This window comes from Ziziphus jujuba, chromosome 1 (genome assembly GCF_031755915.1).
Source record: "Ziziphus jujuba cultivar Dongzao chromosome 1, ASM3175591v1".
Taxonomy (NCBI): domain Eukaryota; kingdom Viridiplantae; phylum Streptophyta; class Magnoliopsida; order Rosales; family Rhamnaceae; genus Ziziphus; species Ziziphus jujuba.
The window spans coordinates 44,258,354-44,370,525 of record NC_083379.1 but is presented as its reverse complement, the minus strand read 5'-3'; the positions used below and the strand labels follow the sequence as shown (position 1 = coordinate 44,370,525).

The following is a 112,172-nucleotide window of genomic DNA, read 5'->3' as shown; positions in this document are numbered from 1 at the left end:
TAAAAAAAAAAAACATATACTTATTATTATTTTTATTATTATTTTTGTAATAGATCATAGAATTGTTTTACTTAACTAAATTATGTTCCCATGGAACAACTTGGTGGCAAATCTAGTTAATGATAGTTTTGGTTAAACTATTTCATTAAAGATAAATAAAGAGAAAAGAAAAAGGAAACCAATTAAAGAGAAAGCTAGGATTTGTTATGTTTTACCGGAGTATTAGTTTCTCCCATATCCGGCATTTTTAAGATTGGTTGTTCTGATTTCTTTCATCTCTTCTGATCTCCCTGTAAGTAGAGCAACCTTTATCCCAAGATTGAGTAAGTTGTTATAAAGCTTTAGACTCTTCGGCAATCCATGCAAACGATTCAGTCCCATTCATGCAAACAATTCAGTGTCATTCAAGGGCTTCGCCCTGCAAATAAACTGATATACAGATTTTAAATTATCGAGTTCAATCGAAATATTTAGTCACCACCAGTAATTATCACTAATGAAATTAAATTGGTTACATGAGGTAGGTATTAAATTGTATTAGTTTTAAGTTATCAATTAATTTGCCACTACTAATTTGTTTTCAATCAAAAAGAGATAAGTGTATTAGGGCCTTTAATTTACAACTCTTAAGCATTTTTTTTTTCCCTCTAAAAGAATTCCAAGAATATAAACATTTCTGTAAGAAAAGAGTTATTTTAGTTTGTAATATAACATTATTTACTTATACAACCAAATACAAAACCAGAACTACTTTATGTTCAAACAAAAATATTTCAAATTTGTGGAGATATAGTTTTTCAACTTGTACCAAAGCCAAAAATTTTTGAAATTTTAATTCAAAACTCAATAATTTTATTCAAAAATAAAAAATACATATAAGCAATTGAAATAACTTCAAAAGATGTCAATTTACAAATAAAAGTGGTACTAAAGTAAAATATAAAAAAAAAATAATAATAACGTACTTCTTACCGGGTTAAGCTTTTGAAAAAAGAAAAAAAAAAAGAAAAAAGAAAAAGATAATTTAACTCTCTCTTTTTATCGCCTCGTGACCACTGTCTTGATTGGTCAAACTTGGTGGGTTTGAAGTACATCAAAAATACCCATTAATTTACTACTTTCTACGAGCTCCGATAATATATATGAGATATAATATATATATCGTATGTCAATTTTTATTAATTTACTTAATTTATGATTTCAAGATACAAGGTTTTATTGAGAATATTTTTAACTTAAAATTTTTAAATTAAAGATAAATAGATTTAAACATTTAAAACTTTTGGATATGATATAAATTTTTTTCACTTATTAAATTTAAAAATTTTAAATAATTGAATTTATTTATTTTTAATTTAAAAAATTGAAAACATCTAGCCTCTGTATTCCACTATATACATTAAAACAAAAAAATATAATAATTTAAGCTTGCACACATTTCAAAAGTTTATTGAAACAGCGGTGTATTTTGATGATCTAGACCTCTGACGGCGAGTACTGTTAGTAAAAGGGCAAGCAAATTTTATATGTTTTCGATATATGGCTATCTCTTTCCTTGGCTCAACCTTAAGGAGAGTCCAACACATTGAAGGGTGAGCAGTTTTGATTGACGTTTATTGTGTACAAAAGGTTAATTAGTAGCTCTCGTAAAATAGTAATTGGTAAATAATACTGCACCTTGTGCTTGTGAAGTTGGTATGCATTTGGTTGCTTTTGGAGCCTCTAATTTCTAGGAGATATATAGTTGGAAGCTGGGACCAAAAAATTAAAATGCATATCTGCTCGCTCACCTGTAAGCTTTTAATATCTATAGAATTTTTTTTTCTTTTTCAATTGATTGAGAAATTAACAATGAATACTCCATGACAGTTCATAGGTGTCACACGTTTATTTAGTTTGGAGTTATTTAGAAGGTTGTCAACATAATCGGTCAAAGTCTGGTCAACACCGGTATGTTGTTTATCGTACTTTTCAATGGAATAATTAATCCAAATGAATAAAAAAAATAGGGATAACCCAGTCTAATGAGAAATTTTTTTTCAACAAACAGTGAATATGAGATTGGATTAAACTTTATGATAATCTAGTCCAGTCCATATAGCATGTGGATCCAAACAGATCTTTAATATTCGAATTTTCTTGAGAATATATATATATATATATATATATACATTTAAAAAAAAAAAGAGAGATTCGATCGGATTTTATGCATGGAAGAGCGATTGGACCATAGTCAATAGGAAAAGTGTTTGCTTCTTTTTTATTTTTTTTCCACTCTACATGGAAAGAGGAAACAAAATTTTTATTCGTGGTTATGAGTTGTAAGTATAGATAACCTATCCCAAGTCTTATACAGTCCCATATGGCCTCCCGCTAAATGGGTAAAATTTATATCCAAAGACAGAGAGAAATCAAAATAACATATAGTTAACATAACATATAGTCCATACTACAAACGAACACCAATATTAAAATATTCCTAGTGTATCATAAGCATCACTAAGAAATCTTAATATTGAATTATTGAATTGAACAATCAAGTGCTTATAGCTAGCAATATAACTTAGATATTTTTATTTTTGCCAAATTGTAAATTAAAATTCACTTAACGTAGTACATTGGATTAGGAAGTTTGAATGTCCTCTCGCCGACATTGGTCCCTGTGATATCGCTCCATTGATCCCCAGAATTTCCAACAATTCGATATCCTTCTTCTTCTAACTTTCTTCTTTCAGCCGATTTATATACAACTGCTGTTGTGTTTTCAGAACCCGGCCCCCTGCAATGTATATAGATTATCAATGTTCGTTTTGGACACCAAAACAGACATTTAAGGTGTGGTTTGGTAACATATTAGTTTTTAATTTTTGATTTTTTTTCTTCTTATTTTTATATAATTTGTTTAATTCAATTTATTTCAAATGTTTGTTTTGTTAGTTTAAATTTTTTAGAAACTGAATTAATTATAAATTTGCAAGGGAAAAAATAAGTACATAAAATTTTTAACTATTTGAAATTATGTTCAATTTAATATTTTGATCTTTTTTTTTATGTTTATAAATTTTCCCTTAGATTATTAATTATATATGAAATATATTTATATGGAGAGAGTATAGACATTTATTCTTTACATTAATTAGTTAAGAATTATATACAATAAATAAAACATATTAGATTTTTTTTCATAGATCATAAATTAGTTTTACTTAATTAATTATGTCCTCTTTGGACAATTTAATGGGAAAGCCGGTAAATGGTGTCAACTTTAGTAAAATTATTTCAATAAAGATGTATACAGAGGGGAAAAAATAACTAATATTAAAAGAGAAAACTAGGGCTTGTTTGGTTTTACCTGAGTAAGAGTTTCTCCCAAGTATGATATCCGGCATTTTTAAGATTGGTTGCTGTGATATTTCTTAACTCTTCTCCTCTCCCTGTAAGGAAGGCAACCTTGATCCCGAGACTCAGTAACTTATTATAAAGCTTTAGACTCTCCGGCAACGCTGGGGCTTTGCCTTTGGCCAACCATTCAAAGAACTCAATGTAATTCACGGGCTCCGCCCTGCAAATCAATTTATATATACAATTTGAATTATCGCATTGTTTTTTTCTTCTTCTTCTTTTTTTTTTTTTTTTTGATCATTTGAATTATAGCATTCGATCAAAATATAAAATAGACGGGGGCACGCCCACCATATTAATAATTTTTTTTTTCCTTTTTTTGTTTTGTTTTTTTTAAACACAAATATTAGGAAATATAAAATGATAGATTACTTAGCTGTTAGATTTAATAGAATGCTAAAGGCAAAAACTTATTATTTTGGACTACGTACTAAATTATGTGGCTCATTTATATAAGCATCGCATGAGGCAGGTATTAATTGTATCAGTTTTTAAGTTATTAATTAATTTGCCATTATCTTCAATACAGAAAGAGGTGCATTACTACGAACAATATATATCTTCTAAATAGTAAAAGCAATATTAATTTACTTTTTTTTTTTGGGTAAATCAATATTAATTTACTTGTACGGATAAAGAATTACTATTCTCAAGCATTTTTTTTTTCCTTTTTAATTACTCCTAAAGAATTCCAAGAATGTCAAACATTTGTGTAAGAAAAGAGCAATTTTAGTATGTAATATTGCACCATTTACTTATACGGCTAACACAAAATCTGAACCACTTTTTGGTTAATTATTGTCAAGTTCATAAAATTAATAATGCAAAATTAATGAAAACATATATATATATATATATATTGTGTACGTACCCAAATCCATGCAGAGCATAAAAGGGTACGTGGGAAAGTACAGTCTCATCGACGTCAAAAACCCACACGTCCTTGCCAATATCTCTGATTTTGAGACTCTTAGCATACTCATAAGCTTCATCAGCGACAACTTTTGAGTCTTTCCGGTACTGGCCGCCAAGCATGTAATTTCCAATATAGCCTTCACATCCCTCCGGAGCTACGGTCCAGTCAATGATATTGTGGGCTTCCACAGCGACTCGCCAACTCAGGCACGCCGAGTCGGATTGTAGTCGGAGGGGGTGAATTTGGAGAGGCTGAATTCGGTGGACAACATCTGACCCTTGGGATGTTGCCACAAGTATGACACAAAAGAAGCTTAAGAGGATTAATGGTGACATTCCCCTTTATTGAACTATTGTGTTGGTAATTGTTTGGAGGAGAATGTGATACTTTGATTCAATTGCCAATATGCTTTCTTATATAATAGCCTAACGCCATCTGTTTACTGATCATTTATTTATTTATTTATTTTCCTATGTAAGGATGTACGAATGGATGCTCTAGTGAATAGATCGGTCATACTCGCCACAAGATGACAAAGATGCTTTCATGGTTGCTGTAGTGCCGTACAGTAGAAATAAAAATAGAGAAAGAAGTTGGTGCAGTGCCGTACATATAAATAAGAACGGACAAAAAAGCTTTAATGGTGCAGCGTCGTACAGTAAAAAAATAATAATAATTAAAAGAAATATAAAAGTTATGGGTTGTAAGAGAAAAGAATGGCAAGGATATTGCACAATAAATTTTAAAAAATATAAAAAGAAGAAGAGTGGTCCAGGTTTTTTTTAAATTTTAATGAGGAGGGCCGATTGGGCGTTTTTCATTCACGTGATTTTTTTAAAAATTTGAATGGGGTGGACCGATTGATATTTTGTATTCACATGGTATCTTTTAAAATTTTAATTAGGTGTGACCCTTGATGTTTTGCATATGATTCATGTGGTTTTTTTTTTAATTTTAATGAGCTGAATTCGATTGGTGTTTTGCGTTTACATTAAAAGTTTGAGCCGTTAATATAAATTAACTGAGAATAAAAATTACAGACGTAAAAGTGTGAAAAAAATAAAATATAAAAATATATTAGTTGATATTTTAAATGAAATATTTATTTTTTTATTAATAGAATAGAATTAGGGATAAAGTTTAGAGGATTTGTATTCCTAAAAACTAATATATTGACTTCTTATCCCAGCAATATTAAGTACATAATACATGCATATTTCTCGTGTGTGTGTGTATATATATATACATATCAATATTTATTAATTTAATTAGTTATGATTTCAAGGATATAAATTAAAACCAAAAATATAATTATTTAAGTACACATTTCAGAATTTTTTGAAGAAGCAGTACTATGGTTGTTGATTTAGACCTCTAAAGTGTTTGCGAAAGGGTAAGCAAATTATATATATAGAAATTCTCTACTAAGCAAGATAAAATGCACGCGACATCATCTAATAGAAAACAACTAATTATTTATATGGTTTCGATATATTTGTCCATGTCTTTGATTGAAGTTTATTATGTGCAGAAGGTTAATTAGTAGCTCTGAGAAAGCTTTGCGTTCTCACTCTTCTGGTTTAGCTTGGTAGCTCTGGGAAAATATTTGGTACAAAATGTTGTATTTTGTGCTTATGTAGTTGGTAGACATTTGATTGCTTTTGGGAGAAATTATTTCGTAGGTTGGGCCTACCACATTAAACAACGTAGGCTCGTTTAATTATATTATACTAATTTATCAAATACTTAGGTCTATGACTGATGAGATAATTCCATTTTATCGAATAATTTCTTTGCTTTCGGAGATTTATTATTTTTTGCTTTTGGAGCCTGTTATTTAAGGGATACAGTTGGAGGTCGTGTGATAGTCCTGATGATTAGAGGCACCAACATTCCAACCTATGGATTAGGTTCGAACCTCATCAGAAAAAACAAAAAGGGGATTGACAAAAAATAAATGCATATCTTTTTTTTTTTTTTTGCTCAATAAGCAAATGCATATCCTGCTCGCTTACATATAAGGTTTTAAAACATTGATAAAAAAAAATATCTCGTGATAGTATCATAGGTATCAGGTCATAGTCTTGTGCCATACGATATTGCAGTGTGGGAATTGTTCGAGGCAATAACGAGACTTATCAAAACTCAAATTTCAATTTCTAAACTCACAGATATGAAAGCTGAGTGGTTTTTTCTACTAAACTACCACCTTCAATAGTAGAGCTCGTGTAATCATGTTTATATTAGTTTGTTGTATAGATATAATGTTTAGTACTAGATTTGGGAATAAGTCCCTGTAGTTGTATATACAGGTATAGTATCTTATAAAAGATTTCTAATTTGTTTAACAATACTATTATGGCTATCAAAAAGTTTACCAAATAATTTATTAAATGTTGTTGTAAAATAATGTAATATTGTTTTATTAATTTGGATATTAATTATATTTTTTTTTTTAAATTTCACTTATTTATACTAAATTATATATATTTGTTGATTAATAAGGTAATAATACGACATCTTTAACATATTATTTGGTAAAGTATTTTGATCTGTAATATTACTATCTATTAATTATATATGGTAATATAATAAAATATTAAATATAATTAATATTTAAATTTAAATTTAAATATTAGTACAGGCCATATTATTGTCCCTTACTAAAATAACAAATTCCTGGTTCGAGAATTATTATTCTAAAAGGATGGGTGAGGATTCAATAAGTCCAAAATGTCCTTTTAAAAGTTTGTACACGTGGGGCCTTAAAATTTAACCAAGTTTGACTCATATGATAGGAATTCAGTGTAATATCAACTCTACTGCTCACGAGAAAAATTCTGAGCACTTATATAATGTATATATATTTTCAGGATTCCACTATCTGTCTAAATAGACCACAATAATTAAAAGCAATTTGTTTATACACACATTGCATGCATATGAAATGTTGCATTCACCAAGGACTTACTCTTTTATAATATTTCTGGTTTAAAATTTCTAAAAAAAAGTTTGATTGATGAGTTAGTACTTTGAGTTTAGGAACAAATTAAACAAATTCTTAATTAGTGCATGGCATGCATGCCATACTACTGGGATAGTTTAGCCAAGCAAGACTTATTAATCGATCCAAATAATTATACATGTTTAACCAGGACCATCACCAAGCCGTTTTAACAAAAAATAAAACAAAATGCATTATAAATATTAATTAATGAGAGCACTGCATCTAAATGAAATCAGGATCCACCCTTTCTCTTGCACCTTCCTAGCCTGATGTGCCCTTCCTTTTCATCTCTGCGTACGAAAGTTTTTATTTGGCAGAACATTTTTATGTTGCACATCGTTATTCGAGATAATCTATACCCACTTCAAAATATATAAACAAGATTTATTCTATATAAGAATTTATAAACAGTTTTCAGCAATAAAAATTTAGATTTTTTTTTCTTTCTATTTCCATTCGTTTTTTAAAACTATTTTGGGTAAATAACTGGATGTACTATAATTATCGTAATTAATTTTAAATTTTTTTAATTTCTATAGCAATATTTTGGAGATCCAGTATATTTCAAATGTGTCCATGCGAAAACTGGGGTATCATAAGCATGATCTTGAACTCTGCTTAATATGAAGTAAACTAACACATAAATGGTTTTGATAACATATATAAATATTGATAAATTTTGTATCAGCTAGGTTGATATACATTGTAATTAAATTAATGCCCTATTTGGCATAGCTTTCACTTCTGTTTCTTAAGGAAAGCTTTCTGAAAAGCTACTCTTTATTGATTTTTTAAAAAAATTTTAAAGATATAATATAGCTAAACTAATATGCCTTTAATTTCTTTAACAACATTTTTGGAGGTCTAGTATATTTCAGATGTGTCCCTGCAAAAATTGGGTTATCATGAGCATGATCATGAACTCTGCTTAATATAAAGTAAACTAACACATAGCTGGCTTTGATAACATATATAATAATGATAAATTGTGTATTGGCTGGGTTGATATAGATATATAATAATTAAACTAATCTTCTTTTTGATATAGCTTTTGCTTTTATTTCTTTAGAAGAGCTTTTTTTTGAAAAGTACTTTCTACTGAAATAGTTATTGAGAGCTTTAAAAGCTGCTTTTGATTTCTCATAAACAATGCCAAATGGGAACTAAACTTTTTCATCAGCTTAAATTTTAGGATATATTGTAAGTTATTATTTTAGTTTGAATAGTTGTGATACCCATTAAGATGTATGTGCACATAGAAGGCCCATTAGCAAGACTCATGCATACGGACATACTTACACTCCCATTTTAGGATAAATGACAATTCAACATTAAATACATGCATGCTCTAATAAGAACAAAAACAAAAACAAAAACTTATAACATAGAAAATTAACCTGCCATTTAAAGGTTAGCATAACATAGTGACATAGTTCGTCTTACAAACGAATCCCAATATTAAGATATTCCAAGTGTACCAAGTATCACTCAGAAATCTTAATATGGATTATTGAATTGAACTAACAATTAAGCGCTTATTGCTAGCATGAACTAGACATTTTAGATCAACTAATGTAGTACACTGGATCGGGCAATTTGAATGTCCTATCGCCTAGATTGTCCCCCAAGAGATCGCTCCATTGATCCCCAATGTTTCCAACAATATTATATCCATTGTTTTCCAACTTTTTTCTTTGAGCCGATTTGTATACAACTGCTGTTTTATTTTTAAAAGAGGGTCCCCTGCAATATAATATATAATATTTGTCAATATTGTTCACTTTGAGAAAAAAAAAAAAGAAAGAAAAAAAAAAAGAGACATTTTAGGCTTCATTGGTTCATACGTGGTAGAGGCTAGGGTGGCCTATAATGGAAGAAAATAAACAAAACTAATTAAATTAGTTTTACTTAATTTAACTTATAGTAGTATATTACACATTTAACTAATGTATTTCCAAATTCTTATTAGAAACTTAGTGCGCTCATTTAATAAGGTACTTCTAATTATTTTACTGTTTTTGTTAACTGTGTTAACTAACAAAGGAGTGATGCCAGTGTTAAGGTTATTATCGAATAAAGATAAATAGAGTGGGGAAAATTAAAGACAAAGCTTGGGCTTGATGGGTAATTTACTTGAGTATTAGTTTCTCCCAAGTATGATATCCAGCATTTAGAAGGTTGGTTTGTGTGATATCTCTTTGCTCTTCTGATCTCCCTGTAATGAAGGCAACCTTTATCCCAAGATTCAGTAAATTGTTATAAAGCTGAAGACTCTCGGGCAACGCTGGGGCTTTGCCGGTGGCCACCCATTTATTAAACGCAGTGGGATTGTATGGCTCTACCCTGCAAATAAATTAGTTTTAATAAATATAGAAATTAAATTATCACCACATATATAAAATATTGTATTCAATCTAATATAAAATATTAGAAAAAAATCATTTTGACCCCTTCAGTTTTACCCTAATTATATTTAGATCTATGCTTTAGAAAACATCATTTACCTTCATTTAGTTTTCTATATCTATTAAAACAAATTTATGTTCTTCCTAATTAACTTTAACAATTAAGATTAAAATTGAATTTTCACAATGTTATTCAATAATAAAATATTATTTTTTAACTTTTATTAAGTCTTTAATGGTTAAAACTAATTGGAAAAAACTAACAAATAGGTTTATTTTGATAAATATACAAAGCTACAGAAAGGTTAAGGATATTTTTAAAAAAATGTAAAGCAGAGTTTTAATTGTAGTTATAGAGAAACAAAGGAGTCTAAATGATTTTGTCTCTTAAAATATATTATATATAAGTCACACCTACCATATCAATAATATTCTGTTTTTTTTTTTTTTTTTTTTTGGTAAAAATACCAAAATATTATTTTTAATATGTATATACACACGATGATAGGCCAGCCCTCATATTTAATATAATGCTAGATTTAAGAACCTATCATTTTGTGCGACCTGGCCACTTATGAATTATACAAAGATAAATGATACAGATATTCACCTAATTGCGCGCATTGAATCGGGTTGATACTGTATTAATTTAAAGTGACGAATTACATTTTCATACAAGAAGAGGTATCTTCTACTTGAAGCAATATTAGGGTCCTTTGCAACTCTCTAGCGTTTTTTTTTTTTCATCAGAAAAAGAAAAATAATATTAACATCTTTGTAAGAAAAGAATTATTTATATGCTTGTAATGTGTAATTTGTACTTGTGCAAACCAGCATAAATCTGAAATAGTTTTTGGTTAATTATATATCGATAAAAAAAGAAAAAAAAGCTAATAAAATGATGCAGAAGTTTAAGCAGAATTGATTGAGTGGTTACGTACCCAAACCCATGTTTAGCATAATAAGGTAGATTGGAAAGTGAAGTCTCGTCAATGTCAAAGATCCACAAGTCCTTCTTGCGGACTCTGAGACTCTTAGCATACTCATAAGCTTCATAAGTAACCACTTTCGAGTCTTTCCGGTATTGGCCGCCAAGCAAGTAGTTCCCGACATACCCTTCGCATTCCTCAGGGACGGTTTTCCAGCCAATGATATTGTTAGTTTCGACGCCCAGTCGCCAGCTCAGGCACGACACTCCGGCAACATAGTATCCACCGAAGCCGGACTGGGGTCGGAGAGGGTGAATTTGGTTGGCTACCGCAAGGTCTGAATTACCTTGGGATGATGAGGCCACGAGTATGGCACGAAAGAAGTTTAAGACGAATGGTGACAATCCCATTTTGATTAATGTATTTGTTGTTTGATTGAATTCCCAATTCGCCTTCTTTTATATATATATATATATATATATATAGTGGCCTAGCTAGCGATATCCATCTATTATATTAACTTATATTTATTTATTTATTTATTTATTCTATATACGGATCTACGAGTAGGACCCCCTTGGTCATGATTGGCGGGCTAGAACAATGTCTATAATTAATTAATTAATTAATTTACATCTTTTTCCTAGCTCGAATAATATATGCAAATACATATCATATGCACATATTTTAATGATTTAGTTAAGATTTCAAGATATTAAAAGAAAAAATACAATAATTATAAGTACATTTCAAAAGTTTATTAAGGTAGTAGTAGTATACATCAAAGGGTTATTTCAAATACAAGGTTTAATTGGACTAGAGAATTTGAAATCCTATTTAATAATATTAGGCTAAATTTGAAAATTTTAAATTTAATTGGCTTTGATATAATCAAATTAATATAATATGGTTTTGATATATATATTTTTTTTGATAAAGATAATATGGTTTTGATATATATGCGTATATATATATATGTCTTTCCTAAATTAGTTCAGCACTCCAAAGAGAGTTTAACACATTATTAATTAAAGGCTAAGCTTTTGATTGAAGTTTATTCTGTGCACAGCTGATTTATTAGTAGCTTTTGGGGAACAGTTGGTATATATTTTTGCATTGTGCCTTAATGTGAATTTGTCATATAAATTTAATAGTTTCGGAGTCTACTATTTTCTGGAAGTTAACTAGAAAGAGGGATTATAAGAGGCATTTTCAATGTTAAATGTATATTGCACGTCGTTTAACACAGAAATTAATACTTTTAAAATTATGTTGCATTAATACATAGTTAATTTTAAAATTATTTTTTATAATAATCTCTAAAAAATTATTTATAATTATTAATTAATTATATATTTTAATTATTTTTTTAAAAATTGATTTTTGAAAAATTTTATGCTTTTATAGAAATTTATAATGGCATCATTTAATAATATTTATCAATTTTAAATATTGTTATTAATAAATATTATCTATATTATTTATATAATATATTTATTTTCATTCGTGACTTAAAATCGATGTAGGTTCTGCTGCTTGCTTATCTATAGGCCTTTTAGTATCCAATTAATTAAGAAAGCATGGCACACCATGATGGTTCATGGACAGAAAAAAATCAAGCTCTCAGTAGCCACGTTTATATCGTTTGGTACTTTTTTTCCTTTGAAAGGTTTCACTCGTTTTGGCAGTAGGTTACTGGTGTTATGTTTTTTTTGGGGAATCCAACAGATCTCAATAAAAGAGATTTGCTCATACGGCCCTGTCAACATTATGCTCAAGACAGACAGTGGCATGCATGTGCGGAGAAAGTGCTGCTTTTATACCAATGCTTGATAATTAACTACTTTTCTTTATTAAAAATTCATTAAAAAAAAAAGTTTGATTATTTTAACAAAAAAATACTATGATTTTGGAAACAGAAAACAATTTCCTAGTTAGCATATGGCATCTACACAAATAATTTTCTTTTCTTTGTTTTTATATTCTTTGTCTTGAATCAATTAAATATATTGTCAAGGTAAATAAATATATCATATATAATATATAATATATTCATTTTCCTTTGTAGATATCGATACGTTGTCTTATTAAAAGAAACGAAACACAGGATTCAATATGCACCAGCCACCTACCCACCGACAGAAATCAGTTAAAAGGATTTGGAATCTGCCTCTGTCAAATCAAAAGTCAAAACTCTAGAAGTAGTGATTATAAGTTAAGGGTTAAATTAATCTTAACGTTTACATACTCATAATCACCTAAATATAAATAAATAAATAAATGGATAAATTGTTAAATCGATGGGCAAATAAAAACAATAAACCAATTAAACATCATTATATTATTTATTATATCATTTAATAAATATTTTATTAATTTTTCTAATAATTTAATAGTTTCATCATAAAAAATATTGGAGTGCTGAGAATTGGAAAGGATAGAGAAGCGAAAGTGTGGGAACAAATTAAAAAAAAAAAAAAAAAAAAAAAAAAAGAAGAAGAAGAAGAAGAAGAAGAAGAAGAAAGAATGAAGGAAACCGCTGCTTTGATTGGATTCCTTATCTATGGCATTGAGCCAGATTTATTCTTTTTTCCCGTTCCGTTCTCATCCTCATCCTGTTTCCCGGATAAGTGGGAGTGGACCCCATTAAAAGAAAAAAGCCACATGATGACTTGTTGCGGTTAAAATCTTTTTACGTTACATATAATAGTTTTTACCCACAGTAATTAGGCAGGCTATTAGAAAGTGAAAAATTCCATGGACCTGGCGTTGCGTGGGATGCACATTCCACATAAGGATTTTTTTGAAAAGTATTAAAAAATAATAATTTTTTTTTTAAAAAAAAATTAGCTATCTTTTACGACATCCATCCGAATTAAAATATTTTTTATTACTATTTTTTTTTAATTTTTTTCCTACTAAAACACTTATTTTCTCTATTTTCCTTTCTTTTTTTTTTTTTTTTTTGAAACACAGCAAGGCCTTCGAACACATTAAGGCTTTACATTTCCCTTTCGAAACATACCATTCAAACATAGCTAGGATTTTCCTTTTCCTTTTGAAATTGACTATTTGACTTTACTCACAATTCCTTTTCTCCTATCCATTATTGAGGTTGAAGAAGCATTCTCTGCTTTCACAAGTCCAAATTACAAAGCTGAGGACCCAAAAATCTTCCTCTTTTTCCATTATTGATGCTGCACAGCCCAACTTTTTCAAAGGTTAGTTTCGCTCCCTTTTCTGTTAGTCTTTCCCTTTCGAAACACACCATTCGATTTTACTCACAGTTCCTTTCTTTCGATTTGTTATTGAGGTTGAAGAAGCAACCTCTGCTTTCATAAGTCCAAACTAGGAAGCTCAGGACCCAGAAATCTTCCTCCTTTCCCGTTGTTTATGCTGTACAATCCAACTTCTTCAAAGGTTAGTTTCGCTCTTTTATTATTATTATTTTTTTTACCTTCACTTTAATATCTCCACTTATTTCCTGTAAAAACTTTCAATTTGATTCCGCTTCTCAACTGGGTTTTTATTTCCCTTATTATTCTCTTTTCATTTTTATATATTATGTACCAAAAAAGTGGTTTTTTTTTTGGTCAATTTTTTTTTTGGGGTATTATAGGTTTGATAAGGAAAAAAGTTTTCTGCATATAATTGATAAATAGATGTTGATGTCTATGTCTGATAAGGAGATCTCCAGCGTTGGCATTAGTGGTGGTGGTGGTGAAGGTGGTGGTGGGTGTGGAGGTGACGATGGTGAGGAAGACAACAATGAGAGGTTGTGTTTCTGTTTGATATGGTTTTAAGAGCATTTTGTTTTGGATAACATGCCTAAATATTTGATGTTGACTGTTTCATTTTATTGTATAAGTTGGTATCAATTACTCTCTCTAGTCTATCCCATATGGTGATGATTTGAGGAAGGGAATTCATTAGTGCTACGCATATATATCTGGGAAGTAGTGTGAAATTGAAATGATTAGGGTGTTCTATAGGCATTTGGCATGTTCTTCTCCAAGTACCTGAATAAGTTTTTAGATGTGCAACTCATCATTTATAGTTGAAGCATATAGGTGAAGAAATCATTCTTTTACTCTCTACAGGCCCTTAACAGATACCACAACTTGATTTTAAAAACTTAATATGCATAATATTATTCTTGGTCCATGGATTTCTTTATTTCTAGTTTTAGGAAACCTTTTCTTGATTTTTGTGGGAGACAAAGCAAACACCTGTAGCTATTAATGAGATATTTTCTTGAGAATGAGAAGATTTTGATTGTTAAAATCACTATAAGAGTATCTTATAGAAAATTATTTCTGCTTGCTTAAGCATGTAAACTTTCTGGTTTAACAATGCAAGGAAGATCTAGTTGTTTACTGATTTTTTGAATAGCCTTTTGCTGTGTATCTGCAATTATAATATGCATGTCTTTTATAAACTTAAGAGGCTATGCAAACAAGATGTTGTTTAAAAATTAACCTCCTTATGTTTCTATGGCTTAAATTCAAATGTTATTTAAAAATACATGTATAGGAAAAAGAGGTTACATAAGTTGCAAATATGGTTTTTGCTCTTAGAAAACTGTTTGTATATGGGATTGTTGATCCTGTAATTCTAATTGGTTTTTCTGAATTAGTAACCTATTCTAATTCAATTGGTGAATTGTAGGTGTATTATATCATTGAAATTGCTTGTCATTGTCGTGGTCAATACCTCTGGGGTCTAGCCTACACATTTCCTTCTCTACTTTTTTGGGATTCATTGAGCATACGTTGAAAAACATATAACTTGTTGGATTTCCTTTTCACGTATGCATTTTTTCAACTGGAAATATGTATGAATTGTGTATTACATTTATTTTTCTACCCCTGTTGATCTTATATAGAGGCTGTTGTAATTTGTATTCAGGTGCTGGAATTTCCCTTTCATCTTTAGTAGTTGTCGAAGGAAAGATTTGTTGGAATCATTACTAATATTGATTTTCTATATATTTCAGTATTGGAGGAGCAAGTGATGGACTGAATAGAAAATTGAAGCACAAAATTTGCAATCATTAGAGTTACAAGTGTTTGCTGAGAAAATTACACACACACTTACAGAGATAGAGAAAGAGATATATATATATATATATATAAATAGATAGAGAAGCATTGGTGGTGGTTTGTCCCCCATTAATGTAAGTTGCTTCTCTGAACAAAACAGAAAAATGTTGTAAACTAATTTCATTTTAATGCAACAAACTAATCTGAGAACCTTTATTTGTGCTGTATTGAATGATTTTTTAGAATTGTTAATAATTTCCATGATGGATTATTTTAGGGATGATAAGTCATCTCTTTATAAATTGCTTAATTTTGGACCTTTGTCATTATGAGCTATGCTTATAATATTGTGTTATTTGGTGTGACGGAAATGTTTGTGTTGCATGGTTAGAATGTGAAATGTGAAATTAAAACTATTATGAAGTTGTGTTTTTGTTTGAATTTAATGGGAGGTTTAAATGTGATACCATAATATATGTGTTAGAACCATAGGTTATCCTTAGGAAGCAATGTCACATGCGCATGGTTAGTTTGTTGCCTAATGTATAATGTACACTAATATATAGAAGATATTGTAGTTTTTAAATCCACATATGCGCTGGTTTGAAAAGATTCTTTAGCCATTTTCATTATATTTTTGCACAAATCCCGTTAGGTGTATGTCATTTAGGTTCTGGAAAATTTTCCGCCTGGAGGAAAATTTTTCTTCCAGTCAGAAATTTTTTCCTCCAGGCGGAAAATTTTTCTTCCAGGTGGAAAATTTTTTCCTCCAGGTGGAAAAATTTTCCTCCAGGCTTTCCTCATGTCGGAAAAAACGTTTCCTCCATATGTTATGCTTTGTTGTATTTGATTTGCAGATAAATGGATTCAGATTACCAACAAAGATTTTGGGACTCGAAGATATCGAGGGCAAAGGTTAATTGTAGATCGAACTTCTGGAAAGCTGTGTCGGATATTAAGTTCAAGCTGACTCCAACCCAAATAAAGAAGTTTGAGGATAGCTGTTTTGGCCACTTTTTGAACGCCAACGAGATACAATTTAGTGGTCACATCGTCAACAGCATGTTGTATAGGCAGTGTGTTTGCGATGAAATAATTCTATGATATTCAATTTTGGAAGGCGTGGTGCTAGATTTACGTGGAGAAACTTCACCATAATTACAGGTCTACGTTTTGGTTACAAACCCAATAGGCGGGTTAACATCTCTACTCGTATTAGTGACACGTATTTTGGCAGAAAGCGAAAGGTCACTAACTCGGAGATAACCGAAGCTTTCATGACCGCACAGTGTCAAGACGATGATATATTAAAGTTGGCTTTATTATATTTCCTAGAGACGATTCTTCTAGGCAAAGAAAGCATGGCCACCGCACCCTAGAGACAGTTCTTCTAGGGAAAGAAAGCATGGCCATCGCACCCCATAATCACTTGGAGATGGTGGACGATTTAGAGTACTTCAATAACTATCCGTGGGGTACTTTATCATATACCATTACCATTAGATCGTTAAAGAGTGCTTTTGAGCATAGAGAGTCCATGGCTTTAAACAAGTTAAAGAGTTATAGTATTTGTGGGTTTCCTTTGGCTTTAATGGTAAGTTTATTACACTATTAGTTAAAGTTTGTTACACTTGCATTTATGGTGTGTATTTCTTTACTTATTCATTAATAATTTATTGTTTGACATATTTGGGGTTTTGAGACAATTCTTTCGTTAGATCAAGCATTTGGAAAGAAGTTGGCGGACATGGCATTCCCTCGAATTCTTAATTGGCATATTTCACAAATGCCAAGATTTGAGAAGGCCACGGAACTCTTAGATCATTGTGATGTAAGTATATGAGTTCTTCCACTTATATGTACAAATATATATATATATATATATATATATATATATATATATAAATATACATTCTAATATAGTAATATTATTTATAGACTTTTGCAGTATTTGTAGTAATATTAGTATTACTTAATAATCACTTGATGATAATCTCTTTTGTCTTTTGCATTATCCCGTTCATGACTTAATGAATATAATTGAATTTGAGCATGCATATATTGGCAAAATTGCATGCGATGTATGTAACACCCCGTACCAAAAAATAATCATGATTAAACAAGTTTGACCAAATTGACTAAATTTGACCAAGTAAATAATATATGGGTTCAAGTTGACTTTTTCAATAGCCAATATTTTTAATTTGACTAAGGTACCATTGTGTAGATCTCGTCGATATGAGTTTATAGACTGGCAGCATGCCAAATTCTGAGCTATGGATAAAAAGTTATGGTTCTGAGAAGTTTTAAGCATAAGTTTTAAATCAGTGTACAAGCCAGTCCCCAGTTTTTGTCTGTTAGTGACCCAAGGCTTTATATAAGCGTAGATAAGTGTGTCAAACATGAAACAAAGCCCAAAATATCCATTTCTTCACCAAAACTTGAGAAATTCTCTCCTTAGACCGGTGGATCCGAACTGGGTAGTTTCTACCCGTTTACTGTCGAACCGGTCACCGCCGTTTTGCCCATTTCCAACCAACCACCACTTACACGCTCCAGTCAACTAGAAAGATCACTTGAAGGCGAGCTCAGCTGTGAAATTTCATGGCAAAAAGTGGCCGGACGTGCCCAGATCGGGCCGGCGAAGTCCGCGGCTGCCGGTGAGGTGGGTCGCCGGATTTTCTCAGTTTTTGGCCATTCCAGGCCAACCCATATACCTTTTCCACTATTTTCAACCCCTCTGAGCTCATTTCAGTGGTTATTTTGTCCAGATTCCTCACCGTTTGAAAGATCCGACAATGGGAAGTTCGGCCGATGCTTCAACAGTATTTTCCGACCACCGGAGGAAACTTTGGACCAATGTGAGCATACTGATGAGTTCCTTGTCTCTTGGGCTTTCTGTCAATATAAAGTTTGTGAATTTTGGAGGTCGTTTGATGATTTTCCCATTTTTGGATCAATTAGTTAATTTTTGGATAAGTTGGGGACTGTGTTTAGACAAAATTGGTCAAATTAGTTAAAATTGGAATTGAATTAGTGAGATTAGATATTATTAGGATCCATTAGGTGATTCAATTTCGAAAAATTAGGCTTTGGGTGAAAATCTCCAATTTTGGATACCAGGTCCTAAGAACAGGCGGTATAATTGGACTGTCCGGTGTCCAATTTATGCTTATACAAGTGTCTCTGGTTTAGTTGTTTGGAGCCTGAGGAATATTTTATTATATTACAGGTACTCAAGTTGAGCCTGGAGGCGATCCTGTGAAGGAGCAGGCATGAGCATCTACAGTACTATGAGTGATTATATCATTTTTAAATGTTTTGGGTATATAGTATAATTTATATGTGGTTTAAATATTTTACGTATATACCATTTGATTGAAATGTTGTTTTATGCATATATAAATATTTGCTTTCACATATATGTGTTATCATTTTATATAACTTTTGATAATATTTTAAATTATTTCCAATTTTAATTCGTCCATAAATGGACTTGTGGTATTTAAATATTTTGGTAATTAAATTGAAGTTTTAAATCATTTTGGAAACTATTTGGTTTGAGAAACAAGATTGAAAATCATATAATTTTAAGCATGATCAAATATTTTATAATTTTATGTGTTTAAAATTGGTTTATGGTGAATATATTTCAATGTGGTATTTCTAGTTTTCGTATGAAATGATGTTTTGAGATTTTTAAAGTATTTAATTAAGCGGTGGAATTTTAAATGTTAAATTATGATTTATGATACAGTATCGTTTGGAAAAGTATATATATAATCTTACAAGATTGTTTCATGTATATTGTATTGTTTATTTTTAAATTGATGTACCATGTGATGCCAATACATTGGATCAGTATTATACCATATTATATTACAGCGTGTTAGGTTTACTACGGTGCCATGAGGTTGGTTTCATCTAACGGTTATCTATTATTACCACGGATTGTCAGGTTGGGTTTATCCGACGGTTTATTATTATTACCACGGTGCCGTGAGGTTGGTATCATCCAACGGTTTATTATTAACACAGACCATAAGGTGGGTACGTCCCGACGGTTAATTATTATTTCCACGACACCATTCATATATTGAGGGTCGTGAGGTGGGTGTATCCCACGCTTTGCATATTGGTACATCGTATGGTACATTGTATATGTTTGTATATATTGTTGATTTACAAATATTGTGGTGATTTCTACATTTTTATATTTATTTGGTGGAACTGTATTTATTATAGTTTATGCTCAAATGTTTATATCTTGATTTGAGACATTTCATAATATTACAATGATCGTTCATTCATACTTTTGAGCATCGGTTTTTATGATATTAATTGGGGTACAAGTTTGGGTTTTGTGAAATGATTTTTAAACAGGAAACTTGTCAAACGAGTGGAATGAGAGGTCTTGAGAGAAATATTTTTCAGAAATAAATCATTATTTTTCTATTATACTATGCCACTCACTGAGATTTCTTTATCTCATGTTTTATTATTTTAAATTCGTTCCCCTAGGCCTAGGCAGCTAGTAGCAGTCTACCTCGCGCACAGACTATCTTTTGTTCCTTCCACGACAACAGCCGTATTTATCTTTTCTTTACCTATTGTTATCTTCTGCACTTATTTATTACTTATTTGTACTCATAGACTTTATTGACACTCTTAGAATGCTCTAATTATGAATATGAGACTCAATAGAGACCATGGTACTCATGTGTGTAGTTATGGCCTGTAGTACAGTAGACCGGTTGTGGACTTATATATATATTGAGGTATTAATGTTAATGCTGGTGTTTGATTATCTACATTTTAAGGTGAGGTTCCATTGGATATTTTCTAGGGATTGTCCAGTGGGACCTCACTAGGCGGGATCACCCGGGAGGTCCTGGGAGGGTTCTCGGGGCGGGTCCTGTCAATGTACATCATGACACTACTCCATACAGTGTTGCACCTGTTGTCCGAGACAAGCCACCATAGGGAAGTCATGGTGAAAAAGATGAAGGTGTTCCACTTACAAGTAGTGGAAGAAGTAAGAAACGAAAACAGGCGTTTGTGGAAAGTAAGGGTAACGGAGGGAGGCGGTGAATGAGAGATAAGCCGACATACCAGCCTTCATCCTCGACTGCAGGAATTATTGCTCATGTTCTTGTTAAACCATCGACTCCATCCCAACCTCCAACGATTCCATCCCATGATGAGGTTTGAATAAATTGTATGAATGTTTATCTTTTTTATTATTGCAAGTACTAATCATTATTGTTTCTTTTAGGTACCTTTGAGAGAGAGATTAGCTATCCTTGAAGGTGAAGTGGCTAATATACGGTAAGACGTTAAGGATTTAAGAATCGCCATGGTTAGAGAGTTTGCAAGTTTGGAGACCAAGCTTGATAAGTTAATGAAGCACCAAGGAGTGGGAGTTGGTGCTAATGGGTTGGGAGATAGGATGGAAGCGGACGTTGAAAGGGATGAAAATAAAGAAGAGTTTGGTCCCATGCGACCCCCGTTGATAGACAGTCACGTCCATCCATTGTAGACGATGCAGGACCAAGTGTTAAGATTATTGAAAAAGTGTTTCCATCAAAGTTTTCGGTCGCGGGACGTGCAAGAAAGGTAGCAACTGCTAAGCAAAGTATAGATATTGGGAGGTGGGATAGGAAGGCAACAGCAGCTATTACAACTCCTTACAGTGTTGGAGGCTTGCAGAAAAAACTACAGCGTACTTTAATACGTACATGTTTGTTGAATAAATATTAACTATTGAATATGATTCTAATAATACTAATATATGTTATAATAATTATTTTTTTGTAGTGGTGACTATGGCATGTTTATACTCAAGACCATCGAGTTTTTACATGCTAGATTACTAGTAACATTCACACAAGATGACATAGAGTTCTTTAGGAGGAAGTATGCATATGAGGGTTACAACAAAGAACTAAGCATATGAGCTGGGTGGTGATGCATTTTTCTTTCCTTTTGTCATGTTTATAGATGCATATTCTTTATTATATTAAACTTTTAATTGTAAAGATAATAGTGGCTTATAATGTTCATTTAACAAAGATAACGATGTGTTATTGATGTAAGGATAACTAATTGACTTTATAGAAAATGTGCCATGTTTATTTACTAGAATTCCATTATGCACAAACGTCTTATGAACTTAATTGCAGATTCTAAAAAATTTTCCGCTTGTCGGAAAATATTTCCTCTTGGCGGAAATCTTTTCCTCCTGGAGGAAAAATTTTCCTCCAGTCGAAAATCCCATATGGAGATCAATTGAAGCCTTTGGATAATTTTCCGCCAGGCGGAAAATTTTTCCTCCAAGCGGAAATCGTTTTCCTCTTGTTCGAAAAAATTTCCTCTGAGTGGAAATCGTTGAATAATTTTTACTCCTATCAGAAACTAATTTTCTCCACTTGGAAAATCAATTTCTAATAGATTATTTAAGTTAATAGTGGGGTAAAAAAATTGAGAGTGGAGACAAATATTATGTAAGATGAAGATGGATTTAACAAAAAATGTATTGACATTTAAAATCAATAACCATTTTAAAGAAAATAAAAAATGATATATATTTGTTTTTCTTTTCAAAATCATTTAGACATTTCATAAAATGAGATGTAAACTAAAGATTTAAAATTGGCTCCAGAAAGACTTTTCTCATTTGGGATGAAAAAAAAAAAAAAAAAAGATTGCTAATAAATCTTCCACTGTCGAGTAGAAAATATAATATCTAAGATATGAAATAATTATCAAAACATATTAAACCATAACACTAAATTAAAACCTTCTAATTCGAAGCAAAAGGCAATGGATTCGTACATCTTTGCCTATAATGTCCAACACCACCGCATCAGCTACATCTATGTCCAATAACATCTTCACCTTCGGATGGTATGCATTGGATCATCGGCCTACCGGCTCACCTACGTGTCCATCTTAGTGGAAGAACAATACGACTTGCCATGTCATCCGGGACATGCCACTGTTTTTCATCTAACACAGGGTAAATGGACTCAGGATAAGTTGCATGATATGCATCCACGGTGTAGTAGTGAGAACACATGCCATAAGGAGCAATTTTGCGGTCTCTGCAAGTGGCAATACAATGATCACAAGGATATTGATCAAGATCGAAGACTTTACATGAGCATATTTTTTATTGGAGATTAACTGTACCCCTAAAAGTCTCACCTTCCATAAGAAATTCATGCATATTAATGGCTTTCACATGTAGTCCTATGGACTCCAAATTTTGTAGTTTGAGTTGCTATTTCATATGGTCAGTCACAGGCTTCGTCAATTTTGCACCTGCAATATGTCGCTCATAAAACCACCTTTGCAGTAAATCCCTATGTGCTCAATTAATACTACTACTGGCATCTCTCTAGCATCTAGTAAAATACCATTCAAGCTTTCTGCAATATTGGTGGTCATGATAGTGTACCTTCTACATGGAGAAAGAGAACGTGTCCACCTTATACGGTCACATGATTGAATGTACTGGGCAGCCCTACTGTTTTTTACCTCAATTTGCCCCATAGAAAATTCAAAATCTTCAACCAAATATGCACTAACTACGAGCATGAAACATTGTATTATTGTTTCATCTTTCGCATGTCCATTTGCTTTAATATTTCTGCTTATATGGTATGTACACAACGCATGGTATGCATTGGAAAAAATTTTGCTTAATACCCTTTCAATGGCGGGGTGTCTATCACTCACAAACACCAACTCTGAAAAATCTCCAATGGCATTCTTGAGATTTTGGAAAAACCATGTATATGCTTGCTCGTTCTCTCCATCTCCAATGCCGAAAGCCAAAGGATATATTTGCTTATTGCCATCCATGCCCGATGCAATATACATGTACCCTTTGTATTTTCCTTTCAATGTAGTTGCATCAATAGCCAATACAGGTCTTATGTGGGATTTAAATCCCCTAATGCTTGCTCCAATCGCCATAAAAAAATATATAAAATTGTTATTATCGTTTGTTTTGATACGTGTAAAAGTCCTAGGGTTCTTGGACACTAACTCATAATAGTAGGCAGGCAACTTAGTAAAATTCTCCTCTGGAGATCCCCTAATACTGTTAAGTGCATACTCTTTACCTTTCCATGTTTTGTTGTAGCTTATATTCAACCCATATTTCTGCAAAAAATCATGTTGAATTTCTTTGAGTTTGTAAACACATGCAATACCTTTATATTTACCTTCATATTTAGATTTGATACATTGCCCGATAACCCGGCTACTGGCTTGTTTATGTTCTCGATGCACGATATCTAATGAGCAACTGTGTACATTATCAAAAATTCTCACAACAAATATTTTTCCATTTTTAAATGTGGTTGCACGTAGTCGCCATTTACAAGTATTTTCCAAGCATGCAACCTCATACCGTTGTGTAGTTGACCATGTCACCTTGAACTCCTTATTTTCACGCATGCAATAGATACTCAGTTTATTCAGTAAGTCACGTTTGTTGCGAAATAATTGTCCAACTACTATGCTCTCACAGCCAATGAACTTTGACGAAAATATGGCCATAGAACCACTTCTGTTGCTCGATGATATGTGGTCACTTGTAGGACGATGAACCCTCACATCATCAACTCCTTCATTGTTCATTTCAAGATGCATATAATTATAATTGTCCGGCAACTCATGATCAAAATCTACATCATTATGATCAACATCATCCCCTGCCGCATTGTAATTCTCATCATGATCAATATTATGCAACTGTTCATACCCCTCATTGTTAGGAAACCATTCAGCATAGTCACCTCCAACAGTAATTCCTTCGTGGATGTTAAATGATGTCCAGGCCCCATGAACATCAACTTGATCTCTAAACTGAGTTTCTTGAACCATAATTTCCTGAGATGTAGCCTGAATAGGTTCAGTACCGAAAACTTGTGGTAGACGAACGCCAATTGGAGGATAAGAAAAAGAATGAAGATTACTCCCACTATCCGAAGCAAAGGCTGTTTGATGAACATTTCTGGATATATGTTCAACTTTCGAAATCACCTCAACATACAATGGAGGCCGCATCATTTTCATCCCTCCATTCCTCACTTATTGAAGAAAGCATTTCACATCCCTATAATAGCGTATTTCTGTAGGATCTAACTTTTCTGCACATCGTCCATATATCCATTTTAGCTTTAACAAATATTCATTTCGATCTATCTCAATAGAATTTAAAATCTCATCCTCTAACTCTAATTTTGTACATCTCTTGCTGACGGAAATCATTATATTTTTATAATTTTGATATTCCTAATTACCACCATCATTTTGTACAAAGGTTCTATTGTATAAAACCGCAATTACAATATCATCATCTTCCATTTTACTACAAAATTAAATGAATAATGTTAAACTAAATTAATAAATATATAAAAATTTGAACAATACTAAACAAACATATTAACTGTATTAAAAAAGTTGGTTCTGTTTTTTTTCTGCCAAATATAGTTTTTTCCTACTGGTGGAAAACTGACGGAAAATTAGCAAAAAATTAGCCGAAAACTTGCGAAAACTGACAAACTGGAGAAAAATGGTGGAAGCTCATCTTTTTCACCAAATTTCCTCCTTATTGTTTTTCGTAATTTTTGAGTTTTACACAAATTTTCTTCTATTTTCAAATTATATGCCACCTAAATATCTTTAAACTCACATATAATAGCTCATAAATTAATTTATTGCATACCCATATTAAATAAAAAGGTTAAAAATTTCAAAACTAACAAAAAATACAAGAAAAAAAAGAAAAAAGAGAAAAAAAACACATATTTTCTCAATTTCATCTAATAAAAAAAAAAGATAAAAATTTTACCTGAGTTTGGTTTCAGATATGACTCAGATATGAGAAAATACAAGAAAATGAGAGTGAGAGGAGATGAGTTTCAAAGAGTATTTGTAGCCTGTTAGAGAAACCCTTGCACAAAAAATGAACAGCTGTGTAGAGGAAGAAGGAAAGGGTAAAATAAACATATTGCTTAATTTTCAATTTTGACAAAGGTATTTTTATCCCAAAATGGCTAATTTTTTTTTAAAATTTTTTTTTACTATTTTTCAAAACCATTTATGAGAGGGCTACTTTTCGAAAAAACCCTTTCACATAATGTGATAATTTTTGTGTGTAGTGACCGTCAAGTTGTGGGAACATGCAATTTTAGCTCTTATTACAAATGTATGTGGTTAAAAACTTTTAACCATAGGCTTGTTAGACGCAACTATGATATTTATTGTGATTTAATGTTCTTAGCCACAAAATACAGCAAAAATGTGGTCAATAGGTAGTGGCCTAAAACATCTTGTAGATGGAATACATGCTATTGATAAGACATACAGTCAATGTTGTGCATGCTCACCCTCTTGATTCATTTATTTTATTTATTTATTTTGCTTCAATTAGATTTGATCTTATTTATGCATGCCATACGTCGCAATGTTAAAATTAACAACATCCTTTTGTGTTATATTGTTTGTACTTGCATACGAGTTTTAAATTATATTATAGTTGATTTATTATTTTGGATCTTGATGTATCTATATATGTAGGGCCCGATATTGATATAGTGATTTAATTTCATTAACTGTGAAAATTTTATAATTATAGGATCAATTAATCAATTAAGATTCTAAAACTGAGTCATATCAGCCCAATTATGGTATCAAACTCTGAACTTACAATGAATTAACGTTCCCATAAAAAGCTCAAAAAAATCTATATACACCAATTGGGATCGAGTACCAAGTTTGGATTGACATCAAATCCTGACTAGGTTTCCTAATTTTCTTTATATCTGAGTATTGTGAATGGAAGGGAACGCAACAAGCAATTTCGAAATTGTTTTCATCGGCTTAAATGGATGAGAACACAACCTGTAAAAGGACTTTGTCTACGAAATATAAAATTTCCCATGAGAACCCCTTTGCAATGTTTCCAGCACAGCATATATGTAGTTGATATTAGTGTTAGTATTATTAATATTCCGATAAAGATACATAGAGAAGAAATATTTAAAAAAAAAAAAAAAAAACACACAATTAAAGAGAAAGCGATAGGATTTTGAAGGGTTTTAATTACTAATAGGTGGGATTGGCTTAGAATCTTATGTAAGAAAAAAATAATAATAATATGGGAACAACAACAAAAGATCCTCAAGTGAGAAAATAAAGTAAAATCAATGCAAATTTTTCCTTTGATCATGAATGTTTTGAAATACACCCGCTCAACAAATTTCAAGCGAAAGATTTGAGAGAAATACAAAAGACAATCCCGGTTATAAGCAATGTGGATGACTTTTCATCAAAAATTTATTTCAACATTGTCAAAAAGGCCAGCTTCAAACAGCCTTCTGATCCAAAATTTAGGGCCACCTTTTGCGCTTCAAATGCTAAGGCAAAACTCATTTTGCATGGAATTTGCTGCTAACAGATTCGTAGCTGGGGACATTAATAACTGCCAGAAACGAAGGTAACAATATCAACAATTATGTTATGCTAATATAAGAAACCAGACAACTTGTTCGAAAATAATTACCATCCCCGCATGATGCCATTGTTAGAGGCGAAGAAATAATCTTCCGAGCGATGGAAGTAATGTCCTTCAACGTAATTTCATCTACTGTCTTTAGGAAATGTTCCACAGGCTTCCTGCGAAAGTGACACATTTTTATCAGAACCAGAAATTTCAAGTTTACAAAATATTTTAAAAAAAAAAGGCTTTGCTACTGAAGTATGTTATTCTTTGTGGTTTCATAAGATTTAAGCTTACAATCTACTCCATTTCTCATCCTCCTTCTCCATTGAGCCAAAGCCCAGCATCCACGTTTTTATATTCACTTTAACTCCAATCCAATGAGCTTAATTTCCCCAATGAATATTATAAATTACCATGTTATTGAGACAAGAGTAATAGCAGTGTACTAAGAAAATCAACATTCTATTTTATCATAAAAGAACATTTTGAGCCATGACATATAACATAATATATTTTCTATTCCTAAACTGGTTTTAATTTTCTTGTTTTAGCTTCTCATTGATGTCATGAAATATAATATAAATTTAGTCAACCCACCCATGTTTCATGAAAATTTGTTACTGAACTTCGGACTATTACAGGGTTTAAAAAAGAAACAAAAAAGGTGGAGGAGGGGAAGTGGAGAAAGTGACAAAGCTACTTGATTTAGGAAACAAATAATCAATATTCTTGCATCTAATTATGTTTGAACGAGCTCTAATTTTGAGATTCTATTTAACGAAAACCAAAACTTCCTGTTTCTTAACATTGCAATCTCAAAATTTTTCTTGAAATGACATGAGACTACCTCCCCCATTATATCATATGAGCAGAATGACAAATAAGAATAGAAATAGGCACAAAAATCTTTCATAGCATACCTCTCTCCATATGTCAAAACCTGCCTACCTATATCCTCGGACGCAATCATCTATAAAACAAAAATAAAAACAAACACCAAACGACAAATTATAACAGAAAGACAAACTTGTACATAGGAGAACCACAAATAAAGGCTTTGCAAAGGTTAAATCATCACTCCAATTCTTAAAGGGAAGTGAGGAAGAGAAGAAGTCTAAGACATAACAGACAACAAATTGAAAAATGCTCTTTAGAGAGAGAGAGAGAGATAGAGTACTCTTGATTCTAGATTCATTAAAACTGCAGATTTTGTGGCCTCCTTGGCACGATTAAGCTGTACTTGAGTAACTGCCGCAAAGGAACAAAAATGTCAGTAGGAGGAAATTATTCCAGAATTGAGGAAACACACCAACAAGGGGGTTGAGAGAGTGATAAAACCTTGTCCAGGTGTTGCAATTGCAATTAATTCTTGTGCTGCAATATCAACTGCTTTTGAGACAAATTCAGATCCCTAATTCCACAATCAAACATCAAGAAGTTTAGCAGATAAATTATAATGATCATAAAAATTAACAGTCAAACAACAATCCTGCATGCTACAAATGATAGTCATATCTACCATGAATGCCATGCTGACTTCCAAAGCAATAAATGTCCCAAAAGTTGCAAAATACTAGTTTCAAAAACATGCAATGGACAAACAGTAATCTTGCACTGTGTTTTCTAACACTATCATTTCGCACCAGAATACCATCTTGTAGAAGACGCCCACATCCAACCTCACCATCTCAACAATATATCCAAAAAATTGCAATTCATATCTACTGAAATAATTAAAAACCTCAAAAAATGAGCCTTACAGTGCTAGCATAAATGCCAAATAGTCCAGAATTATTGAATATACTGTTGAATGCTGAGAAGGATTGAATCTGTTGATACTCATTCAAGACCCGGAGATCTGTATGGAAATGCAAATAATAAAACAGTGATAAAAGTATGAGGTGTTGTAACTACATGTAAGAAAGGGTAATGAGAAATTAGGCAGAATTGGAGAGTTGTGAAGAAACTGTAGCACAGATCAATTAAGCAATTAAGCTAGCAAGTAATTGGATTTCCAAGATAAGACATACATAGTCTTGAGTGCATTCCCTTTCCAGGACCTCCAGCGGAGAACGAACCACCTCCTCCCATAAGCAACTGCAGGATTTACAGTTGTTAGCTCCATTGTTTTAAGCATGCAACCAAGTTAGAAACTTAAGAACAGGGAGAAATAAATTATTTGAATGTGAAGAACAAAATGCAGCACCTGGAGAACAGTCAAAAGAATAGCTTGCTTTTCTTGACGCCAGCCACCAGGAACTTCAAAAGCAAGGGCAACATGTGTGCTCTGACCATGTAAGAGTAAAGCAGATTAGCAAAGAGCAAATCTACATAATATATAACATATTTTCTACTTTTAAGCGATAGGAGAATGAGGAACATAAGCAACTCATGGTAGTAAAGAGTAGAAATAACAGATACACACCACTGCATCAGCTTGACGACGATAATCTCCTCCAACATACTTTGATTTTGGCTCTTCAAGACGTGGCATGCTTGGTAAGTCAGAAAGAAGAGGTTCTGCCATAGATAGGAGCTCCTCATGTTCAACCCCAGATGCCGCAAGTACCATTCGAGGAGCGGTATAGTTCTCCTACAATTCACACGGCACACATCAATTATATAAATATAGCAAATAAAGAAGAAACAAGGATAATAATAATAATATTATTAAAATGAATGAAAACAGCAAAAGATTCCTTATTTGAATATAGGAAAGTAGCATGCTGGAATAATAAGGTCTTTTGGACTTACAGCAACAAATTCCTCCAGAATGCTGCCATCCAATCTGTTCAGTGCAGTTTCTGGAGCCAGAAGAGGATTTGCTAATGCACCTGCATAACCAGCTGAATGAACTGCTTCCAAAAGTAATCCTTGAGGATTGTTAGAGAGTTCTCCAATCTCTGCTTTCACCTTTAGCAGCTGCGTAAGCACCCCAGTAGAATCAGAACAAAAAACATTGGATGGACAATAAGAAAAAAACATGAATAGCTATGGTCAATGTGTACTAAAGCTACACAAGGTCTTGAGCAAAAAATCTTCCACAATCCTTAAGGATCAACCTGGTATCTTATCCCAACTTATTAGAAGTTGAAATTTCTAATTGTTCAAACTAAATTCCTAGAAGGGCATAAATAAATTTACGGTTGTTGTCACTAATACTTATGCATCGAAGTAGTGTTACTATGAAATCAATGCTAGCTATCCAACATCTCTTCCCTCTTAAAGAATGGTGTGAAGATGTATAATTTGGGCCTTGGATATGAAAGATTGGGAAAAGCAACAAAATCCCTGTATAGAGAATTCTATAATCAGTGTAAACATTAACAAAGGGCTAAGATAGAAAATAACATTACCTCTTCATTGACTTCCCAATCTAAGAAGGCAGGATTTCTCACACTGTCAACAAGCAATTCTACCATCTCAGGAACATAGGTCTTCAGAGCATCAAAAGTGTATCCCATTTGCTCCCTAGAGGCCGAGGCACCTATGTTACCACCAATTGCTTCAACTTCTCTCACAATGCGCAAGTGGCTCCTGTTGGTTGTGCTCTTAAAGGCCATTCGCTCCAGTAAGTGTGAAGCCCCACACGAAACTGGTGTTTCATATATGGAACCACAATCAAGATATATACCTACGGAAGCTGCAGGGTTCTGATTAACCAACCAGAACGAAATTGATCAAAACAAACAATGAGAAAGATGTGCCTATAAATAGAGCATATATAGAGAGATAGAAGCCCATCTAACATACTGGTGATGTTTCTGAGGCTATTTTGACACCATTAGGAAGAGTTGTGATCTTAGTCTTGCTCGGTTCAACATGATCAGGCAGTGGAGGAGGGAGGACAACGCCTGCAAGTGGGATTTCCAATGGAGGAAGAGAACTTGAACGTTCCCCTGTCAACCAGTTAAAAAAACCTGCTGACGATGGCCTAGAGGCAACTGCACTCGAAGTTGCATACCTGGTGGCCCCCAAATTGCTCACACGGCCCTACTCAAAACAAGACAGTCAGTCTTGCCAAGTAGAAAAATAAATTACAAATGGTTATTCTAGTAGCTTGACCACATTGTTATCCTATGGAAAAAAACAAATTAAATAAAAGATAGTCCATTCTTTCATATTATATACAGAAAAGATGTTATAATAAAATTTTCAACACAGTATAATTTCCTAGCCCACTCCAAGGATTTAATTTTATTTATTATTTATTATTATTATTAAATTATATAAAAATAAAAAATAAAATAAAAAAAACAACAACAACAACATCAGCAGCAACAACAACAACAACAACAATGGAAAGTCAAGTAAATCATTCAGTTAGTTAACAAAACACATATTAAACAAAAACAGATAAATTGATGTCCTTTATGTTCCTCCATTTTCAAAAGCAACCAAACATATGGTAAGGAAACATTCCTCTTCCTAAAGCAACATATAACATTTAGTTATAAAAAAAAAAAAAATGCATCGAATTAAAACTTTAAAAAACATGAAATCATAACGGCTAATTTCTATACAAAAACAAGAAGAGAAAAAAAGCCATCATAAGGAAAATCCACAAATATCAGAATACATATCTTACAACTACACATTTAACATTTCCGGGGTAACTTACAAGTAATTCGGGTAAGCAAACGGAAACGAAAGGGTTTTTATTTAATTTTTGTTTATCTGAAGATCTTAGAGATACTAACCCTGAGAGACCTGAGGCGTGAGGCTGCGGTTCTGTACATGATGACTGACCTCAGTTAAAGTGAAGCCCTAGAACAGATTCCCCGAAGAAGAAGAAGAAGAAGAAGAAAGGTGGCTATTGAAAAATGGATAATGGAAAGTTTGGTATTTTTATGTTCTCTCTCCTTGATTTAAACCCTCCGCAGTAAATAATAAACACGACCGCTGTAATTATGGATAATTTCACTATGGTTTTGCCACGTTAGGGTTAGTAGATCCTCAATTTCCATGAGCTAACTCCACTCCTCCGACTAACAAATAAAATACGAGAATAATAATTTCCTAGTAAAATCCTGGTACGACCAACCTTCACGGTCCACGTGGTAAAATCGTTAATGACCTGTTACAAGGCCCAAAAAGATTAATTGCTTGCATACAAGTCGCAACGGTTTACTTTGGGCTTTTGACGTCATCTTTACAATACTTATACAGGAAAGAATCTTTGTGCATTCATTTGGACACGCTATACTCACTTTATACACTCACATTATGTTGTCACCGAAACCGGAAAGCCGAAATGCTTTTTTGTTACTTTTTTGGTCTGCGGACGAACTCAAAACTTTTTTTTTTTTCCTTTTTTTGCTTTTATTATTCTTGACAAATTACAGTAACAACCATTGACCGGTCAAAACGTCCTCGGCGGAGTCCAGCAAGCTCCAAGAGTCTGTGGAGAAAATCTTCCATGAAACCGTGGCATGCAAACCTCAAAAAAGGATGGTTGTAAGTTTCCACATTTCCAAAATTTTCATTCCTTTTCATCGTATACGGTAGCTAGAGTTATTGTTGAAGATTTGGAAATTACTGAAAATTTGCCCTAAAGTCATTTTTATTTTATTTTATTTTATATATATATATATATACATATATATAAAATATTTGTGTGTCTTTAACACATATACACAAATATTGTTGAATATTCCGAAGCTTGACTCGATGGGCTCATTGTTCATGCTTTGTTCTTGTCGCACACTCTGTTGTCCTTCTCTATCCATCAAATTTATTGAAAAAAAACTAATAAATTATTTCATATAAATGAAAATCGATCAATATATTAAACTTATTGTAACCAATATTATTTTATTCTTCATTTAATTAATTTGGATAGACAAGACTGGCTATAAATGTTAATGAAATGTATATATGTCAATTGAATTACTAGTATTATGATTACATTAACATATTTTTACCATAAATTTTTTCTCCCTAAATAATCAATGCTTGATCTATATTTAATATAAATTATTTAAAGGTGCCATCTAAGTCTAACAATTTATTTATCAAACTTAAACATATCATTATTAAATTGATTTCTATTTAATTATATTTATCATTTCAATAGCTTATTTAATCATATATAAATTATATTAATTTATTAACCAATCAAATAATGAAAAAAAATTTTGACTTGGAATTTTACCTGGTACACATGACTAATTAAAAAATGTCACGTGTATTATTAATTATATATCATAATAAAAACTACCAAATCATCCAAAACATATTTTTACCTTTTTAACGTCTTCCATCTTATTTTATTTATTTATTTATTTTTTTGCCTAGATTTTTTTTTCCCCTTCTTATTGAGGCCTGCCTGCATGATATATCTCAATTCCAATATATCCGTCTAGATCCATAGACGTTCATATGGGTAAGACAAAAAAATTTTGATAACATCCATTTGTTCATCTTCTCTATCCGTTTGGATTTACAACTATTTATCAAAACATAACTTTGATGAAAACTGTCTGTATTTACACTGCCATCTTCTATTATGGATGCCTTCATGACACCCATTTTATTTTATTTCCTATTTCTTCCTTTGGATTCTTCTCTTTCTACCTTATCCCTTAGAATATAAACCGATCCCTTATAGTATAAACAGAAACATCAGTTTTTCTCTCTCAACTAAATTAACTTGATTATTCTTTTTTCTTTTTTTTTTTCTATTTCGTAAATATAGGAAACGTATATGACTTAGAAGAATTTGCTGGAGCGGATAGTGTATAGATGGATGCTGCAGTGCGCATGATAGCCATCGAATAGAAGGAAAAAGAAAAAACAGATGCAAAACTTGAACTTAACGGCGTTAATCTTTTAATCTGACCTATCATTGCTTCTAAAAAAGAAATCTGACTTATTATTAATATTACATGTGGAATTACATGAGTGGCTATGTGTACCAAGCCAGCTAGTACACAATGTGCATGGAAAAATTTCTCCAAATGATGATACCTGCATACTTAATAAATAATTTGATAAAATAATTTGTATTTAGCATTACTCATTTGATAAACAAAATCCCTCCAACTTTGTACTAAAAGTCTTGAATATATATTTCTATTCTTTGATAGGCACATAAAAGTGTTACAACAATATATTATTTTGCTTTTTTTTTTTTTTTTTGGTAATAATATATTATTTGACTTGGTTGGAACGTGTGCCTCACTTGTTAGTTGTATGCCTGTGTCCTGTCCAACTTGTCATGCATTCATGCCGGCCCGCTGTAACTGTACCTATTATTGTGTTCGTGCAGCATGAATTAGTCAATTAGTAGACTTTCTTTCCCTGAATTTAATCCTAATAATACGTCGATTATCTCAAAATTTATTGGCAAGCAGATGTCATCCTGTTTGAGAAGGCAAAAAGAGGTCGATGACGGCATCGATTTGTTTTGATTTCCATCCCCACATGGCTTTTTTATCTCCGGGAGTGCGACCTTATACAAATAAATCAAATAAAACAATCAATTGTATCAAATATATACTTAGCACATAGATCATATATTCATATACTATAAGAGATTGAAAAAACTAGAAATTATATAATTACATACCATAAGGTTGGGGGATTTGGTTTAGCATTACTAGAAATCATCCTTCCAGTTCGAGGAGCAGAGGCTTCACTCATCGAACCCCGTGACTTTGGCCTTCTATCTTTTAGTGATTCATGAGTAGGTGAATAATTCATATTAGATTTTCTAGCATTCATAACCTTCTCCACCATCTTACTCCCCAAAACTTGAATTCTATCTTTCTGATTGACACCCTCTTGTTTGCTCCTGATTGCCTCCACTACTTTGCGACCCCTGGTGACGCTTGGAGAACAGGATTGCCTCCTTGCAGGTTCAGCTGGTTTGGCAGCTGGTCGACCCCGTGTAGCAGAAATTGAACGTTGATCATCTGTTATCAGATTAGGAGGCGTCTCATTCGAAAACTCCGGGATTTGAGCCGGAATTGTTGATCTTACCAGCGGCGACACGGCTCTGCTTCTTGGCTTATTTGTCTTGGGATTAATAATATCCACCACTGCAGTGGTGGCGTTTTTGGAAAGGTTCGAGACCAGGGATTCCATTTGCCTTTCTTTCTTAGTGTTATTAGATATCGATTTCTTTGTATTGTTGTTAATATTTGGGTGAGCAGGAGGAGTTGATCTGGTGGGTTTCTTCGTTTGAGTAGTAGAAGATGTGATGGTGGTGGGTCTCTGATTCTGAATTGGGGTGATGGATCTGAGAGGGGATTTTTTTGGTTGTTGGAAATTGGGAGATTTTGGAGCTCCAATAACATTTCTGGGTTTTGATGGTGCCTCTGGAATGGCAGCTGCAAACTGGTTAAAATATTATCTTCATGAGTGAGTTTGGCCATCTAGTTCTTTAACAAAATTTCCAAAATGCATAATATATAACAAAATATCAACTGATGTGTATAAAAGCATATATACCCTTGATAGAGGAGGTTGTTGGAGGGCCGGGATTGAATTTGGAGTGTTTTTATTATTATTAATATTCACAAGTTGAGGGCCGGTTGCTTCCATTTCTAAAGATGCAAACAGAGGAGTTGCAGGTGGTGTTTTTAGCCTGCACATTTAATGTACTTCAAAATCACAATTAATCATCAAATATAATTAATTTCTAACTAATCTTATAAGTAAATATATATAAATATAGACACACTGTACCAATCGGTCTCGTGCTTGTCGTTTTCGGCAAGAAATTCAAATCCTGAAGATCCTTTCTTGGCAGATGGAATTCTGTAAAGTTCTCCTTGTTTTCCTTCCGGCACTAGAAAACAAAATGTATGTACCATAATTTGCAATTTAATTAAAGCACGTACAAATGAACAAAACGTTTACTTGTAAAGAAAAACATATAACAATATATATATATATATATATACATATATATATAAGGTACGTACGTACCGTTAGGCTCAAATTCATCGGAAACAGGCAGAAGGAGGCTGAGGATGCGATCTTTATCGCGCTGGTGCAACTCTCGAAAGAGCATGAGATCTTCATCTCTCTCAATAATATTCATGTCCTTCACTCCATGAGTCGATGACCTTCTCGGGACTCTCCAACCTTTCATTTTTCCCTCTTTTTTTTTTTTATTGGCTTTACCTTGGAGCACAATGCAACATGGAATGGGTATCCATGAAGACCATTAATAAAGAAAAAAATCTTTAGAATGAATTAAAGAAAAAAAGTAAAAAAAAAAAATCCTGGAGTGCCACGTGGATTTTTTTGGGGCCGGCAATTTCACTTAAAAGCAAATAAATTTTGGTTGTTTTTGGGTATCTAATATCTCCTTTATAAATTCTAAGGGATCACCGGATGCTTCCAAGTGCGCCTTTGTCATCTTTCTTTTTGTTAGATAATAATATTTGTTCAATTTCCGACATTTACTTAGCAACAGGATTACAAATAATAAAACAGATCAAATATGTTGGCCGGTTGCAACGTACTGGCCTAGGGGTTTTGTATGATATATACAATACATACTAGCCTTTGACACGAGATTCATTAATGGGGAAGGAAGTAATCTATATAATATATAACCGTATGTGATGTGTTGCATACGCTTCATCCAAATTTCTTCCAAAAGCATCATTTTTATTTATAATTTTATTTTATTTATTATCAGTTATTATTTATTATATTCATTATCTTACCACGTATGTATATAACCAAATATGTATAAAATTAATTTTCAATATAATTTTCTATAACTATCAAATAATAATAATATATACATTAAAGATTTTGAATCAATAATATCATATAAAAATTTTCAAATAGCAATTATCGGTGATATCATATAAATCAATTTGGGACCAAATTTGGTCAACTTTTCAATATAAACCATTTCAAAAATTAAAAAAAAAAAAATTACAAAACAAACAAAAACAGTCGCACACGGAAGCCAATCCTGCTAATCTTTTTCCTTTTGTATTCAACATAATGTTGCAGCTCCTTTTTGGCATTGGAATTGAAGCGCATAAGTTTTCCTTAGTACGTTTTCAATTCAATTTTGGGAATGTAGAACTATCTGTTTTACTTTTTTTGCGTTTTCATTTTTTATTTTTCTCGTTCTAGAATCCAAATTTTTGTTTTCTTTTCAGAACAAATTGTTAATGGGTTTTTGAAACTGACATTGCATTTTGCTGTCTTTTTGAGATATGGGTTGTCGATGATCTATTGGTTTTTGGACTTATTTGGTTTGCATGCTTTATTTGCTTTTGCTGGTTTTAGCTTAAATGTGTTTGCTTTGAATGCTTCGTTTTCTAACTCTCATTTCTGGGTTGGTTTGCTTTTTTTCACTTTTAGCGCTTTTGAAAGGGATACAGTTTGATGTCTTTTAAATCCCTCTTTCATCAGCATAGGTATGGAATTTCTATACGTTTTTTCTTTTTGTTAATATAAAAATATATATAAATATATTTTGATTTTGTTGCCTCTAATTTCTCTTCCTTGATAACTGTATTAAGAATTTTGTTGTTCATTTCTCTCATAACAATTAGTTTTTCCCTTAACAAAATGTGTATACTACGGACAATCAATAACTTATAAATACTAAATTCATTAATTGAAGGGCAAAGGCATTCAACAATAACTTATAAATACTGAATTCATTCTAATGTCAGTAATCTTGCCTATTAGATTATTCTTTTTCTATTCCTAATTGTTTCCTGTAATTGTAAAATATTTTTAGTTATAAAATAATTCATAGACCCAATTTAGGAACCAAGGACCATTCTTTACGAATTTAACAATATATATGAATGTATTATTCACCATTACTTATATGTATATATTTGATTTTAGTATTCTTTTTTTTTTTTGTCCTTTTTAGAATATATAATTTTCTGAAAATATGAAAAAAAAAAAAAAGAAAACTAATGTTGACCAATTTAATTAACCCTAAAACTATTTAAATTTTAATTATTTTATTTGAGGATAAATATCAATTTATCACATAAATAACTTCTTTCCATGATTATAGTCTTAAGGTTAATTAACCTCTTTTCATGATTATAGTTTTAAGGTTAATTATTTTAGGGTTAAATATCTCATAATTTGATTATTTGATTAACTGATAAAAATTATTCTGTATATTTTTATCCATGATTTTACTTATATATTGTTCTATCGTTCCTTCCTTTTTAGAATATATGTATATACATATATATATATTGTTCATCGTTACTTATATGTATATATAACATAGTATTATTTTTTTTGTTTTCCTTCCTTTTTAGAATATATATTTTTATAAAAATATAAAAAATAAAAACTAAAATAAAGAAACTAACTACTAATAAGGAAAATGTTGACCTATTTAATTAACCTTAAACTATTGGTATAATTATTTTATTTGAGGATAAATATCAATTTATCCCATAAATAACCTCTTTCCATGATTATAGTTTTAGGGTTAATTAACATCTTTCCATGATTATAGTTTTAAGGTTAAATATCTCATAATTTGATTACTTGATTATTTAATAAAAAATATTCTATATATTTTTTATTTTTTTCAGTTCATAGAAATGTGGAATAATTTATTAGATAATCAAGTAAAGATATGTATATGTATATATAACATAGTATTCGATACTTTGTAATTTTCCAAGATTACAACCATGTGACAGTGAGTGTGATCCATGACTTTACTTTTATATTTTTCACCATTCCTTCCTTTTTAGAATATATGCATATATTGTTCATCATTACTTATATGTATATATAACATAGTATTCTTCTTTTTATTTTCTTTCCTTTTTAGAATATATAATTTTCTGAAAATATAAAAAATAAAATAAATAAAATAAAGAAATTAACTACTAATAATGTTGACCTATTTAATTAACCCTAAAAATATTTAAATTTTAATTATTTTACTTGAGGATAAATATCAATTTATCTCATAAACAAATTTTGCAGAAAATTAGAATCATAATCTCAAAACTTTACCATTTTCAAGAGGCCTAATATATATATATTATCCTTCCTCTGCATATTAAATATTGTTTTGTATACAATGGAGAAAAAAAAAATCCAAAACTACATATTATCAATAAAACTTTTATATAGATTTTCAAATATGACCGGGTAGATCGATCTTATCAATCAGAGCAATACTAGCAAGATGCAATGGACAATCAAAGTTCGTCTCCTAAGACTTTGGAAGGTCCCATGCTTTGATGATAAATCAAAATTAGTAGCAATAATTAAATTACAATAATAATAATTATTATAATAATAATAACCTTACAAAGTTATTATTATTATTACAAAGAAATTAATCATTTGTAGGGAATACCAAAAAAAAAATAGTCAGAATAAAAAAAATTTGAAAATAGATTTATAATCTCTTTATTAGTTTAATATATTTATTTTATTGTAAAATAAAAAGATTTTGTATATGATAATTAATAATTAGATTCCATACATTAATACATATACATACATAGATGTGCAATAAATGAAATTTCAATATCATAACATATAGATTTCAATAATGAAATTAATCTCTTTATTTAATTTTAATAAAATATATCTAACCATAAATAAATTACCTCATAAGGTTATATGGTAAATAATAATGATAATAATAATAACAATAATAAATATAATTACAATGAGGATTTAATATAGATAAATTAATTAATTGCAATATCATAATATAATTAATTATTTGAAATTAATTATGATGATTCAATATTATAATATATAGATTTCAATAATAAAATTGATCTCTTTATTTAATCTTCTTAAAAGATGAGTGGTGACTATACATTGTCAATTTTCAAATTAATTCAAATAATATAGAAAAAAAATTTAATTTGGAATAATGACTTCATTTTAGGAATTAAGAAAAATTTACATTCATTATTCAGAATGATATTTGTATCCTTATCAGGTTGAAGGTCTTCACCTATAAATAGATAATGAAACAAGTGATCTTTAACTCCCAATCAATCAGACATATAATTATTGAACAATATTTCCTCTTTAATTTCAATTTTCGTTATAATAAAAATTATTGAATTAATTAATTTGATTCAATTTGAATTTAATTAATTATTAAAATTATTTATTGCAGTTATACATATCGTGCATTGGACAGAATCAATACTAGTTAGGAAGTAAGTTGATTATGTTTTGGTTTTGTTGTCTGAGCTTTATGGATAAATTAATGTATAAAAACTTTATCAAATGCATGAGTTTTTAACTTATTTCTTTTTATGCACACGACCAAATAATTTTAACCTTTTATCACCCAATTTATTTATTTATTTATTTTTGCTTGCATAACTTTTTAAGCTCTATCTCAGGGTGAATTAACTAGCTGAGCTGATTAGAACATAAACAATTTCATTTTATTTTATTTATGAGATGTTTATTTATGGGTAAGTGGCTAATACATTGCCGCAATTATTTGACAGCTAGAGTCGTTGACTTCAATTTTCTCATGGAAGAAGAAGGCCTTCCAATCAGTAGCTTATTTTCTATAAAAGTCAGACCAAGTGCAAGCAACATTGAGAAAAAGAAAAAAGAAGAAACTCATACTGAATATATTATTAGTTCAACCCTGCAGAAACATGATGAAAATAAGTATAAAAACCAAAAAGGAAACCATTTCTGACCAATCATGAATCTTTCTCAAAATATATACATACATATATTTCAATGAACCAATTAATAAACCAGCTCAGTGAAAAAATTATTAATTAATTGGAGGTACGGTGGAAGTCCCTCATGTAATTGCATGTAATTAATTAATTAATTAATTATAACAGTAAATTATCAAAATCAAATATAATTTGATGCGTCCACATAATTTGAAAGACATCACCCACTATAGAATAACAAGCATTTGTATGTGTATATATAAATATTAAAATGGAATCTAATATTGTTTTTCCAATTAGTTTAATAGTTTTGCTCTTAATTTTCACTTATACTTCATTAGCGTGCCATGCTGACATAATATCGTCATTGATGACAGTTTTTATCTGGTACATATTGAAAGAAATCTATGGTTTATAACAAGGTTTGCCATGCGTCTGTATTGCATTAGTTTAATCATATACAACATATGAAAGTGACTGATGAAACGTGATTTTTTATTATTATTATTATTAATTATTTATTTTTTGCAATAGGTGAGATCACTTATCAAGTTCAAGCATGCCATTAGATGTCACGACCACGTATATTTCTTTGGTAACAAGTGGCATGTGTATAAAATACTATATTATTCACTCTCAAGCTATGCTTTGATTACATCCATCGCTAATAATTGAGGTTATATAATTAATTTCAAGCACTAAATAAAATTCAGATGTTAAATGTTTCTATAATAAGACGGTTATCTTATCAAGATGCAAACGTTGATAGTTGGATTGGTTTAAAAAAAAAAAAAAAAAACTGCTCTCTTAGCAAAAATAATAATAATAATACTAAAAAGATAAAAAATTGCAAATAGCATATATTTAAAATTTCTAGGTTTGATCAGCAAATTCCAGTGGGCGTGGGGACAGGTGTCGGGCGCTCCGCTTTTACAGTTGCAGAATTGGCGGGGGTGGCACTAGAATGCATAAACGAGTGGCTTTGATGATCAACCTATATAATTACCAAAAAACCGCCTTATACTATGCACTTTCACTTTTTGTCCATATTCACGTCCTCTGATTTTTCCAAGTGGAAGAAATCAATTCAAAAAGTACTACTTTCATTTCCATAGTAAGCAAAATCAACAAATTCACACAACGTAAAAACGTCGTCATTGGAAGATTCGAATTTGATTCGCATATTAATGAAGAAACTAACTTCCAAAACAATCTTTAAACTCAGACCGACCTTCTTGATTTACAATTATACCCTTGTTCCAACACCTTCACGCCATCCCTCTGAATAATCTAGTGAAGTTCCAAGCTTCTAGTATTCCGACAAAAACAAATAAATAAATAAATAACATAATGGGGGGTTGTTGTAAATAAATTATTATTTTATAAAAACAAAGTCCACAAAATGACTTATATTATTTCCTGAGAGGTGATCAAATACATAAAACTATTATTAAGTAAACATCTAAGGGCCGCGAGATCAATCATCGACGGCTACAAATATTGCCTCTCAAAATCTTCGACACTGCTTCCAAATGCTGTGATAAAATGGATTCCACCATTTCAGGCTCTGCTACAATCACCAGTCCCAGTTTCCGCTGCTTCGATCCTACAAACTCATTCCCTGATATAGTTCCCAATCACAAGCGCTACATCTTCTCCAACTCGCTTCCCAATTCCACTCCCAGAGAAAATTCCAAGGCTACAATGGGAATTTCTATCAATTCCGAGCCTAAAGTCGTTGCCGGTCCCGCTGGCTACGTTCTTGAAGATGTTCCTCACCTATCTGATTACATCCCTGATCTTCCTGTAATCTCTCTTTCTATCTCTCCCTCTTAACGGTTCGCTAGGTTGACTAGAAAATCTAGGGAAAGAAAGGAAAGTGAATTCTTCAAATTTGACGTCTGGTCTGATCGGTGTCTTTTTCAGTAGAAACTTATATATATGCTTTACTGACTTTCAGTTGGTTTCTTGTTTTGCCATTTGCTTTGCATTTTGTTTTCGCGGGAAAAAACAGTATAGTCGGTTATAGCTAGAAAAAAAAAAAGTAGCTTTTTTTTTTTTTTTTTTTCCATATTAATTGATCGACAGCCAAACAGAATTTTTATGATTATTAAATTTCATTCAGAATTGAATCTCAAAGAATCTGATTTTCTTTTAAATTAGTTTACTTTTTTTTTTTTCTTTTAAAACTAATTTTTTTAATAGCTGGTTGCTAATTTCGTTGATAAATTGTTATTATTATTATTTGACGTTGCTCTTTGTGAAGTTAACGGGCTTATGTGAATAGGTAACACATAAATTTCGGAGACAGGTTTGCTTTTTTATTTATTTATTTTTTCCAAAGTTTCTTTCTCTTTGTTTTTAAGTAAATTGTGAAAACTAGCAATAAAAAATAGAACTAAGAAAGCGGGGTTTTGGTCGGGCTAACACTTTTGATTTGTAGAATTCATCTAGGTAGTTTACCATTAAAAGGACCTGGAACAAAAAATTTGTTTACAATGCAACAATTTATGAAATAAAGCAGTTAATTAATAATTTTGGATGTAAGAGTCTCTTTGAATTGTTTGTAATATGCTTTTTGTATTTATTTTTGGTGACTAAATGCGGGTTCCAATCTTCCAACACTTTACTTTTTTATTTTTTATTATTATTTTTTTGTGTTTATGGAAAAGCATACTGTTATGGGCAAAAAAATTCTAACATATAGATTTCTTCTTTATCATATATCATGCAGACACATCCCAATCCATTGCAAGATAATCCTTCTTATTCAGTGGTTAAGTGAGTATCATAATGATCCTAAGTTTGATTGTTTTTTGAGTTTCTTGATGGTTCAATTAATATTACAACATTGAAGCTACTAACAATTGAATTTATCTGATGTCTGAGCAGGCAATATTTTGTTAATGTCGGTGATACAGTTGCAGAGAAGGTGACTATCTTTTTGGGGTCTATCTTTTGAATATAGTCATTTGGATGTTGCTTTGCTTTTATGGATTATATCAATACGGAAAATGAAAATTTTCCTATTATTCTGCATTTGTGGTTGTTATCATAGTGACTTGGAAGGATTTTCTGAATATCTTTGTGCAGCATTTTCTGATTCTACTCCATTTTCATTTATGCAGATTGTTGTTCATAGAAGTAGCCCAAGGGGGACACATTTTCGACGTGCCGGACCCCGTCAGAAGGTTTTATCTTTTATAAAATCTTCTCCTCCATTTCTTCTTTCTTCATCTATTATATCAGATATTGAAACTGTTTCTCAGGTTTATTTTGAATCAGATGAAGTGTATGCCTGTATTGTAACGTGTGGTGGTCTATGCCCTGGTCTAAATACAGTAATTAGAGAAATAGTTTGCGGCTTGTATGACATGTATGGTGTCCACAGAGTTCTTGGAATAGAGGTATGAACAATCTTCTGTTATACACATGCAGACACATTCCAAGTAACGTATTGAAGATTCTTGGAATTTTTTTCCTTGGCATATTATTACGATTTTTCTGTTCTCATATCCTTTTGAGATCCCAAAGCAGTGTGTGCTTTTATGACTTCCTTGGGGTTGATTCATATTCTGAATATCTTTAAATGTGTGGTTAAAATGTATTGTATTTGTGGGATGGTTTTGTACATGTAGGGAGGATACAGAGGTTTTTATGCAAGAAATACGATCCCTTTAACGCCAAAGGTTGTGAATAACATCCATAAGCGTGGTGGAACCATCCTTGGGACATCTCGTGGTGGTCATGAAACCTCAAAGATAGTGGACAGCATTCAGGACCGGGGCATTAATCAGGTATTTTTTGTCTGCCAAAGTTTTGATCCATATATTCATTATATACATGGTTGGTTCTGTCCTGTTAAAAAAAAAAAAAAAAAAACTGTATTTACAGACTCCTGAGAAAAGATGACACAATGCATTTCAGGTTTATATAATTGGAGGAGATGGAACTCAGAAAGGAGCTTCAGTGATTTTTGAGGTAATACAGTTTGATGTGGAACTGTCACAGATCTGGATTGCTGCACTTGCTAGGAATTTTGCTGATAATCAATGTTGACAGCATATCAGGCGATTTAAAGTATAATTTTTTTTCTAAAGATACAATTGCTGGTTGAGATTTTAGTATTTACCCAACACTTCAACTGTGCAGGAAATCAGGAGGCGTGGCCTCAAAGTTGCTGTGGCAGGAATTCCAAAGACCATTGATAATGACATTCCGGTACTTATCATAACACGACATCTTTTGAAATATGACTGAAACACTAACCCCATCCAATACAAATGAATGATTCTATCTTCAAAGTGTCTCAAGTTGGATGTTATTCCCATTCTGATTCAGGTTATCGACAAATCCTTTGGCTTTGATACGGCTGTTGAGGAGGCTCAACGAGCTATCAACGCTGCCCATGTTGAAGCTGAAAGTTTTGAGAATGGTATTGGTGTTGTCAAGTTAATGGGTCGCTACAGTGGTGAGTTCTCTTCCTCTTAGTAATATTATAGTTTTGGGGCTGAGGGTGATTGAAACTTGACTGTATGAGAAGTTTACTGCAAGATGGTGATATGTTGCCATATTGGTTCTACTTAGTGGCTGTTTTAAATTTTTTTTGGGGTAGAATGGCTGTATCGAATTTTATGTCTTCCTTTATACACTGTCAATTTGTGTTAATACTCTTTTTTACCAAAAAAATCAACCAATAAACTTATCACTTTTCTGGAGCCTTCATTTTCTCCCTCCTTTTTACTGCTATTGTCCTTGATCTTCTTTACTTATACCTAAACAACTTCATACAGCCCTATCTTGCATTGTCATCATTGAAGAGTCCAAAGTGATTACGAGGTTTGATTAGAGTTATCCCATGGTCATCTACAACTTAGACAGATAAGAACAATTGGCCTTGCCAAAAATCTGATTCTTCATCTTTAGCAAATTATTCATGTTTGGTTGATTTTATTAAGCATGGCTATGGCTTCTACAAGTTGTGCAGGTTAATACATGCAAATAAACCATCTTTATAAACTAATACTGTATGTTTGAATACCATCGATAATTGCATGATTCTGTAACATCAACAACAATTAATATCATCCAACTAGAAGAGGAAATTTGGTTGTATTTGTTCATATTCCCTTGTGATTCTAGTATTCTTACAATATTACCTACACATGCAGGATTCATAGCTATGTATGCTACTCTTGCCAGCCGAGATGTGGATTGTTGCCTGATTCCGGAATCACCCTTTTATCTTGAAGGGCGAGGAGGACTTTTGGAATACATTGAGAAGAGACTCAAAGAGAATGGGCACATGGTTATAGTGATAGCAGAAGGTGCAGGCCAAGATCTTCTTTCTGAAAGTATGCGTAGTTTGCACCGGCAGGATGCTTCTGGAAATAAGCTACTCCAAGATGTTGGTCTGTGGTTATCACAGAAGATTAAGGTGTGCTTGCTGCAATATTTTCTCTGTGATTGTTGTTAAGTGTTTCTGTCTGTGGTTATCACAGAAGATTACGGTGTGCTTGCTGCAATATTTTATCTGTGATTGTTGTTAAGTCTTTCTTTGCCATGTCGAATGTGTGTTGGTTGGTTGGTGTTGTGGTAATTTTCTGTTCTGCCATGCATGTTACCACAAATTAAGATCCAGATTAGCATCGTCCCTATCTTAAATGCATCATAAGCTACTGGTTTTATCTACTTTCCATTTCACTTTTGAAAACAAGGGCAAAGACAGGATAAAAAATTCTAAGATACGGTAATACCATAACGTGGTCATGGTGACCAATGTGTTGGTTCCATTGAAAACTCTTATTCAATGCATGTAGAATCAAGTCATTTTTTTTATTCAAAGATTATATTCATATCAGTGGCTTTTCATTGTTTCATATGGAGAAGAACCTTACTTTCTCATGTTGTAGACGTACCTATTTTCCACATCAATAGGTTTATTTTTATTAATACTTTCTCTTTTCCTGCTGTAGGATTACTTTGCAAAGCGGCAAAAGTTGACTATAAATCTCAAATATATTGGTATAGCTTACGATCCTTGGTAACTTATCATTTTGTACAAGTGAACATCCTAGAGCAGTAGCCTAATGGAGCAATTAATTTTTCATGTGTGACAGATCCAACATACATGATCCGAGCTGTTCCAAGCAATGCATCAGATAATGTCTACTGCACTCTCCTTGCTCACAGTGCGATTCATGGTGCGATGGCAGGATACACAGGCTTCACAATTGGCCCAGTTAATGGAAGGCATGCTTACATACCATTTAATGTAAGTTCATTATGCTTAGCAATTTTTTCTTTATTGATGTTCGGCCTCTTATTTAGTTAGTCAAAAAAAGACACTGCCTGCATTCAGAAGGTGGTTTATCACTCTTACTCATAATGGAATTTTTGATAAATTATTGCTGCTTGTTTAATTTACTTTTGTTTGTTTACTTTTGCTGAGAGCTGATCGTTCAGTTGATGGACTAATTGCTCAGAAAAAAATTTATACTTATATATATATATATATTTTATTTTTTATTTTCTCTGTTGAAAAATGTTTCCTACTTTTAGTTGTGTGCAGTTATATGCTAAAGCCGAATATTTGTTATGGTGCAGAGGGTGATAGAGAGACAAAACAAGGTAGTGATAACAGACAGGATGTGGGCAAGGCTACTATCTTCAACAAATCAGCCAAGCTTTGTGGACCCTAATTCTAAACATTTCCTTGGAGACCAAAAAGAGGAAGATACAACATCCCAATCATTAGAAGCGCATAACGGCCCTAAAGAGAACAACAATGTCTAAGCGAAGTGACATGCTATTAATTCTCTTCCCCCCCACCCCCCAAAAGTTCCTATATGGCGCCCTAAATCTGGTGGTGTTTTATGAGGTTTTAGGGTGAATAAGCCCTTGTTTGGTAAGAGATAAATGTTTGGTAATCATAGCTGTATAGCAAAATATTAGAGGTAAGACATTCTAGGTTAAGCAGTACCAATGTATCCATTAATATATTTGTGGATCAAATTGGTAATCGGAAGTTGGGAATACTTTTTTCCTTTGTTGCTTGTTTATGTATTCTCTTTTTGCTTGTGCAAGTCGTAATGGTCCTTTCTTCAAGATTTTCTTTCTTTAATGAAGAAAGTGAGACAAATTAGAAACTTGGAAGCCTTATATAACTATTTTAACATTTTGCATGATGTGTAGAATGGAAATATTTATCGACAAAACTACTACTAATGAAAGTCGAACACTATTTTTTAACCGTTAATGACAGAGAGAATTACACCGCACTCAATTATATACAAAATCTTTGACAAAATTTGTAAACAGGAGATAGCTTCCTTTCAACGTGATGCGAAGATAATGTTTATAACCTCCTTCAGATTGCTGCAGCCGATGACCTTCATACTGTCACTACCTGGAATTGCCTGGAATTTCTCAGCTGCTTTTGGTACAATACACTTTTTGTAACCTAGTTTTGCCACTGCGTGTATCCTTTTGTCCATTCTCGGTACCTGAAACAAATGAGAAAAAGCAAATTACCACATGGTAGACAATCACATAACAAGGAAGAGACAAACGGTTATATGTGACCCAGTAAATTTCCAATTCATTGTGCACAAAGATTATATGCGACAGGAAGTCAACAAACATAATTTTCTTATTAGTAATGGAAAATAATCAAAGCACATTACAATAATGTCTTATCAAGCAATAAAAGCAGACAACGTCTAGACCTAAATATTCCCGCTACAGAAGCCACTTCTATATCAAGCACATAACAATAATGTCTTATCAAGCAATCAAAGAAGACAACATCTAGACCTAAATATTCCCGCTCTAGAAGCCAATTCTTTATTTTAATTAGAAACAGTACCCACTGTTCAATAAGATGGAACATCGGAAATGTGGTTAAAAGGCAGATGAATTGCAATAACAATAAATCATACACTTACCATGCGGAGCTCTCCTCCAAGTCCAATTTCACCAATAAATGCAATGTTATTAGGAATGGGGAACTCCAAGAAACTGACGATAAAGGATCAAATCAAAAATATCAGTAAGAAAAAAAAATATAAACAAAATTTGCAGATCTCTCTCTCTTATGTTTCTTTATTTTTTATATTGTTGGTCAGAGGGAAAGTGCGTGGTTAAGAAGCCTCCAAAGAAAGCTCATATATGGAGATTTTAGTTAAGAAGTGAATAACAATATAAAGTAGTTTTTATAATATAAGATCACATGCCTGCTACATATTGCTACAGCTATTGCAAGATCCCCAGCAGTCTCTTCGAGCGTCAACCCACTAATAACATTTAAAAAGATAGCCTAGAATGATAAAAACACGGTAAAGATATTGAATGAAAAACACAAAACAAACACACACATAAAACTAACTAACAATAAAGATCAACTGCATTTGGCATAAACACAATAAAAAATGAACAATCAACAAGTGGTTGAGCAGGTATGAGCTTTAGCAATAAACAAAATAATTCCATTTGTCTTCTAATGCAGACTCTAATACTTTGTTTGTCCATGAAAATCATCCTACTTCTAACAAAATGAATAAAAGGACAAATGACATCCCTCCTACATGCTTTAAGAACTCTTTTCAATCAAAAAAACAAAAAGAAAAAAAACACTAACGCATTATTATATGCAAAGAAATACAAAACTACCATTTTAATACGCAACTTTAATTAGATCATTGATGTTCGTAGTCATGGAATCAGCTTCTTTACATACATGCACAATCGATGATGAATCACTAACCATTGATGCCCATAATTTGATTTACATTAAGTCGTATCTCTTTCGATAACTTTTCAAGTCATTTCAGAGGAAGCAAGTATTTGGTGTAAGGTCTTTTCTCCTATACATTGAAGCAAAATTCAATAGAAATATCTTTATAAAACCATGAAAACTTGATGTACAACAACATTTAACACCAGCCATATCATAATAACAGGTTCCCTCAAAAAATCTCCCCAAGTCAACCTGAATGGCCTTGAGCACAACAATTTAACATTATTGTATTTGAAATAATCAAGTGAATTCTTAAGTTTTTCTTGTTTGAAATTTTAATGAACAGCACTGCAAGGGTTTTCTTTCTTATAAATATTTTTCCCAACTTCGTTATAATTTTTCAAACTTCCTTCCTATAAAAACATTCTGAAAATTTTCATTTTTCCTTCAGGAGATTTCAAATACTTCCAACATTTACCAGAAATAATGACAGAATATCAACTTACATGCCACACAAAAGAAATAGCTATTGTACTAAACTGGAGAGGTAAAATGGTAAGCAAACTTACATTCTCTTGGAGTTTTAGCCCAGCTTGCTTTATAAGAACCTAAATATAAGAGAAATCGAGGGGTAAGAAAAAAAGATACTTAAAACAACATGTATGGGGAAGTCTAACATAAATTCAAATAAATACTTACTGCAATAATCATGTCTGCTCTACTTGCTGGAATCCCATTAACCTGCCGTTGAACTCTTGAAATAGATGCACATAATGCCTACAAAAAGAGCGTAATACTCAAATTGATATGTTTAATGATGGTACTGGGATACATGAATCATAGATAAGTTCAACGTGAATAATGTCAAGTCAATACAACAGACACTCAACGAAATTCTGCATAAAAATACTTTAAAGGCTGTGAATGTGTCCAGCAGAGTCACCTGAATCTCAATGAGAAAAGTTCGAGATCCATCCATGATAACAGCAACAGCTAAACCGGCTAAAACCTCTGAATCTAAGTACTGCTCACTTAAAAAAAGCTCACTGGGGTTTGAAACAGCTTGCAGTCCTGATTCTGACATTTCAAAAACTCCTAGCTGGCATATCAAACCTATTATATAAGTCCTTGCTCATAATTTTAATTTCATTTTACAAAGATGGTGAAATAATATGTAATATTTCTAGCCCCTGCTTAAACACTTCGTAATTAACATATCTTTGCGTATTATTTAACCCAAAAAAGGAAATGTAAAACCAAGATTCATATTGGTAGCCAGGAAAAACAAAAGCACGGAATAGACAATATTAATCATAGTCATAGCCTCAGTCACTAATGCATACCTCATCAGTAGATCCAAAACGATTCTTCACAGATCGAAGTAATCGATGAGATGAGTACTTCTCCCCCTGTGAATTGACATGAATATACCAGCAATCAATGTCATGCATCCAGCTAACCTTTCTTAAAATGTGCACATAAGATATGATGCATAGGATAGTGTACTTATACATTCTAGTATATGATGCACAAGATGGTGTAATTCTACTTATGAGCTAAAAATATAAAGTTATTCATGTTTTAGCTCTACAATGTACCATCTATCCGATAAAAAATAGTAAAAAGATACCAACTTCCATATATAAAACAACATCTACAATATGCTCCAAAACACGAGGTCCAGCTAAGTCTCCAGATTTTGTTACATGCCCAACCTGAAATACAAACAAAAAGTAGAAGACCATGATTCAGTTATTATTCCTTTTTTTTTTGGGTGGAGTCCTACACCTAATCCAAATAATAATTATGAATTATGGAGAGAAACAATTAACACAAACCAAAATCTTTGAAAGTATATATGCTCACCAAAAAAACAGGGATATTCGTCTTCTTCGCCACACGCAGCAGAGCTGATGTGCATTCCTTTACCTAACACAGAACAAGCAGTGTCATCATCAGCAAATATAGTCACAAATAAAATTAGTTAAAAAAAAAAAATGCATAATTGGTACTTTTTCATAGTTTCATCTTGGTACAGTTAGAACCATCTAACATTTCAACTATATAAGAATCTCATTCTTAACAGGCAAATCAAGAATCTAATCGTTGAAAGTGGGAAAAAACTTAAATTTGAAACAGGACAACATTATGCGTACCTACAAATCATAACCATCATCAAGAAGAAACAGGCTACTGAGTATTTAACTGACAGTAATAAGTCACATGTTGTAGGCTTCATGTAAAAAGTCAAACCTGTGATAGCCCACCAGCACTTCCAGTCACTCCTTTTAAATAAACAGTCTGAATTGAATCAATAATCAAAGCTTGTGGGGAGTAACGCTCAACTGTATCTAATATGTCCTGAAATAAAACAAAACTATCAATTAATTTGCTTTATCTACCAATGTTCCAGATCATAATATCTAAAGTACAATATATAATCTTATAGTAAGCATATGGACTCTAAGTTCTTATCATAATTCTTCCCTAAATCCAAGGCAAAAGAAAATTTAAAGTTGGAAATATATCTTATATAATACGACTTTTTCATATAATCTAGACAAAGCGCTTTTTGTTTAATCTAGTTGGTCCAGGAGTCTTGTGATTTTTGAATTCCAAAAAGAGAAAATCTTCATGCTACATCAACTCTGCATAAAATTCTATAGCTGATTCACTGCTCAAGGAGTTTTCAGATGGCATACAGAAATTCACAATGTAGGTCCATAACAATTATAAGTTGAATAAGAGTAATGCGTTTTTCTTTTTTTTTTCTTTTTTGTGTGTGTGTGTGTGTTGCGTGTGCCCTAAGAAAACAGAATAAGAGTAAATGTTGATTAAAAAGGCAAAATTATGTAATCCAGGATTTTTCCACCTCAATATCAGTACTCGAGTATAAGAAAAGGTCCTTGGTTGCAATCCTCAAACGGTCAGCTCTGTTTCCAATCTGCTCAAGACTCTACTACCAGAAAGCAAAGTGAGTTAACCCACATAACACTGCTAAAGTAAGAAAGACATGATTTGTAGATCATGGAAGATTAATCTCTCTCCACATATTATAGGCTTCCAAAAAGTGAACCAGCATAAATAACTCCCGCCCTAATGCAAAAGCTTTAAAGCTATACTTGACAGTCGAATAGGAATTAACATCAAAAAATACTTTTTGCCAATTAAATATACATATATATATATATATATACACACACATATATACACTTAGGCATACAAAGCAAAAGTTATTTAAAAAATCCTATGAATAGGGAATTTTTTTCATTTTCATGCCCCATCTACACACCTGCTATTTGTTAAGAAATTCGTATGCTAATATTTAATGAGTGACTGTATATTATATTATATGCAGGGGAGCCTTGAAGCAAGCATAAAGATGGACTACTATTAGACAAAATGCTAACCTCTTCACCAGAAACGTACAATACCGAAGCTGCTTTACCAGGTTCATGCCTTTCAGCTATTTTTCCAGCAATCTTCCACATTTATGATTCAGTAGTATTCAATAAGATGAGCAAAAGAGCATGAATAGATGAAAAGATAACTTTAAGTACAGCTAAGGTGTAGAAGGTTAATTATCCTCAGCAACATGAAGTCACATCTATGCTATAAATTAAATCAAATTCAATCTCAAAATGCATTACCACCTGCAACAAAAGTGTACTCTTCCCAACACCAGGATCACCCCCAACCAAAACCAGAGAACCTTCAAATAAAAAAAGATAAAAGTTGAAATATTTAATGACAATCACATGAAATATGAAATTGAATGTCTACACTAAAAGTGCTGACAAAACAAAACCAATAATAATAAAATATAAAAGAAGGAGAAGCAACTAAGACACTTTTTTCAATATAGGTAAGTAAGATCAACATGTCCAGACAAAATAGCTCGTGAAAAGGGATTGACTGCAAATTATATTGAGTGATCACGATAACGACTTTGGAATATCAAGTTTTAGTATCATAAAAATGATTATCAGATAAATTTCCATCATAGTCAAAAAATGGTTGAAGCAGAAACAAATATTTTTCGTTGGTAATTACTGGAAGAAAAATAAATAACTTGGACAGAACCTGGTACAAGTCCACCACCGAGCACTGTTGAAACTTCATCTCCGAAGGGTCCAGACCTAAGTAGTATGCATACTAGTAAGCATGTATAAAATCATAAAGAAGTAAAACTTCTATCCCTGGGACAAAGTAAACATATGAACTCCATTAACTTGTAGATAAGATATACATCTCTGTAAGAATGAATGATGCAAGTTTCCTACCATCCAGAGAACTATAATACTTTCACATATTAAATAAAACTACCAAAACTCTTCCAATAAAAAGTAATACGGAGAAAAACTCAGCATTTTTCTTTCTTGATGCAAATGATTACTTCAGAAAATGCATGAAACAAATTCGGGAAAAAATAAAATAAAATAAACTTAGTAGAATTTATGAAATTAACAAGGTTACTAGAACAGGTTGAATGGAAAAAAACTAAATAAACCAAGCAGCAAAAGGGTTGAGTCTCACGGTCCCAATATCAACAAAGTTCAGGATTTTCCAAAACCTGTTTAACCTATCCCGATTTAAACCCATAATTATCGACTTAAAGAATCATCCAACAGATTTCACTGGCAATTCGACAATTTGAACTTCAGAACTAAAGTTACCAAATGATATGAAGTTACAAAAGAATTTGTTAATTGTAGATGACGCTTTTTCTCATTCATTAAAAAAAATCTCCTCCCAGCTATTTCCAACATACCCATTAATTTGAGATAACCTTAAAATTTCCAATAACCTTAAAATTTCCTTTATTGTAAAAAAAGCCACAACTTTACAAGGAATCCAAAAAAAAAAAAAAAAAAAAAAAAAAAAAGTAACAACTTACAAAGCGATCCGCCAATCCATCTGATTTTTATCCCGGTTCACATCCGTCAACCGCATTGGAAGATCCTCATTATACCGAGGGAGCCAAGAACGCACCGCTTCCTCTGAAACCTCAAACCCAGTAATTTTATTCCTTTCACCAGAGTTCACGTCTGTAAATTGCTTCATTGTACCTACAGCATGACAAGATCGGCAAGTCCCCCACCATTGCCCGGCAACGAACCCACAACCCGAGCATACCCAAGAAACCTTATGCTTCCCCTTCTTCCTATTGCCCACTATGCCCTTAAAGCTCAACGGCCCAGATCCCAGTTTCGTCTTCTTCGTCCTTTCCTCGGCTAAATCCTCAACCCCATCTCCAAAACTCGACAAACCCATGTTGGTTTCTTCACCTTCCAGTTTTTGTCCATCACCATTGTCGCTAACTCTCTGCGTTACCGTTCTCTCGGACACAGGGTCGTAAAAGCTCCAAACACGAGTCTTTTTACCACTTGTGCTCGAGTCGTTTCGAGCTTTGGGCTCATCAATAATGCCTAAACCCGACTGTTCAGAGCGGAGGTGACTACTCGTGGAGTGGAAATGGCGGAAAAAGCTAGGGTTTTGAACGGATTGAAAGGAGATACGTAACGAGTTGGGTATAAATTTGCGATCTTTTGGACGGAGAGGGCATATGTTGGAGCAGATTGCTCTTAGAACATTCATGTCCAATACTTGCAGTAAAGGAAGTTCGAAACCCTTATATATGTGTCTCTGGCTTGAGCGAAGAGACTTTATTTGTCTAGTTTATTATAAGAAACCCGCGAAGTAGAAGTTCAAAACAAATAACAATGGAGGTTTTGGGTTCCTAATTGGATTGTTGAAAGTTCAGGGAACAATTCCTAATTTCCCTAAACCTGTGTGGTTTAGTAAACAATTCCTCAATCTAAAAGTAGCATACATACTGACATCATCGCTGGCTTCTACCAAGCTTCAAGTTTTTATTTTGGGTTAATTTATCTGATAATTTATTTCAAAATATTTATAAGATTGAAAATGGTTAAAATGATACAAATATATTTACACGAAAAAAAACAAAACTTTGTTATTGAAAATTATAAACATTATCATATTGGTATATATACAAATACATATCTATTATATGAAGTAAATATTTTTTAATTTTAAATGATAAATATTATATATTTCATTTAATATTATTGGGCTCTAATCCATATTGGTTTCCGATGGTTTTTAAATTTTATATTTCAAAAATAGCTATTTAATGTATTTCTGTGCAAATTGGTATCAACTAGGCCATTACATTTTAGATTCTCCAATTTAAAACAAATCTAAACATTGCATTTTGATCTAATCAAATATTTGACAACCAATAGTTAGAGGTTAGGAGTGTTGAAATGAAATTTTTAAAAGAATAAAAATTTAAATTGCAACAAATTATAATTTTTAATAGTAGTTGAATATGACAAAATTTTGAGCAAAATGCAACAAAATTAAACTTTATGGTCCACTTTAAAAATTAAATATGGTGCAAGTTTCTCAAATTAAAAATATTAAAATGTAATTAACAGTTTTATTTTTGTCAACAGAGTATAAATTGAATTGAATATGGTTTTGGATTATTAGATATCTATTAATTTTGATTGTTTATCTCAACGAAAATAAAAAATCTGGATTGTTTAAAATTTATAAAAAATGAGTTTCTAGTTGCATTACCATTTGAACTCAATATAGTTCTATTATTGATTTATATTTTTATCTACATTTAAAATTACTATTAAAGATATTTGTTAACTAAACGTGTTTAAATAATTTCTTTATAAAGTCTCATTCTTTTTCTCAAACATATATCTATCTTATACTCCATTAAAAATTAGGATTACAGAGATAACAATTATTCATAAAGTATGGAAGCTCAAAAATATGAAAAAGTAATATATATTTAGTTCTTTTCTTTATTTTTTTATTTTATGATGATTATTTTAGTTTGGATTTTTTTTTTCTAGTGATTACGAACGACCAGTTCGGATATATTAAAATTTATTTTTTTATTTAGAAGTTTAAAATTGAACATTTTTTAATTGTTCAGAAGAATCCATTCGAACATTATTGAAATGTTTAATTTTTATCTATCGAACCTTTTATGTAAGTACAGATATTAAATACCATACATTATGAAACATGCCCTTTTTTTTTTTTTTAATCGAAGATGGTTTACCAACAACCACGAAGTTATATTTGATCTGGTATATTAAAATTCATTTTTTATTTAGAAGTTTAAAACCGAACTTTTTAATAGTTCAGAAAGTTCCATCCAAACAACATTATATTGTTTAGCTTTTATCTGTCGAATATTGTATGTATACACAGATATTAAATACAGTCCCTTATGTAAAAAGAATTGCATTTTCAGAAGTATACATCTAAATAAAATGAAAACGTTAATAAATTCAAAACTAAACATTTGAAATTTTGAATGGTATGAATTAAAGATATTTTAGGAATAAATAATACTGTATTAAATAATTTTACATTTCTTATATATTTTATGTAGTAATGTATAAAGAATGGAAATATAAAAAGTAATTTTAGAATTATAAAAAGAATCACTCTTATAAGAATCATAAATTTCAAACAATAGATTTCTGTAGACTGTGTGCGGTTTTTCACGAGAAGCATCCATGGACATTTCATCCTTCACATTCGAAGGTGACCATTTTTTATTTATCTTTTTGTGTTCTTTTTTTCTCAAGCATGTACAATACAAAAGTTATAGTTAAAATATATAAGCCATTATGAGGAATCTTGTTATTTATTTTTTGATATTAAAAATGTGGGATGTGAACTCTAATCATCATTAAAAAGAATAATAATAATTTTTATCATTGAGATGTCTGTGTAAATATATAATTAAATAGAGAAAAAATATGATGAGCAATGCATACATTGTTTTTTGTTTTAATTTTTATAACGCAGTTATCATCCTCATATTGAGTACAAAATATAAAGTCAAACATTAAAAAAGAGTAATTATATTAGGAAGCCAGCTAATCTGAGTTGATCTTTCGAATTACAACTATGCCATCCAAGCTGTATTTTGGAATTGTAAATGGTTTGCTTTTGCTTCTTTGGTAAGCAATGCATGCCAAATTATCCACACTAATTCTCTAGAAAAACAAGTTGGTTGATTGGGAAAATATACTGAACCGGACCAAAAAGAAAAACACTTTCTTTATATATAGTCCAGCTGATCATTGATCGAACCAAACTTAATTCACCGAAAAATACAACAGCAGTAAATAATAACATATATAATTTACATTGCCGATTATGGTATTGTAAGTTAATTGATTTGGTGCAGAAGACGTAAGAACATATTTACATATTTAATTAATTAATAGGCTCAAATAAAGCAAATCTTATATCTTCATGGTGTACATATTTGCCTCTTTTGACTTGTTCCAAGCTCGACCATGCCCGGGTTTGATTGCATCAACGCGGCATTACGCTAGTTGATCCATCCTTGTCTTGTGTGTGTGTGTGTGTGTGTGTGTGTGTGTGTGTGTGTGTGTGTGTATTATTAATTTCAGTTTGTTGGTATTTCAGACAAACCTTTTTGTACTGTATAGAATCATCGTTTCTCATACATATCCTATTACTTTCTTCCATTTTCTACCATTCCAAACATGGTTGATGCTGTGGTTTCTGCACTCCTAGACCAATTGCTTTCAATCATCCGTCAACAGGTGGAACCAGATATTAGATTGGTCATGGGAGTTGAAAATGAAGTTACGAACCTCGAAACCAATCTCCAAGCCGTTCGAGCTGTGCTTGTCGATGCGGAGAAGAGACAATTGAGGGAGGAAGAGGTGAGGCGATGGCTAGATGAACTCAAAGATGTGTCCTACGAAATTGATGATGCATTGGATGAGTGGAGCACTGCCATTCTTAAATCAAACATTGAGAGACAAGCAAAAGGAGTTCAAAATTCTCGGTCTATTACCAAGAAGAAGGTATGCTTGTCTTTCCTCTTCCCCTGTTTTCCTTATAGCCAAGTCAGCCAACTGGGTTATCGTCTTGATATTGCTCACAAGATAAAAACCCTTAATGGAAGACTTGATGATATAGCCATTAGAAAGGATAGGTACAACTTTAACACAACTACAAGAGCCATAAATGAGCTTGAACGACCAAGGACTACCTCTATTGTTGATGTTTCTAAAGTACTTGGTCGAGATAAGGAGAAGGAAAATCTGATAAGCAAATTATTGTGCGCAAGCGGAGAAGAGAAGGACCTCCTGGTCATCATCTCTATTGTAGGGAAGGGAGGAATTGGGAAGACAACTCTTGCCCAACTAGTGTACAATAATAATGAGGTCAAGGCTCATTTCGATAAGAGAATATGGGTGTGTGTTTCAGATCCTTTTGATGAGGCCAAGATTGCCAAAACAATCATTGAACAACTCTCTGGTAAAGAACCAAAACTGGTTGATCTGGAAGCTTTGCTGCAAACTCTTATTGAATCTATTAGCAATAAGAAAGTTCTTCTTGTTCTCGATGATGTGTGGACTTATGACCATCATAAATGGGAACCACTAAAACAAGCTCTCCAATTGTATGGTGGTTCAGGAAGTAGAATTTTGTTGACTACAAGAAAGAAGGAAGTTGCCCTTAGGATGGGAGAACCAGATCATCTGACTGAGTTGGAAAAGTTGTCTGAAGAGGAATGCTGGCTATTGTTTAGTCAAGTAGCATTTTCCAGAAAAGATAAATTAAAAGAGAAAGAGTGAAGAAATTGGTAGGAAAATTGCAGCCAAGTGCGCTGGCTTGCCGCTTGCTGCCAAGACTTTGGGAGTCACATGTACTTCAAAATGAGCACAAAAGAATGGCAAGACGTGTTGGAGAGTGAGCTATGGGACCTGGACTATGCAGACATGAATCTTTTCTCTCCATTGCTGTTGAGTTACTATGATTTGTCCCCTGCAGTAAAACGTTGCTTCCCGTATTGTGCCATTTTCCCAAAAGACACTTTGATTGATAGAGACGATTTGATCCAACAATGGATCTCACAGGGATTCCTTGATTTGAAGAAAGATATTGCGGAAAAGGAAATGGCAGCTCTCAAGTGTTTTGAAAGCTTAGCAATGCGGTCTTTCTTACAAGATTTTGAAAACGATATTGAATGGAATGCCGTCCGATGTAAGATGCATGATATAGTTCATGATTTTGCACAGTTTCTCAGCAGAAATGAATCCTCCATCACTAGGATTGAAAATATTCAACAATTATATGGCAGGAGAACTCGTCATTTAAACTTGTTGTTTCCATCTGAGGCAAATGAGAGCCTTCCAATTCTGAAATCAAAATACTTGCGGACTCTGGTGGTCTCAAACATTGCTGCCATAAACAGCTCCGATCAGTTTATGCATGTGAAATGTCTCAGGACATTAAATCTGAGTCGGTGCTTCATCAAAGAGCTTCCGCAGAACATCGATGAATTAGTACACTTGAGATATTTGAATTTGTCTCATAATCTTGAACTGAAGGAGCTGCCAAACACAGTGGGAAACTTGTGTAATTTGCAAACCTTGAGACTTCTCCATTGTTATAGTCTTGAAAGCTTACCTGAAACGGTAGGAAAGTTGATTAGTTTTGAGGCAACTTTATACATTTGCATCTTACCGTCTGCGCTGGTTACCAAAAGGAATTAGCAGATTGTCTTCGCTTGGGATGATCAAAGAGTTTCGAGTACCAAACAGCAACAACAATGAAGCATGCAAACTGGGAGATTTGTGGAACTTGGACAATCTTCTACAGCTTTACATACGAGGATTAGGCGATGCAGAAGAGCACGTGGAAGATGCAAAGCAAGCACCACTTAAGAATAAGAAAGGGCTGCTCAACCTGACACTCTACTTTTCCAGCAGTAGCAGAAAAATCCATGAGGATGTACTTGAGGCCTTAGAACCGCATCCAAATTTGGAAAGTTTGAGAATAGCTTTCTTTGAGGGCTTTACGGTTTCCCCAAGTTGGCTGATGTCTCTAACCACCTTGAAGAGGTTAGTCATGTTGGATTGTAGTTGTGAGGTTTTGCCTCCTCTGGGAAGACTACCATCCCTTGAAACGCTTGACATATTGGCTTTGGAGAAAGTAGAGAAGGTGGGATCTGAATTTTTAGGTATACAGGTTGATGATAACCATTTGTTCATCAACTCTCCATCATCGCCATCATCAAATACTTTATTCCCAAAATTGAAGAAACTCCGTTTTGAACGCATGGACGCATTGCAGCAATGGGTTAGCATACCCAGAGGGTGTAAGTCAGAGAATCGTCATCTATCTTACAGAATAATGCCGTGTCTTCAATCCCTAGAGTTTGTGTCCTGCATTGGTCTGGAAGAACTGCCGGACTTCCTCCCAAGAACACCGTTACAGAATTTGATCATAGAATGTTCTTGGGTTCTCGAAGAATGTTGCCAAAAGGGCACAGCCAAAGAGTGGCCCAAGATTTTTCTTATCCCAAACATCCAAATATCTTGAAAGAGTTATGATCAAACACTTAATTCTTTTGTTTGCTTGCTTTTTCTTTTTTCATTTTTCATTTGGTTGATTATCTATAGGTTCGAGCATGTACATATCAATGTTTCAATGTTTTCTTTATGCTGTATACTAATGTTCTTAATCTTACAGTGAATATGGAAATTAAATATTATCAAAAGGAAAAGAACAATTTCTTGCATTGTAACTTGTCCCCAGAAGCGATAAATGAGAAACAAAAAAGCGATAAATGAGAAACAAAATCCCATATTTATGATAGAGAGAAGGATTGAAGTACAAACACATACCAATATATTGGTTATATTCAAAATGAATTATTCCAACAGTTGAAGATAGAACCCGATTGACAATTATCACACTTTACGAAATTGATAGAATATATAAAATGTTAATTAATGCTATTAAAAATAACAGTGGATGAGATAATAACCATGTAAACTTCAAAAAGTAGGCAACACTTTTCAGCAGGCAATTTATACAACTTCCATCCATATTCAAAAAGGAAAACAGCTAACAAAGATGTTGCATAGCATTTAAAAATGACAACAAATTACAAACATGTAACAGACACCATCCCATCTTATTTGTGTTGTTCTTTATTATCAGGTTGAGAGTCAGTTTGTTTTGGAATTGGCTGGATTCTGACATATGGGTTCCTAGTCAAGGTCTCTCCTCTCAAAGCAGCAACATAACGGTCATTTGTGTCCTCTTTCCTCTGCAGCTCTCCTAGATATTCAGCCAGTCTCTCCCTATTCACTTGCCCCATTTTCTGTGTTCACATTATCAAACATGTCAGAAGCTGTAAGCACTGGGTGTTTTCTATGCAGAAACCAAAAGCATGCCTTTTACTTCCAAAATTAAGACAGTGTTTTCCTACATATTACCTGTATTTCTATTTCTTTTTGCATTTTCATACATTTGAGTTTGGTATTATGTGTAATTAGGAACCCAATTCCAACAAAACAAAACAGGGTCTAATCAAGTAGTGCTAAATAAGACAAGACTTAACAAGGAATCTTAAGGAAAAACAACAAAAAGAAAAGTTAATCCTCTTCTACTTAAAAGAAGAAATTTTTTTAAGAACAAAAAGTGAAATCTTGAATCTAATGTCTGGTATCACATGTTTACTAATCATTAAGCATCCAAAATTACTTTTGGCTAATATTTGGGATTCTGGGCAACCAAACAACCAACGGAGATTTCAGGAATTGCAGAAATAAACAAAGTAACAGATTTAAATTAAATCGCACAAAAAAAAAAAAAAAAAAAAAAAAAAGGAAAAGGGAGGGCGAGGAAGGTTACGAGGGATTCGGGACGGGCGTTGCGGCGGAGTTGGGCCTCGAGCTGTTCGTTGCGGGAATTGGTGACCTGCATAACACAGTAGCCGATGACACCCGGAACGACGCCGCATACGGTGGCGAATGCTAAAAAGAAAGGCTTCGAGTCCCTCGTCTTCCTCACTAGCCATCTCCATGTCTCGCTCTTCTCCCACAGTATCGACATCTCTCTCTCTCTCCCTATTCGCAAAACCCCGAAAATCTCAAATTTCTTTCTTATAAGTAAATGACCTTGTTATTTATAGCTCGGACTTTGATGGATTCATCTTGTGGCATCACGTGCTTGATGCTGGGCTTAATTGGGCCAAAAATTCATTTACCCAAAGTTGGATCAGTCTAAAATCCATCTACTAGTGGATCTCTCTCTCTCTCTCTCTCTCTCTCTCACACACACACACACACACACACACACACACACACACACACACACACACACACACACACACAAAATGTGGATATTAACCATCCAGTGATCAATGTTGTGTTTGCTTTCTATATATATACATATATACTCTCTAATCCCACCATATGGTTTGCGATTGATTTTGACCAATATTTATATATAGTTTTGATTAATAAGTTTGACGTCTTATTTATATTTCGAAAATAAGCATGAATATACTCATTGATTTACTTAGAAAAATGGAAAAAGAATATACTCGTTAATTTATTTATCAAAATATCATTTTAATATTATACAAAAAGTATAATTTTAACTACGCTTATAGCATACTCTATCGTATCTTTAATTTTGGCTCAATATTATATGGGTTTTAAATTTATATTAGGTAACATATCCAATTTATCAAAGTTTTAAGCAAGGTATTGATATGTGTTTGTATCAATGTTGGTTACCATCTGATGCTCTAGCTTTCTCTGAATTGGTTTACCCAAAAAAAAAAAAAAAAAAAAAAAAACACCTTTCTCTGAATTGTAATAATGTGGTGGCAAAGAGATCCATTGACAAGAAAAAGGGGCATCAAGGCAATCTGTTTGTGGAAAAACCAAGAGCCGGCAATCACAGCGATCAATTACAGTACATGTTCTGCAACTTTGGGACGATTTCCTATCATCCAAGGTTGCAGAACAAAGTGGAAAGAGTGAAGGAATTTTTTTTCAGTTCGATTCAGAGGAGTCTGCTATGGCAGCTCACAATATTGCTTCACATGATATGGTGGTTAAAGGGGCAAGGAGTTGTAAGGCCTCCATTTTTGTTTTGTTTTTTTGTTTTTTTTTTTTTTTTGTTTTCCTCTGTTTCTTCGTTATCTTCTATATAAACATGAAACAGAGAAACAAAACAGAGAGCTTGCGAGCATTGCAAACAGTCAAAGCAGATTCCTCTGAATCGAACTAGACAATTTCTTCAGCTACCTTGCAAACATAGCTTAGTCCCAAACTCAAAGAACATTTACTGTAACCGACCGCTAGTGATTGATGGTTCAAGGTTCTCCACATACCGATTGGCAATACCAGTTTTCCTTGTTAGTGTGTCTCTTTGTCAACCACATTATAAATATTTATGAAATTATGATTAACAAAAAGCTACAACACTAGATGCTGATGCCGATCAAAGTAACACAACCACAAATATTTTATCTTTTAAACTTCTAATTTTCCAAACTAGTCAAAAACTTTTCCTCTGATCACATAGGGACATACATAATATATACTGTCATAAACAACGGCTATAAAGCCATTAAGGGAAAGACTACTAAACAAGAGAAATCATGTCCATGATTTAAGGGCAAATTAATTCTTACAAGATTTTGCCATACATCTTGATGTGATCCAACGGCATTGCAAGATTGTCTCCTTGAATTGTGCTCTGAGATTTGAGGTCCTCCTTTCATTGGCGGTCTGTTCGTGGAAAAACCAAGAACCAGCGATCACCAGTGATCAAAGTACAGTACATGTTCTGCAACTTTAGGACAATATCCACTCTACCAAGGTTGCTGAAGAGAATGGAAAGAGCAAGGCTTTTGGTATTATATGGTACTCTTCAATCACAGCAGATTCCCCTGATCAATCTAACAGGAGAAAACCAAAACCCCTTGCTCTTACCAATCCTTCAGTTACCTTGCAGCATGGCTTTAGTCAAAAAAATTTACACAACAGCATGTTCTTCAGCTACCGCTAGTGATTGCTGGTTCTAGGTTTTCCACAAACAGATTGGCAAATACCGTTTTTCCTTGTCTTTGTGACCCACATGATAATTTAGAAAAGCTGCAGACTTAGTAAAATGGATGGCGTGAAAGATATAACAGAGGGAACAAAAATACAGCATACAAAGTACAAAAAGCAAAAAACGAAAGGTGTTTTGGTGGAATAGAAATTGGTTAATTTTTATTTTTTTTTAAATCTTTTGATAAAGGAAATTTTTTTACTCATATTATGTCAATTAATGAGGATTAATTAGGACTAAATAAGCAAAATAAATATAGATTGCATGATAAAATAATGAATACTAATTTTATAAGCTTGCAAAAGATCAAGAAAATAAAACTATTTCTTGGGCTACAACACTTTCATCCAAAGTTCAAAAATTTATATTTGTGTTAATTAATCTAAAAAGTTATGGCTAGTTAAATAACATATAGATTTTAAATCCGACAACTGTGGAAAAAAAAAAAAAAAAAAAGGAGAAAGAAAGAAAGAAACATCAAGAAGAGGATTTGCATTGTTCTGGCAAAAGCTAAATATATATAGTAAGGGGGAAAAAAGCAAAGCTTTTCATAAAATTAAGAAAAAAGGCGACAAAAGCATCTATATGTTTGTCAAAGATCTATAAGTACTGTATTTTTCACAGTTTTGCAGAAAGAAATAAAATATAGATGGAACAAAATACAAGCAGAAAACCAAAAAAGAAAAAAAAAATGTATATATATATATATATTATAAATAAAAAAAAGCCGAATTCTCTAACAACGCAAGCTAGAAAAATCATCCTCAAGTGGAACCAGTAAAATAGTTGAATCAACTTTAAAAAAATATATAAAAAAAATAAAAAAACACAAAATTAACAAACACAGAAAGCTGAAAAAAGAGTATAAGAAAAAAATACTAATAAAAAGATGCATGGTTTTATGGACACAAAAACAGAGACCCAAAAAAAAAAAAAAAAAAAGGAAAAACTTAACAACATATGAAAAACAAGAAACCGTGGGAAGAGTAAAAGAGTAATAATAATCACAATAATAAAAAAAAAATGCCGGATTTTATAAAGAAACAACGGGGGAAAAAAAAAATAACAAACCGTATCCTATTGCTTTTACAATTTGTAGAGCACTAGTTTTAAAAATAAAGAAAACAACAAACCGTATCCTTTTGCTTTTAGAATTTGTAGAGCACTAGTTTGAAAGATATGTGGATCAAAAAGCTATCAAACGCAGATATTTAGAATATTAACCAAAAAAAAAACAAAAAACAAAACAAAACAAAACAGAACGAGGATATTTAGATCATCAACAATAAAAAAAAAATATTTTGATCAACAACAACAAAACAAATATTTAGAACTTATATTTCTTTTGCAACGAGGATATTATCAAAGTTGGGAAAAAACTACAGAGAACCAGCCAAATTTTCTAACAAAGCAACGTGGAAAAATCATCCTCAATACCACTAAGGAAGAACCAGTAAAATAATGAATCAATTTAAAAAAAAACATAAAATACATAAAATTAACAAACATGAAAACTTAATAAAAGTATGAAAAGCAAGTAAAGTATACTAGAAGAATCAAATAAGTATAAGAAATAATACTAATAAAAAAATGCATGATTTATAGAAATATAAACAGTTAGAAACAAAAATACATAAAATTAACAAACATAAAATACCAAAAAACTACGGAAAAAAAATAAAAGTTTACGAGAAGAAATACACAAGTAAAAAAAAGTAATTATAGTAACAATAATAAAACAAGGCAGGTTTTTTTTTTTTTTGATAATTAAATACAGGATTTTATAAAGAAGAAATAGAGAGTAAAAAAAGGGAGTTGTATCCTATAGCTTTTAGAATTTGTAAAGCACTAGAGTTTCAATAACTCTCTGAATCAGTGTGGTATCAATGTTACTTGATAAATACTCAATCCAAAAATCATTTATAAAGCTATCCAAAAATTAATCCTTAATGACTTATATCTAAATTTTAATTAATTAATTGATTATGTGTATATTTATTTTTCTTTTAAAAAATATCTTTATCTATTTTTTTATTTTTTTAAAAAAATTAAATTATTGATAATGTTTGTTTTGTTGTGTCACAACTTTGGAAGCAACAAATAGCTTTTTGGATCGTGCTTATTTCTTCTTTTGCTGGGTTCAAATCCTAATGAATTAATGATGTGCATATTTTTTTCGTTGTTTTAAAAAAATAATAACGATTGATAATAATACATTTATATATATTTTATTTTATTGAGTCACGGACAAACAACTTCTATTACAATGTCTATTTTTTTGCTTCTATTTAAATCTTAATTAATTAATAATGTAGATATTTATTTTTTTCCTTTTAAAAAATTAAGAACAACTAATAATAATGTATCTATCTATTTTTTTAAAAATATGTTATTGATAATATAATTATTTGGTTGAGTTTTCCTGTCTGAAAGTATACAGCTTTCTGTGAATGCTGCAACCAAAGTTATTTCTCCTTTTTGAAATACGAAAAATCGTTGCAATTTTATGATTAGCTATTACTAATATACTAGATTTTTCATTTTAGTAATTACTCCTCTTATGATTTTGTTGACTTTTCTATTCACTTTTGATCAAATTAAGCACATGATATTGTTGTAACATTCTTGATACAAAACTAAACAATATTGATTATTGTCATATGAAAAACTAAAAAAGCATCATATAGATATAGTGGTGGTCTTGGTCAAAGATCTATAAGTAATGTATTTTCCACAGTTTTGCAGAATATATTAAAAAGAAAAAAGAAATCCCATAAATCTATATATATAACACTCAAGCAGTCAGTGGGAAATATGCATATTAAGGCATATATAAATATAATCTACCCTAAAATCAATTCAATAGAAAATATCAAGACAAATAATATATATACATATATATATATATATATAAAGCAATAAATAGATAAAACCATGTGTAAAAAGATAAGTGTCTGGTAGAATTTTTTTTTTTAATCAAAAATTATATTTGAAGGCTAAAAATTATTTTGTTAAAAAATAAAGATATTTGACAAAAGTATATTTAAAGGTCAAAAATTTTTTTTATTAAAAAATAATCAAAAGTTAACAAGTATTTGTTGATAAAAAAAAAGAAAATTAAAACTGTTTTAGAGAAGATAAAATTTTATATTTTTTTAGAAATTTTTTTTCTTTTTATAGTTTATATGAAAACTTAATGAGTATTTAATATAGTTTTTTTTATCTTATATGAAACTCATTAAGCATTGAATACAACTTTTTATTTAAAGCTAAAATTTATTAACTTTTTAAGAATAATTTTTTTAAAAAAATATATATATTATACAAAGCTATTCAGATTGAAGTTCTATTTTTATCAACTATATTAAACAGATCCTTAATATATGTTAACACATATGATTCCGTTGAAGTTATGCCAAGTAAACCTAGAATAATAACAAAAAAAAAAAAAAAATGTTAAGGCAGGGTACATATATATTTATATATATATACTATCTACACCCGTACTCATATAGAATTCTAATACGCTTAGGTGAGCAAAAAGATATAAAGTCCTAATACGGATGGAATTTATATAAGTAAAAAATTAAATTAGTAGCACAAACGATATATGTGATTTAAAATATATTTTGTTGCACATAGTTTTAATAAAAATTGTTAAAAAAGTATATATGAGATAATTATATATATAATTTTTTGAAATACTTAAAGACACTCTTTGGTATATAGAATATGCCTAGACTGGTATTGGATTGGAATATAATGAGATAAAAAAATAATACAATCTTATATTTTATGTCAATAGAACATGATTATTATTATTTATATATAATAATTATTAAAGCGAATATAAGTGGTATCATATAAACTATAATTTCTGAATTAAATAAAATAATTTAAATTAAATATTAAATATAATAAATAAATAAATAAATCTTTTGTCTAATAATTTTTTGAAAAATATATCTAATTACTTTATTTTTCTACAATTTTTTTACATAAAATTTTCATTTATAGCATAAAAATTAAATAAAATAATCACAAAGCAGTGTGTTTTAGATTTTTGAAACCAAATGAAAATAAAAAAAAAGAAAGAAAAATAAATGAAATTAGAAAACAAAATAAAAAATGAGGTAAAAAAAAAGTAAATTAAAAAAATAAATGAAATAAAAGAAAAAAAAATATAATAAAGAGTCAAATTATAAAATAATAAAAAGAAATTTATAAAATATATATATATATATATATATATATAAGTTTCAGCTTTTCAACATCGAATCACTGCTCTTAGGCTTATTGGGCTTGTCAAATATGAATCCTGCAACATGACTGGGGATGATATGATCCACTAAGAGGCGAACTATTTTATAGTTCCAGATTTCTTTTATCTCATTCATATTGTCATTAAATCTGGGTTAGGGATTTAATCCAATCCCAATTCTGATTCCATCTGTCTAACACGCCGGGAAAGAATAATGATATTAATGGCACATATATATATATATAGTTGGAGGGTAGACTCAATTAAGTGGGCGGATATGGAACACAAATATATATATATATATATATATATATATATAATGGTTTCGTATCATGCGAATATTTGATGTTCCACACAACTGTCCCTTAGCTTCCATGACAAAGCTTTGAAGAAGTGGTATAATATACAGATATAATAGAGGGAGTTGTATTAATTATTTTGGTGGCATGGCATGTATTGCGAGTCCAAGCAATCCAGCATCATACAACTTTCAAAAATCAAACTCACAATTTTCAGGAAGTTTCCTTCTCACATGCATGTAATAATATTCTTTTATCTTCTTACTATTAATTAATTATTAATTACTAACTAATGTCTTATTTCATCAGATCTCCAGTCTAAAGTCTGAACTGGCATATATATATATATATATATATATTTTAAAAAAAGGTCTAAACTCCCATATGGTAATGGCATTCAAAACACCTGCCATTCTTTACTCTCTTTACTGTTTTGCTATTACGACCTACCCACGTGTTAATACAGAAATAAAGGTTTAACCTTTGAATTATACTGTCTCCCAAAAAAAAAAAAAAAAAAAAGAGAGAGAGAGAGAGAGAGAAGCAATCATTGTCTCTTCCTTTTTGTCGAAAAAAGATTCTTTCCTTTTATTTTGAGCAAGTGAATTTGTTATTCCCATCCTAAGAATTCAAATGAAAATGTTTATTTTTTTGGTAAAAAAGCAAAATGTTTACTTTGCTGGTAGAAAATTATTCATTGCAATTGAAATATTCATAGTACTAGTAAGTAAAATAAGATTAGAAAAATATACATAAATAAATGTAAACATGAAAAAGCTTAAATTTTTTCTTTTTGTTTTTTGAAAGGATAAAGCTTTAAAGTTTTTGATACGAAAACAATTGAAGAATTGTTAATATTTTCTATCCAAAAAACAGAAGAACATAAAATAGTTTAATCTATCTTCTAATTTTGTGAAACAAAACAAATGTTTGTTGGGTTATTTCCAAAGAGGTGAATCCAAATTCCTGTTTGGACAAAATTTCTAATATAATCCCATAGCTCTTCATCGAAGAAGGAAGTGAGAGAGAGCAATAGGAGAGAAAACTATAAGACAGTACAAAGCGCTTAAACAGGGTATCCATTAATTTTTTAAAAGACCCAAAAACCCAACCTAAATTTTTTTAAAACCACCCATTCATGTTCTCTCCTATTTCACTGTCCAGGCTTTGCCTTCCCTACCTTCTACTTGGCCATTTGGAATCAGTGTCTTATTCGTTTACCTTCTATAAAGCCTCCTACTTTTTTCACATCAAGTTCACGTTTGCCATGACATAAAAGACAAAAATCTGTGGCCAAAAACATTATAATAAAAACAAGTGTTTTTGGTATTTGTAAGTTTCTTTTTTTTCTTTTTGATCATACCCAAGTTACTATTTCATCACCCTCATGACAGAGACAAACAAATCTCAATTGAAACAGAAATCACATATAAAAATCTAGAAAACGTTACTGTCTCGTTGATCACTGCTCATTTAATGCCTTTGACAAACGCCCTGCTGAAAAGTAAGTTCTTTCTTTCTCCGCAATTGCATAAAACCGAAAAGGGTCTTCTTTACTTTTTTGTTCTTATGTTAATATTTTTATACATACGTTCAATTTTGGTGTTCATCCCGTGTATGAAATAGCTGTTTAATCTAGAAACAGCATGAATTGGTATTTTTTATTATTATTATTTTTTAATAACTTTTTACATGATTTTGTGTACCTTTTTGGTTTCAATCTATGATAGGTCATGAGAATCTTCCTATTTCTGGGCATGTTCATCAAAAGTAGTTTATGGGTGTTCTGCTTCATATTTCCTATATACTTTAATCTGACATTAGTTATATGAATTTTTTTCGCGTGTGTTTTTGATCATATAGATGGAGGATCATAAAGAGGAGAAATCATGAAATCTATTCCCTATGTGGGTCAATCGCGATTGGCTACAATTACTGGGTTTTAAGTGATGATGACAGGAGATAAAGGCAACATAAAGCCCCTCCTACTGAAAGTTGGGGTGGCTTTAGCCCTGTCTTTTGCTGGTTTTCTCTTTTCTCGCCTCAGAAGCAGAAGGGTCCAGCCCTCCCTGCACCCTCCGACCTCGCCGCGCTCTTCAGGTTTGAATTCTTACCCTGTGTTTTTGTTTTTTGTAATTATATATATATATATATATTAAACATGAGTATTGGATTTTAATCTATATATATATATATATATTAAACATGAGTATTGGATTTTAATCCATGTTCGAATCATATTGTGCATATATCTAGATGAAGCTGATTCAGGGAGAAAACCTCTACTAAAAGTTGAAATTCACGACAGAGGGACAGCACCCAGTTGCTGCAGTGTTGTTTCGGCTGTATCTGTAAGTTTGGTTGGATCACAAATCTCACTTAGATATTTAAAAAAACTGTAAACTGTTGATTGATTTCAATTTTTACTGTAATGATTGATGAATATGAGTCAATTTCCATCCGATAATGTTGCTTAGTTTTTCATTTAATTGTTGCTAAATCAGCCAAGGAGAAAAGCACATGATAGATAAATTCTTTTTGCTTTCTGATTTCCCTGAATAATTTATCTCAAGTGAGTTCTCTCAACTATTTTGTAACTGCTGAAACCAGAAACTATAATTTATTTTTACCCCTCTTCCCCTAATTTTTCCAGTAACCGAGCATAAGATGGTCGATTAATGCTCCTTTTACAAAAATGATAAGTTAATTTCTTCTTAACAGCCAGTTCACTGCTGGCCACTTGGTGAATATAGTAACATTTTCATCTTCCACATCTCTGTTCCTTGGGAGATTTGTTTAAACTGATTGGAAACGTATAGGGCAGGTTCATATGTCGATCACTCTTTCTGCCATAATATCAATTTTTAATATGAGCCCACTAAGAGATTGATTTGGTAAAATTCCTAACAACCTCCTACATGTTCTGGATTATAGCAGTCCAAATATGTGAGTTTGAGGATAATATGCCCCAGTAATATAGTTTCCTTGCTGCCAAGCAGATGGCAATACCTTTGCAAGATTTAAAATCTGTGAAGTCGACATTTCTTGTTTTCTTTTTTCTTCCAGGAAGAGGCGGGTATTCCGAGGGCCAGCAGTGATATTTCTGTGGTCAGTATCTCTCCGAGGAGCAAACATAGTGAAAACAAAGATGGGCTTCTCTTGCCTGAGTTTGATGAAATTGTGAAGGACTTTGACTGTGCTATTGCCAGTGGTGGGGTTTCTCCAAGGAAAGATGTTGGTACGCCTCTAGATAGTCCAAAACTGCTTGTAAGTGCAGAGAAGGATGAACATGCTCAAGAGATCAGACACCTTCGTAACATGGTTAGAATGCTTCGGGAGAGGGAGAGGAATCTTGAGGTTCAGTTGCTTGAGTATTATGGCCTTAAAGAACAGGAGACTGCTGTCATGGAGCTCCAAAACCGGTTGAAGATAAATAACATGGAGGGTAAGCTTTTCACTCTCAAAATTGAATCATTACAGGCTGAAAACCGAAGACTGGAGGCACAAGTGGCTGATCATGCTAAAGTGGTTTCCGAACTTGAGGCTGCAAGAGCAAAAATTAAACTGCTGAAGAAGAAACTCAAATCTGAAGCTGAAAGCAATAGGCAACAGATCCTGAATCTTCAGCAGAGAGTTGGCAAGTTGCAAGATCAGGAATGCAAGTCTACTTCAAGTAATTCAGAAGTTCAGTTGAGGCTGAAAAGGTTAAAGGGTTTGGAGGATGAGATGAAACAGATTAGAGAATCTAATATGAGATTGCAACTAGAAAATTCTGAATTGGCTCAGAGGTTGGATTCCACTCAGATCCTTTCATGTTCTGTTTTGGAAGATCCAGAGGTAATTGCTTTATTCTGAGTGAATCCTCTTTTATTCTTTTCACCATCATTGTTTCAACTCTACCTAACCATTTCTTTTCATTATTTTTTTCACCTCCCCCTTCACATTTCTTTTCATTATTCTTTTATCCATTTGGTTATGCATGTCAACTTTGTTGCAGATGGAAGCCGTGATGGAAGAGAGTGAGCGGTTGAGACAAGAAAATCAAGAATTGGGGAAGAAAATTGAACAACTTCAAGCAGATCGATGTGCTGATGTTGAAGAATTGGTTTATCTCCGGTGGATAAATGCTTGCTTAAGGTATGAACTACGGAATTTTCAGCCTGAATCTGGTAAAACTGTGGCAAGGGACCTTAGCAAGAGCTTAAGCCCTGAGTCTGAGGCAAAAGCCAAGCAGCTAATCCTTAAATATGCAAAGAGTGATGGGATAGGGGAAAAGGGGATCAACCTCTTGGATTTTGATTCTGACCAATGGTCATCCTCCCAAGCTTCCTTTCTTTCAGACTCTGGAGAGTTGGATGAAACTTCTGCTGATTTTCCGTTGGCTACCAAAACAAATACTTCGAGCAAGAGCAAAATTTTCAGCAAGCTCAGGAAACTTCTACGTGGGAAAGACAATCATCATAATAACCAGGTTTTGTCAACTGAAAAGTCTGGATCCATAGAAGATTGTGATTCACCTAGGTGCAGTTCAAGTACGTTCACAGGATTTTTTCCGGATATTGAGGGCCAAAGTAGTAGATTTGCAACAACTCAGTGTTCATCTAGGGCTTCTTTGGATCTATCCACACCAAAGAGTTTTAAAGAAGAGCATAGTAAGGATATAGATTGTACTCCAACAGATAGCAATTTGGGATCATTTCCTGTGTATAAGAGATCAACACTCAAAGATCAACATGAGCAGCACTTAGATTCCTTTGAGAAATCCGAGTTGGTGAAATATGCAACGGCTCTGAAAGGCGCTCGTCATGGATCACTCAACTTAACAAGAAGAAGATCACATAGTTCTTTTTGACAAATAGCAATTCCCATCTGCAAAGGTTTTTTCTCTTCATCTGTTCATATATATGATATATATACAGCTATTTCACACGCTTCAAAATTAACCAATGAAGTAGAGTGTAACATAATACTGTCAGAAAGACTAGCTAGAATCAAATTTTGCAAAAGCCGAAAGCTTCTTCAATAAGTGATCAGTCTTTGAGTTACTGGTTCAGTCTACTTTATGGCAATAGAGTACTAGAGTTTTTAGTTAGTATTTGTAAAATTAGTGGTTCAGCTCTTTAGAAATATTATTGTTGTTGTTTGATTTGAAATATTTTTGCATCATATACTGGAAATAAAGAGCTAGGAAGGAAAATTTTTACCCATTTTCTTGTATATACTCTGCTCAGCCTGCCTATGTATATGTTGCATTGATTATCATCATGAAAGCTTTATTAGCTATATAAATGATCATATTTCCCACATTCCTTGTAAAATCTTCTGTTTTGTATTATGTAATGTTGGAAATTGCAATTGCATACAATTATATTGTATTATTATTATTATTATTTTTGTTAGTTGAACACAAAATTACAAGTTTAATCTTTAAAATGTACGGCCACGAAGCCAAGCATTCAAATTATTTTAATGAAGAAATAGTTGATTTAGGTACATGATTTTATTATTGAAGAAAAAAAAGGTATATGATTTTATTTGCACACCGATTTATCAATATAACAATAGTTTTGTTTTTACATCTATATAAAAAATCACGTTTGATGATGACAAAAATGTGTGTGTAAAATTAATAAGATAAAATATGTCGAGGTATATATAAATAAGTACCGTAGTACGGAGATAGAGACAGACAGCAACTGAGCCTGAGCCTGAGCCTGAGCCTGAGTCCCCATACCGTTACAACAATCAGAGTCATTCTCTTTCTCTCTGAGGAGACTCTTTGTAGGAACTTGCTTTTTGGTTTTTCTCCGAGAAAGCTCTCTGAGTGGGTTCGAAAGAATAAAAATGGTGATACAGTACATGTTCGGCGTTCCGGTGAGAGTAACAGAGTCAAAGCCAGCACCGCCGGCGGATAATCGGATATGGTCTCTGGGAGACCTGGACCCACAAGTCACCGAAGCAGACCTCTTGGATGCATTTCGTTTAATTGGTCCCATTGCCTCACTGCGTCTCTGCCGCGATTCTTTCACCGGCGAGTCCCTTCGCTACGCCTACGTCAACTTCTTCACTTCGTTACATGGTGATCGCCTTCGCTTCCCTCTTTCTTTCCTTTCTCTTTCTTTTCCACAACGCCTTCTCTTTCTACATACATTTTCTTTATTGTTAATTTCCTCTCTCTCAATAAATGGGTTTTGATTTTTCGTTTCTGCAACGTTGAATCTGTTCTTGTAGCCTTTTGGTTCGTCAACAATATGATAGGGGATTCGTGTTCTTGCTTATTTATGTATCTATTTTTTATTACAGCAAGGAATTTTCTCTCTCTTTTTCTATGAGTTTCTGTTTCTTTTTTTCTTTTTTTTTCTTTTTTTTTGATTATTTATGAAATGTCATGTCTTTCTTCTTGTTGATACAGCTTCTATATGCGAAATTCTTCTCTGTAAAATGGGTTTCGATTCTTCATTTCTTGAACTACGAATGAATTTACTTTTGGTTCTTCAAGAATTGATAGGTGATTCTTCTTCTTGTTTGTTATTAAAGCTTGGAAATTTGCTCTGTTTTCTTTTGGTGATTGGGGTTTTGGCGCTTCTTCTTTTTTGATGAGTATCTGTCACTGTTTGTTATTTATTTTTTGTTTTTATGGAATGGCATGCCTTATTCTCGTTGATACAACATCTCTATGCGAAATTGTGCTCTGTATAGTATTGGTTGATGATTTCTTTGTGAAATCGAATGGGTCTTGTTGCTTTTTCCCTTTATTCTTTTTTTTCCTTTTTGTACCCCGCTTGCTTAATAATCAAACATTAATAAAATATATTCTAAATATCCTTTTTTTGCCATTAGAAATGACGAGCTAGACCGTATCTTTCTAAAAAAATTGAGTAAATTTTCATTCAATTTTTTTTATTTTTGGTGATTGGGGATTTTGCGGTGCTTCTCTTTTTCTATGAGTTTCTGTTTCCTATTTTTATTTTTATTTTTTGTTATTTATGAAACGTCATATCTTTCTTTTTGTTCATACAGCTTCTATATGCAAAATTGTTCTCTGTGAAATGGGTTTTTTATTCTTCATTTCTTCAACCTTGAATGATTGAATCTATTCTGTGTCCTTTCGGTTCTTCAAGAATTGATAGGTGATTCTTCTTCTTGTTTGTTATTAAAACTTGGGACTTTGCTCTGTTTGTTGTTTTTATTTCCTTCTACTTTCTTTTGGTGATTGTGGTTTTTGCGGTTCTTCTTTTTCTATGAGTATCTTTTTCTTTTTTCTTTTTTGTTCTTCATGGAATGGCTTGTCTTTCTTCTTGTCGATACGACTTCTTTCTATATGCAAAATTGTGCTCTGTATAAAATTGGTGGTGATTTTCTAGTTTGTATGATGATTGAATTTGCCCACTTTGTTTGTCAAATCAAATGGTTGTTGTTGAATCTTTAGTAAAAAATTGAATAGACTTTCATTTTGTAAGAGTTTTATAGTTTTGCATAGCTATCGGTAATTTACTCTAACTTTCTCCTCTGCTTTGATCAGCATCCACAGCTTTAACATTTCTAAATCACAAGGAGCTGAAGGGACAATCAATGAGAATTATGTGGTCGCAGAGATACCCATTGACAAGAAAAATGGGCATTGCAAATCTTTTTGTTAAAAACCTTCACCCATCCTTCACCAGTGGTCAATTGCAGTCTATGTTCTCCAAGTTTGGGAGGATATTATCTTGCAAGGTCGCCTCAGAGAATGGCAACAGCAAGGGTTTTGGTTTTGTGCAATTTGATTCTAAACTATCTGCTATGACTGCTCGTAATGCTCTACATGGTACACTGCTTAAGGGGAAGAAAATGTAAGCCCTCTATTTGTTTGTTCCTATTTTTCTTCCTTATCTAGACCTCTCTTCGATGCTGAAAACACCTTCAAGGATATAACTCTTTTAACCTGACACCATCTGTCATCATGGCTTTGGATTTTTAGCTCACACAGTAAAGAATTTCGTTGTTAAGTAGAGTAAAAAGGGTCAAAGGTGGGGAATATAACATCATTGTTAAGGTCAAACAGTGGGGAATGAAGCACCATAGCTTCAATTTTTATGGTGTCCCATTGGATGGAAAAAAAAAATGTGCTTCAGTTTCCTATCAGAAAAGGTGTATGAGCAATCTCAGAAAGAAATAAAACAATAAATTTCAGCCTTCTAGCTGACTAATCTCTTATCACTCTGATATATCTTGACTATTTGTTATCCTATCTTAGCAAATGCTATTTTTAAGATATAGGTTTTAGATGTTTCAAAGAGATTCCCCTGGTTCATATCTTTCTTGGCTGTTTAGTGCATTAGGTAGCAACTTGTATTCTTTTCTTATTACAAATTCTAAATTCTAAATTCTATTCTTCGATTGTTTACCGGTTTATACATAGGTTGAATATTAAAGTTTTAAGATTATTGATCTGTCTCTTTTCTGAATTTATGCTGTTGCAATTGATTTCCCATTCTGTTGGTGCCTCTTAGATATGTATCAAAATTTGTAAAAAAGAGCGAGAGAACAGTAGCCAATGGGGAGACTATGAAGGCTTCACTGCAAGGTAAACATAAACTTATGTATCTCATAGTTATAAGCCATGTCAACATAGTGTCAAATAAAACAATTTAAAATATGGATCAGGGCAAAACAAACAATTATTTATAGCCAGGGCTCAGCAGGAGGAGATTGTCAACTGCCACACTGAAAAGTTGAAGGCTTCAAGCCTGCCAGAGAAGAACTCAACCCATCCTGTCCACTGCTCTTCGTTCTACTCTTTGGGAAAGGTATTCCATCCTGTCCAGTACTCTTCTTTCTTTCCACTCTATCGCAAACTGTTTTGGTACAAACGTTGGCGTGCAGAATCTTATCCACTTCTCCACAAGTGTAAAGAAACAGCTTTCTTTCCTACCATTTTTTCATTCTTTCCGTTTTCACCCAGCTATTCTTACATGATTATGAAATCACAGGACCTAATGAAACAGAGGCAACAAATCAATACCGGGAAACAAAGTTTTAAATCTGAGTGTATGTTCAATTTTCCTTCTTTGTCTTTGACAATTATAGCACCTTTTATTTTATCTTTATAGCATATTATATGCTAGCAAATGATCTCTCTCGTTTTTCTCTCCTGTCTAGCCTCTGTATGCGGCAACAACTTTGTCCAAGACACATAATTCCTCAGCTGCACAACATGAGATGGATTGAGGCAATTGCTAGGACCAGTGTAGATATGCCTCTGCATTGCCCTCTGCTTGAACCTTGTTTTTTACTTTTTTCCACATACTTTGCAAAACTATGAAAAATACAACACAGTGTATAAATCTCTAATAAGACCACTACTTATTTTAAGAATTTTTTTTTTTTCCATCATCTTCTGCTTGCTTTCTTTCTTTCTTTCCCCCTTTTTTTTTTTTTTTTTTCCCCCTCTGTGCACCGCAGTTTGCTTTCATTGGTTGAGATGTCAGAGCTCTTTTCTAGCAGACATGAAGCCTCAAACTTTTTATGGCTTTTCCCTTCAGTTCTGTATGACTTAGCCTTTGGTTCCATGTGGTTTAGAAAAGCCAGGGCTTTATATGCTCATCCCAATTAGAAAACAAAAACAAAACTATATTACAAGAAGCAATCATATGCAGGATATTTACTGACTCATTTAAAAAAAAAAAAAAAAAAAACTGTACAGAACCAGACAAAACTCTCTAACAACTCAAACTAGAAAAATCATTCTCAGTGCCACGAAGGAGGAACTAGTAAAATAGTGAATCAACTTAAAAAGAACGTAAAATACATAATTAACAAACAAGAAAACTCAAGAAACTGAATACAAGAAATAATCTTTATCAAAAAAAGAATACAAGAAATAATACTAATATAAAAATGCAGGGTTTCTATAAAAAGAAACAGAGACAAATAAAACACTAAAAAAATAAAAAAAGCATAAAATTAACAACACATGGAAAACCAGTGGGAAGAAAATAAAAGTTTATGAGAAGAAACACACAAGTAAAAGAAATAATAATAATACGAGTAATAAAAAGATGCAGGATTTTGTAAAGATGAAACAGAGGAAAAAAAAAAAAAGTATACTAGAATTGGTAGAGCACCAGCTTTTAGAATATATGGATCAATAAGCTATCAAACGCAGATATTTTGATCAACAACAATGAAAATAAATATTTAGATCAACAACAACGACACAAATATTTAGAATTTATATTTCTTTTACAGTAAGCTATCAAAAGCAGGATATTTTCAAAGATGGGAAAAAAAAAAAAAAAAAAACGCAGAGAACCAGAAAAATTCTCTAACAAAGCGAACTAAAAAAGTCATCCTTAATACTACTAAACAGGAACCAGTTAAATAATGAAACAACTTAAAAAAAAAAAATAAAATACATAAAATTAACAAACATGAAAACTTAATAAAACTGTAGGAAGAAAGTAAAGTTTATTAGAAAAATCATATATATAAGAAATAATATTAATAAAAAGATGCAGGATTTATTAAAACAGAAATAGAAAGACATAAAATACATAAAATTAACAAATAAGGAAAACCAAGAAAAAAAAAAAAAAGGAAAACCAAAAAACTATGGCAAAATGTAAAAGTTTACGAGGAAGAACAGGCAAGTGATAGAAGTAATTATGTTGAAAAGAAAAAGATGCAGTTTTTAGGGTTTTATAAAGAAGAAACAGAGAGGGAAATTAAAAAGGGAACCGTATCCTATAACTTTTAGATTTTGTAGAGTACTAGACTTTCAATGGCTCTAGAAGTGTGGTATGAATATTTACTTGATAGACACTCAATTGTTTATTGGATAAACATTCAATTAAAAAATCACTTATCACTCAATCCAAAAATTGATCATTAATGGGTAATATCTAAATTTCATTTAATTATTGATGATCTGTATATTTATTTTTTCCATTTCAAAAAAATATCTCTATCTTTGTGTTTTTTAAAAAAAATTACATTATTGATAATGATTGTTCTGTTGCATCTATGAAAGCAGTCCTAGTGAATTAATTATGTGTATATATATTTTTTTCTTATTTTTACATATAACCTCTACTATAATGCATTATTTTTGTGGTTTTATCTAAAGCATAATTAACGAATAATGTACATATTTATTTTTTTTCTTTTTTTTAAAAAAATAATAATAAATAATAATATAGTTTATTTTTTTTAGATGAATGTCTATGTATGATGTGTGGTAAAAAAATTTAAGCAATTGACAAAGCCATTTGAGATGATTTATGTTTCTATTATCATTGCATTATTAATTACACAAATAATTTTCGCATTATCAAAAATCATAATCATATGGATGAGGATCGAACCAGAAGAAAGCAAATCGAAAAGGAAGATTAATCAAAATCAACAACCGTAAAGATATTTGTAGCAGCTTACGTGGAAATGATTGAAATATATAATGAATCAATTATATTTTTAGTCAAATATGTTACATATAACTAGACATAATTTGGTAATAAGCCGAATCATCTTTTCAAGGTTTACAAGCAAATTGCATAACATATGGACCTTGAAAATGTCAAACGCAACAATTTTAAGACCAGGAATTTGCTTTTTGAGATTGACTGCAGAGGAGTTGAGCTTCTTATCGAATCACTGTGGAAGCTAGAGAACCACCCATTTTCATGAAAACCAAATAAGGTTTTTGCAGCTGGAAGGCAGCCCATTGGAGGAAGTGAAGCCACTCTGGACTCTGCCCAATTTTCCTGCCTCCCTATCCATACAACTCCTTTAAGTTTGCCAACCTTATTAAGCGTTAATTAAACTTTGAATTTTATGCTTAAATTACTCAAAAGTAATTCAGAATTTCAACATTAAACAAAAGTTTATTAATGCAATATGCTGAAAGACAATATTATATATATATATATATATATACATGTCGAGAAACTATAAACCAGTCCATTAATATTTCTTCAACATAATTACTCAAAAACAGGGGATTATCGCATCCGTTATGCAATTGAACAATCATACCCACATAATTACCATTCAGTCTCTTTCCCTTTGGCAAAGTAACCAAAACACAAAAAAAAAAAAAAAAAATGCATTGTTCCTACTTTTAAGTATTTTAAATAACTGTCTTAAATGAAAATGTATATAAATGTATTCATATATTCAAGTAAATGTTTAATTTTTTCTGCTGAATGTTTTTTTTGGCCCAAAACTGCAGAATAGACCATATTTTCATGGCTATAACTGGAAATGATTGTAGAATTCACATTTTGGTAGCACCGAAAGTGGAAAAGAAAAACATATTTAAAAGAAGGAAAATAAAAATCCAAAATGAGGATGTTGTAGATAAAAAATTCCATTACATAATATTTGATGATTGTCATAAATCCTGGTTTTTGGAGCTTCCCCCACTATTGAACCTTAAATAGGGGGGAGCAAATTTATGCAGCACTGAACAATCATGTTGGATGATGGAATCAACAATTTATATATTTTTTTAATTAAAAAATATGCAAAAGAGGCTATCCTTTAACTAATAAAAATTCATGTAAATCTACCACATACCACATAGTCTATTTCCTTTGCTTGGGTGCCAAGAAAAAACAACAAATTAGCTCACCTACTTGCTAGGTGGAATTTTGTGAATTGTTGTTCAGGTTGATTACCATCTATTTTGCTTACTGATACGTTTTTAGAGGTTGTTAATCAGGATAGTGGTCTTTCTGCTGCTGTCTGATTTGATTCTTCCCTGATTTATTCCTCTTTTTGGTTAATACAACCTTCCCTTCCTACCCAAAAAAAAAAAGACTACAATATATGTGTCCGTGCACATGTTTGCTTTTAATGTATTTTAATTTAATTAACTTTATACACTATTTATTTATTTTTAGTTTAATAATAAGTGTGTAACAAACCACGCTTGTACAGTTTTAGTGGTTCGGATCAAACTGTGATTTTGAAACAAAGGGAGTGTCTTAATCATTTTATGTATCTATTGAACTTCTTCAAAAAGAAAACTGTGGTTATAATTAATTAATTCAAGTTAATCATGTTTAAGGGTTGGGTAAGATCTGTAAAAATGAACTTATGGTGCTGAATTCGTTTCGGTTTAGAAGTGTGTAGAGAATTTATTGCCAACTCGAACCCCAACAGACCTCTTTAGAAATTTATAGCTCCTTATTTTAATAAAAAGAAGATCACTAGATTTTGAGCACCATGAATTATAGCTTTTAGATATGAGTTAAAAAAAAAAAAAGGTATCCTACAGCTTTAAGAATTTGTAGAGGGTATTAGCTTGGTATCAATATGACATGAATTTGACAAACACTCAATTCGAAAGTTATTAAATCACTCAACGCAAAAATCTATCTTTAATGGTTAATGTCTAAGTCCCAATTAATTAATTAATAATGTGTATATTTATTTTTTTTAAAAAAATAATAACAATTGATAATGATTGTTTTGTTGAGTCACACAATCTAACACATATTCAAACTGCATTTTTTTTTTATCTAAATCATAATAAAATTAATAATGTGCATATTTACTTTTTTTTTAAAAGATAATAACAATTGATAATGATGTATTTATATATATTTTTATTTTTAATAAAGAATATATTATTGATAATGGTTGTATATTATTGATAATGATTGTAATTTTCAACATTTGATTATATTATTGATAACAAACATAATGAGTCACACAGTCTAACACATACTCAAAGTGAATCTATTTTTTTATTTATTTATCTAAATCAAAAGTAATTAATTTTTAAAATATTATAATAATTGATAATGACGTATTTTTATTTTCTTTTATTTGTTAACAAAGATTATATTATTGATAATGATTGTAATTTTTAACAATTGATTATATTATTGATGACAAAGATAGTGACTCACATAGTCTAGCACGTACTAAACTGCATCTATTTTTTTTTTATTTATCTAAATCATAAGTAATTAATTATGTGTATACTTTTTTTAAAATATAATAACAATAGATTATGATGTATTTATATTTTCTTTTATTTTTTAATAAAGATTGTATTATTGATAATAATTGTAATTTTCAACATTTGATTATATTATTGATAACAAAGATAATGATTCACATAGTCTAACACATACTCAAACTGCATCTATTTTTGTTTATTTATCTAAATCATAAGTAATTAGTTATGTGTTTTTTTTTTTAAATATAATAACAATTGATAATGATGTATTTATATTTTTTTTTATTTTTTAACAAAGATTATATTATTGATAATGATTGTTTTGTTGGGTGATATGATCTAACAAATACTCTGAAAGAAAACATCGTCCATGAACCGTATATATATGTATATATTGGACTACCGGACAAGGCTTCTTCTGGGCAAAGCTTGGGATAGAAGGAGGAGAACTCAGACATTAAAGACCCATGACCACGGATAAAAGAAAATTGTGCATTCATTTGATTCACAAATGTTACTGCAAACCAAATAAAAATTATTAATTAATAACCAAAAACAAATAAAAGTTATTAATTAGAGAACAAAAAAAGAAAAAAGAAAGCTTGTTGTCGGTTAGACAAAGATCAAATGGTATCACTTTATTTTTCCTCATTGAAACTTATTACTTAGCAATTGCATAAGGTTCATAACCATCATGTTTCAATAAAGCAAATAACAACTCAAATGACATAAATTTGTTGATACATTTTAGTTTAATAAGTATTACGATTGGGCATATGCTTTAAACATATAATTTCGATATTGAGCCTTTGTTATATTAATGATTAAATCATGGTGGTGTATATATATATATATATATATATTTTTTTTTTTGGGTAATATCGATTAATTTGTGAATATAGTTAGTTAACTAGTGTTTTTGGATCTTGCCCAAGCAAAAATTTGAAATAGTATACTCAAATGGGGTGAAATATATCATTTTCTTCTGATTATACTCAAATTGGGTGAAATATATCATTTTCTTCTGATCATCACCTAACTCTTCCAGTTATTAATTACTACTATATTCACAAAACTAGTTTGTAATTTATTGATTCATCGCCAATTATATCAATTTGAAAAAGCAAGAATCTAAACACAGCAATAGACCAAAGTGAGTTGTGGACAAATTAACAATATATGTATGTTGAGAAACTATACGATTCATTAATTAACATAATTAACCAAAAATCCCAGTCCATTATGTACTTTGTGTCATCTTAAAGAGATGGATTATTTATTAATAATAATAATGGTGATGTGGCAGAGCAGGGCTGGCCACTAGTTGTGTTAGAGCAGTTGTCATTGCAAGAATCCTTCGTTTCCATCACATGAGAAGCGTCTGAAATTAATTGACAACCAAAATGCACACCAAAAAAAAAAAAAAAATAATAATAATAATAATTCCATTAAAAACTTATTAAAACTAAATCAAAAAATAGAAAAGAAGATGATTAGGTATCAATTAATGGGTATTAAATAGTATATAATTACCAGTAGTTTGTGAATGGTTGGAGAAAATGGAGTGTGCACGATCATGAGCAGAGTGATGGAGAGGAGAAGGATGCTTACAATTACGCATGCAATCGTCATAGCATTTAGGACTCCACCTACATTTAAGGCCACATTTGAGACCAGAAAGTCTGTTTTTGGAGTGAACCGCAGCGGTTGAAGAGATCTCAACTGCATGATCTACCTCCACTGCACTCGCCAATAATAAAACCATGCTCATCACCAAAATCAATATCGCAACTCTCATTAACATTGTGTTTCCACCTTCCATGCCTCTCTCTTCTTTTCACTCTCTTTTTCTTAATATAATTTCTCAATGATGTTTATAATAAGATGGTTTAATGTGTTTCCAAATTCAAACTAAACCTCTAATTTATAGATGAAATCTTTTATCCATATAAGAAAATCCTCATAATTATTTAACATAGCCTTTTTTTGTTTTTTAAATTACTTACTTCAAATGTATGTTAGTAGTAATAAGAACAAGAACTCATTAAGCATATGAAGTAACTAAAAGTAAACCAAAACTAAAACATTAATTTATTACCAACATTTGAATCAAACAAACCACACATAATTAAGTAAACCAAAACTAAAACATAAATTTTGTTAGAGGGCTCCTAATTAAATTAATTCCACCCAGTGGAGTGTTTGAATCCCGTTAAGAAATTAAACCAAACTAAGTACTTTTAAATAAACATTAATATATTGTACCTTACTGTAGGTTCAATATTAGAGTTTTAAGATTATTGATTTGTGTCTTTTCTGAATTTATGTTGTTGCAATTGATTTTCCATTCTGTTGGTGCCCCTTAGATATGTATCAAATTTTCTAAAAAAGAGCATGGGTACAGTAGCCCATGGAGATATTAGAAAATAATATGAATATAATATGAATATATGTATATACATGTGGATCTACAGATGTAAACAAAATTCAAGGAAAATAAACAAATCAAAGATTAGATTTGAAACCTGTGAGCCTTAGTATTCGATCTGCTTTTGATGAATTTGTCTGAGGCCTGTGTGGTACCACAGTTTTCTTAAGACAATTTCCATCCTACCGGTGCAGATGTTTCCCGACGGTTGTCTCCCCGGATATAACAGAGTCTAAACTTTTGGACGTAGTACCTCCAAAGCTTCCCTTCGAACTCTCGGTATACCTTTGCTTTACCACTCTCTAAATGCAAACCTTTTCAAAAATTTTTTCACTGTTCAAACAAGAATAAAAAAAAAACAATCGTTTTTCCTACTCTCTTATCCCTTTTTTTTCTCGTACCCCAAAAAAGCCTCTTTCTATTCCTTCTTTTTCTCTTTCCTTTTTCCAAAAACCCAAAACAGCAACAAAATAAATTTTATTTAATGCCCACTATTACAAACCGTCCAAACCATTCAAATTCCTTCCAAATCATTCAAATTCCTTAACACGTTACAATCCCCCACATGAATGATTTGACTTCTAAAGACTATGCAAGACTCTGATGGTAAAGCAATGCAGTTGGAATCTGCATAGGATAGGTAGATATTACTCTTTGAACCTTCCCTTGTGAAACTATATCTTCTTTACTGACTAATGATAGATGCGATATCTTTGAACCATTTCGTCGTTTGTGTAAATGACAACATAGTTCACACAGATTCCTTCCTGGTACACTTCAGTTTTCACTGCTGTATTCATTTTGGCCTTGAACACCTGCTTTGTTTTGTGAGAGTTTCTAAAGAATTGCATCCTTAACAATTCTCCTTTGAAGCGGCCACTCTTCTCTCTCACATAGGTGATTCCTATTTCCAATGTAATCAGCATAACTATGCATAGATTTCTAAACACACACTTTTAGGAATCATTAAAAGCATACTTCATGCTTAACCTCTATCTATCACTGTTTCATCATAGGAATGGGTGGAGGATTAACCCCCACAGTGATTCATACCAGTCTTTACAATTGCATTGTCCCATTGAACCTAGATCTTGGGATCTCCAGTCAACTAGGTTGGGTTTCCATCGTACCGAATTTACTCACGGGCTTCAATCCCATTCCCCTCGATAATTTCTCAACTAGTTCTCTATTTAACCCTTTGGTTAGCGGATCCGCAATGTTATCCTTTGACTTTACATAGTCTATCGAAATAACTCTAGTTGAGATTAACTGTCTAATAGAATTGTGTCTACGACGAATATGTCTAGACTTTTCATTATACATAATATTCTGTGCCCTGCCAAACGCAGATTGATTATCACAGTGTATACTTATAGCTGGCACAAGTTTAGGCCACCTTGGAATGACTTCTAAGAATTGACGTAGCCATTCTGCCTTTTCTCCACATTTATCTAATGCGATGAACTCTGATTCCATCGTCGATCGAGCTATCACTGTTTGTTTTGAGGACTTCCATGTTACAGCTGCATCCGCTAATGTAAATACATAGCCACTAGTGGATTTTGAATCCTTTATATCTGATATCCAGTTAGCATCATTGTATCCTTCTAATACAGCAGGATATCTCGTATAGTGCAGTCTGCATTCACGAGTATATCGTAAATATCTTAATACTCTAACAATTCCTTTCCAATGTTCATCATTTGGATTACTCGTGTATCTACTTAGTCTACTAATGGCATAGGCTAAGTCTGGTCTTGTACAATTCATTAAGTACATCAGACTTCCAATCACCCTTGCATATTCCACTTGAGCTACACTCTCTTCTTTATTCTTAGATAAGTGTAAACTCACATCAATGGGTGTTCTGGCTATATTAATGTCATCTTTACTAAAATTAGCCAGTATTTTATCTACGTAATGCGTTTGACTAAGAATGATACCATTTGAAGTCCTCGTGATTTTCATCCTTAAAATCACATTTGCAAGCTCCATATCTTTCATATCAAATTTGGATTTCAACATCGCTTTTGTAGTTTGGACCATATTGTCGTCACTACCTACTATGAGTATGTCATCTACATACAGACAAAGAATGACATATCCCTCTGTATCTTTTACATAGATGCACTTGTCACATTCATTTATCTTAAATCCATCACTAAGCATGGCACTATCAAATTTTTGATGCCATTGCTTTGGAGCTTGTTTAAATCCATACAAGGACTTTACCAATCTACAGACTTTCTTTTCTTGTCCTGGTGCGGAAAAACCCTCAGGTTGCTCCATGTAGATCTCTTCATCGAGATCTCCGTTAAAAAAGACTGTTTTCACATCCATTTGATGTACTTCAAGATTCCGCAATGCAGCAATCGCCAGTACCATCCTTATGGAATTTATTGTCGTCACTAGAGAATAAGTATCAAAATAGTCAAGGCCTTCTTGTTGCTTGTATCCTTTAATTACAAGCCTTGCTTTGTATTTATCTATTGTTCCATCTGCTTTCATCTTCCTTTTAAATATCCATTTGTAACCTAACGGTTTACAACCTGGAGGAAGATTTACTAGTTCCCAGGTATGATTTTGCAGGATGGAATCAATCTCACTTTTTATGGCTTCTTTCCATAAATTTCATTCAGGAGAACTAACAGCTTCCTGGAAGCTTTGAGGTTCACTTTCTAGCATATAAGTAAGAAAATTCGGACCGTAGGATTTTTCCGTTCTTACTCTTTTGCTATGTCTTAATTCAACTTCAGTCTTACCTTCGATCTCCTGATTTTGATCACTATCATAATTATCATCACTGATAGCATCATAAGTTTGTTTAGATGAACTCGGTCCTTCTTCAACTTTGTACGGAAAATTATATTCGAAAAATGATGCATTTCTCGATTCCATTATTGTATTCTTGTGTATATTAGGAATCTCTGACTTATACACGAGAAACCGATATGCACAACTATTTTGTGCATATCCTATGAAGATGCAATCTACTGTTTTGGGACCTATATTTACCTTTTGAGGAGTAGGTACCACAACTTTAGCAAGACACCCCCACACTCGTAAATATTTATAGGTAGGTTGTATTCCTTTCCAAAGTTCATAAGGTGTTTTCACCTGATCTTTACGGGGCACCTAATTTTAAAGGTCGTTTGCCGACAAAACGGATTCCCCCCACAAGTTCTGAGGTACTCTAGAACTTAACAGCATTTCATTCATCATTTCTTTCAAAGTTCTGTTTTTCTGTTTAGCCATACCATTCGATTGCAGCGAATATGGTGGAGTAACTTCATGTATTATGCCATGTTGATCACAATACTCTCCAAATGGAGTTACATACTCTCCACCACGATCACTTCTAATCACTTTAATTTTGCGAGTGAGTTGATTCTCAACTTCCGTTTTATAGATAATAAATTTCTCTATAGCCTCATCCTTGCTCTTAAACAAGTACACATAGCAATATTTTGTGCTATCATCAATAAAGGTGATAAAATATTTATTACCACCTCTAGTCGGTGCAAACTTTAAATCACATACATCATTATGTATTAAATCTAGAGGTTCATTATTTCTTTCAATTGTTTGATATGATAATCTCGTTAATTTCGCTTCTACACAAGTTTCACACTTATGTTTGGTATCAATATCAAACGTGGAAATATGATTCAAGTTAATTAACCTCTGCAGAGAATTAAAATTAACATGACCTAATCTACCATGCCACAAAATGGATGACTCAAGCAAGTAAACGGAAGAAGTACTAGCTTTATTATTAATAAACTTTGGCTTTACAGTCATTACATTCAATTTGAACATACCATTGACTTCATAGTCCTTTCCCACAAATATCCCATACTTGGATAAGCTAACCTTGTCTGACACAAACCTAATCTAAAAACATGTTTGATTAGCAGCAATCCAGACACCAAATTCTTTCGAATGTCTGGTACATACAAAATACTATTTAGAGTCAGATCCTTCCCAGAGGTCATCTTCAGGACAATCTTGCCCTCCCCTTGGATTTCCGATGTGGCAGAGTTACCCATGAACAACTTCTCCTCATTGCCTTTGGTTCGAAGGAGGTGAATATGCTCCTATCTGTACACACGTGGTCGGTTGCACTTGTATCTATCCACCACTCTCTTGGGTTAGAACCCACTAAGTTCACCTTAGAGACAACAGCGCTTAGGTCAATATCATCAACCTCTCTTGTGATGTGCTCCATCATCCGTGCCTCTTTGTTCCTTTTTCTTTTCGGCAATCTACAATTTGTCGCTCTGTGACCCATCTTGTCACAATTGAAGCATTTTCCTTGGAACTTGGCCTTTTTGGAGATGCCTTATTTAGGCCCCAACTTGGAACTCATTCCAGGTTTCTTCTTTTGACTCTTGGAGCTACTCCTATGCTCCACAACATTGGCCTTCACAGCGGCCTTCATGGATCTCCTGTCAGATCTCCTATTATCATCTTCTATGCGAAGCTTGCTAACAAGAGCCTCCATATCCATCTCCTTTCTTTTGTGTTTAAGATAATTTATGAAGTCATTCCAGCTTAAAGGTAGTTTCTTAATCATACAAGCCACTTGAAAGACTTTATTAATGATCATCCCTTCAGCAAGAAGTTCTTGGATGAGCACTTGCAACTCATGTACCTGACTCATTAGTGGCTTAGTATCCACCATCATATAGTCCAAAAATCTGCCTACGACAAACTTTCCGGATCCACCATTCTTGGTCTTGTTCTTCCTGTCCAAAGTTTCCCACAGCTTTTTCGCTGACTTCGCGTTATAGTACACTCCGTATAGGGAATCAGATAAGCCATTAAGGACATAATTCCGACATAAATAATCGGAATTCTTCCACACATCCACTGCCATCAGAGTTTCTCTGTCACTCTCTTCAAGACTAGATGGTGTGCCCTCGGTTAAGAACCTTGCAAGGCCCAATATAGTCAGGTAAAACAACATCTTCTGTTGCCACCTTTTGAAATCCGCTCCATCAAACTTCTCAGGTATTTCTGTATGCCTTGCAGTAAGAGGAGCTTGAACCACAGGAGTCTGTTTTGCCATTTGTGCAACGGGCACATCTCCACTTGCCATTTCTGTAAAATCACAAAAACCAGAAATCAATTAGTTGTTATTCTATCTTAACAAACTAATTCCAACCAATTTCCAATAGGAAAACACAAACAATATGATTTTCTAGGGTTTCTGTATACACCCACAAAATTGATGTATACACCCACAAAATTTACTATTCATATGCATTGTTCACATACTGTTTATTGACATGTGGCGTCACCAGAGGCTGACACGTGTGCACCCGCAGGCCGACACATGGCATCAACAGAGGCCGACACGTGGCATTCCCACCAACCGAAACGTGGCGTCTTCGGAGGCCAACACCTGGCTCATTCACAACGTGACACATGGCATACTTAAGGCGATGACACGTGGTGCTGTTATATTCTGACACGTGGCACCACGGAAGATTGACACATGGCAACTGTAATAGGTCACAACGTGTCGACTCAATGATCCGATATGTGGCACTCTCAGAGGACGACACGCGTCATGTGACAGGTCGACACGTGGCCTTGCTAGTGCGACACGTGGCATCTCCACGGTTCGCCACGTTACCTAGCCACTGTGCACAGTGTCATTGTTCATATGCCACGTGGAGCTCTCTCATGGAGACACGTGGCGTGCCCATACCAATTGGGCCACTGTTCTGGGCTTGGGCCTTGGATTGAATAGTAGCATGTTCTAACCTGGGTTGGGCCTTTGAATTAGGCCAGATCCAACAGTACCCAATTTCAGACCCATTAACCCAAAATTCGGCCCGTTTAGCCATTTTTAACGTTTCTTCAACTCCAACCGGGTCAAATTCGACCCATTTTACCTGTAAACGGGTTTTCTGATCCGGTTCATATTTTTTCACCTCCTTTTCACTAATCCAGCACCAAAAATCATCAAAAATCTTAAAATTCATGGGGAATTCAATTTTGAAAAAAAAAAAAATTAATTTTAAACAATGATAAGGAATTGCCCAAGAATTTTCAAACCCATACGAAACAACTTTCTCACAAACCCAACAAAACAAATAGATCAAATCATGGACATTTATATCATGGACAAGAAAATCAAGAATTGGGGAAGAAAATTGAACAACTTCAAGCAGATCGATGTGCTGATGTTGAAGAATTGGTTTATCTCCGGTGGATAAATGCTTGCTTAAGGTATGAACTACGGAATTTTCAGCCTGAATCTGGTAAAACTGTGGCAAGGGACCTTAGCAAGAGCTTAAGCCCCCAATCTGAGGCAAAAGCCAAGCAACTAATCCTTAAATATGCAAAGAGTGATGGGATAGGGGAAAAGGGGATCAACCTCTTGGATTTTGATTCTGACCAATGGTCATCCTCCCAAGCTTCCTTTCTTTCAGACTCTGGAGAGTTGGATGAAACTTCTGCTGATTTTTCGTTGGCTACCAAAACCAATACTTCAAGCAAGAGCAAAATTTTCAGCAAGCTTAGGAAACTTCTACGTGGGAAAGACAATCATCATAATAACCAGGTTTTGTCAACTGAAAAGTCTGGATCCATAGAAGATTGTGATTCACCTAGGTGCAGTTCAAGTCCGTTCACAGGATTTTTTCCAGATATTGAGGGCCAAAGTAGTAGATTTGCAACAACTCAGTGTTCATCTAGGGCTTCTTTGGATCTATCCACACCAAAGAGTTTTAAAGAAGAACATAGTAAGGATATAGATTGTACTCCAACAGATAGCAATTTGGGATCATTTCCTGTGTATAAGAGATCAACACTCAAAGATCAACATGAGCAGGAGTCAGATTCCTTTGAGAAATCCGAGTTGGTGAAATATGCAACGGCTCTGAAAGGCGCTCGTCATGGATCACTCAACTTAACAAGAAGAAGATCACATAGTTCTTTTTGACAAATAGCAATTCCCATCTGCAAAGGTTTTTTCTCTTCATCTGTTCATATATATGATATATATACAGCTATTTCACACGCTTCAAAATTAACCAATGAAGTAGAGTGTAACATAATACTGTCAGAAAGACTAGCTAGAATCAAATTTTGCAAAAGCCGAAAGCTTCTTCAATAAGTGATCAGTCTTTGAGTTACTGGTTCAGTCTACTTTATGGCAATAGAGTACTAGAGTTTTTAGTTAGTATTTGTAAAATTAGTGGTTCAGCTCTTTAGAAATATCATTGTTGTTGTTTGATTTGAAATATTTTTGCATCATATACTGGAAATAAAGAGCTAGGAAGGAAAATTTTTACCCATTTTCTTGTATATACTTTGCTCAGCCTGCCTATGTATATGTTGCATTGATTATCATCATGAAAGCTTTATTAGCTATATAAATGATCATATTTCCCACATTCCTTGTAAAATCTTCTGTTTTGTATTATGTAATGTTGGAAATTACAATTGCATACAATTATATTGTATTATTATTATTATTATTATTATTATTTTGTTAGTTGAACACAAAATTACAAGTTTAATCTTTAAAATGTACAGCCACTAAGCCAAGCATTCAAATTATTTTAATGAAGAAATAGTTGATTTAGGTGCATGATTTTATTATTGAAGAAAAAAAAAGGTATATGATTTTATTTGCACACCGATTTATCAATATATCAATAGTTTTGTTTTTACATCTATATAAAAAATCACGTTTGATGATGACAAAAATGTGTGTGTAAAATTAATAAAATAAAATATGTCGAGATATATATAAATAAGTACCGTAGTACGGAGATAGAGACAGACAGCAACTGAGCCTGAGCCTGAGCCTGAGCCTGAGCCTGACTCCCCATACCGTTACAACAATCAGTCATTCTCTTTCTCTCTGAGGAGACTCTTTGTAGGAACTTGCTTTTTGGTTTTTCTCCGAGAAAGCTCTCTGAGTGGGTTCGAAAGAATAAAAATGGTGATACAGTACATGTTCGGCGTGCCGGTGAGAGTAACAGAGTCAAAGCCAGCACCGCCGGCGGATAATCGGATATGGTCTCTGTATGTGGGAGACCTGGACCCACAAGTCACCGAAGCAGACCTAATGGATGCATTTCGTTTAATTGGTCCCATTGCCTCTCTGCGTCTCTGCCGCGATTCTTTCAACGGCGAGTCCCTTCGCTACGCCTACGTCAACTTCTTCACTTCGTTACATGGTGATCGCCTTCGCTTCCCTCTTTCTTTCCTTTCTCTTTCTTTTCCACAACGCCTTTTCTTTCTACATACATTTTCTTTATTGTTAATTTCCTCTCTCTCAATAAATGGGTTTTGATTTTTCGTTTCTGCAACTTTGAATCTGTTCTTTTTGCCTTTTGGTTCTTCAACAATATGATAGGGGATTCGTGTTCTTGCTTATTTATGTATCTATTTTTTATTACAGCAAGGAATTTTCTCTCTTTTTCTATGAGTTTCTGTTTCTTTTTCTTTTTTTTTTTTATTTTTTTATTTTTATTATTTATGAAATGTCATGTCTTTCTTCTTGTTGATACAGCTTCTATATGCGAAATCCTTCTCTGTAAAATGGGTTTGGATTCTTCATTTCTTGAACTATGAATGAATTTACTTTTGGTTCTTCAAGAATCGATAGGTGATTCTCCTTCTTGTTTGTTATTAAAGCTTGGACATTTGCTCTGTTTTCTTTTGGTGATTGGGGTTTTGGCGCTTCTTCTTTTTTTATGAGTATCTGTCACTGTTTGTTATTTATTTTTTGTTTTTATGGAATGGCATGCTTTATTCTCGTTGATACAACATCTCTATGCGAAATTGTGCTCTGTATAATATTGGTTGATGATTTCTTTATGAAATCGAATGGGTCTTGTTGCTTTTTCCCTTTTATTCTTTTTTTTTTCTTTCTTTTTTTCCTTTTTTTTACCCCGCTTGCTTAATAATCAAACATTAATAAAATATGTTCTAAATATCCTTTTTTTGCCATTAGAAATAACGAGCTAGATCGTATCTTTCTAAAAAAATTGAGTAAATTTTCATTCAATTTTTATTTTATTTTTGGTGTTTGGGGATTTTGCGCTGCTTCTCTTTTTCTATGAGTTTCTGTTTCCTATTTTTATTTTTATTTTTATTTTTTGTTATTTATGAAACGTCATGTCTTTCTTTTTGTTGATACAGCTTCTATATGCAAAATTGTTCTCTGTGAAATGGGTTTTTTATTCTTCATTTCTTCAACCTTGAATGATTGAATCTATTCTGTGTCCTTTCGGTTCTTCAAGAATTGATAGGTGATTCTTCTTCTTGTTTGTTATTAAAACTTGGAACTTTGCTCTGTTTATTGTTTTTATTTCCTTCTACTTTCTTTTGGTGATTGTGGTTTTTGCGGTTCTTCTTTTTCTATGAATATCTTTTTGTTTTTTGTTTTTTGCTCTTTATGGAATGGCTTGTCCCTCTTCTTGTCAATACAACTTCTTTCTATATGCAAAATTGTGCTCTGTATAAAATTGGTGGTGATTTTCTAGTTTGTATGATGGTTGAATTTGCCCACTTTGTTTGTCAAATCAAATGGTTGTTGTTGAATCTTTAGTAAAAAATTGAATAGACTTTCATTTTGTAAGAGTTTTATAGTTTTGCATAGCTATCGTAATTTACTCTTAACTTTCTCCTCTGCTTTGATCAGCATCCACAGCTTTAACATTTCTAAATCACAAGGAGCTGAAGGGACAATCAATGAGAATTATGTGGTCGCAGAGATACCCATTGACAAGAAAAACGGGTATTGCAAATCTTTTTGTTAAAAACCTTCACCCATCCTTCACCAGTAGTCAATTGCAGTCCATGTTCTCCAAGTTTGGGAGGATATTATCTTGCAAGGTCGCCTCAGAGAATGGCAACAGCAAGGGTTTTGGTTTTGTGCAATTTGATTCTAAACTATCTGCTATGACTGCTCGTAATGCTCTACATGGTACACTGCTTAAGGGGAAGAAAATGTAAGCCCCTCTATTTGTTTGTTCCTATTTTTCTTCCTTATCACTCTGATATATCTTGACTATTTGTTATCCTATCTTAGCAAATGCTATTTTTAAGATATAGGTTTTAGATGTTTCAAAGAGATTCCCCTGGTTCATATCTTTCTTGGCTGTTTAGTGCATTAAGTAGCAACTTGTATTCTTTTCTTATTACAAATTCTAAATTCTAAATTCTATTCTTCGATTGTTTACCGGTTTATACATAGGTTGAATATTAAAGTTTTAAGATTATTGATCTGTCTCTTTTCTGAATTTATGCTGTTGCAATTGATTTCCCATTCTGTTGGTGCCTCTTAGATATGTATCAAAATTTGTAAAAAAGAGCGTGAGAACAGTAGCCAATGAGGAGACTATGAAGGCTTCACTGCAAGGTAAACATAAACTTATGTATCTCATAGTTATAAATCTCATAGTTATAAGCCATGTCAACATATTCTCTAATAAAACAATTTAAAATATGGATCAGGGCAAAACAAACAATTATTTATAGCCAGGGCTCAGCAGGAGGAGATTGTCAACTGCCACACTGAAAAGTTGAAGGCTTCAAGCCTGCCAGCGAAGAACTCAACCCATCCTGTCCACTACTCTTCTTTCTACTCTTTGGGAAAGGTATTCCATCCTGTCCACTACTCTTCTTTCTTTCCACTCTATGGCAAACTGTTTTGGTACAAACGTTGGCGTGCAGATCTTATCCACTTCTCCACAAGTGTAAAGAAACAGCTTTCTTTCCTACCATTTTTTCATTCTTTCCGTTTTCACCCAGCTATTCTTACATGATTATGAAATCACAGGACCTAATCAAACAGAGACAACAACAAATCAATACCGGGAAACAAAGTTTTAAATCTGAGTGTATGTTCAATTTTCCTCGTTTGTCTTTGACAATTATAGTACCTTTTATTTTATCTTTATAGCATATTATATGCTAGCAAATGATCTCTCTCGTTTTTCTCTGCTGTCTAGCCTCTGTATGCGGCAACAACTTTGTCCAAGACACATAATTCCTCAGTTGCACAACATGAGATGGATTGAGGCAAATGCTAGGACCAGTGTAGATATGCTTCTGCATTGCCCTCTGCTTGAACCTTGTATTTTTCTTTTTTCCATATGCTTTGCAAAACTATGGAAAATACAACACAGTGTATAAATCTCAAATAAGACCACTACTTATTTTAAGATTTTTTTTTTTTTTTTTTTCATCTTCTGCTTTTTCTGGAGGTTGCCATATTCTCCGCTTCTGCTTGCTTTCTTTCTTTCTTTCCCCTTTTTTTTTTTATCTTTTTTTTTTTTTTTCTGTGCACCACAGTTTGCTTTCATTGGTTGAGATGTCAGAGCTCTTTGCTAGCAGACATGAAGCCTCAAACTTTTTATGGCTTTTCCCTTCAGTTCTGTATGACTTAGCCTTTGGTTCCATATGGTTTAGAAAAGCTAGAGCTTTATATGCTCATCCCAATTAGAAAACAAAAACAAAACTATATTACAAGAAGCTATCATATGCAGGATATTTACTGACTCATTAAAAAAAAAAAAAAAAAAAACCCTGTAAAGAACCAGACAAAACTCTCTAACTACTCAAACTAGAAAAATCATTCTCAGTGCCACAAGGAGGAACTAGTAAAACAGTGAATCAACTTAAAAAGAACGTAAAATACATAAAATTAACAAACAAGAAAACTTAAGAAACTGAATACAAGAAATAATTTTTATCAAAAAAAGAATACAAGAAATAATACTAATATAAAAATGCAGGGTTTCTATAAAAAGAAACAGAGACAAACAAAACAATAAAAAAATAAGAAATAATAATAATAAGAGTAATAAAAAGATGTAGGATTTTATTAAGATGAAACAGACAGGGAAAACAAAACCAAAAAAAAAAAAAAAAAAAAAAAAAAAAAACCGTAAACTAGAATTGGTAGAGCACCAGCTTTTAGAATATATCGATCAATAAGCTATGAAACGCAGATATTTTGAACAACAACAATAAAAATAAATATTTAGATCAACAACAACGACCCAAATATTTAGAATTTATATTTCTTTCACAGTAAGCTATCAAAAGCAGGATATTATCAAAGATGGGAAAAAAAAAATAAAAATAAAAAAACGCACAGAACCAGAAAAATTCTCTAACAAAGCGAACTAGAAAAGTCATCCTTAATACTACTAAAGAGGAACCAGTTAAATAATGAAACAACTTAAAGAAAAAATAAAATACATAAAATCAACAAACATGAAAACTTAATAAAACTGTAGGAAAAAAGTAAAGTTTACTAGGAAAATAACATATATAAGAAATAATATTAATAAAAGGATGCAGGATTTATTAAAACAGAAATAGACAGACATAAAAATACATAAAATTAACAAACAAGGAAAACCAACCCAAAAAAAAAAAAAAAAGGGAAAACCAAAAAACTATGGGCAAAAAGTAAAAGTTTAAGAGGAGGAACAGGCAAGTGATAGAAGTAATTATATTGAAAATAAAAAGATGCAGTTTTTAGGGTTTTATAAAGAAGAAACAGAGAGGGAAATTAAAAAGGGAACCGTATCCTATAACTTTTAGATTTTGTAGAGTACTAGACTTTCCATGGCTCTAGAAGTGTGGTATGAATATTTACTTGATAGACACTCAATTGTTTATTGGATAAACATTAATTCAAAAATCACTTATCACTCAATCCAAAAATTGATCATTAATGGGTATTATCTAAATTTCATTTAATTATTGATTATCTGTATATTTTTTTTCCTTTTTCAAAAAAATATCTTTATCTTTTTATTTTTTTTAAAAAACTTACATTGTTGATAATGATTGTTCTGTTGCATCTATGAAAGCAGTCCTAGGTAATTAATTATGTGTATATATATTTTTTCTTATTTTTACATATAACCTCTACTATAATGCTTTATTTCTTTGGTTTTATCTAAAGCATAATTAACAAATAATGTACATATTTATTTTTTTCTTTTAAAAAAATAAAAATAATAATATAGTTTATTTTTTTTAGATGAATGTCTATATGTATGATGTGTGGTAAAAAAAATTTAAGCAATTGACAAAGCCATTTGAGATGTTTTATATTTCTATTACCATTGCATTATTAATTACACAAATAATTTTCTCATTATCAAAAATCAGAATAATATAGATAAGGATCGAACCAGAAGAAAGAAAATGGAAAAGGAAGATTAATCAAAATCAACAACCGTAAAGATATTTATAGCAGCTTACGTGGAAATGATTGAAATATATAATGAATCAATTATATTTTTAACAAACATAATTTGGTAATAAGCCGGATCATCTTTTCAAGGTTTACAAGCAAATTGCATAACATATGGACCTTGAAAATGTCAAACGCAACAATTTTAAGACCAGGAATTTGCTTTTTGAGATTGACTGCAGAGGAGTTGAGCTTCTTATCGAATCACTGTGGAAGCTAGAGAAGCAACCATTTTCATGAAAACCAAATAAGGTTTTTGCAGCTGGAAGGCAGCCCATTGGAGGAAGTGAAGCCACTCTGGACTCTGCCCAATTTTCCTGCCTCCCTATCCATACAACTCCTTTAAGTTTGCCAACCTTATTAAGCGTTAATTAAACTTTGAATTTTATGGTTAATTTACTCAAAAGTAATTCAGAATTTCAACATTAAACAAAAGTTTATTAATGCAATATCCTGAAAGACAACATTTTATATATATATATATATATACATGTCGACAAACTATAAACTAGTCCATTAATATTTCTTCAACATAATTACTCAAAAACAGGGGATTATGGCGTCCGTTATGCAATTGAACACTCATACCCACATAATTACCATTCAGTCTCTTTCCCTTTGGCAAAGTAACGAAAACAAAACAAAAAAAAAAAAAAAACGTTGTTCCTACTTTTAAGTGTTTTAAATGACTGTCTTAAATAAAAATGTATATAAATGTGTTCATATATTTAAGTAAGTGTTTAATTTTTTTCTGCTGAATGTTTTTTTAGGCCCAAAACTGCAGAATAGACCATATTTTCATGGCTATAACTGGAAACGATTGTAGAATTCACATTTTGGTAGCACCGAAAGTGGAAAAGAAAAACATTTTTAAAAGAAGGAAAATAAAAATCCAAAATGAGGATAATTACAGAAAAATGGTTGTAGATAAAAAATTCCATTACATAATATATGATGATTGTCATAAATCCTGGTTTTTGGAGCTTCCCCCACTATTGAACCTTAAATAGTGGGGAGCAAATTTATGCAGCACGGAACAATCATGTTGGATGATGGAATCAACAATTTATATTTTTATTTTATTATAAAATATGCAAAAGAGGCTATCCTTTAACTAATAAAAATTCATGTAAATCTACCACATACCACATAGTCTATTTCCTTTGCTTGGGTGCCAAGAAAAAACAACAAAGTAGCTCACCTACTTGCTAGGTGGAATTTTGTGAATTATTGTTCAGGTGGATTACCATCTATTTTGCTTTCTGATACGTTTTTAGAGGTTGCTAATCAGGATAGTGGTCTTTCTGCTGGTATATGATTTGATTCTTCCCTGACGTATTCCTCTTTTTTGGTTAATACAACCTTCCTTTCCTACCCAAAAAAAAAAAAAAAAAAAGACTACAATATTTGTGTCCGTGCGCATGTTTGCTTTTAATGTATTTTAATTTAATTAACTTTATACACTATTTATTTATTTTTAGTTTAATAATAAGTGTGTAACAAACCACGCTTGTACAGTTTTAGTGGTTCGGATCAAACTGTGATTTTGAAACAAAGGGAGGGTCTTAATCATTTTATGTATCTATTGAACTTCTTTAAAAAGAAAACTGTGGTTATAATTAATTAATTCAAGTTAATCATGTTTAAGGCTTGGGTAAGATCTGTAAAAATGAACTTACGGTGCTGAATTCGTTTCTGTTTAGAAGTGTGTAGAGAATTTATTGCCAACTCGAACCCCAACAGACCTCTTTAGAAATTTATAGCTCCTTATTTTAATAAAAAGGCGATCACCAGATTTTGAGCACCATGAATTATAGCTTTTAGATATGAGTTAAAAAAAAAAAAGGTATCCTACAGCTTTAAGAATTTGTAGAGGGTATTAGCTTGGTATCAATATGACATGAATTTGATAAACACTCAATTCAAAAGTTATTAAATCACTCAACGCGTATATTCAAATTGCATTTTTTTTTTATCTAAATCATAATAAAATTAATAATGCGTATATTAACTTTTTTTTAAAAGATAACAACAATTGATAATAATGTATATATATATATATATATATTTTTTTTTTTAATAAAGATTATATTATTTATAATGATTGTATTATTGATAATGGTTGTATATTATTTGATAATGATTGTAATTTTCAACATTTGATTATATTATTGATAACAAAGATAATGAGTCACACAGTCGTTACTCAAAGTGCATCTATTTTATTTTTTTATCTAAATCATAAGTAATTAATTATGTGTATATATTTTTTAAATATTATAATAATTGATAAAGATGTATTTTTATTTTCTTTTATTTGTTAACAAAGATTATATTATTAATAATGATTGTAATTTTTAACAATTGATTATATTATTGATGACAAAGATAGTCACTCACATAGTCTGGCACATACTCAAACTGCATCTATTTTTTATTTATTTATCTAAATCATAAGTAGTTAATTATGTGTATACTCTTTTTAAAATATAATAACAATAGATTATGATGTATTTATATTTTCTTTTATTTTTTTAATAAAGATTGTATTATTGATAACAATTGTAATTTTCAACATTTGATTTTATTATTGATAACAAAGATAATGAGTCACATAGTCTAACACATACTCAAACTGCATCTATTTTTGTTTATTTATCTAAATCATAAGTAATTAGTTATGTGTTTCTTTTTAATATAATAACAATTGATAATAACAATTGATAATGATGTATTTATATTTTCTTTTATTTTTTAACAAAGATTATATTATTGATAATGATTGTTTTGTTGGGTGATATGATCTAACAAATACTCTGACAGAAAACATCTTCCATGAACCGTATATATATGTATATATTGGACTACTGGACAAGGCTTCTTCTGGGCAAAGCTTGGGATAGAAGGAGGAGAACTCAGACATTAAAGACCCATGACCAAGGATAAAAGAAAATTGTGCATTCATTTGATTCACAAATGTTACTGCAAACCAAATAAAAATTATTAATTAATAACCAAAAACAAATAAAAGTTATTAATTAGAGAACAAAAAAAGAAAAAAGAAAGCTTGTTGTCGGTTAGACAAAGATCAAATGGTATCACTTTATTTTTCCTCATTGTAACTTATTACTTAGCAATTGCATAAGGTTCATAACCATCATGTTTCAATAAAGCAAATAACAACTCAAATTCCATAAATTTGTTGATACATTTTAGTTTAATAAGTATTACGATTGGGCATATGCTTTAAGCATATAATTTCGATATTGAGCCTTTGTTATATTAATGATTAAATCATGGTGGTATATATATATATATATATATATATTTTATTTTTTTGGTAATATCGATTAATTTGTGAATATGGTTAGTTGACTAGTGTTTTTGGATCTTGCCCAAGCAAAAATTTGAAATAGTATACTCAAATGGGGTGAAATATATCATTTTCTTCTGATTATACTCAAATTGGGTGAAATATATCATTTTCTTCTGATCATCACCTAACTCTTCCAGTTATTAATTACTACTATATCCACAAAACTAGTTTGTAATTTATTGATTCATCACCAATTATATCAATTTGAAAAAGCAAGAATCTAAACACAGCAATAGACCAAAGTGAGTTGTGGACAAATTAACAATATATGTATGTTGAGAAACTATACGATTAATTAATTAACATAATTAACGAAAAATCCCAGTCCATTATGTACTTTGTGTCATCTTAAAGAGATGGATTATTTATTAATAATAATAATGGTGACGTGGCAGAGCAGGGCTGGCCACTAGTTGTGTTAGAGCAGTTGTCATTGCAAGAATCCTTCGTTTCCATCACATGAGAAGCGTCTGAAATTAATTGACAACCAAAATGCACACAAAAAAATAAAAAATAAAAAATAATAATAATAATTCCATTAAAAACTTATTAAAACTAAATCAAAAAATAGAAAAGAAGATGATTAGGTATCAATTAATGGGTATTAAATAGTATATAATTACCAGTAGTTTGTGAATGGTTGGAGAAAATGGAGTGTGCACGATCATGAGCAGAGTGATGGAGAGGAGAAGGATGCTTACAATTACGCATGCAATCGTCATAGCATTTACGACTCCACCTACATTTAAGGCCACATTTGAGACCACAAAGTCTGTTTTTGGAGTGAACCGCAGGGGTTGAAGAGATCTCAGCTGCATGATCCACCTCCACTGCACTCGCCAATAATAAAACCATGCTCATCACCAAAATCAATATCGCAACTCTCATTAACATTGTGTTTCCATCTTCCATGCCTCTCTCTTCTTTTCACTCTCTTTTTCTTAATATAATTTCTCAATGATGTTTATAATAAGATGGTTTAATGTGTTTCCAAATTCAAACTAAACCTCTAATTTATAGATGAAATCTTTTATCCATATAAGAAAATCCTCATAATTATTTAACATAGCCTTTTTTTGTTTTTTAAATTACTTACTTCAAATGTATGTTAGTAGTAATAAGAACAAGAACTCATTAAGCATATGAAGTAACTAAAAGTAAACCAAAACTAAAACATTAATTTATTACCAACATTTGAATCAAACAAACCACACATAATTAAGTAAATCAAAACCAAAACATAAATTTTGTTAGAGGGCTCCTAATTAAATTAACTCCACCCCGTGGAGTGTTTGAATCCCGTTAAGAAATTAAACCAAACTAAGTGCTTTTAAATAAACATTAATATATTGTACCTTGCTGTAGGTTCAATATTAGAGTTTTAAGATTATTGATTTGTGTCTTTTTTGAATTTATGCTGTTGCAATTGATTTTCCATTCTGTTGGTGCCCCTTAGATATGTATCAAATTTTCGAAAAAAGAGCATGGGAACAATAGCCCATGGAGATGTTAGTAAATAACATGAATATATGTATATACATGTGGATCTACAGATGTAAACAAAATATAAGGAAAATAAACAAATTAAAGATTAGATTTGAAACCTGTGAGCCTTAGTATTCGATATGCTTTTGATGAATTTGTCTGAGGCCTGTGTGGTACCACAGTTTTCTTAAGACAATTTCCGTCCCACCGGTGCAGATATTTCGCGACGGTTGTCTCCCAGGATATAACGGAGTCTAAACTTTTGGACGTAGCACCTCTAAAGCTTCCCTTCGAACTCTCGGTATACCTTTGCTTTACCACTCTCTAAATGCAAACCTTTTCGAAAGTTTTTTCGCTGTTCAAACAAGAATAAAAAAAAAACAATCGTTTTTCCTACTCTTTTATCCCTTTTTTTTTCTCGTACCCCAGAAAAGCCTCTTTCTATTCCTTCTTTTTCTCTTTCCTTTTTCCAAAAACCCAAAACGGCAACAAAATAAATTTCATTTAATGCCCACTATTTCAAACCGTCCAAACCATTCAAATTCCTTCCAAATCATTCAAATTCCTTAAAACGTTACAATCCCCCACATGAATGATTTGACTTCTAAAGACTATGCAAGACTCTGATGGTAAAGCTCTACAGTTGGAACCTGCATAGGATAGGTAGATCTTACTCTTTGAACCTTCCCTTGTGAAACTATATCTTCTTTACTGACTAATGGTAGATGCGATATCTTTGAACCATTTCGTCGTTTGTGTAAATGACAACATAGTTCACACAGATTCCTTCCTGGTACACTTCAGTTCTCACTGTTATGTTCATTTTGGCCTTGAACACCTGCTTGGTTTTGTGAGAGTTTCTAAAGAATTGCATCCTTAACAATTCTCCTTTGAAGCGGCCATTCTTCTCTCTCACATAGGTGATTCCTATTTCCAATGTAATCAGCATAACTATGCATAGATTACTAAAGCATAACTATGCATAGATTACTAAACACACACTTTTAGGAATCATTAAAAGCATACTTCATGCTTAACCTCTATCTATCACTGTTTCATCATAGGAATGGGCGGAGGATTAACCCCCACAGTGATTCATACCAGTCTTTACAATTGCATTGTCCCATTGAACCTAGATCTTGGGATCTTCAGTCAACTAGGTTGGGTTTCCATCGTACCGACTTTACTCACGGGCTTCAATCCCATTCCCCTCGATGATTTCTGAACTAGTTCTCTATTTAACTCTTTGGTTAGCAGATCCGCAATGTTATCCTTTGACTTTACATAGTCTATCGAAATAACTCTAGTTGAGATTAACTGTCTAATAGAATTGTGTCTACGACGAATATGTCTAGACTTTCCATTATACATAATATTCTGTGCCCTGCCAATCGCAGATTGACTATCACAGTGTATACTTATAGCTGGCACAGGTTTAGGCCACCTTGGAATGTCTTCTAAGAATTGGCGTAGCCATTCTGCCTTTTCTCCACATTTATCTAATGCGATGAACTCTGATTCCATCGTCGATCGAGCTATCACTGTTTGTTTTGAGGACTTCCACGTTACAGCTGCACCGGCTAATGTAAATACATAGCCACTAGTGGATTTTGAATCCTTTATATCTGATATCCAGTTTGCATCATTGTATCCTTCTAATACAGCAGGATATCTCATATAGTGCAGTCCGCATTCACGAGTATATCGTAAGTATCTTAATACTCTAACAATTCCTTTCCAATGTTCATCATTTGGATTACTCGTGCATCTACTTAGTCTACTAATGGCATAGGCTAAGTCTGGTCTTGTACAATTCATTAAGTACATCAGACTTCCAATCACCCTTGCATATTCCACTTGAGCTACACTCTCTTCTTTATTCTTAGATAAGTGTAAACTCACATCAATGGGTGTTCTGGCTATATTAATGTCATCTTTACTAAAATTAGCCAGTATTTTATCTACGTAATGCGTTTGACTAAGAATGATACCATTTGAAGTCCTCGTGATTTTCATCCTTAAAATCACATTTGCAAGCTCCATATCTTTCATATCAAATTTGGATTTCAACATCGCTTTTGTAGTTTGGACCATATTGTCGTCACTACCTACTATGAGTATGTCATCTACATACAGACAAAGAATGACATATCCCTCTGTATCTTTTACATAGATGCACTTGTCACATTCATTTATCTTAAATCCATCACTAAGCATGGCACTATCAAATTTTTGATGCCATTGCTTTGGAGCTTGTTTAAATCCATACAAGGACTTTACCAATCTATAGACTTTCTTTTCTTGTCCTGGTACGGAAAAACCCTCAGGTTGCTCCATGTAGATCTCTTCATCGAGATCTCCGTTAAAAAAGACTGTTTTCACATCCATTTGATATACTTCAAGATTCCGCAATGCAGCAATCGCCAGTACCATCCTTATGGAATTTATTCTCGTCACCGGAGAATAAGTATCAAAATAGTCAAGGCCTTCTTGTTGCTTGTATCCTTTAATTACAAGCCTTGCCTTGTATTTATCTATTGTTCCATCTGCTTTCATCTTCCTTTTAAATATCCATTTGTAACCTAACGGTTTACAACCTAGAGGAAGATCTACTAGTTCCCAGGTATGATTTTGCAGGATGGAATCAATCTCACTTTTTATGGCTTCTTTCCATAAATTTCATTCAGGAGAACTAACAGCTTCCTGGAAGCTTTGAGGTTCACTTTCTAGCATATAAGTAAGAAAATTTGGACCGTAGGATTTTTCTGTTCTTACTCTTTTGCTACGTCTTAATTCAACCTCAGTCTCAACTTCGGTCTCCTGATCTTTATCACTATCATAATTATCATCACTGATAGCATTATAAGTTTGTTTAGATGAACTCGGTCCTTCTTCAACTTTATAAGGAAAATTATGTTCGAAAAATGATGCATTTCTTGATTCCATTATTGTATTCTTGTGTATATTAGGAATCTCTGACTTATACACGAGAAACCGATATGCACTACTATTTTGTGCATATCCTATTAAGATGCAATCTACTGTTTTGGGACCTATATTTACATTTTGAAGAGTAGGTACCACAACTTTGGCAAGACACCCCCACACTAGTAAATATTTATAGGTAGGTTATATTCCTTTCCAAAGTTCATAAGGTGTTTTCACCTGATCTTTACGGGGCACCTTATTTTAAAGGTCGTTTGCCGACAAAACGGCTTCCCCCCACAAGTTCTGAGGTACTCTAGAACTTAAAAGCATTTCATTCATCATTTCTTTCAAAGTTCTATTTTTCCGTTCAGCCACACCATTCGATTGCAGCGAATATGGTGGAGTAACTTCATGTATTATGCCATGTTAAGCACAATACTCTCCAAATATAGTTATATACTCTCCACCACGATCACTTCTGATCACTTTAATTTTGCGGGTGAGTTGATTTTCAACTTCCGTTTTATAGAGAATAAATTTCTCTATAGCCTCATCCGTGCTCTTAAGCAAGTACACATAGCAATATTTCATGCTATCATCAATAAAGGTGATAAAATATTTATTACCACCTCTAGTCGGTGCAAACTTTAAATCACATACATCATTATGTATTAAATCCAGAAGTTCATTATTTCTTTCAATTGTTTGATATGATAATCTCGTTAATTTCGCTTCTACACAAGTTTCACACTTATGTTTGGTATCAATATCAAACGTGGAAATATGATTCAAGTTAATTAACCTCTGCAGAGAATTAAAATTAACATGACCTAATCTACCATGCCACAAAATGGAAGACTCAAGCAAGTAAACGGAAGAAGTACTAGTTTTATTATTAATAAACTTTGGCTTTACAATCATTACATTCAATTTGAACATACCATTGACTTCATAGTCCTTTCCCACAAACATCCCATACTTGGACAAGATAACCTTGTCTGACTCAAATACTAATCTAAAAACATGTTTGATTAGCAGCGATCCAGACACCAAATTCTTTCGAATGTCTGGTACATACAAAATACTATTTAGAGTCAGATCCTTCCCAGAGGTCATCTTCAGGACAATCTTGTCATCCCTTTGGATTTCCGATGTGGCAGAGTTACCCATGAACAACTTCTCCTCATTGCCTTTGGTTCGAAGGAGGTGAATATGCTCCTATCTGCACACACGTGGCGGGTTGCACTTGTATCTATCCACCACTCTCTTGGGTTAGAACCCACTAAGTTCACCTCAGAGAGAACAGCGCTTAGGTCAATATCATCAACCTCTCTTGTGATGTGCTCCATCATCCGTGCCTCTTTGTTCCTTTTTCTTTTCGATAATCTACAATCTACCGCTCTGTGACTCATCTTGTCACAATTGAAGCATTTTCCTTGAAACTTGGCCTTTTTGGAGATACCTCCTTTAGGCCCCAACTTGGAACTCATTCCAGATTTCTTCTTTTGACTCTTGGAGCTACTCCTATGCTCCACAACATTGGCCTTCACAGCGGCCTTCATGGATCTCCTGTCAGATCTCCTATTATCATCTTTCTATGCGAAGCTTGCTAACAAGAGCCTCCATATCCATCTCCTTTCTTTTGTGTTTAAGATAATTTATGAAGTCACTCCAGCTTAGAGGTAGTTTCTCAATCATATAAGCCACTTGAAAGGCTTCATTAATGATCATCCCTTCAGCAAGAAGTTCTTGGATGAGCACTTGCAACTCATGTACCTGACTCATTAGTGGCTTAGTATCCACCATCATATAGTCCAAAAATCTGCCTACGACAAACTTTCCGGATCCACCATTCTTGGTCTTGTACTTCCGGTCCAAAGTTTCCCACAGCTCTTTCGCTGACTTCGCGCTATAGTACACTCCGTATAGGGAATTAGATAGGCCATTAAGAACATAATTCTGACATAAATAATCAGAATTCTTCCACACATCCACCGCCATCAGAGTTTCTCTGTCACTCTCTTCACTACTAGGTGGTGTGCCCTCGGTTAAGAACCTTGCAAGGCCCAATATATTCAGGTAAAACAACATCTTCTGTTGCCACCTTTTGAAATTCGCTCCATCAAACTTCTCAGGTCTTTCTGTATGACTTGCAGTAAGAGGAGCTTGAACCACAGGAGTCTGTTTTGCCATTTGTGCAACGGGCACATCTCCACTTGCCATTTCTGTAAAATCACAAAAACCAGAAATCAATTAGTTGTTATTCTATCTTAAAAAACTAATTCCAACCAATTTCCAATAGGAAAACACAAACAATATGATTTTCTAGGGTTTCTGTATACACCACAAAATTGCTGTATACACCCACAAAATTTACTATTCACATGCATTGTTCACATACTGTTTACTGACATGTGGCGTCACCAGAGGCTGACACGTGGTGCACCCGCAAGCTGACACATGGCATCAGCAGAGGCCGACACATGGCATTCCCACCAACCGAAATGTGGCGTCTTCGGAGGCCAACACCTGGCTCATTCACAACGTGACACATGGCATACTTAAGGCGATGACACGTGGTGATGTTATATTCTGACACGTGGCACCACGGAAGATCGACACATGGCAACTGTAATAGGTCGCAACGTGTCGACTCAATGATCCGACATGTGGCACTCTTAGAGGACGACACGTGTCATATGTGACAGGTCGACACGTGGCCTTGCTAGTTCGACACGTGGCATCTCCACGGTTTGCCACGTTACCTGGCCACTGTGCACAGTGTCATTGTTCATATGCCACGTGGAGCTCTCTCATGGAGACACGTGGCGTGCCCATACCAATTGGGCAACTGTTCATGTGGGCTGGGTCTTATCTGGGCTTGGGCCTTGGATTGAATAGTAGCCTGTTCTAACCTGGTTTGGGCCTTTGAACTGGGCCAGATCCAACAGTATCCAATTTCAGACCCATTAACCCAAAATTCGGCCCGTTTACCCATTTTTAACCTTTCTTCAACTCCAACCGGGTCAAATTCGACCCATTTTACCTATAAACGGGTTTTCTGACCCGGTTCATATTTTCTCACCTCTTTTTCACTAATCCAGCACCAAAAATTGCCCAAAAATCATCAAAAATCTTAAAATTCATGGGGAATTCAATTTTGAAAAAAAAAAAAATTAATTTTAAACAATGATAAGGAATTGCCCAAGAATTTTCAAACCCATAAGAAACAACTTTCTCACAAACCCAACACAACAAATAGATCAAATCATGGACATGTATATCATGGACAAGAAAATCAAGAATTGGGGAAGAAAATTGAACAACTTCAAGCAGATCGATGTGCTGATGTTGAAGAATTGGTTTATCTCCGGTGGATAAATGCTTGCTTAAGGTATGAACTACGAAATTTTCAGCTTGAATCTGGTAAAACTGTGGCAAGGGACCTTAGCAAGAGCTTAAGCCCCGAGTCTGAGGCAAAAACCAAGCAGCTAATCCTTAAATATGCAAAGAGTGATGGGATAGGGGAAAAGGGGATCAACCTCTTGGATTTTGATTCTGACCAATGGTCATCCTCCCAAGCTTCCTTTCTTTCAGACTCTGGAGAGTTGGATGAAACTTCTGCTGATTTTTCGTTGGCTACCAAAACCAATACTTCGAGCAAGACCAAAATTTTCAGCAAGCTCAGGAAACTTCTACGTGGGAAAGACAATCATCATAATAACCAGGTTTTGTCAACTGAAAAGTCTGGATCCATAGAAGATTGTGATTCACCTAGGTGCAGCTCAAGTCCGTTCACAGGATTTTTTCCAGATATTGAGGGCCAAAGTAGTAGATTTGCAACAACTCAGTGTTCATCTAGGGCTAGGGGTGGGCAAAATCCAATCCAATCCGTTTAACCCGCCCAATTCAATCCATTTTTAACGGTTTGGATTGGATTTTTACATCAATTGGATTAGATTGGGTTCAAAATATTATAAATTGTATGGATTGGATTGATTATGAATTGAAAATATAAATCCAATCCAATCCAATCCAATCAAAATTATATATTTTTTATTTTTTTCATTTTTATATATTAATTTTTAAATTTTTTTTCTATTTTTATATATTGATTTTTAATATATATATATATATATATTTTTTTTTATCTTTTACATCCCCATATCCCAAATCTCAAATCAAATTGTAAGTTGTAACCCTAAACTAAACATTTACCTTTGTTGCCGCCCACCACTAGTCTATCACCATCACCATAATATATATATATTTTTTACATCCCCAGCATATATATATACATATATTGTTTGAAATTATTGCTTATATATATATATATATATATATATAAACGTTTAAATATAATTTATTGCTAATTTTATTATTTTGATTTTTGTAGAGCTTATAGAATCAACTAAAATTAGTGAACCTGTCAACGTTGATTAACTTATGATTTACCAAAGTTTTAAGGTTACAAAAAAAAAAAAGGAATTATGCATTGATTCTTGAGTGAATGAATTTTGACGAATGTATTATTTTACATTATTTGTTCTAACAATTTTAATTTGATTTTGTAGGAGTGATATGATGACATTAATGTTTACTATTTAATAAGTGCATGATGTGTATCGTTTGCTACATTTTCTTCTTTATTTTCCATTAAGACTATGTTGTATTATTCTAATTGTATTTTATGTTTGGATAATTATAATTTATTATTTATATTTTTTATTTGAAAATTTTTTTATTTGTATTATATATTTATAAATTAGTAAATTTCAAACCGATCAACCAATCCAAACCAAACCGATCATAAATGGTTTGGTTTGATTTGGATTTAATACTTCAATGGTTTGGTTTGGATTGTAAATTAAAAAAACCAATATGTATGGATTGGGTTGTATTTCGGTCCAAAACCGAACCAACCTAATCCATGCCCACCCCTATCTAGGGCTTTTTTGGATCTATCCACACCAAAGAGTTTTAAAGAAGAACATAGTAAGGATATAGATTGTACTCCAACAGATCGCAATTTGGGATCATTTCCTGTGTACAAGAGATCAACACTCAAAGATCAACATGAGCAGGACTCAGATTCCTTTGAGAAATCCGAGTTGGTGAAATATGCAATGGCTCTGAAAGGCGCTCGTCATGGATCACTCAACTTAACAAGAAGAAGATCACATAGTTCTTTTTGACAAATAGCAATTCCCATCTGCAAAGGTTTTTTCTCTTCATCTGTTCATATATATGATATATATACAGCTATTTCACACGCTTCAAAATTAACCAATGAAGTACAGTGTAACATAATACTGTCAGAAAGACTAGCTAGAATCAAATTTTGCAAAAGCCGAAAGCATCTTCAATAAGTGATCAGTCTTTGAGTTACTGGTTCAGTCTACTTGATGGCAATAGAGTACTAGAGTTTTTAGTTAGTATTTGTAAAATTAGTGGTTCAGCTCTTTAGAAATATTATTGTTGTTGTTTGATTTGAAATATTTTTGCACCATATACTGGAAATAAAGAGCTAGGAAGGAAAATTTTTACCCATTTTCTTGTATATACTCTGCTCAGCCTGCCTATGTATATGTTGCATTGATTATCATCATGAAAGCTTTATTAGCTA

At 32.3% G+C, this 112,172-nt stretch overlaps 13 protein-coding genes and 1 pseudogene across 17 annotated transcripts in view; 7 read left to right on the top strand and 7 right to left on the bottom strand.

Annotated features, from left to right (window-relative positions):
* Positions 1-2,409: 2,409 nt before the first annotated feature.
* Positions 2,410-4,723, bottom strand: LOC107435048 (acid phosphatase 1). Its single transcript, XM_048466579.2, has 3 exons — positions 4,274-4,723; positions 3,353-3,562; positions 2,410-2,779 (listed from the first exon to the last, which is right to left on the bottom strand). The coding sequence occupies exons 1-3, from the start codon at positions 4,651-4,653 to the stop codon at positions 2,602-2,604; spliced, it is 768 nt and encodes a 255-aa protein (XP_048322536.1). The 5' UTR covers positions 4,654-4,723; the 3' UTR covers positions 2,410-2,601.
* Positions 4,724-8,702: 3,979 nt separating this feature from the next.
* Positions 8,703-11,106, bottom strand: LOC107435042 (stem 28 kDa glycoprotein). Its single transcript, XM_016046582.3, has 3 exons — positions 10,672-11,106; positions 9,459-9,668; positions 8,703-9,068 (listed from the first exon to the last, which is right to left on the bottom strand). The coding sequence occupies exons 1-3, from the start codon at positions 11,067-11,069 to the stop codon at positions 8,891-8,893; spliced, it is 786 nt and encodes a 261-aa protein (XP_015902068.3). The 5' UTR covers positions 11,070-11,106; the 3' UTR covers positions 8,703-8,890.
* A 15,796-nt stretch (positions 11,107-26,902) lies between these two features.
* Positions 26,903-32,175, bottom strand: LOC107435039 (mitochondrial-processing peptidase subunit alpha). Its single transcript, XM_016046579.4, has 13 exons — positions 31,920-32,175; positions 30,973-31,212; positions 30,576-30,872; positions 29,974-30,141; positions 29,645-29,812; positions 29,426-29,506; positions 29,250-29,316; positions 28,980-29,077; positions 28,558-28,630; positions 28,397-28,467; positions 28,140-28,189; positions 27,280-27,392; positions 26,903-27,198 (listed from the first exon to the last, which is right to left on the bottom strand). Exons 1-13 carry the CDS (start codon positions 31,956-31,958, stop codon positions 27,146-27,148), a joined length of 1,518 nt encoding a protein of 505 aa, XP_015902065.2. The 5' UTR covers positions 31,959-32,175; the 3' UTR covers positions 26,903-27,145.
* Positions 32,176-34,204: 2,029 nt separating this feature from the next.
* Positions 34,205-36,350, bottom strand: LOC107435036 (uncharacterized). Of its 2 annotated transcripts, none has more exons than XM_048465446.2 (5): positions 36,154-36,350; positions 35,904-36,013; positions 35,674-35,809; positions 34,790-35,559; positions 34,205-34,672 (listed from the first exon to the last, which is right to left on the bottom strand). In XM_048465446.2, exons 1-5 carry the CDS (start codon positions 36,247-36,249, stop codon positions 34,654-34,656), a joined length of 1,131 nt encoding a protein of 376 aa, XP_048321403.2. In that variant the 5' UTR covers positions 36,250-36,350; the 3' UTR covers positions 34,205-34,653. The 2 variants fall into 2 exon arrangements, with proteins under 2 accessions (XP_048321403.2, XP_015902062.3); XM_016046576.4 differs by having other exon boundaries at positions 34,207-34,672; positions 35,911-36,013.
* Positions 36,351-42,285: 5,935 nt separating this feature from the next.
* On the top strand, positions 42,286-47,924 carry LOC107435049 (ATP-dependent 6-phosphofructokinase 6). The gene is made up of 13 exons (XM_016046588.4): positions 42,286-42,671; positions 43,600-43,646; positions 43,758-43,797; positions 43,994-44,056; positions 44,135-44,272; positions 44,504-44,662; positions 44,793-44,846; positions 45,018-45,086; positions 45,207-45,336; positions 46,037-46,302; positions 46,841-46,889; positions 46,985-47,139; positions 47,472-47,924. The coding sequence occupies exons 1-13, from the start codon at positions 42,411-42,413 to the stop codon at positions 47,658-47,660; spliced, it is 1,620 nt and encodes a 539-aa protein (XP_015902074.3). The 5' UTR covers positions 42,286-42,410; the 3' UTR covers positions 47,661-47,924.
* An 80-nt stretch (positions 47,925-48,004) lies between these two features.
* Positions 48,005-55,405, bottom strand: LOC107435035 (uncharacterized). The gene is made up of 15 exons (XM_048475051.2): positions 54,500-55,405; positions 53,686-53,741; positions 53,256-53,314; positions 53,013-53,084; positions 52,475-52,558; positions 51,856-51,963; positions 51,469-51,531; positions 51,237-51,317; positions 50,946-51,011; positions 50,546-50,701; positions 50,302-50,379; positions 50,172-50,210; positions 49,100-49,182; positions 48,812-48,884; positions 48,005-48,370 (listed from the first exon to the last, which is right to left on the bottom strand). The coding sequence occupies exons 1-15, from the start codon at positions 55,198-55,200 to the stop codon at positions 48,200-48,202; spliced, it is 1,890 nt and encodes a 629-aa protein (XP_048331008.2). The 5' UTR covers positions 55,201-55,405; the 3' UTR covers positions 48,005-48,199.
* Positions 55,406-57,759: 2,354 nt separating this feature from the next.
* On the top strand, positions 57,760-61,162 carry LOC107435033 (putative disease resistance protein RGA3; annotated as a pseudogene).
* Positions 60,226-61,035, top strand: LOC125420951 (putative disease resistance protein RGA4). The gene has a single exon (XM_048468634.1). It carries the CDS (start codon positions 60,226-60,228, stop codon positions 61,033-61,035), a length of 810 nt encoding a protein of 269 aa, XP_048324591.1.
* Positions 61,163-61,421: 259 nt separating the features above from the next.
* Positions 61,422-62,612, bottom strand: LOC107435044 (uncharacterized). Its single transcript, XM_048467628.2, has 2 exons — positions 62,356-62,612; positions 61,422-61,822 (listed from the first exon to the last, which is right to left on the bottom strand). Exons 1-2 carry the CDS (start codon positions 62,554-62,556, stop codon positions 61,634-61,636), a joined length of 390 nt encoding a protein of 129 aa, XP_048323585.1. The 5' UTR covers positions 62,557-62,612; the 3' UTR covers positions 61,422-61,633.
* Positions 62,613-70,223: 7,611 nt separating this feature from the next.
* LOC107435032 (protein CHUP1, chloroplastic) lies at positions 70,224-74,522 on the top strand. 2 transcript variants are annotated; one of them, XM_048475483.2, is made up of 5 exons: positions 70,224-70,636; positions 70,996-71,232; positions 71,389-71,483; positions 72,199-72,969; positions 73,130-74,522. In XM_048475483.2, the coding sequence occupies exons 2-5, from the start codon at positions 71,082-71,084 to the stop codon at positions 73,982-73,984; spliced, it is 1,872 nt and encodes a 623-aa protein (XP_048331440.2). In that variant the 5' UTR covers positions 70,224-70,636; positions 70,996-71,081; the 3' UTR covers positions 73,985-74,522. The 2 variants fall into 2 exon arrangements, with proteins under 2 accessions (XP_048331440.2, XP_048331447.2); XM_048475490.2 differs by lacking the exon at positions 70,224-70,636 and adding an exon at positions 70,645-70,786.
* Positions 74,523-74,672: 150 nt separating this feature from the next.
* On the top strand, positions 74,673-78,507 carry LOC107404381 (polyadenylate-binding protein 6). 2 transcript variants are annotated; one of them, XM_048475497.2, is made up of 7 exons: positions 74,977-75,211; positions 75,545-75,640; positions 76,655-76,964; positions 77,625-77,698; positions 77,779-77,921; positions 78,105-78,162; positions 78,274-78,507. In XM_048475497.2, exons 1-7 carry the CDS (start codon positions 74,977-74,979, stop codon positions 78,309-78,311), a joined length of 954 nt encoding a protein of 317 aa, XP_048331454.2. In that variant the 3' UTR covers positions 78,312-78,507. The 2 variants fall into 2 exon arrangements, with proteins under 2 accessions (XP_048331460.2, XP_048331454.2); XM_048475503.2 differs by lacking the exon at positions 75,545-75,640 and having other exon boundaries at positions 74,673-75,211.
* An 11,346-nt stretch (positions 78,508-89,853) lies between these two features.
* Positions 89,854-91,366, bottom strand: LOC132800550 (uncharacterized). Its single transcript, XM_060814493.1, has 3 exons — positions 91,228-91,366; positions 90,166-90,614; positions 89,854-90,078 (listed from the first exon to the last, which is right to left on the bottom strand). The coding sequence occupies exons 1-3, from the start codon at positions 91,364-91,366 to the stop codon at positions 89,854-89,856; spliced, it is 813 nt and encodes a 270-aa protein (XP_060670476.1).
* An 803-nt stretch (positions 91,367-92,169) lies between these two features.
* On the top strand, positions 92,170-96,708 carry LOC132799319 (polyadenylate-binding protein 6-like). Its single transcript, XM_060816255.1, has 7 exons — positions 92,170-92,491; positions 93,413-93,712; positions 95,182-95,491; positions 95,828-95,901; positions 95,997-96,139; positions 96,322-96,382; positions 96,494-96,708. Exons 2-7 carry the CDS (start codon positions 93,472-93,474, stop codon positions 96,529-96,531), a joined length of 867 nt encoding a protein of 288 aa, XP_060672238.1. The 5' UTR covers positions 92,170-92,491; positions 93,413-93,471; the 3' UTR covers positions 96,532-96,708.
* A 14,806-nt stretch (positions 96,709-111,514) lies between these two features.
* The window catches only part of LOC132803399 (polyadenylate-binding protein 6-like), a 4,769-nt gene continuing 4,111 nt past the window's right edge, over positions 111,515-112,172 (top strand). The window contains exon 1 of one of the 2 annotated variants that reach the window (XM_060816260.1): positions 111,515-112,172. This exon is cut by the window's right edge and continues 807 nt beyond it. The gene's annotated coding sequence lies outside the window, so the exon portion shown is untranslated. The other variant, XM_060816257.1, reaches the window with a different exon arrangement.

Coding starts and splice junctions, on each gene's coding strand:
- LOC107435042 (XM_016046582.3), bottom strand. CDS start 11,069: ATGGGATTGTCACCATTCGTCTTAAACTTCTTTCGTGCCATACTCGTG. Junction 9,669..10,671: donor TATGCTAAACATGGGTTTGG/GTACGTAACCAC, acceptor ATTTATTTGCAG/GGTAGAGCCATACAATCCCA. Junction 9,069..9,458: donor TGGGAGAAACTAATACTCAA/GTAAATTACCCA, acceptor ATTATATTGCAG/GGGACCCTCTTTTAAAAATA.
- LOC125420951 (XM_048468634.1), top strand. CDS start 60,226: ATGATCAAAGAGTTTCGAGTACCAAACAGCAACAACAATGAAGCATGC.
- LOC107435044 (XM_048467628.2), bottom strand. CDS start 62,556: ATGTCGATACTGTGGGAGAAGAGCGAGACATGGAGATGGCTAGTGAGG. Junction 61,823..62,355: donor ACGCCCGTCCCGAATCCCTC/GTAACCTTCCTC, acceptor ATGTGAACACAG/AAAATGGGGCAAGTGAATAG.
- LOC107404381 (XM_048475497.2), top strand. CDS start 74,977: ATGGTGATACAGTACATGTTCGGCGTTCCGGTGAGAGTAACAGAGTCA. Junction 76,965..77,624: donor CTGCTTAAGGGGAAGAAAAT/GTAAGCCCTCTA, acceptor GGTGCCTCTTAG/ATATGTATCAAAATTTGTAA. Junction 77,699..77,778: donor TATGAAGGCTTCACTGCAAG/GTAAACATAAAC, acceptor AATATGGATCAG/GGCAAAACAAACAATTATTT.
- LOC107435036 (XM_016046576.4), bottom strand. CDS start 36,319: ATGAAAGGTTGGAGAGTCCCGAGAAGGTCATCGACTCATGGAGTGAAG. Junction 36,014..36,153: donor CGATGAATTTGAGCCTAACG/GTACGTACGTAC, acceptor TTTGTTTTCTAG/TGCCGGAAGGAAAACAAGGA. Junction 35,560..35,673: donor AACAACCTCCTCTATCAAGG/GTATATATGCTT, acceptor TATTTTAACCAG/TTTGCAGCTGCCATTCCAGA.
- LOC107435035 (XM_048475051.2), bottom strand. CDS start 55,200: ATGAATGTTCTAAGAGCAATCTGCTCCAACATATGCCCTCTCCGTCCA. Junction 53,742..54,499: donor ATGGATTGGCGGATCGCTTT/GTAAGTTGTTAC, acceptor CATACTACTTAG/GTCTGGACCCTTCGGAGATG. Junction 51,532..51,855: donor GTGCTGGTGGGCTATCACAG/GTTTGACTTTTT, acceptor GTTCTGTGTTAG/GTAAAGGAATGCACATCAGC.
- LOC107435049 (XM_016046588.4), top strand. CDS start 42,411: ATGGATTCCACCATTTCAGGCTCTGCTACAATCACCAGTCCCAGTTTC. Junction 43,798..43,993: donor GTGATACAGTTGCAGAGAAG/GTGACTATCTTT, acceptor TCATTTATGCAG/ATTGTTGTTCATAGAAGTAG. Junction 45,337..46,036: donor GTTAATGGGTCGCTACAGTG/GTGAGTTCTCTT, acceptor CTACACATGCAG/GATTCATAGCTATGTATGCT.
- LOC107435032 (XM_048475483.2), top strand. CDS start 71,082: ATGATGACAGGAGATAAAGGCAACATAAAGCCCCTCCTACTGAAAGTT. Junction 71,233..71,388: donor GACCTCGCCGCGCTCTTCAG/GTTTGAATTCTT, acceptor GCATATATCTAG/ATGAAGCTGATTCAGGGAGA. Junction 72,970..73,129: donor CTGTTTTGGAAGATCCAGAG/GTAATTGCTTTA, acceptor ACTTTGTTGCAG/ATGGAAGCCGTGATGGAAGA.
- LOC132799319 (XM_060816255.1), top strand. CDS start 93,472: ATGGTGATACAGTACATGTTCGGCGTGCCGGTGAGAGTAACAGAGTCA. Junction 95,902..95,996: donor TATGAAGGCTTCACTGCAAG/GTAAACATAAAC, acceptor AATATGGATCAG/GGCAAAACAAACAATTATTT. Junction 96,140..96,321: donor CTTTCTACTCTTTGGGAAAG/GTATTCCATCCT, acceptor ATGAAATCACAG/GACCTAATCAAACAGAGACA.
- LOC107435039 (XM_016046579.4), bottom strand. CDS start 31,958: ATGTACAGAACCGCAGCCTCACGCCTCAGGTCTCTCAGG. Junction 29,317..29,425: donor TTCTTTTGACTGTTCTCCAG/GTGCTGCATTTT, acceptor TAAATCCTGCAG/TTGCTTATGGGAGGAGGTGG. Junction 28,468..28,557: donor AATTGCAACACCTGGACAAG/GTTTTATCACTC, acceptor CCTTTGCGGCAG/TTACTCAAGTACAGCTTAAT.
- LOC107435048 (XM_048466579.2), bottom strand. CDS start 4,653: ATGTCACCATTAATCCTCTTAAGCTTCTTTTGTGTCATACTTGTGGCA. Junction 3,563..4,273: donor TATGCTCTGCATGGATTTGG/GTACGTACACAA, acceptor ATTGATTTGCAG/GGCGGAGCCCGTGAATTACA. Junction 2,780..3,352: donor TGGGAGAAACTCTTACTCAG/GTAAAACCAAAC, acceptor TATACATTGCAG/GGGGCCGGGTTCTGAAAACA.
- LOC132800550 (XM_060814493.1), bottom strand. CDS start 91,366: ATGGCTAAACGGGCCGAATTTTGGGTTAATGGGTCTGAAATTGGGTAC. Junction 90,615..91,227: donor CCAGAACAGTGGCCCAATTG/GTATGGGCACGC, acceptor GTGATTTTACAG/AAATGGCAAGTGGAGATGTG. Junction 90,079..90,165: donor CTAAGCCACTAATGAGTCAG/GTACATGAGTTG, acceptor TGTATGATTAAG/AAACTACCTTTAAGCTGGAA.